The following is a 144,179-nucleotide window of genomic DNA, read 5'->3' on the forward strand; positions in this document are numbered from 1 at the left end:
TCTGAGACACACACACACACACACACACACACACACACACACACACACACACACACATTTCGTACCTAAGGCACTTTGGGATGTAGCTATTTTTTGAGCATTGTTTTTCATTCCAAAGCCCTTCTGTTCTTGACTCCTCTTGTTTCCTACTGAGGAAGATTCCCAGACATGCAGCTCTGCTACCCCACTGAGGAGTTTATTGGCAGCCTTTTTCTCCTCGATAGAAGAGGGTGAGGGCCAAGGGGGAAAGTTGTAGATAGAAGTCTTCAATGAAAGAGAGGAATGAAGAAAACTGAGCTGGAAATATTTAGGCCTTTGGAACAAATGGGAATGTCTCCCTCTCTTAGGGATGATCACAACTTACAAAATCTTTCTTACCTGACTGTTAAGACCCAGAAGTGGAATTCTGTGATCTAGCCATCAAAAACAAACTAATAAGTAATCAGATTAAAGGTGGCCTTCCAGCTGATTAGTCGTTTAGGGAGAGTTGAAGGAATTCATGGGTGTCTACTAACATGCATTAAATGAAGTTTAAGAAAGGATGTAGAAACATGTTACTAGTTTACCTGCAATAAAATAAAAATGTTTTATAAAGATATAGGTCTATTTCATTATATATAATTTTTTCCCTAGGAAAGTTGATTGTAAAGTGATTATCAGTACATTGAATATTTTTTCAGATTTATCATGATAACATTGGTGTGCATTTCTATTAAAGAAAAACAAAATGTCTTTAAAACATAGTAATTTAAAGAAACACCTATGTGAAGAATATTGCTCAACAAATATTATCTGAATGTAAAATACTTAAAGTAAGGGTTTTATATTGTAACTATAGCTAACCCTTAAAGAGAAATGACAGTTTATCTAAATAGTACATAGTGAGCCTATGTCTTCTTTTCTATTTTGCGCTGTTCCTAATCTAGAGTGGAAAAACATCCAAGTCTGGTTGTCCAGAACTTTTTCCCTCTTATGGAAATTGTTAGTTACAGAAATGAGCTAATGGATCAAAGTTTAAGAGTGAAGGATATAAAAAGAAAAACAAAGTAAGTGAAAATCAGAAAGTTCATGAGAAAATAGACTTGAACCTATGGATTAAGGAAACTAGAAAACCCAGAAAATAAACCTGCTGCTAACATTTAGCAAATCTTTTCTTAATTTTTATTTTTGGCATTTCCTTAAGGTACTGAATAGAACATTACAATTATAAAATAGGATTAAAGTATCAATTTCAGAAAAAGACATTCCTTAGAATTTCTTAGTTTTCCTAACTCAGGAACAAAAGCCTGTAACTTATTTGAGCACTTATCCACAGTCACTAATTATAGAATAGACTATAACTACTTCCTTATTTGTGAAATTTAATGAGTCAATAATTTTCTTAGTATGAATTTAATTTTAGAGTACTTAGAAACGTGGATTTTTGTTGAAAGAATCGTATACTATTTATCACTACATATCTTTGCTTTGTATTGCCTTATTTTTTGTATAACTTTACTATTTTTGTAGATGTCATTATATATATTAACATAACTTATTTTTTCTTTTATATTTTAAGTTAGAAAATTAATTTTCCTTTTATAAGTGAGAAAACTAAAAGAAAGAAGGCATGGAAAAGGAAACAGAAATGTCAGCAGAATTTAGTAATCTGGTTCTTAATATTTTTTCCTTTCTGACTACTTAAAATAATATTGTTTGTTTTTCCATTATTTATGGGTTTTCCAATTATAGTATCTGGCCTTAAAAGTTGTAATACAAAATCTTCTGTCGGAAAAGTAGTATAACTGAATGAAGTTTAAAAACCATGGAAATGTGTCACTTAGCATTCTTATAATAAAATGTCATTGTGGTGTTACAGGGTCAGTCCAGATGAAAGAAAAAACTAACATGCGTAACTTCTGAGAACTGTATCCTGGGAAATCAGAAACAAGAGACTATGATTCTTATTTCAAATCTATATTTCATAAAAGCCTTTTTGAGATGGTGTTGCTCATCTTAGGTCTTGCGTATTTTGATAAAACATTTCAAGTTCACCCTTTTAAATATCCTAAGGCATATTAACTGACTAGGATCAACGGGAGAGAAAGAGGTGATCCCACAACAAATATATTATCTTGGTGTGTTTCTGAAAGTGGATGACTTGGAAAAAGGCTTGAGAAGCACTGCGTAGTTAGTGATTAGGAACATGGATTCTGTCGCCAAAGATCATGGATTCTAATTCTGACTCTACTACTTCCAGCTGTGAACGTATGCTTATTGTAAATCATTTAACTTTTTGGTGCCTCCGTTCCCTCATGTTTCAAATGGAGATGATTATAGTATCTAGTTCATCAAGTTGTTAAAATAAATCATTTTATAGTTCTTAAAATAGTGCCAGAGAAAAAAGTTAGCACTATGTGTTATTATTATGGTTAATCTCCTCTCCAAAAATATGTCTGCAAAATCACTATAAATTTTGAACTCCTTAATTTATTTTTTGAAATAGAATATCTTGTATAAGTTAGCTTATTGTTGAGCATGTCTGAAAAGAGACACCAGAATATTCACATATTTATTTGATAAATGAAGCTAATGCTTACCATAGAGATTTGGGAAATATTTGATTACACTAAGACAGCTTTCTTTGGAGAAGGAATCTTCTAAATATCTTACCACATCAGGCCTGGCCAGTGTGGCTCATTTGGTTGAGTGCTGTCCCATGCACAGGGGGCTGATAGTTTGATTCCCAGTTAGAGTACATGCCTGGGTTTCAGGCTTGATTCCCCATAGGGGGCATGCGGGAAGAAGCTGATCAACGTCTCTCTCTTATGGATGTTTCTATCTCTCTTTCCCTCTCCCTTCCTCCTGCTGAAATAAATAAAAATATTTAAAATTTTTTAAAATAACTTGCCTGGTGTCTAAGTCCTAAACATGGAATATTAATGAAAATAGTGGAACTAGGAAAAAAGTATATACAGAATACATAGAGAGAAATTTGTTCCTTATTGTAGTAAGATGCTGCAGCAGCTCCAGCCTCCCAACTTCCCAGACCTAAATCCAAGAGGAACAAAGACCCAGAAAAACTCATGTTGTATCCCACTGACTCCAGCTGGGTCACATGCCCACCCCTGCAGTCACCGTGCTGTCCAGGGCAAAGCCATGCTTTGTGCTTTGGTGGCTTCCCCTAAGCCAAATGCCCGCCCTTGGAAACAGGAGGAAACCTCACCTGAATATATACGTACACATACTGATGTCATAATGTTACTCTCTAAGAATTGGAGCACTGGAAATACGACAGATATGTGACTGGAGTTCACTTATTTGTTTTTGTTAATCAGCATCAGTGCCCCCTGATTCTAGTAATAGTACCCCAACTCTGCTTTTGACAAATGTTTCTATACCATCATCACCTGGCTATTCATAGGTTTCAGGTGAGGTTTCCTCCTGTTTCCAAGGCCGGGCATTTGGCTTAGGGAAAGCCACCAAAGCACAAAGCATGGCTTTGCCCCGGACAGCATGGTGACTGCAGGGATGGGCATGTGACCCAACTGGAGTCAGTGGGATACAACATGAGTTTTTCTGGGTCTTTGTTCCTCTTGGAGTTAAGTCTGGGAAGTTGGGAGGCTGGAGCTGCTACAGCATCTTATTACAATAAGGAACAAATCTCTAGAAAAGCTATCACAATAGAAGCCAGAGCCAAAGGATACAACATGACTAGGTACAGGTAACATTAGTTGCGCTCCCAAATCATGCCAAGCCTAAAGCTAGTTGTAGACAGTAAACCTTGAACCAATGAACTCCCTTCTCTCCTTCCTTCCTTCCTTCCTTCCTTCCTTCCTTCCTTCCTTCCTTCCTTCCTTCCTTCCTTCCTTCCTTCCTCCTTCCCTCCTTGCTCCCTTTTTCTTAAGCTAATTTGAGTCATTCTTTGTCTCTTATAACCAAAACAGACTAGTATAGTGACTAAAAAATTCTTTGGTGCTATATCTTCTCTGCTTGTTTCCAATAAGTATATTTTTTAAATGAAAATAGTTAAGCTAGAAAATAGGCAAAATATACCAATTTAATAATCATAACCTTTTCTGATTATAATAGGTGTTACTGTTTTATTTTATTTTAGGCTTTGTTTGCATGTGTGTTTGTTTTTAAGACTGAATCAAGTTCACCGATTTTTGGTGTCAGATTTTGAGTTTGAATTCTGCCTGTGTGATCTTAGGTGACTTTTTCCTAACCTCAGCGTGCTTGTTTTCTTCAGTTTTCAAATAAAGGCCATGAAAGTGTTTATCTGGCAGGGTTGTGGAGAGGATGAAATGAAATAGCACATGCAGATGTCTTATCCCAGTCAGTGACTGGCACATAGTAAGCCCTCAAATCTTAGCTCTGTTATTAGTTGAAAGACTGGCATTTAGGATCCCACTGGCTGTTCAGTTTTCTTCTGGTTGCATTTCAGTCATTTAAATCAGAGATAAAATAAAATTGGTATCTGATCAGGTTGATTTTTATTTCTAGAGAAAGCTAACTAGTATAACACAAAGGCAATCTTTTTGTTGAATTAGCAAAGCATTTTATTGGATTTCAGATACTCTGGGGCTGAGCCTAATGTTAAATTGCACTGTATATCAGGCTTCCATTAATATAATTGCTGTTTTATGAGTTTTTATTTTTATCCCTAAGTTATTTACTTTCATTTTACTTTTAATTTGAATTATTTGTATTGATTAAATGATTTCTGGCTTGGCAAGTAAAAGCACAAACAGAAGCATTATTAGTTAACAAAATTAATAATTGAAGATCAGACTTCCATTACTGAAAGCTTTGGGCTGCTTCAAACACATGTCTATGTGTACACCCTGAGGAGTTTCTCTCCACAGTTGCCCCGCCCTCTAGTGGTAGTTACAAGAATGCCGTTTTGTAGTCCCCTGCACAGGAAATGCCTGTTCTTACTTCAGTTACCACAATCCTTTTACAGGAAGTTAGGTGTGGTCTTTGAAGGAGAATTAAAAAAAAAAAAAAAAGAAAAAATGAAAAAAAGCATGATGGAATTTTATCTGCAGTCTTCTTGATGCCAGTTTATCAATCCCAAAATCTGAGTATAAAAGATTCTGCAGGGGTAATGTTTTAATATTCTTATTATGCTTGTTCTCTGTGATGCTTCTGTACCTTTACAGTAGAATCCTTGGGGGAATCAGCAGAGGACCACTTTCATTCTGAACCTGCTGACTGCATGTGTTAGCATGTCTCTTTTATTAGAACATCCAGGCATGGCAGTTCTCTCCTTGCACACTCCGGGGAGGGACTGCCATGCCTGTCTCCAGGCAAAAGGGTCTCTGGGGCTGGGTGAGGAAAATGAGGGATGTTTGGAGGCACTGTGATACTGAAGGCAGTCTGCTAGCTGGTGGCTGAAAGGTCCTGCCTAGTCTACTTCAAAAACAAATGTGGAGACGGTACTGTAGCTTATGTTATTTTTAATGTCCCTGTTTTATCTGGCATATGATATAGAAATTACCCAGATGTTAATGAATTTTACTCTTAGAAAATGCACTTCATAATTAAGTGGCAATTCTCATTCCTGTAGAGTGGGGTTAAAATGGATTGACATTTTTTAAAAGAAGGGAGAATAGATAAATGATTGAAGACAGCTGACAGTCCGGTGTCAAGATATTGGTTGTATTATTTTAAAAAGCATAGACACTCCTGCCACTGATTGAGAGATCACATTCGGCGTGATTGGTGTGCTCTGTTGGGTTATATATATGTTAATCCAGTAAAATGTGATTAGAATACAGTAAAACTTCATTTATGGTATTGCAAAGACCAGCCGAATAGGAGTTTGCTTAAAGGATAAACTATCTTCAACTTATGTGTTGTTTTTTTTCAAGTCCAAAGCTGCTATGTACATTTTATGAAATGGGCACTATTTGAGAAAATAGGCTTTCTCCACAGTATTTTCTAAGGCACTGCAAATTGGTTCACTTAAGAAGCAATTACACCAGCTAACAGCAGGTTGCTAAGCCGGGGGTCTTAGCTCCAGACCTCTGACGCGGGTGACTTCCTGCCCAGTTTGGCAGGAGCTGGATCCCTTCCTGTGCAGCTTCCGAGCAGTTCCAAACGCAACCGGGCATCCCCTGCTCCTTCCTGCTCCCTTGCTTTCAAGCAGCATCCACCTCTGTTCCCACAGCCTGGCATTTCGGGATTCCCAGAGCTTTTTACCAGGTGCGTGGATTTTGAATAAGCTCTTAGGGGTGGAAAAGTAGGCCAAAGGGAGCATAGAAAAAAAAAAATGGAGAGAATCGTGCAAGATCCCTGGAACAGCCCAGGTTTGACAGTTTTAGGTGATGATTCATCTCTTGTTTTGGATCTCTGATATTTTTTCAGAAAGGATTTTTTTTTTAAAAAAAGATGGCTGCCAAATTATTCACACAAGTGAAACAGCAAGCACAAACCAGTATCCTCCATTTCTGAATTCTGAATTGGATATTTCCACTTAAAACATTTTGGAAGAGGGAGATAAGATTACCTCATAGACATCTACTGAATATGTAAGATAGATCTCCATGCAAGCAAGTTAATACATGCAGAGATTTCCCTGGGTGCCAAATACAGCTGCCTTAGTAAAATATTGTTACATCTAGCTTGATTTATATATTTCGTGTCAATATCATGTAATTGCCAGTCACCTTTTTCCCTAATGGCCATTGCTTTCTCTCTGTGTGTGTGTCTGTCTCTTGTTTCCATAGCACTTTCTTATGCAAGGAGCTAAACAGTGACTAAAGCAGGATGAAAAGATGGCACAGTCAGTGCTGGTACCGCCAGGACCTGACAGCTTCCGCTTCTTTACCAGGGAATCCCTTGCTGCTATTGAACAACGCATTGCAGAAGAGAAAGCTAAGAGACCCAAGCAGGAGCGCAAGGATGAGGATGATGAAAATGGCCCAAGGCCAAATAGTGACTTGGAAGCAGGAAAATCCCTTCCATTTATTTATGGAGACATTCCTCCAGGGATGGTGTCAGAGCCCCTGGAGGACCTGGACCCGTACTACATCAATAAGAAAGTGAGTTCTTGATCAAGTTCCCTTGACTTCCCCTCCTTCCTAATTGGTTCTGGGCTCTCCCCAGGGGTGTCTGGTAAAGAGCACTGGGCCTCTTCCTCTCTGGGTCAGGTAGCCGGAGGATGCTGGGTGGGCCTGAGCATGGAATGACCTCATTATCCTAGAAGTTTTGGAAGCACTCATTTGAACCTACATTCTCAGAGCAGGCAGAAAACTAAAGAGGCATTCTGCAGAGTGGGAACTGAGGAAGGGCAAAGTGTGGTGAAGCAAAAAGTGAAAAGGAGCCATTATTTCATGTGGTTGTTTTATACAGGTGTGGCAAAAGTAGGTTCACGGTTGCTTGTACAGGAAAAAAATACAATAATTAATAAATGATAATACAAGAATAAACTTGGTGTTTGGTGTACTCACAGCTGTAAACCTACTTTTGCCCCACCCTGCATTTCCAGGAGTAGTGCCTGAATGCCTCTTTATGATATTAAGCTCTATATAAGGTACTTGGCTTATCAGCAGTTTTACACCTTCATACCACAGACTTTGCCTTTTTCAAGTGCCCAAAAAAGAATTTTATCCAAAAATACACTTGGAAAACCCTGATGTTCTTGTGAATTTTTTTTTTAATGAAGAAGTAATCACAGCTTCCTTTCATGTTTTTCATGAATTATAATTACAGTTTAAAAATACTGGTATCAAAACTTGATAAAGATGCTAAGACTTCCTATGGCATTGACTACAATTTTTTTGTTTGTTTTCTTTAAATCCTCATGTCACGTACTGATTTATGAGAATTTACAGTGCTCAGGGAGAAAAAAGCATCTATTGTGATGTCATATGTTGGTAATTAGCATGTTACTACATTATTTTATAAGGCTATGTTTCTAGAGAATGGTCTCACCTTTCTCTTCAAATGTCCTGGATGTATATTCTAAATCCTGTTTTGTGTGCTGTGTTTTTTCTTTTTCAGACGTTTATAGTATTGAATAAAGGGAAAGCAATCTCTCGGTTCAGTGCCACCTCTGCCCTGTACATTTTAACGCCCTTCAATCCTATTAGAAAATTAGCTATTAAGATTTTGGTACATTCATATCCTTTTTTTCAAATAGTCTCTTGATGTGACTTTGCTTGTTGACTGAATTATTGAGCTAGGATGTTATTTTTTTAAAAAATATATGTGGTTGATTGGCAATGTTATATGCTTTTTCTTTCCTCTTACTTAACAGTTAGCACATGCAAAATAGGATCATAGGTAAGTGAAACAGTTTTTCTTATCTTCTAAGTGTCTCTCCTCTTCCTGACTCATTACTTCCTTCTTTCCTCCTCTGCTCCCTCCTGAATTGCTTGCTGCATTAAACAATTCTTTATTAATTTTGACCATATTGCCAGGTTCTCCTATTATACGTCCTCCTCTTCAAATTTTACAATGTTATGTAATGGGTAAACTTTATGAGCTAATTTTGTTACTGCTTCTACTTTTGGAATATATAGACCTAATTGTAATTACACAATTTTATTTCTTTTTTTGATCTAAATTTTACTATTTTCTGTTTTTCATTTTAGCATTTGAAAGCTTTGGGTTGGTAAGTGTTTAAAATTGTGACTGTGTACATACTAGCCTTTAAATATTTCTTCAAAGTCAATTCCCAACAGTATTCCCAGTGATTTTCTATTTTCCTTTCCTTTTGTCCTTCCTTCCTTTGTTTCTTTCCTTTTCTCGGTCACTTGTTCTTATGTTCTATTCAAGTCACAGGTCCTGCGACACTATCTCTCTCCAAAGGATTAATGCCTGTCTACCCATTTATATTCTCATTTTATTCTCCATTCTCCTTATTGAAGCAGCTACTACTTCCTAGAAATGGGATGATGACACTTTGGTGAGAAATGGTCATTTGATTTACTCCTGGAAGTCACATAGAGCAGCTGTGAATGATAGGTTTATTCCAGGGAGGGGGAGGGGTCTGCCTGACAGCTAGCCTTGGAAAAACCAAGGAAGCAAAGGTTTAGAAGACTGGGCAATGCCAGGCACGGGCAGTTAGAGGAAGAACATGGAAGCATTGGGATGAGGACTGACATGAGTCAGGAGACAGAGGTAAGGTTCTTGAAGGGGAAACTGAAATTTAAGCAAAGCCTCAGATAGGACAGCGTTTCATGTTGCATCTTCTTTAGCAGAGTCTTGCCTGGGATTCCATGGCATGGCCAGCCCAGGACCTGGCTTTAAGGCTTGCAGTAGAAAAGCTCACTGCCTCTAGCAGGCCCAGATAATATTTGAAGTAAATCAAGTGCGGAATTCAGGAGATGGGATAAGCTTAGTACTAGGGAATTTGTTTCAGTGCTTGGTGGAGAGGCTGTCAATCATGTCCCCAGACTTGCTCAGCTTTGGGGTAAATGATTTCTTCAGAAGCATGGCCTTTTGGAAGTCAGTCTCCTTCTAATCTCTAGTTCATTCCCCACTCTCTCCCTCAAGGTTTTGTATAGGCATCAGCATATTTTAATTTGATTTTTTTGTATTTTAAGATTTAATCATTTCTTCTGAATTATGTAAAGCAGTGTGTTTCCTTATTGTTTTTCAAGTAAGATAACCCAGGTGTACAAGAAGCAAAAAAAGGTCTTTGACTTAGCATTAGGAATGAATAATAAAGTTTAGATTTAGATTTGGGTCTCCTGAATTATAAATTATGCTCTATTATTATGTTTCAAGTTTTTATAATCTGTGCACTGAATAAAACTTTTTATAAATTATTTATTATATCCTATATAATAAAAGGATAATATGCAAATTGACCAAAATGGTGGAATGACGTCCACTGATGACCAAGGGGCAGACGCTCAATGCAGGAGCTGCCCCCCTGGTGGTCAGTGCACCAGAAGCCAGGCTCACAGCTGGCGAGCATAGCAGCAGTGGCAGGAGCCTCTCCCACCTCCGTGGTAGCACTAAGGATCCCCCAAGGGCTCCTGGACTGCGAGAGGGTGCAGGCCAGGCTGAGGGACACTGCCCCCCAGTGCACAAATTTTGTGCACCGGGCCTCTAGTTTTACAAATAATTGTATACCCTTGATATCAATATTATCTCTACATGTAATTATGTGAAAATGCATAATTTTCTAGAAACTATAGAGTATGTGTTGAATTAATAAGTAACCAATGAATTACAGGTTAGAGAATCAGATGTAAAACAAGTGACAAAATGGAAGGTTTAAATAGGTCAGGAAAATCTATTTTGTTCTGAATCTGAATGATGAGATGGAATTAAGAAAACCCAATATGAAAGAAAAAGGCAGCTTTTTGTTTTAAAAAAAGTTGCATGGAGATTTTTGAGAATGTCATGAAAGCAATAATTTTCACTTGAAAAAATCCTAGAAGGCTAGGGAACCCATGAATTTTAATTTCTGACCCTCCAGAAAGAGAAATTCCAAGTGGTAGAGGAGGAGGGCAGTTTCAGAACTTCTGACCAGAGAATCAGGGCATTGAGGACATAGTTTATGGCAGTTGCTCTCTAGGAATCAAGGTACAACTTGAATTTGAGGGTTTTCACTTGCTTCCAAAGAAAACCCCTAAGGGGCAAAGTTGTTAGATGGCCTGCAGTCATGCAAGTTGAAATGTGAAAGCAACCAGGTAGATCTTATTAAGATTTGCCAAAAGGCTGATTTTCCTAGAAACTTAAAAATTGGCTGATAGCCACAGTTTTCTTCCCATATAGAAAATGTAGATTTTTTTAAAATCTCTAATTGCCTGAATTAAAATATTATATTTCAGATTACCTCATGTTGGAATAGAGATATAATAAAAGAAAAAGCAGTTGGATAATAGTCTAAGATAAACAAATTCTTTAGTCTTCTGTTGATAATGGTGCACTTGATAAAAGAGCCTGGTAAACTTTAGTATATACAATTCTGTACAGTTTTCAAGAGTGTTTCCAATTAGTTTGTCTTCTATGTTTCACAATGCAAACCTTAGGCTCCAATCTTGGTTTTCTGACTTCAGGCTCAGTGCCCTTTGCTGTAAGTTAAAAATGCTTAAGGATAGTCACAATGGGTTAAGAGATTATTGTGTATTCATTATCATTAGTTTATAAACCAGAAAATGACCATTCAAAATAAAGAAATTTGTATTTTAAACCTAGACTGATACTTATACTTACAATAAAAATTCCAGCTTGCTTCATAAAGAACTCTTATCTTCATTAGAAGCTGATGAATATCAAATTAGCTCTGTTTCTTGATTTTGGCAGAATAAGTTATGCTTACTGTATTTTTGGCAGGGTATATTTTGAAAACTGAAAATGCTTTTGATGTGCCTGGTATCTTGTTTTAGTAGTTAAATAAAATATGGTTACATTATTTTAGATAGTAAACAAAATAATCCATATTCCTTAATTTGCCAAAGTTTTAAATGTGTTGCATGTCAGTTTTTATGATTTTTAACTTAATATGCACTTTTTATTTTATATTTATTACTCATTTAAATGTTGATTTGCAAATAGTTATTGAGTATCTACTATGTGGCAGATGTTCTTCTAGGCATTGGGATGCAACATTGAACAAAACAAAGTCCAGCTCTCATGTAGTTACATTGATGTTTATGTGTGTATTTGAGAGGAGAAAGATAATAAAAATAAATCATATCATCTAGTGATAAGTGCTATTAAGAAAAATAAATTAGTATAAAAAGAAGAGTGGCAAGGTATTGTTTTAGATCATATGGTCAGAGAAGTACTTATTTCAAATATTTTTCAACAAAGATTCAAAGGAAGTGAGGGAGTGAGACATGGGGATTTAGGAGAAATGTGAATGTAAGGGGAATAGCAAATACAAGGACAAATTATGAGGTGAAAGTGAAACTGGGGTGTTCAAGAATCAGCAAGGAGCCCAGTGTGACTGCAGACGAGTCAGAAAGGCAGGGAGTAGGAGATAGGTCAGTGAGAGTGGAGATCAGGGGCTGAAGCTATAGTTCATGGTGAGGACACCAAGTTTACTTCTAAGATATGGGAAGAGATGACTGAAGGGTTTTCAACAGAAGAATGTCATGATCTGACTCTAATTTACAAAGATCACCCAGTCTGCTTCATGGAGTATATGATGCATGGGGGAAAGTGTAGAAGCAAAAAGATAGATTGGGGACATACTGCCATAATGAAGTAAAGGATGATCATGGCTTGGACTATGGTAGAAACAATGAGGATGGCAAAATGTCATCAGATTTAGATGTATTTTGCAGAAGAGCTGACAGGTTTTGCTGAGCAATTGGATGTAGGATATGAGGAAATGAGTAGAGCTAAGGATGAGTCCAATTGCTTAGTCTGGTCAAGAAATAAAAATGTAGTTTCTCTTGACTGAGCTTGGGATAACTTCCAGTGAATCAATAATGGTGAGTAAAATCCAGAGCTCTGATTTGAACATGGTGTATTTTTTTTTTTTGAGGTGCCTATTAGATGTTCAGTGGAGGAGTGTAGAGTTCCAGAAAGGATTGGGCTGGAGATAGAACTTTGAGAGATATCCGTATATGGATGGTATTTAAAGTCATGACAAAGATAACAGATTTTGAAGCTCTCTATTTAGAGATATGTATTAAATCAAAAGCATAAAAACCTGACTCTAGTTATTGCTTAATTTGTTTTAAAAGCAAATTAGTTTTATTTGCTTTCCTTGTTAAATGTCTGTCAGGATCTTTAACTTAGGTGTCTTTTTTATTATTCAAATGATAGTCATGCAATGTGAAAAAAAGTATTTGAGCATAATGCTTTCTTAATTGTGACTTACTGGACAATAACAATTTTTCTATTGTTTATTAATAGTGAAATCTATGTATTACTTCATTATATACTAGAGGTCCAGTGCACAAATTTGTGCACGGGTGGGGTCCCTCTGCCTGGCCGGCAATCGGCCTGATCGGGGCCAGCTGGCGGGGGGGAGGGACCGTGGGAGGTTGGCTGTGGGAGCACACTGACCACCCAGCTGGCCAGCGAGAGGGACCGTGGGAGGTTGGCTGGCTGCGGGAGCGCTCTGACCACCAGGGGGCAGCTTCTGCTTTGAGTGTCTGCCCCTTGATGGTCAGTGCATGTCATAGCTACAGGCCGGTCATCTGGTCATCAGTCATAATGGTGGCTTAGGCTTTTATATATATAGATAATTCTACCATTATAATGAGTAAATATTTTTAAGGGTCATAACCATTATGACATAAATTTCATGAGGCTATTAATATCCACCTTATGTTTTTATGTCCTCCCTTTCCAAAAAAGTATAGAAATGTGTGTACTGAATATATGTGGAGACAAATTTCATATGTGCCTTTGACCCATATCAATAACTAAATCATTAAAAAGGAAAAAATATTTATTTAGTCATAAATGAGTTATAAAATTGATTTTATTTAATAGTCAACTGATACTGTATGAAATGGCAATGATATAATGGTCCCTGCCCTCATTAATTATGCATTGTAGTAGAAATCAACCTTAAAATTAGCCATTGGAGGAATGCTATAAGATGCTACTGGAATAGATTACTGGTATATCTAAACAGGTCAGATGCTATTGTGAATAACTTTATACTAGAAATAACTTTTAATCTGAGTACTAAAGAAGAAGTATGAGTTAGCTAGGGTGAAGTAGAAAGCATTTGCAAGTACTGAAGAAGGGGGGAAGGGATGGCATTTGCAAAGACTCTTATTTGAGAAAGAGCCTATTTCATTAGATGATCTGAAACAATTATAATAAAAGGGACAAAGGAAAGTGCAATGAGGAGTAAATAATACAAAACTAGAGAAATAGACAGGGGTTAGACCTTCTAAAATCTAGATGATATTAAGACATTTGATCATGATCCTAAAAATAGTGGACAGCTCTTGAAATTATTTTGAATTACATTTACAAAGGTCATTTTGGCAAAGTATGCAGAATAGATTTCTTTTATATATGAAAGTATTGTATATGTCTCCTTCTTCCCCCATTGACCCTTCCCAGCCTGCTCCTACCTCCCCGCACAGGGTCTCACCCCCTATTGTTTTTATCCATCTATTACGCTTTTATACATGCATACAAGTCTTTTGGTTGATCTCTTATGTCTCCTCCCACCCTCCCCTGCATTCCCTCTGAGGTTTGGTGGTCTCTTTGATGCTTTTATGTCTCTGTATCTATTTTTATTCATCAGTTTATGTTGTTCATTATATTTCACAAATGAGTGAGATCATGTGATACTTATCTTTTTCTGACTGGCTTATTTCACTTGGCTTATTGGCATAATGCTCTCCAGGTCCATCCATGCTGTTGCAAATGGTAAGAGTTCTTTCTTTTTGACAGCAGTGTAGTATTCCATTGTGTAGATGTACCACATTTTTTTAATCCACTCATCTGCTGATGGGCACTTAAGCTGTTTCCAAATCTTAGCTATTGTAAATTGTGCTGCGATGAACATAGGAGTGCATATATTCTTTCTGATTAGTGTTTCTGAATTCTTGGGATATATTCCTAGAAGTGGGATTACTGGGTTAATTTTTGAGGAAACTCCATACTGTTCTCCACAGTGGCTGCACCAGTCTGCATTCCCACCAGCAGTGCACGAGGGTTCCTTTTTCTCCATGTCCTTGCCAGCACTTGTCGTTTGTTGATTTGTTGATGATAGCCATTCCAACAGGTGTGAGATGGTATCTCATTGTCGTTTTGATTTACATCTCTCAGATGATTAGTAACTTTGAGCATTTTTTCATATGTCTCTTGGCCATCTTTTAAATGTTTTTGAAGTATCAATGAGATACATAAGTACAGATATCGTATGGACAATCGGGTGTGTGTAGTTCAGAAGAGAGCTCTAACCTAGAGAGAAATATTTAAGATCAGTGGGTACATAAATGGTTCTTGAAGCTATGTTTGTTGGTGAGCTCTACTCTATTAGGATGAATATAGCAGGAGAGGAGGAAATGGCTGAGAGATCCTATGTCCTTCTTTTCTTTTTTAAAACTATTTTTATTGATTTCACAGAGGAAGGGAGAGGGAGAGAGAGAGATAGAAACAGCCTCCTGTGTGTCCCCTACTGAGGACTAAGCCTGCAATCTGGGCATGTGCCCTGACCGGGAATTGAATCGTGACCTCCTGGTTCATAATTTGATGCTCAACCACTGAGCCACAATGCTGGGCCTTATAGGTGCCCTTCTTTTCAAAAAGGAATTACAACATTTAAAAATATATAAAGAAATTGTTGCTTATGAGGCATGAAGAAACAAGGGGATTGGGACCTCATGAAGCAAAGGGAAAAGAGCATAATGAAAGGGGAAAGAATCATCCTTATCAAATACTGCTGAGCGAGCAAGTCAAATAACTCAAAATTATCCTTTTATTTTTAGTGACAAAACATGAAGAGTTTGTTGTCTTCAGAAAGAAAAGCTAGTAGACTGAGGAAAAGATAAACAGCTCTTTTAAGAAGTTTGGCTATGAATGGAGAAAAGAGTTAGGGCTAAAAGTAGTCAAAGAGAATTGTGGGTTATATCAAAGGATTCTCACTTCTTTCTCCCCAAGACAGGAAAGTCATAAGCAAGTTTATGTTGACAGAAAGTGTCCAATATGTAGAGTGGAAGATAGTAAGATAAGAGAAGAAAGAGATTTATGAAGTATTCTGGAAAAAGTAGAAGGTGTCCAGAGTATGGAAGGAGGAATTTAAAACTTCCCCCCATTGAAACAGGAAGGAGAAATGATAGGTCCCAATACAGCAGGTTTGTCAATTTGGGGGTGAGGAGTAGAGATTTGGCAGACTGATATTATCTCTTCTCTCAATGAAGTAGGAAATAAGGTTATCAGCTTCAGGTGGGAGGGGAAAAAGTAGAAGGTTGGAAATCAGAGTAGAGCAGAGAATATTTGAAATTGTCTTTGCAGAGAGTAAGAAATGGAGCTAAGTGGAGAAATACAGGACTGTATTGAGGACCCTTGAGGTTGGGAACCAAGCATTCAGAATGGTGCTAATCTGCCAAGGGGACTTTTATACACTAACAGCAAATCATCTGTAATTTTACCTTATTTTTTGTTAGTTTTCAGCAATAAAGAAAAACTATGTTTCTTCTTTGAAATTATGTTTTTGTGTGTTCCCTGGTTTGCAGTGCCCTCACATGGCTGATCCACATCATTTATGATTGTTTCCATGTGGGTGCCTTTGGACAAGCTGAGAATTCAACATGTGCAATAATATATTGCTACTAGTGAAAACAAGAAATCAATCATTGCTTTGACTAAAGCCAGTTGTAGATGCAAAGAAACTTCCTTTATAGTTTAGTGAAACATTGGCTACTCACTGTTCTATTTTACCACACTTAAAATCATGTTGATATTTTGTTCAAGTACATAATGTGAAAATTTATAATTAAATTAAAGAGTGAGAAGGGTTATGAATAGCATCGATGTATTCTCTGGCATATTTATAATTGTGTCTAAGTTTACATTGGTAAAGGTTGTTGTTTTCATAATTACAACTGAATCGTCATGCTTTTTATTAAGTATAAAAGCAAGTAATTTCATTATCTGGCTACCAAATATTTTCTTAAAGAGTGTTGTTATTTTTCAGAAAACTTAAGGGCAATGGCTCTGTCTGCAAAAGCAAAGTAGAATAGAGTGAAGCAAACTAGACATTTTTTATGAGTAATGTTCTTTACAATTCAGGAAGTTAAAAAATCAATTCATTGAGCATTTACTATATATCAAACACATTAAGTATAGTAGCTTTAACATATTTTAAATAATTAAATCCTCACAGAAATCCTGTAAAATAGTTATTTTTTCTTACTTTTATGGTGAAGTGAACAAAGGCTCAGAAAAATTAACAAGTAATTTGGCCACAAAGCTAAGAAATGCTAAATAATATCATCTATTTTCTCTTACTGTTCAGAATATTATAATCAATTACAGTATATTATATACTCCACTTAGAAATTATCTTATTAAAGACATTCAACTAGATTGACCCTTAGAATGGAGATACAATGCATTTAATTAATCACTTGGATTCTGAATTTTTGTCATGATTTACATACATGCTGATCATGCAGCTTTGGTTGAGTGAGTCAAGTCTGTCATTGAAAAAAAGTTAAATTGTTAAATTATTTGCTAATTAACCCATTGCTTTGCATTTAATCTTTTTAATTACTAAAAAGCACCAAAGTAGCCTCAAAATAGTTAATGACTTGGATTTGCATGGCCTAGCTATGGGGTTGTTGAAAGACAGAAATAGAAAGAACAAACTCAATAATAAAAGTATAAGGTCTTAAAGGTTCTAAACTTCATGATAGTGAAAGACGTGGTAATGCATGAAAGTGAGATTTTCCATTGAACTTTGTCTTCCTTGACGATATTCTACTTTATTCAATGTGCTCATTATGTGCACCATTCTTACCAACTGTGTATTTATGACAATGAGTAATCCTCCAGACTGGACAAAGAATGTGGAGTAAGTAGAAAATTAAATATTTCTCTCAATATTCTCATCCCTGTGTGTTTCATACTATGCATTGAAGAGCTTGAGACTTCAGCTTCCTTAACAAATCATACTAGCTCCTCCAATCATGTTAGCGACAATGATACAAGTTCATTTCAAGCAATAACTTCCTCTACAGTGGTCGGCAAACTCATTAGTCAACAGAGCCAAAGATCAACAGTACAACGATTGAAATTTCTTTTGAGAGCCAAATTTTTTAAACTTAAACTTCTTCTAACGCCACTTCTTCAAAATAGACTCGCCCAGGCCATGGTATTTTGTGGAAGAGCCACACTCAAGGGGCCAAAGAGCCGCATGTGGCTTGCGAGCTGCAGTTTGCCGACCACAGCTCTAGGACCAAGTTTGCAGTGGTGGTTCACTCAGTAGCTCAAATTATGAACTGGTCTGACAGCTAATATTTGTAGCCCATTATCTTCCTTGTGAGTCTCACACTTTTGAAGATAAGTGATTACTAATATCCAATAATAAATATTATACCTAGTTTGTATATTCATTTTCTCATAGCTATTACCTTTCTATGTTTTATTAGCATATATTTCATGTATGTTAATAATGCATATTTTACTGAACATCAATGCTTCATTCATTTCTTGGATTATTACATAATTGCTTCAATCAGACCAAATGTCAGTGTATTAGATAATATCTTCATATAGAATCTTATTATTTGGCCTTCAAATTGATATAGCAAGTACAGTGTTCATTTAGTTACAATCAAAGAGAATGTCTTTCAAAATGTAATATTTCTTCCTGCCTTAAATCTTACCTACACTCTACATTTTAGGGAGACAGACATAGACTCATATAGAAGTCTCTAATTTGTGTTGTATAAGTCCCTTTTGAGATATGTACATGTAAATCACCTACTATATCTTTAATGTGGGCTTGGCTATTTTTTCTCAGGTACACCTTTACAGGAATTTATACTTTTGAATCACTTATAAAAATACTTGCAAGGGGCTTTTGTTTAGAAGATTTCACATTTCTACGGGACCCATGGAATTGGTTGGATTTCACGGTCATTACTTTTGCGTAAGTATTTTAATACATTTTCCATGCTGGAAGAATAAATCATTGGTGGGAGCCTACACTGTATTTTTCCTTGGTGGCTTCCCTTGTCAGATCAAACATTTTTCATAGTTATCATGCAAATTCAGAATATTTTTCTTCCAATTAAATTATGTACTTTGGAGAAATTAGGGACTATCATATTCAATTATATGGTTTTGGTTTCAATTAACACTGTAAAACAGTAGTTTCCCAAGTAACAAGATGATTGATGACAATGCCATTTTTCTCTTAATTGGGAAATCTAATGGCAACACTCATTGAAGTTGAAAAGGTCTTGATGTAAGACCAACATAGACTTAGATTTCCCTAAATTCTGAATAACTCTGATTTAATTCTACAGGTATATAACAGAATTTGTAAACCTAGGCAATGTTTCAGCTCTTCGAACTTTCAGAGTCTTGAGAGCTTTGAAAACTATTTCTGTAATCCCAGGTAAGAAGAAACTGGTATAAGGTGGTAGGCCCCTTATATCTCCAACTGTTTCTTGTGTTTTGTCATTGTGTTTGTGTGTGAACTCCCTACTGCAGATATGTGACAGAGTTTGTGGACCTGGGCAATGTCTCAGCGTTGAGAACATTCAGAGTTCTCCGAGCATTGAAAACAATTTCAGTCATTCCAGGTGAGAGCTAGGTTAAACACCGAGGCTGAGTTTAGCTGCATTTGTGCATTGGCTGAGTTTAGCTGCATTTGTGCATAAGCCTTATTGCTTGTCACCTATTGCAAATACTGGTAAATCTGTAAAAAAGCAAGAATCGCACATCATATTTTGGATGGACTTGATTCTTTGCTTTTACTAGTTGCTTTCTTTGAAACTGTTCTAAATCAGCCTTTGAGTTTAACAAGTTTTTGCATGAGGCATTTGCAGTAACAGGCTACATGGTCTGCATCCTATAACATCAAGCTTTCCGCATAGAAGCTAAACTATGAGATATTCGAACTGATGCAAATTGAACCACTTAGGTCAAAAACTGGTAATTTTCTTACCTGCAGACAAATGAAAGAGCAAGGGATAGCATGAGTGTTGCATGAGGCTCAGTTTTCAGATGTCTTCCTTTTTTAACCCATACTCAAGCTTATAGAATTTGCAAAAATATAACCTCATAATTCAGTTTCTTAAAGGTTTATTACTACTCTATTCATATAGATTTTTTTCAAAAATCACTAAGAGGTAAGGGAGTAAGACATCTGCAAATAAAAGCAAACTATTTACACAAGGTTAATGTTTAAGCATGAATAGCAAAGTCATTTTTATGTTCTAAGGAGTGTTTGGAAATACACTGGTTCATTTCCATTCACAGTTTTCTAATGAACATACAAGTTCTGCTTTCATTCATTTTCACCAGCTAGCAGGCTTTTCATGAAAATGTTATTCAATCACAAACATTAAAGTAATATTCTTGGCATTCTGCATGACATCTTTATTTTCCAGGACAAGCTCATGATGTTTTTGTCAGTAAAGTAGCTGTTAAATAGTACATTTAAATTCCCCCCGCTGATTTTATTTGTAGGCCTGAAGACCATCGTGGGGGCCCTGATCCAGTCGGTGAAGAAGCTCTCTGACGTCATGATCCTGACTGTGTTCTGTCTGAGCGTGTTTGCATTAATAGGGCTACAGCTGTTTATGGGCAACCTGCGGAATAAATGTTTGCAATGGCCCCCAGATAATTCTTCCTTTGAAATAAACATCACTTCCTTCTTTAATTACTCATTGGATGGGAACAGTACCGCTTTCAATAGGACAGTGAGCACCTTTAACTGGGATGAATATATTGAGGATGAAAGTAAGATATACTCTTTTATCCATTAAGTTGTTCAGTCATTTAATTATTAAAAAATACACTTAGTGGAAATTGACTCAATTTTTATGTGAACCAAATGACCAGACCAATTTAAGATAAATTAGTGCATGTGATGCAGAAATTAAATATCTTTTTTCTTATCTGTCAATCAACATGGTAAAGTTATCATTTGAATGTGTGTTATCTTTTCCTAAATCAGTGTTGAAAGCAATACCACATTAAGCTGTATTTATTTGGTAGGCAGGGATCAGAAGTTTTTAAGCATCTTAAATAATCAGTAGTTTGAATTAATGCTGAAATATAATTTCTTACCATTGAAACCATCCCCTCCATCATTTGGTTTTCAAGTCTCATCCTCTCCATGTACAATTAGCTAACCAACTTCCATTGATCCCTTGATTATCAAAACTCCATTGGCACACTAATTCTAAAACCTTTATGGCTTTGAGAATCATATTAAATCTTATTCCTTCTCACACTATATTAATATTTTAACATTAATACTACATTAATATTTTAATTTTCTTATGAAGATTATAATGGGAAGATTAAAATTCATTGGATAAATGAATAAATAAAACAAATTATTTTATTTATGAGGTTTTCCATTTATCGATATAATAATAGCACAATGATAATCTTTGCACATAAATATTTCCTCTATCTCTAATTGTTTCCTTCAGGTGGATTTTCATTAATAGAATATTTTTGGTTCAAGAATATGACCAGATTAAGGTTATGGAGACATTGTCAAATTGCTCTTCAGAGAGATCAGACCCCTCACTAATATTGTTATTACCATATTTAAAATCTTTTGATAGAAGGAAAAGTGTATCCTCTTGTTCCTAACTATTTATGCAGTAGAATTTAAAAGATACATTTATTAGTATCATTAGTAAGTTACACATATTTTATATAATGTGAATTATCTTTTGATATTTTTACCCATTATTCCATCAGGTGATAGTATATTTACAAAATTCATATGAACTCTTATTTTATCAAGAATATTAACATTTTTGGCAAATATATTATCCAGCTTGTTTTTCATCCTATTACTTGTTTTTGATGCCGAAGTGATTATGATTTTTTTTGGCAATGATGCCATTAAATTTTTAAATCCTTTTCTATATTTTAGTTTAGAAAAAAATTTTGATTTAGAGATAATAAAAATTCACTTAGGTAGACTGCATGTAAAGCAGCCACCTCCATATTCTACATTAAAAATCCCTATATGTCCTTTATATCAGATTAATAGACTTGCTTATAAATCTTTAATCTTTAAAAATCCAGAATTAGTTTTTAATATATGTTGTGGGGTAAAGATTAAGACTTTTTTTTTTTTTTTTTGCAAAACAGTGACCCATATTTCCCTGCATAACATATTAGGATATTTCTTGAATACAGACTAAGTATTCCTAAAAACAATCATAAGTTTTTGTTCAGTATTTGTGTAAATGTGTGTTTTAATGTGTGCATGTGTATGTTTATATGTAAATATATACATATTTCTGTTTATGTATGTATGTTTTTTGAGATCATCTTTGCAACTTATTAAAGTTATATGTAAGGTATTCCATAAGAATAAGAACTAGATATATTTAAAAAATATATATCTCCAGAGAAAGAAGTTTATTTTGCTCATTTGAAAGATAAAATACAAAGTAAAACACTTATTTACAGTATCATAGAAAGAGCAAATTCCTAAGCCCACTTTTCAAAGGAAATTAACTTAAAATGGGTAGGAGAAGAATGTCTGTATCTATTTGGAGTCCAGGCAAAATGTATTTGTAAAGTAAATTTTTATTTGCATGAAAACATTTAGAAGCAACAAGGCTTACCTCTCTCTCTCTCTCCCCCTCCCCCTTTTTTTTTTTTGCCAAGAACACAGCCTTAATTTGGCAGCTCTTTTTGAAGTACCTCAAACAATTTTGATTTATATTTAGAGTAAATTCTGATATGAGAATGTTAACATAATTATTCCCTCCAAATTTTTTAAAACAGATTTTTTAAACATTTGTTTAATTTACAGTGTTATATTTTGAGATATTTTAATATTCAATTATTATTAAACTATTTTCATTGTCATATACATATTTATTATTTTATCCATTTTGTTATAGTTGAAACATTGTATGCTTTATTATCTAGGCAGAATCGCAGAAATGCTTTGAGGGCTTTTTAATGATTATTTCTATTCCTCACTCTTTCAATAGGTCACTTTTATTTCTTGGAAGGGCAAAATGATGCTCTGCTTTGTGGCAACAGCTCAGATGCAGGGTAAGTGATGTTTCATATTGAGTTTCAGTCCACCTGCTCTATCCACCTCAATAACCTGCCATCTCCCACCCAACTTGCCCCTGCTCGCTCCTCATTCAAAACTCTCCATAAATTCAACTTCACGCTGACTCTCAAAATAGCTGGGGTAAGTGTAGATTCTCACTTCTTTCAGACACTCATATGCAGCAATTATTTTTCCATACTAGCTCGCAGGTGATCTTCCAAATTAGTTCGATGAAAAATAGAAAAGCAGTTAATAGAAGCTTAAGTTAATAGAATTTAAAAGTATGTACTTTTATAAGTGTGATATTTTATCTACTATGCTAATATGGTCTCCATGATTTAAAGTGTATAATATCTGAAGATAAAGTCATTTCCTGAGGCATGATGAGTGTATGTCCCAGAATATTTTAGCAAAGTGGTTAAGAGCATAGACTGGAGAGTTTGCATGGATTCAAACCCTGACTCTACCATATAAAGGCACTTCTTGCTTTACAGTTTTCTTAGGTAATAAAGGGGTATAATAGGAGGGTGACTGTAAAGAATTAAATGGGTTAGTGAATACAGCTACTATAGCACTCAATAAGAACTTTTCATTGTTTTTAATATGGAACATGATATTGTGGACATTAGTAACTGATACCGGTTACCTAGCAAAATTCTCAATGGTTGCAGGCTTTGCGTTTAATTCATATGATAAAGATTGCACTGCCTTTATTTTCAGATGCCAGGGATCAGTAAAACAGACTGCCTTTAATTCCTTGTCTGTACTGTACTGAATGCTATACAAACAATATCTAATTCAATGCTTGTCCATTTGTAAGACAGGTTCTGTCATTAGGCCCTGCTTACAGATGAATTGCCCAAAGCTGAGCCAGGTTAGGAAACATGCCCCAGATGATGCAGCCCAGAAACCTCAGGCACAATGAAGAGCCCAGATCAGCTTGATTATCAAGGTCATATGAGTCATATGACATCTTCACTATGCAGAGCCATTTCCTCCTTTCAACCTCTCCCCACCAACCTTTTCTTCACCCCTTTTCTCACACACACATTTCTGCCTCTAGATATCTTCAGTGAGTGTTTATTTTTTCTCTGTAGACTTATTTTTCTCCTCATGTCCACAAGTCCCTAAAGATAGTAATCATAACATGACTGCTTTTATATATGGGCATGTGATAAATATAATGACAATGGTGAATCACATAGGAATTCATAAATAAACTCAGTTATTATGTAAATCAGTCCAAGGGTGCTGAATTAAGTGCTGAGTAAAGTGAGAGAAAGCTGCTTTCCTTACTGTTGTATAAAATAGGCAATGGCATCTGTCAAAACTAGAAAGACAGCCAGCAGACTGGCAGTTACTGACTTCCTCTCTTCGCTTTGACCTAATTTCAGCCAGTGTCCGGAAGGATACATCTGTGTGAAGGCTGGTCGCAACCCCAACTATGGCTACACGAGCTTTGACACCTTTAGTTGGGCCTTCCTGTCCCTGTTTCGTCTTATGACACAAGACTTCTGGGAAAACCTTTATCAACTGGTGAGAACAGAAAAAATGACTCTTCTGAGAAGCATGAAATACTGAGATCAGAACCGCTGTAGAATACCTTATTATGTAGAGTGTGAGCTCGTAACATCCCATATAATTTTTAATAAAATATCTCTTCCATTTTGTAGACACTGCGTGCTGCTGGGAAAACATACATGATCTTTTTTGTGCTGGTCATTTTCTTGGGCTCATTCTATCTGATAAATTTGATCTTGGCTGTGGTGGCCATGGCCTATGAGGAACAGAATCAGGCCACCATGGAAGAGGCAGAGCAGAAAGAGGCTGAATTTCAGCAGATGCTTGAACAGCTAAGAAAACAACAAGAAGAAGCTCAGGTATAGTTAGCAAACATTGAGCTCTTTTGTGTTTGTTAATCTCAATTCTCTTTCTGAACTGGTGAAGTCCAGTGGCATAAATCGAAGAGAAACAAGATCAGCAGTGGTTACATTGATATTTGAAACGTCATGTGTGTTTGGTAAGCGCTATAAGCCTATTTGGTTATTAGGAGATTATTATTTTATTTTGAAAATTACTGTCAATACTAATGGCATCAAAACGTGGAGACTTATAATTGCTTTATTGACATTTTTCTCTCCTTTGTGACCCACCATTTGTTCAAACTCACTAAGTAATTAGACTAACATGCCTTCAATCAAAGCCTTTTCTTAAGCTTCTGAAGAGGAATTCAGTTATAGCTGCTTCTTCATTAGTGTCACTAGACGTGGGAAAGGTCAGGAAACCGGAATCAAACTGGGAAGATTATTTTCTAGAGTCTGGAAAGACAAATACCTATTTAATATTTATTTTCCATTTAAATGCAAGTTTGTGGACTGAATAAGGGAAACACTGCTGTGTGGACATGGTAAATCGCTACATTCTCTGCCTTCTCCCGCTACGTCCTTTAATTTGTACTTGGTAAACCTTCCAAACAAGGCAAGAATTTCTCTAATTATATTTGCTTGACTTAATGACATTAACTAATTTAATTGCCTATTTTTGCTTTTCTTGGATCTCGAGTATAGTTCTCTTTTAACTGAATACAGAATAAAGGTCAGATAAATAAAAACATACTGGGGTAGCAGCAACAACATTGAACACTGTATCTTTCTAGAAACTGTGCTAGTGTAATTTATAAATTCATTCAGATGACATGATCTGGGATTTCCTTATATAAAAAAATAAAACAACACAGTACTTGACTGAATTAAATTCAGTGATTTAGACTGGCATTAAAAGTCATTGTCAAATGAAAGTGTGATAGATCAGATTAAAATAGGCAACTTTAATTCTTAAAATCTTTGCTTAAGATACTGTTTAAATCAGAGAAAAAAATTGTTATGACATTCAAGTATCTTGTTCATATTATGAGAGAATCAGAAAGTATAGTAGGAGGCCAGAGCTTGGAGGTTTTCCTCAGTCACATGTTTTATCTTCCATGGGTCTGTTCATTTTAATTCTTTAATTGGTTGAATGGCAATATATTATTTTCCAAAATATGTACCAGCATGATACTAAAGGTAAGTTAAACAGTAGCATGGAGAGATTTCCCCAAAGTTTGTATGCAACTAACATGTACTCTGTGCCCTTCTAGGCAGCAGCTGCAGCGACATCTGCTGAATCAAGAGACTTCAGTGGTGCAGGCGGGTTAGGAGTTTTCTCAGAGAGTTCTTCAGTAGCATCCAAGTTGAGCTCCAAGAGTGAAAAAGAGCTGAAAAACAGAAGGAAGAAAAAGAAACAGAAAGAACAATCTGGAGAAGAAGAGAAGGAAGACAGAGTCTGCAAATCTGAATCTGAAGACAGCATTAGAAGAAAAGGTTTCCGTTTTTCCTTAGAAGGAAGCAGGTTGACATATGAAAAGAGGTTTTCTTCTCCACACCAGGTAAAAATATTAGATGACATAAAGTGCATTTTCATTACAAGCAATTTTTTAAAGACATGCCAGGGTTTGACAGAGATAAAACTGCCTCCGCCTTGGATGGCACAATGCTTTCAAAATGGTCATGATCCTCAAGTGTTGTGATTATGACCTCAGAGAATTTGTGAGTTTTATAATCGTTGATGTAAGAAATGTCCAAACCAGCAGAGAATTTTTAAAAAATATATTTTATTGATTTTTTTACAGAGAGGGATAGAGAGTTAGAAACATCAATGAGAGAGAAACTTCGATCAGCTGCCTCCTGCACACCTCCTACTGGGGATGTGCCCACAACCAAGGTACATGCCCTTCACCGGAATCAAACCTGGGACCTTTCAGTCCGAAGGCTGACACTATCCACTGAACCAAACAAGTCAGGGCTAGCAGAGAAATTTTTTATAAGGGTTATTTGAGCCAAACTGAGGACACCTGTGGGAACGCAAGATCTCACATGCTCCCAAGAATAACAGTTTTGCAATTTCTCTTATGCATTTGAATGAAGGAGGGAAGGGAAGGAAGATCACATAAAAGTGGGAGAAAGCAAGGTGGGGATCAGATTATAAACTAATTAAGCTTATGCTGTGTGCTCTCACGATTTAGAAGGAGGGATCTGAAAGGATGATCAGGTATTGGGAGGAGGGGTCCGAAGGGAGCCATTTCAAAAGTGTGTTAACCTAAATGCACAGAAACAATGCCCAGGGCTTGCTTAAGGCAAAGACACACCTTTTATCAAAGCAGTTATATGCACGGGGCGTGACTACGCACCATGACCTGCCCTGTTAGGAATTTATGACCAGTTCATCCTCTGAGGTTCCTTTCCATAGAGTCCCTTTTTCTTCCACACAAATTTTGGATCATTTTTAGAGCATAGATTTCACTGGGCATGAGAAGGTTTGTAGTTTTAAGGCTTCATTAAAGACTCAAGCATCTTGTGGCAACTTTCCACATGAGGAAGTATCAGCAGGTGTTTCCCATCTCTTCTTAGCTACTGGGCCTGAACTCAGTGAAACGTGGGTTTTCTGAGTGAAAGGTTCCCAGTGCTGAATTGTGGACTCTTTCAGACCAACTGTATAGTTATTTCCATCCATGTGCAAATTTCATTTGAAGAGTGCATTTTTTTTCAATTACAGTTCACGTACAATATTATATTAATTTCAGCTGTACAATTCTGTGATTAGATATTTATATAACTTAGAAAGCAATCACCTGATAAAAAATCTAGTTTCCCCTCTGACACCATATATAGTTATTGTAAAGTTATTAACTATATTCTTTATGCTGAACTTTACATCTCCATAACTATTCAGTAATTACCAATATGTACCTCTTAATCCCTTGCCCTTTTCCACCCATCCTCTCAATCCCCATCCTTTCTGGCAACTGTCAAAATGTTCTCTGTACCTATGAGTCTATTTTTGTTCTGCTTTTTTATGTATTTTGTTTTTTAGATTCCACATGTAAGTGATATAACCTAGCATTTGTCTTCCTCCTTTCTGCAAATTTTGCTCACAGATGTAACATTTTTCAGTACTGTCTTCTCCGTATCTCAGTCCAGGTTCTTCCAATATGGTGGCAAGATACCTCCTGCAGCTCTACACTTATAATCAACTGGAGGCCCAGTGCATGAAAATTCATGCACTGGAGGGGGGTCCCTCAACCCAGCCTGCCCCCTCTCACAGTCTGGGAGCCCTCAGGGGTGGGAGGTGACCTGGCGATCAGGGGAAGGCAATGCCCCTTCACACCTCTGCTGCTGCCACTGCTGGCAGCTCAATCCTCGGGCGGCCCTGTGTGGTTGGGCAGCTGCCATCTGAGGCTTGCCTGTGCCTCAGGCTGGCCTTGGGTGGCTGGGGGGCTGAGAGGACTGGGGGACTCCAGAGGCAGGGGCACGGAGCGGCCGGGCCCTGTGCCTTGCTGCATGCCTGCCGCCCTGGCGGGGCTGAAGGGATTGGGCACCGCCATCTTGTAGCTGTAGGCACCGCCATATTTGAGGGTGTGGCAGTCAATTAGCATATTCCCTCCTTATTGGCTGTGGGCACTGCCATATTTGAGGGTGTGGCAGTCAATTAGCATATTCCCTCCTTATTGGCTGTGGGTGTCGTCATCTTTGTGACAGCGTGAGGGTCAATTAGCATATTCCCTCTTTATTAGATAGGATACTAGAGACCTGATGCACGAAATTCATGCAAGGGGCTCGGCCCTTGCAGCCCCAGCTTTGTTCAGAAGGACATCTGGAATGTCGTTTGGCTGTTTGGTCTAATTAGCATATTATGCCTTTATTATTATAGATTTTTACCAACCCTAATTTAAAATGCACCTCTTGATCAACAATTATAACAAAAAGAGGTGGCTGTCAATGGACCATCTTTAATCCATTCTCTACGTCCAGGGGTACAGAATATACCCATTGGCTATGCCTGGGTTACGGTCTTTCCTGAGGCTCATTTCTCAAGGATAATCAGGATACTGATAACAGAAGAAGGAGAAATAGATATTGGACAAGCAAAAATAAATGTTCACTACAAGAAAATTATAAAAGTACACTAGAAATAAACAGGAAGTGATTCATTGCACTCAATGCTGCTGAGCTAAAGAATCAAGGTAAACTGCACAATGGCAGAGACAATATAGGCATTTAGAAAATTGTTAAATGATTGTGTCCAGATACCTATTGAAAACCAAGTTTTTGTAAATATGGTGTTCTTCAGATTTCTTAAGAAGAGTAAAAATCAGGAAATGAGTCATACAGTTCTTTCAGCTTGATTTGTTTAATTTTATTCATGAAGACATTATAAAATGTGCAAAGAGCAGGGAAGAAGCATCTCCTTGTGCTATAATTAAACAGACCTACTAGCATGAATTTTATTTTCCTCTGTGGTAAGAACTGCATCAGGGTGTGGTCACTAGTGAGCCCTTATTTTTGGCTTGAGAGGATCTAAAAGTAGGTGTATATTTAGTTGCTTTCCATTGTATTATTAAGTCAGATGAGCTTCTAGAGAGAAATCTAGCAAAAAAATTCACCTTTGGGTGCCAATTTTGGGACTAAACAATGTTGAGGGGTACTTGGGACTATCTTAAGGCATGGATAAAGTAAAAAAAAAAAAATGGCGGAAAATTAAAAAGGAAGGAAGGGAGAAAAGGGAAAGCAAGAGGTGAACCTAATAGAGAGTTCCAGACCTCCAGCAATTACTGCAGGAGGGAGCCCTTGGTTCCCCCTGTCTAATGACTTATCTGTAGGTAGGTCAACAATTCTGAAACAAGGAACCCAGTCTCATATTTTTCAGGATGCCAGCTCTTAATTCTGTTCATCTGTTTTCTGTTTCCCCTCTTGTTGTCCATAGTCTTTACTGAGCATCCGTGGCTCCCTTTTCTCTCCAAGACGCAGCAGTAGAGCAAGCCTTTTCAGCTTCAGAGGTCGAGCAAAGGACATTGGCTCCGAGAATGACTTTGCTGATGACGAGCACAGCACATTTGAAGACAACGACAGCAGAAGAGACTCTCTGTTTGTACCACACAGACATGGAGAGCGGCGCCATAGCAACGTCAGCCAGGCCAGCCGTGCCTCCAGGGTGATCCCCATTCTGCCCATGAATGGGAAAATGCACAGTGCAGTTGATTGCAATGGAGTGGTCTCCCTAGTGGGGGGCCCTTCAGCTCTCACATCTCCAGCTGGACAACTCCTGCCAGAGGTGAGGCCCATGAAAACAGCAGCTGTTGGGAAGGGAGCAGGCTAGAGTATTTATATATATATATATATATATATATATATATATATAGTATATATATATATATATATATATATATATATATGCACACACACACACACACACACACACACACACACACACACACACTAGAGGCACTGGAGGGGGGGCGGGTCCCTCAGCCCGGCCTGCCCCCTCTCACAGCCCAGGAACCCTCAGGGGCAGGAGGCAACCCAGCAATCAGGGGAAGGCGACGCCCCCATCACACCTCTGCTGCTGCCACTGCCAGCAGCGCAAGCCTCAGCTGGCCCTGGTTCCTGAGCCTTGGTTGGCCCTGGGCGGCTGGGCAGCCAATATCTGAGTCTTACATGTACCTCAGGCTGGCCCTGGGAGGCTGGACATCCAACATCTGTGGCTTGCCTGCACCTTGGTCCGGCCTTGGGTGACTGGGGGGCTGAGGGGACTGGGGGATTCCAGAGGCAGGCTCGTGGCTATATGCACTGCCATCTTTGACCAGGCAAAATATTTTAAATTTTGAGCAGCAACATTTTGATTTAAGAGTTTTAGTTTCAGAGAGGGGCTATTTCTTTTCTCATTCATTTTACTGCCCTTTGGCTGTAAAATTAATTGCATGGTGACTTGTATGAATATTTATCACCATCATGTCAATCATATCAATTGAATGGAAACTTTGTTTTTGAATATATATGTATTAGAGGTGTGTATGTTGATAAAAATAATGTTACTCATATTCCAATAAGGTCAAAGTAGATGAACATGACTCATATTGTTATTTTAGAAACTAGAGGCCTGGTGCACAAAATTCATGCACGAGGGTGTGTGTCCCTCAGCCCAGCCTGCACCCTCTCCAATCTGGGACCCCTCAAGGAATGTCCAATTGCCCATTTAGGCCCGATCCTACCAGGCAGTCAGACATCCCCTCACAATCCAGGACTGCTGGCTCCCAACTGCTCACCTGCCTGCCTTCCTGATTGCCCTAACTGCTTCTGCCTGCCAGCCTGATCACCCCTAAACACTCCCCTGCCAGCCTGATTGATGCTAACTCCACCCCTGCAGGCCTGGTCACCCCTAACTGCTCTCCCATGCAGGCCTGGGTCCCCCTCAACTGCCCTTACCTGCAGGCCTGGTTGCCCCCAACTTCCCTCCTCTGCTGACCTGGTCACCCCTAACTGCCCTCCCCTGCAGGCTTGATCACCCCCAACTGCCCTCCCTTGCAGGCCTGGTTCCTCCCAACTGCCCTCCCATGCTGGTCATCTTGTGTCCACATGGGGGCAGCCATCTTTGACCACATGGGGGCAGCCATCTTGTGTGTTGGAGTGATGGTCAATTTGCATATTACTCTTTTATTAGATAGGCTAGAGGCCTGGTGCAGGGGTGGGGGCCAGCTGGTTTGCCCTGAAGGGTGTCCCAGATCAGGGTAGGGGTTCCCTTGGGGCGTGGGGCGGCCTGGGCAAGGGGCCTATGATGGTTTGCAGGCTGGCCACACCCACCAGCGACCCAAGCAGAGGCCCTGGTATCTGGGATTTATTTCTATAATTGAAACTTTGTAGTCTTGAGCAGAGCCAAGACTCCTGCTTGCTCCATGGCCACAGCTATTTTTGTTGGGGTTTATTTATCTTCTATAATTGAAACTTTGTAGCCTTGAGTGGAGGCCTAGGCTGGCCAGGGTGTGTGGAAAGCTTGGCTTTCTCCATCACCAGTTTCAGTGCCAAGGATGTGTTGTTTTGTGGATGGAGTCTTTTTTGTTAATGTAAAAATGTTATTGGTTAGTTCTAATATTTAGCTTTATTATTAAGGATGTTGGGAAATGTTATCTTTAATAATAAAAGCATAATATGCTAATTAGACCAGACATCCTCTGGACTACCTTCTGGACGAAGCCAGGGCTGCAAGGGAAGCCTGGGTCCTGAGTGCCAGAGGGAAGCCGGTGCCGGCAAACGGGGTAAGGAAGGCCTACTCTTGCACAAATTTAGTGCATTGGGCCTCTAGTCTGTTTATAATTAACACTAGAGGCCCAGTGCACAAAATTCGTGCACTCAGGGGGGTTGCTCAGCCTGCCCTGCACCCTCTCGCAGTCTGGGAGCCCTTGAGGGATGTCCGACTGACAGCTCAGGCCCACTGCTGGACATCCTTAACGCTGCCATGAAGGCAGAAGAGGCTCCCACCACCACTGCTGCACTCGCCAGCCATGAGCCCAGCTTGTGGCTGAGCAGCACTCTCCCTGTGGGACCGCACTGACCACCAGGGGGCAGCTCTTGCGTTGAGCGTCTGCCCCCTGGTGGTCAATGCACATCATAGTGACCGGTTGTTCTGCCATTCAGTCAATTTGCATATTATCCTTTCATTATATAGGATAAGGATTTTACAGTGGAATTCACATTTTAAGGAAACTACTATTGATGCATATTAGGGAAACTTAAAAATTCTTCTTTTACACTAAATCACATGAATATATGTCTATAAAGATCTAATAACTCAATCTGAGAGTAATTCAAGGAACCATGTGTGTCAGTCTGAAGTTCTAGGTGGATTAAATACTAAAAAGGTATCTATCCAATAGTATGCATGGTCCTTCCAGCCCAAAGCTCCAAAATGGGGGAATTAGAAAAATCCATTTTGATAACAAACCCAGGCATTCCTTAAAACTGAGACTCTGATGGGCTTTCAAACACTTCCCAAGAATGGTGATTCAGCAATGTCTTAATGAGCTGTTCACATCTGAGAAAGCATGGTGAATAGTTAGTTAGGTAGCAAAAGTGATGGGAATGCTTTTAGTTTTGCTGCCCTTAAGAATAATAATTTCATCTAAAATTTTATTTTTAGGGGACGACTACCGAAACAGAAATAAGGAAGAGACGGTCCAGTTCTTATCACGTTTCCATGGATTTTTTGGAAGATCCTACAGCAAGGCAAAGAGCAATGAGTTTAGCAAGTATTTTGACCAACACCATGGAAGGTATGTCAAAAGCCTTACAGCATAGCTACTTGGTGGTACTTTGGTAACGATGAAAAAAATAAGTCTATAAATTCCAAGAAAATTCTTTCTGACTTAATACCACATCATCAGTATGTCTTTTACTACACATATATTCCGCCATCTATTATAGATTTTTATATTTAGTCTACAGGAAGCTACTGCAAACTCAAGATATACTTGGAATACTACTTTCATAGAATAAATACTGAATCGTTGAAATTTGTTGTGCGCATGACACTGAAAGGAGTGTAATGATAAATGCTTATTTTTAGAATGATGCTAACCCATTTGAAATGCATTAACAGCTTGAGAAACAGGTTATAAAATCCTCTGATTTAACCAGAAATGTAAATGAAAACTGTAAATCAGGGTTTGATATAAATCCTTTTGAAGCAAAGTTTTCAAATTTTTGTAAATCTACTTTTGCCTCTCTCTGACCAGAGTACTATATTAGCCTTCTCTGCAGATTATGTCTGAGTAGTTAACATATTGTTTAGAAATCTGGTTCTGATGAATAAAGATTTGGGGGACAACTTGACCTGTGACCAGTTCTTAGTTCTGCCATGGATTAAATGTGTTAGCTTATGACTCTAAACTTCAGTCTCTTCATCAATAAAATGTGGATAATGATGTTTAGGTATAAGGTTGTTGTAAGAATTAAATGGGGCATCATATATGAAGCACCTATGTACCTGGCATGTAGAAGGCAGTCAATAAATATTATTATTATTCATTGTTTTATTTTTGTTGTTTTTGTTCATTTACAAGTTTGTGCCTATCTATACTGTAAGTGAACTGGAATATCTACTTCAAGTATTTGAAAAATACTTCATATAAAATATATTCTATCCTCCTCCCTTATTCTCCTTTCCCCTTTTCTCCTTTCCTCTTGTATAATCCAGCCCTTTCCACCCTCCCCAGATATGTGTGCGTGTGTGTGTGTGTGTGTGTGTGTGTGTAGATGTGTCAAAGGAAAAAACAGATGGAGTATGAGAGATGAGTAAGAGAGAGAGAGAGAGAGCACACATTGTGCACATGATTTTATCTTTAGTTATAGTTTCACTTATTATTGGATAGGCTCTAGGGATAATTACTTTTCAGTCTGAATGGAAAAACCCCATGATACTAACAGCAGTACCGAAAACCTAAACGTCACAGCCAGAAGAAGCTCCCAGTGCAGATGGCAATATATATCACAGACATGTCAGCATTACAACACCCACTTTTCGTAATGTCCTAATGCAGTATCAGAAACCTCTTCACTGATTTCCATGGAATATTAAACTCAGTCCATTCTTCCCCAACCTCGCCTGCGTTAGCTTGCACTCCCTCTTCCCCCCCAGCTGCCAGTAGCTTGCTCCTCCCTGTCCCTCCAGGTAAATCTTTTGAAGATTCTCTGGTCTTCTGCTCCTTGCCATAGCAAAACCACTGAGAGGAAGCTGCCAGTGGTTCTGCTACCGATGTCAGCAGCATGTCTGCTCCCTAAAGCAAGAAGTAGAGAAGGAGACAGGGTAAGTCTAAACCAACAGTCCTACTTTGCACTTCTGATAGCATTAAGTTTGAGCTAACGTACGAAATTACTTAGAAAACATCAACCCACCACAAGATCGAACTAGTCCACTAACTAAGATACGGACTTCAACATTAGGGCACCCAGATCACCCTCCATGGGAATGTGGCTCATGGGGTCTCTTAGGGGGGAAAGATGTCCTGGAAATAAGTGTAACAGAGGAAGCAGGACACTGAGTGTTTGGTTTTAATACCTGCAAAGCTTTTGACCTTATGTTTTGTTTTTGTTTTTTCGAAAGACAATGGCTACGTTTTATTTGTTTTTCATTGGCTGTATAGAATAAAAAGCTTACATTTTACTCAATTATTTTTAAAAACCTTGAATGTGGCATTGATCCAAGCTTGTTGTTAGCAATACTTAGCATGCATATGCATACCAGAGCTGTCTTTTATATATAGCCTTTGTTGTTGTTGTTCTTAATAATGGAGGAAAGGTTTCTTAGGTGGACGTAATCTGTTTATTTCGGGTTCTTTTCTTCTAAGTCTAATTATGATTTAGTTTACTTTCCCTTTTTATGAAGCAGCTTGTTGATTGGGCTGGCAACTTTTGTTTTCCTTCCTTTGAATTACAGCCAAGCCTCCATTGTCCAGGGTAATGAATAGCCTGTTAATGAAACTATAGGAGATGAGCAAAAATGAACTGCCTTTCAACTTTTTCAAAATCCCAAGCCATACAGAAATGTTTCCTGGTCACAGCCTTGGGAAGGATAGTGGGAGGGTGAGTTAGGAGCACCTGAGGAATTGAGCTGGGAAGTCTCAACTGGGCTGTCGATGATTCTCAGTGTGGATAACCCACACAGGAATAATGGAGAGCTGGCTGTAGTTCTTTCCTGAGTGCTTTGTTGTTTCAAAATAGAAAATTCTCCCTCATTTGGCATGAATAATTGAATAATTTTACTTTAGAATTTAACAGCTTTGCTACACTTTTTCCTGGAGTCGAGATGAATAATACCGGCTGAATTTCCACTTTTGAACTTTTCTCTGATGTATTTATTTTTTTCTGCACGATTACTGTTTGCTTCTGTTTATCTAATAAATGACAAGTAGCATTTAAAATAAATTTGCTCTGACTTGCTCTGACTGTACACAAAGAGATTTCTTTGTTTCTCTTTTGTGATTTACTGTAAATGATAATATATATTTAATCTCCAGCATAACCATAAGGTTACTTGGGAATGTTAAAAATAACTACAAAATAACTAGTGCATAGTAATTATATTAATATTTTTCCTCTGATTTACAACTCAACTATTCTTTATTGTTTACAAAATTGCATGTTAAAAGAAATACAAATAAACTGTGCACTGGAAGAATTTCAATACCTAAAATGACAGTTGAAGAATCCACTGAGTATGGAATTCTGTTAAAAAATAATCAGAAAATTAATTTATTTTAAGGAAGTAGTAAACTTTATATCATTTGTTAGTAGTGAATGTTTATCAGCAGGACAAAAACTCATTACCTATGATCGTGTTTGTTTATTTTATATGCTGTTTCTTCCCTTGCAAAGTTTAGCTCTTAATGAACTATACCAAGTTTAGAGATATATTCCAGTTGCCACAGTAGTAATACCAAAGTGTCTTACCAGAGTCAATTATGCATAAATGAAAAAAGAATATTTCTCTCTACTAAGAAGTGATGGTCTCATTCAATAGAGCAGGCAGTAGAATACAACAATGATTTTGTCAGAAAACAAGTTCTGCATGCTGTTTCCACTCAAGAGTTGATTAAGAGATCATCTTACCAAAGAAAGAGTAGATAATTTCCCACTTCTAATTTTCTAAAATTCTTTTCCAGTATTTACCAAGTTTCAGTATTTTTAGTATCCTCTTAAAGATCTGTGCATTTCTGAACTCTTTCATCTATTATTTAGTTAAAGTCCTTTTTGAAAAGAATGTACTTAAAAATAAATAAATTTTAACATGAAATTTTATATCATAAGTTTGGTATAATAGTTATACATTTTAACATAAAAACTATTCCATAAAATTTATAAATTCTACATATTTCCCACTTAAAATCCTCTTGCATTTTAGCAGTAGTACATAAATCCCACTTTGTGAAACATGGATTTATTATATAGTGAAGATCCACAAATCTAGTATAGTTTAATATACAGCCTATCTCTAATAAGTTTAATTAGAAACTTTTTTACTAAGACTGGTGACACTAACAAAACTATTTTAATGAAAGACCCACAAAACATATGTAATCCAAGAAACTGAGATTCAGCATTTCTGATAAAGGTTTGAGGGACATCTCTTAAGAGTAATTCTTTGATAATATATGTGTATCTCGCTCTATCTGGAACGTGGAGGAGTTTTCAGCATCCTTAATGAAAGTTCTACCTATTAATTTCTTATACCTTTGAAGATAATTATCAGACAGTTTAACACTACAGATAGAATCTTGGAAACTATGCTTAGCCAAGAATTTGAACAGTTTACTAGTTTTTCTGTGCCCATGCCTTCCATGACACCTAATCCATTATAAGTGTTTTCCTGCTCCATCATCAAATTAACCCATTTAATAACTTTAGGGTGTTTTTTTTTTTCAATATCACTTTCAATTTAAGCCAAAGACTGCTTAATAGAAAGTAAACAGTTTTCATGAGTAGTCTAACTTTTTTCTTCCAGAACTTGAAGAATCCAGGCAGAAATGCCCACCCTGCTGGTATAAATTTGCTAACCTGTGTTTGATTTGGGACTGCTGTAAACCCTGGTTAAAAGTGAAACATCTCGTCAACCTGGTCGTGATGGACCCATTTGTGGACCTGGCCATCACCATCTGCATTGTCTTAAATACACTCTTCATGGCCATGGAGCACTACCCCATGACGGAGCAGTTCAGCAATGTGCTGTCAGTCGGCAACCTGGTAAGGCTCACTGAGTTCTTCTTTCAATGGACTTAATGATTGTTATAATGAATTTTATTCTCACACTCAATGAATATCAACTCTCAAATTAAACATGAATTTATTGGTTGTGTATACCTGGACAGAGAAAGTTTAGCTTCCCTTTTTAAATAACAAAAATATATCACCAAATGAAGGAGTGCCAAAAAAATTCAAAGATTTTATATACAATTTGATTTAAAATTAAATTTAAATTGCCCATTTGTTAGAAAGATGATTATGAATTATGGAGGATGTTGATCTATGATTTTTTAAAATCCTGATGTATTTTTCAAGTATTTAGAATAGATTTTTAGGACATATATACTTTTGCCAAACAAATTATAAAATATGCCAAGTTAGATAATTTTATCACTTATAAATACGTTAAGGTGGATTCTTTGTGGTAGGAAATATGATATAGTGGTTATTCTGTTTAAATTTCTTCTGTAAAATTAGGAATTTATAAATGATGATTTTTGCATATATTTTTACTCTGGCTACATGATAGAGTGATAGAAATGAAAGTAAAGTGGTCTTTACAGACAAACAAAAGGAATACACTTAAACGAAAATATATAAGAGGCTTATAAGCTCTCGTGCATTTTCCAACTTGATATATGAACATAAAAACAGGTTGTATATAGATATTAAATAATAGATTCTAAAGTACAGTTTACAATGTTTTTAGGATCTGAAGTAACCACTGTGTTTTTTATTATAGTAAGACTGGTCGAGCCAATGATAAAGTTAATATATGCTGACCATTTGTATTATTAGGCACTATGCTATGTGGTTTATATGAAATCCCTCTCTTTAGGTTCCCACAAATTTACTCTTAAGGTAGATACTGTGATTGTCTGCATTTTACCATTTGGGAAACTGTACCCATGAGAAATTGATATAGTGGTGGAAGGTGTGAGCACTGTATCATAGACTGTGAAAGCTATTTCAGAGACTACTGTAAGTTATCGTCAATAATCACAGATCTTTAGAGGAGGGAAGAACAATAACATTACCTCGTTCAAATTGTCATCTACATAGGAATCCCTTGAACATTATCTCTAAAATATGAGCAAGAGATTAAAGAAAGCTTTGTGGAGGTGGATATTCAGAAACAACCCAAGTAGGCTTAAGCAAAAATAAAGAGAATCCATTAACTCAAGTAAGTAAAGTCCATTTGGGCATAGCTCCATATTTTAACCTGGCTAGATTCAAGTTCTCAGTCAATGTCATTGGGAGTCAACTTCCTGCCCTAATTTTTCCCAGTATGTTTTGTACATCTATGACTGGGTATTTCTATTGATGGCATTCTACACAACCTTTATCCTACCAACATAGGTCCTATTAGTACTTCCTAACTAACAGTTTTAACAGGAGCCTAAGAGTTGGTTATCATTGGCTGGATTGGAGTTACGGCACTATTTCTAAGCCAGTCGTGACTCTGATTCTAGGGTTAGCATGCCTATTTGGTAAAATAAGAACCCTGTCTTATCACTGAAGACAGAGTAAATAAAAAGAATTATGAAGAAAAAAAGTAGGTCTGTTATTACCAGAAGAAGAGAAAGTAGTTGCTAGAAAGACATAGTAACAAATGGACAATTCATAGGTGGGACTAGTTTTATGTATTAAAGAAGGTAAATTTGTATTTGAGGTGAATTATGGAGTAGTAAAATAGAGAGAGACAAGATACACATTCGCCTCAAGTTCATGTGGAATATTACCCAGGGTAAGCTATATTTTAAGTCATAAGACAAGCCTCTTTGAACTTAAAAAAGATAGAAATCATATAAAGTACATTTACTGACAAAAACAGAATGAAATCAGAAATCAGTAACAGAAATATATTTGGAGAATTTACAAATATGTGGTAATTAAAAAACATATTCCTAAGTAACCAGTGGTTTAAAGAAGAAAAAAGGGGTGGGTGGGTGGTAAGAATAGATTATGGATTGTAGTTTCTGAATACCCACCACCACAATCCATAATCTATCCTTACCCCTTAAGAAACTAAAAAAAGAAGCAGAAACTAAACCCTAAGCTAACAGAAGAAACAAAATAATAAAGAGTGAAAATGAATGAAATAGAGAATAGGAAAACTAGAGAAAATCGAGAAACTAAAAAGTTGATTCTTTGAAAAGATCAACAGAAATGACAAGTCTTTAACTAGACATACAAAAATAAAAGACTTACTAGGTGTACCGGTTAATAATGTGGATTTTTTTCAATGGATGGAGTTACATATATGTTGATATATATGTGACTTGATATGTATGCTATTTTCTTGTATTGACAACAAGCTTCAAAACTTCATATGTCAAATTTGCTGAAGGTCTTAACATCATGATATTTTTACACTTAAAAATGTCAAATTTCATGCCAAAAAGAGAGCATTTGTGGGAAGTTATAATTCATTACTTTATTTTAAAGAAAAGTGCTGCTGAATACTTTGGAAAGCTTATGGTGAACATGCTCCATCTCAAGATATTTGTGAATGCTGGTTTAAACACTTTAAAAGTGATGATTTCTATGTGAAAGACAAAGAACATCCAGGTCAACCAAAAAATTTTGAAGACCAACAATTATAAGAATTATTGGATGAAGATGCTTGTCAAACTCAAAACAACTTGCAGAAAGATTAAACATTGCTCAACAAACAATTTCCGATCATTTACAAGCAATGGAAAAGGTTTTAAAGGAAGGAAAATGGGTGCCACACCAACTGAATGAAAGACAAATGGAAAACCGAAAAGTCATCAGTAAAATGTTGCTTCAACAGCACGAAAGAAAGCCTTTTTTGCATCGAATTGTGACTGGCGATGAAAGTGGTTTTATTTTGAGAATACCAAATGCACAAAATCATGGGTTGATCCAGGTCAACCATCAACATCGACTGCAAGGCCAATTGAGAATACCAAATGCACAAAATCATGGGTTGATCCAGGTCAACCATCAACATCGACTGCAAGGCCAAATCACTTCAGAAAGAAGACAATGCTCTGCGTTTGGTGGGATCAGGAAGGTGTGATGTATTATGAGCTTCTAAAACCAGGTGAAACCATTAATACTGATCACTACCGACAACAAATAATCAATTTGAACCACGCTTTGATAATGAAACTACCAGAATGTTCCAGAAGACACGGCAAAGTAATTTTGCTTCATGATGACGCACCATCACACACTTCAAAACCAGTTAAAGACATGTTAAAAGATGTTGCCTGGGAATTATTAACCCACCTGCCGTATTCACCAGACCTTGCTCCTTCAGATTACCACTTGTTCTGATTGATGGCACACGCACTTTCTGAGCAGCACTTCAAAACATACGAAGAAGTGGAAAATTTGGTCTCTGAATGGTTTGCCTCAAAACAAGCCAAGTTCTATTGGGACAGTATCCACAAATTACCTGAAAGATGGGGAAATGTGTAGCTAGCGATGGACATTACTTTGAATAAAGCACTTTTAATGTTTCTCTTGAAATTATCATGTTTTCTTTGATTACAAAATCCACATTATTAACTGGTACACCTGGTAAATCAATAACATCGAGAATGAAGAAGGAAGAGGGAATTTCACTATAAACCTTATAGAAATAAAAAGGAGTATAAAGGCAAGTCTAGGCCAAAAGAGTTTTACTGGTTAATTCCACCGAATGTTTTAAGAATTAGCACCAAGCCCTGGCTAGTGTGGCTCAGTTGGTTGGAGTGTTGTCTTATACACTGATGGGTCTTGGGTTTGATTCCCATTCAGGGCACATACCCAGGTTGTGGGTTCCATCTCCATCAGGTTGTGTACAGAAGGCAGCCAATCAATATTTCTCTTTCTCTAAAATTTAAATTAAAAAAAAAAAAGAATTAATACCAGTTCTTCACAAACTGTCTCCCCCCCCCAAAAAAAAAGGAAATTAGAAGGGAATACTTGCCAACTGAGTTTGGGATTTGAAGCCAGCCAAGAAAAGAAATTGGACAAATACTTTGGGCTTCCCTTTGAAACCCAAGATGGCTACACTTTAGGAGTAAAAATTATGTCAGAGAACCAGAAGTTTGAATTAGAACAAAGAGTAAACCAAAGCAACCCTACCCTAATTAAATATAAAACCAAGGTACTGTAAGTTCCAGGTGGCCAACCTATAATTTAACTGCCTGCTAGAAAAATACCAATACTCTCCAATGGAAAATAATTGAATCAAACATCGCTACAACACATCATTCACAGCACATACAAGATTATGTATTATGTGAAGAAATAGGTAAATGTGACTCACAGTTGTGAGGAAAAAAACACTCAATAGAAATAGAACCAGAAATGACAGAATTGATAGAATTAACAAAAAAGAATTTTAGTGGAACTATTATTAAAAAGGGGTTTTAAAGGAGCTATATATGTTTAACAATTTGAAGGGGGAAAAGGATCAGAAAGAATAAACAGATGGAGAATATAAACATATAAAAATGAAAACTATAAAAAGCAATCATCTAGACATTTTAGAGCTGAAAGGTACAAATTCTAAAATGAAAAACTCACTGGATGTTTTACCGGTGCCCTGGGTTCCTGGGAACTCCCATGATAGAAATCAAGAGTGTAACCACAGAATCAGGACTCAGGCAAAGGTTTATTAAATATATGGTGCTTGCAAGGGAAACAGTGTCCAAGGGGGAAAGAAGTGGCTGCTGCTTCCAGAACAAAAGCCGGGAACAGTTTTAAAAGGGTTGAGGCAGGAGCCTGAAGTCTAATATTTAGAGGCAGGGACTCTTTGGCACCTCTGCAGTGGAACTACATACTTCTTCCTGCCTGGACTGTCTCATTAGCATATTAAGTCTCCACCCAGGTGTGTGTTTTACTGTTGTAAAGAGGGTAAGGTCACCAGGCAGTCATTCTGGGGCTTACCTGTGTATGCATTAAGGTTTAAAAATTCCCTTTGCCTGATAAAGTGGTATCTGGTATAGCTGCAGGGTTTGAGGGGCAACTGAGAGAAATTATAACTTTTCTAGCAGAGGCTCAGCTTGTCAGAAGAAAGGGTTGTTAAACTTAAAGCAAATCAATAGAAATGATCTCATTTGAACAGCAGAAAATAATGAAAGAAAAAATGAATTTGAGTCTCACTAATCTGAGAATACCATTGAGTGGCCTATTCTATATATACTAGAAGCCCAATGCACAAAGATTCATGCTAGAATGGGCTTTCCTTTTCCTGGCTGCTGGCACCGCCTTTCCACTCTGGCCCAGCCCCTTTCCCCTCATGCCCCAGAGCCACCTCTTTCTGCTCTGCCCTGCCTTCCCACGCTGCCCAGAGGCCCTGAGAAACGGGGCTGGGGCAGAACGCAAGCATCCTGCCCCCATCACTCGGCACCTGTGTATGCAAGTTAACCGCCATCTTTGTTGGGTTAATTTGCATATCACTCCTGATTGGCTGGTGGCATAGGGGAGGTATGGTCAATTTACATGTTTGTCTATTATTAGGTAAGATAAAAGGCTAATATGCTAAGTGTCCAACTGTCTGAGTAGTTGCTATGATGTGCACTGACCACTAGGTGGCAGACGCTCAACACAGGAGCTGCCATGATGCGCACTGGCCATTTACAGAGTAATGGCACTGCAGACCTGGCACCCACAAACACTTGGCTTCCCACAAGTGGGACACAGGCCTCACCATTACCCTGAAGCAACAACACACCAAATCACAGCTGATGCTGTTGAGCTGAGACTTCATGGTGCTAAATGTGGCCCACAGCCTAGCCCCACCCAGAAATCATGGCTGTGGGCACCGGTAACGACGTCATACAGCAACGCCTGGCTTCCTCTCCCTAGGGACTAGCCTCCTTGCAGTTTCTTCAGCCCAGGAACACAACTTGCTTTATAGCCAGGTGGAAACATTTACTGTTTAATCAAATAGCTGTGAAGCATTTTCCCATGCCTCATCTCATTTGATCCTCACAGAAGTCCTGGAGTAGGTAGATAGGAGACTTGGTAGAATACTATCTTTTTTTTTTTTCATTAGCTGGAAAATGGAGATTTAAAAAGCTTAGAAACTTGACCCGGCTGAAAAGAAGTAAGAAATGGTGGACCTTGAAAATGACTTCAGGTTTCTCACTGTGCAGAATATAGTCAAACACTGTTGCAGTTAAATATTTTACCCTTTGTTTTCCCTGCATGATCTACAATAATAATCTGCTTGGTGTTTATATTTACTGGTGTTTGTGTTGCTGACAATTACCTAAAAGAGAAGTTGGGGTGCTTCAACTGGGCTGGAAAATTTTTAGCTAAATCAGAAAGCAGGTCTAATTAAGCAAGTTTATCCTATCAAATAAAAGAGTAATATGCAAATTGACCATACCTCCGCTACACCAACAAGCCATGCCCACAAGCCACGCCCACCAGACAATCAGGAGCGAGTATGCAAATAAACCCAAAAAAGATGGCTGCAGCCATGGAGAGCAGGAGGGAGGCTTGGGTTTCTCCAGCAATGGAGGAAGCCAAGCTTTCCGCCTGCCCTTGCCGGCCCAGGCCTCCACTCAATGCTACAAAGTTTCAGTGATAGAAGATAAATAAATCCCAACAAAATGATGGCAGCCACAGAGCTGGAGAGAGCAGGAGGCTTGAGTTGCCCCCAGAGATGCAGGAAGCCAAGTTTCTACAGCCCTGGCCTGCCTTGGCCTCTTCCACTCAAGGCTACAAAGTTTCAATTATAGAAGATAAATAAATCCCAACAAAAATGACAGCAGCCACAGAGTTGGAGAGAGCAGGAGGCTAGGGTTGCCCCAGGCGATGGAGGAAGCCAAGCTTTCCGCCTTCCATGGCCTGACTTGGCCTCCACTCCAGGCTATAAAGTTTCAATTATAGAAGATAAATAAATCCCAGATACCAGGGCCTCTGCTTGGGTTGCCGGAGGGGCCGTGGCTGGCCTGCAAACCACCACAGGCTCCTCACCCAGGCCACCCCAAGCCCAAAGGGAACCCCCACCCTGATCCAGGACACCCTTCAGGACAAACCAGCTGGCCCCCACCCATGCACCAGGCCTCTAGCCTATCTAATCCTATCTAATAAAAGAATAATATGCAAATTGACCATCACTCCAACAAAAAGATAGCTGCTCCCATGTTGTCAAAGATGGCTGCCCCCCTGTGGACACAAGATGGCCACCACGAGATGGCCAGCAGGGGAGGGAAGTTGGGGGCAATAAAGCCTGCAGGGGAGGGCAGTTAGGGGTGACCAGCCCAGCAGAAGGAGGGAAGTTGGGGTTGACCAGGCCTGCAGGGAAAGGTAGTTGCGGGGGACCCAGGCCTGCAGGGGAGAGCAGTTAGGGTCAAACGGCTGGCAGGGGAGCAGTTAGGCATCAATCAAGCTGGCAGGGGAGTGGTTAGGGGATGATCAGGCTGGCAGGCAGAAGCAGTTTGGGGCAATCAGGAAGACAGTTAGGCGAGCATTTGGGAGCCAGCAGTCCTGGATTGTGAGAGGGATGTCCGACTGCCCATTTAGGCCCGATCCTACTGGGATCGGGCCTAAATGGGCAGTTGGACTTCCCTTGAGGGGTCCCAGATTGGAGAGGGTGCAGGCTGGGCTGAGGGACAACCCCTGCCCCCTGTGCACAAATTTCGTGCACCGGGCCTCTAGTAAGATTATAATGGAGCTGAAAAATTCACATCACCTGATGATGTCATAGTTATATTATTGTGATAGCACATTGCATTACATTACACAAATACCATTCTGTTGCAATTGCCAACAGTTTTCAATATAATGATATGCTGAACAGGTTTGTAGCCTAAGAGCTGTAGGGAAACTGAATTTGTTACACAGAAATATGTCTCTCTTGCATAAGGATTATTTTATTTTAAACTAGTTAATTTTAAGAAACAGTAGACAAAGGGATGAAATAGAACCCTTTGCAAAAGACAATTACATTTGTAGAAGAATTTTCCATTTGTAAGGGTGCCTCCCTGCTATACCACAATGAGAGGGAGACGTTAGCTCTAGAAATTCTTATCGATGCAGATGCAGAACACAAGGACTTAAACTTGCATAACAACCTTACCCCTGTTTACTGTGCTTTTCCTGTTAACCCTTCAAAACTGACTCCCCTAATCTCCAACATCTTCTTTTGTCTCTAGCTGCAGATGGTATTTAAGGTGGTGGCTTCAGCCATTTTGGTTTCCCTGGGTGTCCTATGTATACATGCTATTAAATGTTTGTTTGTTTTCTGTTAATTTGTTTTATTACAGAAATGTCTCAGCCAAGAACCTAAAGGGTAGAGGAAAAATTTTTTTCTCCCCTACAGAGCAATAGGCTATAATATACAGCGTGGGTGTGTCGTAGCCTGTATCACTAGGTTTGTGCAAGTGCACTCTTTGAGGTTCACACAACAACAAAATTGCCTTAGGACACATTTCTCAGAATGCATGCTTGTCCTTAAGCAGCACATGACTATAATACACAGGGACTAACATCTCACTGGAGACAATTAAGGCTCTAAAAAAGAAAGAAAAAAAATTAAAAGTTAATTTTAAAGGAAGGGCCTTTCATTTGATCTTTATATTTTATACATATAAGGATCTTTTAAAGCTAAAAAACAAAATATCATTTGATAAAGTTGTGCACAAAGAAAATAGAGAATGGAAAATGCTGCTTCTAGTGGCTGGACATTATTATTTTTTTTAATTTAATAAATCTTTATTGTTCAGATTATTACAATAGTTTTTCCTTTTTCCCCATAGCTCTCCTCCACCTGGTTCCCACCCCACCCTCTGCCCTTACCTCCCCTTCACTGTCCTCACCCATAGATGTACAATTTTTGTCCAGTCTCTTCCTGCACCCCCCATACCCGTTTGCCCCTGAGAATTATCAGTCCACTCCCTTTCTATGCCCCTGATTCTATTATATTCACCAGTTTATTCTGTTCCTTAGATTTTTAATTCACTTGATTTTTAGATTCACTTGTTGATAGATATGCATTTGTTGTTCATAATTTTTATCTTTACTTTTTTCTTCTTCCTCTTCTTAAAGAATACCCTTCAGCATTTCATATAATACTGGTTTGGTGGTGGTGAACTCCTTTAGCTTTTTCTTATCTGTGAAGCTCTTTATCTGACCTTCCATTCTGAATGATAACTTTGCTGGGTAGAGTAATCTTGGATGTAGGTTCTTGCTATTCATCACTTTGAATATATCTTGCCACTCCCGTCTGGCCTGCATAGTTTCTGTTGAGAAATCTACTGACAGTTGTATGGGTGCACCCTTGTAGGTAACTAACTGTTTTTCTCTTGCTGCTTTTAATATTCTCTCTTTGTCTTTTGCTCTTGGCATTTTAATTATGATGTGTCTTGGTGTGGTCCTCTTTGGATTCCTTTTGTTTGGGGTTCTGTGCGCTTCCTGGACTTATAAGTCTATTTCTTTCACCAGGTGGGGGAAATTTTCTGTCAGTATTTCTTCAAATAGGTTTTCAGTATCTTGCTCTCTCTCTTCTTCTGACACCCCCATAATTCTGATGTTGGTATGCTTGAAGTTGTCTCAGAGGCTTCTTACACTATCTTCAACTTTTTGGATTCTTTTTTCTTTTTGCTTTTCTGGTTGAGTGTTTTTTGCTTCTTTGTATTTCAAATCTTGGACTTGATTCTTGTGATCCTCTAGCCTGCTGTTGGGTCTCTGTATAATATTTTTTATTTCAGTCAGTGTATGTTTAATTTCTAGTTGGTCCTTTTTCATATCTTCGTGGGTCTGGTTAAATTTATCGGCCTTTTCTAGGAAATTCTTGAAAAACCTTATAACTGTGGTTTTGAATTCTATATCTAGTCATTTATTTTCCTCCATTTCTTTTGTTTGTGATCTGTTACTTTGTCTCTGCATTTTCGCTGCTTCCCTGAGTTGGTAGGGTAGCTTTGTGTGCTAGGTGTCCTATATGGCCCAGTGGGTCAGCCTCCCCAGTCACCTGAGGTGGACACTCTTGATGTACCCCTTTGTTGTCTGTGTGTACAGCCTTGTTGTAGTTCAGTCTTGATTGTTGTTGGTATCACTGGGAGGAATTGACCTCCAGGCCAATTGGCTGTGAGTATCAGCTGTGTCTATGCCAGGAGACCTGTGCTGGAGAGAGTCTTATAGGACCAGACTTGCAAAATTGGATGGGGTGGAGTCTCAGGGCTGAGCAGACAGTCTTGGCTTCCCGTCAGCCCTGCCCTTGCACGTGCGCCTCCAGTCCTCTTCCTTCTGGGTCTCCCCTGAGTTTCCGCCTGACAGTCCAGATTCCCCCAGGCTTGCCCGGAGCTGGGGTTCAGTGCAGTTGGAACTGGGGTTCAGGGCAGTCAGGAGCTTCCGACTCCCTTCCACTAGGGAGAGCTAGCGGCAACCTCAGCAGTCAGTCTTCTCTGAGCATACTCACGTGCGCACGTCTCCAGACCCCTGCCCGCCGTGGCTTCCCCGAGTCTCCTAGTCTCTGTTTGCCTTTCTCTCTACCTGACAGTCCAGACTCCCCCCTATGAGCCTGGGTCCACAGGGTTTCGCCCAGAACTGGGGTTCAGTTCAGTCGGGGGCTTCCTTTCTTCTCCTGCCAGAGAAAACCAGCCAGGCACTCAGCCGCCTTCCTCTCTGTGCGTGTGTCTCTGTACCTCAGTCCTTTGTAGCTCCTCTGATTCCCCGTGTGCTTTCCTCTTTCCTTCTAGTTGTAGAATTTCCACTCAGCCAGCTTTCCTATGGTTCTGGATGATGTCTGTTCTGTCTTTTAGTTGTAGTTTTGAAATTGTTGTGTGAGGCAGCAATTTATGTGTTTATCTATGCTGCCATCTTGGTTTCTCTCCCTGCATTATTAATTTTTATTAAAAAAAATTTTTAGCATTCTTACCATCTGAAAGGCGAGTGATGACCATGTTTATTACATAGGGTTGTTAAGTGCATTCTTAGCATCAGCCTTGCCTGTGGGGCCATGGGAGAAAACTAACTATTAGGTAAGCATTTGGTGAGTTTTTGGAAGGCTAGAGAGATCAAAGGCAGAGTCAGGCAGTTAGCCACAATGAGTTAGCCAAGCCTTTCATATAAGAATGTAAAAATAAGAATATTAATTTTATTATCTTAACTCATGTGCTCTTCATCACTTGATAAACCTTAAACATAAATAAACAATTAAATATTGATTTGAATACAAACCATTTGAGGGAATAGTTTGCTGGACTTAAACTGATTTTTAAAACACAGAATTATGATTTGTTGGCAGTAAATTACTCAATAATTTTTTTTTATGTTGTTAAGATTATTCACTCATGTAATGAATATTTCTCACTTAGGTTTTCACTGGGATCTTCACCGCAGAAATGTTTCTCAAGATCATTGCCATGGATCCCTATTATTACTTTCAGGAAGGCTGGAATATTTTTGATGGTTTCATCGTGAGCCTTAGTTTAATGGAACTTGGTTTGGCAAATGTGGAAGGATTGTCAGTTCTTCGATCATTTCGGCTGGTAAATTAATTGGAAGTATCCATAATATTTTTATAATTCATTTAATTTGTTTTCACTCTTTCTAATAACCATTATGGTATTTTATATGGTCACAATATTATTTGAATACATTTTAATAACAAACCAGATTGCTCCAACCAACTGAGCCACGGTTAGTCTCAAGAACGTGTTCTGAAGTCTGTTTAGAATTTCCCTTACCACTTTCAAATTTCACATTTGAGTAGAGATCTTTAGCGCTGTGTTCTTTTCCCCCCATCTTCACAGAGAGCTGTGGATATAATTTGAAGTCAGAAGAATGCAAAGAAATAGAATAAATGTTAGAAATTATTCCATAAAAGTAAATATGGGCAACTATTTTTTAAAAATGTTTAGCAAATCGTTGTGATAATGTGATGCAGTTTAAGAAAATAGGAAGCATAATATCATTAGCATCTTGCTTAGAATGTCAGGTATTTTTGCATTAATTATCCTCTGAGAATAAATTAAACATTATGGTACTTACATTTGATTCTTTGAGTCACTTAGATGCCATTAAATAATGTACTACCATTGGCCTGACATTTGTTGAAGCATCAGAAATAAAATGTTGCTGCTGTTTAACCATAAACGGTATTTTAGAGGCCTCTATGAGCTAAAACAAAAATGAGTCAGGCACAGTGGTGGAGAGCCATTTACACATTCTAATGAGTTGTTGATTAATTAAATCACTGAAGACATAAAGGTTGACAAAATGCAGCTTTTACTTAAGTCCAAGTATTTCTTCTTTGAATATAATAAATCTTTAATATATAGCTTAATATTACAGTAAGCTAAAGATACAGTAAGATTAAAGCAATCTAAATTTTTAAAAATTAGTTGTTTTTCTCTTGTACATTATGTAATTTGCTTTAATTTTATCTGCATCTTTGCATTTTAGCATGATATTTTAAATACACTGAAAAAATATATCCACTTTGAGTTTTTAAATATTGAGAGCCTCTACTTCTCTGAAACAGTCTTAGTTAATTAATTACCATTAAATCTTAAATACCTCAGTTCCTTACAGAAAAACAAAAGGAGTATTATATGTGCTTATGTAAGATTCCGGGGAACTTGGTGTATCTATTTCCAAATGAATAGTGCCCCATGATAGAAAAATAAGCTGATAACATATGCTAGATAATAGTTTGACACACAAATAATTCATCACCCTACAATTGAGACATTGGAGATTTTCCACATAAACAGATTTATAGATTCTTTAGAAGACAGGACAGTAACAGCTTTCTTGATTTTGTTCCCAGCTCCGAGTTTTCAAGTTGGCAAAATCCTGGCCTACCCTGAACATGCTAATTAAGATCATTGGCAATTCAGTGGGGGCTCTGGGTAACCTCACCTTGGTGTTGGCCATCATCGTCTTCATTTTTGCTGTAGTCGGCATGCAGCTTTTTGGTAAGAGCTACAAAGAATGTGTCTGCAAGATTTCCAGCGACTGTGAACTTCCACGCTGGCACATGCATGACTTCTTCCACTCCTTCCTGATTGTGTTCCGCGTGCTGTGTGGAGAGTGGATAGAGACCATGTGGGACTGCATGGAGGTCGCTGGCCAAACCATGTGCCTTACTGTCTTCATGATGGTCATGGTCATTGGAAACCTAGTGGTATGTAAAAACGTTTTTCTCATTTTCAGTAAAATCTAATGTAACCATATATAAAACTATGTTTAACTGTTGAATGTTTTATATGTTATTTTTTGTATCAAGGCCAGTTCCAATTCTCAATTATTCATTATTTCAGGAACTAGGTATAGTTTATACTACTGAAATCCACATAAGCATTTTTATTTATTTATTTTTGATTGATTGATTGATTAAGTTATTACATATTTGTCCTTATCTCCCCATTGCCCCCCCCCCCCACTCATGCCCTTACGTCTCTGGTGCCTATGTCCATTGGTTAGGCTTATATGCATACATAGAAGTCCTTTGGTTGATCTCTCCCCCTTACCCCTGCCCTTCCCTCTGAGGTTTGACAGTCTGATCAATGCTTCTCTGTCTCTGGATCTGTTTTTATTCATCAGTTTATGTTGTTCATTATATTCCACAAATGAGTTAGATCATGTGATATTTATCTTTCTCGGACTGGCTTATTTCACTTAGCATAATGCTCTCCAGTTCCATCCATGCTGTTGCAAATGGTAAGAATTCCTTCTTTTTTACCGCAGTGTAGTATTCCATTGTGTAGATCTACCACAGTTTTCTAATCCACTCATCTGCTGATGGGCACTTAGGCTGTTTCCAAATCTTAGCTATGGTGAATTGTGCTGCTATGAACATAGGGGTGCATATATCCTTTCTGAATGGTGTTTCTAGTTTCTTGGAATATATTCTTAGGAGTGGGATCACACATAAGTATTTTTAGAAGTGTTTTAATTATTATTTTTTTTCTTATTGAGATACAATTGACACATATAACATTTTTTTTCACATCATATGGGTATGTGCCAATATAACAAGGTTTCAGGGAGGCATATCTCACACAAGAGCATGAACACCCAATCATCATGCTTATGAACTACAAAAGGATCTATAACGAACTCATATGTTTTGAGCCAAAGTTGTTCTTCATCACTAAAACCTCCTATTAGTCATGGAGAAGGCCATTTCTGGCTTTTATCTTTCAGTTCTTATGCTAAAGCATGGAAGAATTACTAAGAACAACCACTCATTTCATTTATAAGTACTTGGAGTGTTTCAAATTTGAGTTTTCCACAAATTGAAGTTTAAAAAAAAAATAGTGATCCTCTCAGTCCATTAAGAGTACATGAAGTCTTAGTGCCTAAAACTAGAGTATGAGCAAATAACATTGACTCAAGAATCACTTATTATCATGTCTCTGTAAAATGAACCATGCCCAGCACTTCTGTACTGAGTCCTGGAGGCCTGGGAAAGATGATAGGAAAATAAATGTAGCACAGTGATAATACATTTGCTCGAACAGAAGTAAAAATAGAAAGTATCTAATACATGTGAAAGATATAAAAACAAAGTGCCATATGTCAAGTTCCCAAAATGGAAAAATTGCTTTAGAAAGACAAGGAAAGGTTTTGTTAAGAATTTGGACTTGAAATATCTTTAATTGAGTTGTAAGTTTTGACTTGGTAGGAAGAAAGGTTGACATATCTATTTTGAGTTTTCCAGACATAATAGCTCCCCAAAATTTTACATGAATCAAAATATGTTAGTATTCTTTTCACACACTCATACCAATGAGGCCTATTTTTGGAGATGAGATTTATAGACTAATTACTGGTCTTATTAATGGAAATACCTTTATTCCACAATCTTAAACTCAATGTTAGCATCATCATTATTTTATAATAAACATTTATTTGTAATATTTTCAACCATTGTATAAATATAGTGGCCTTGATTTTCTGAGCCAACAAATAAATAATCTGGTTTTTGATCTAGTAAGTGGTATATATTTTTCCTAATTTGGCAAGTTATCTAGGCAGAAAAATTGGTATAAATACATAAAAACCAAAGCATATTTAAATATATTAGAATCATCTTTGGTTTTAAAAATAAAATGATAATAAATTATTATTGTCCTAGAAAATCCAGGTTACACGAGCAAAATAGTTTGCATCCCAATTAAAACTTCTTTTTTTTCTTTTTCACTGTACTATTATCTATATAACTAAGATTTATCTTTTTGAATGAAACTTAATATAGCTACATTATGCAACAATGGCTTCAGTAATTTTGCAATGACTAAAAAGGAAATTATGTTAATAGCATCATTTTATATTAGCCAGTTATTTATTTCATTCACTTTTTTTTTCAGGATAGTTGATGATGAGCTAGAAAAAAGAAATTAAGTTTATGAAAAAATTAAGTTTAAGAATAATTTTAGAAAACTTAAAGTCAAGAACCATGAAGTAACAGAATGTTTTGATCACCTAATTTCCTATTGTGTTTTAGGTTCTGAACCTCTTCCTGGCCTTGCTTTTGAGTTCATTCAGTTCTGACAACCTTGCTGCCACTGATGATGATAATGAAATGAACAATCTCCAGATTGCTGTGGGAAGGATGCAGAGAGGAATTGATTATGTTAAAAGAAAAGCACATGAATTTATTCAGAAAGCCATTGTTAGAAAGCAGAAAGCTTTAGATGAGATTAAACCTCTTGAAGATCTGAATAACAAAAAAGACAGCTGTATTTCCAATCATACCACCATAGAAATAGGCAAAGATCTCAATTATCTCAAAGATGGGAATGGAACTACCAGTGGCATAGGCAGCAGTGTAGAAAAATATGTCGTGGATGAAAGTGATTACATGTCATTTATAAACAACCCCAGCCTTACTGTGACTGTACCAATTGCTGTTGGAGAATCTGACTTTGAAAATTTAAATACTGAAGAATTCAGCAGCGAGTCAGATATGGAGGAAAGCAAAGAGGTAGGAGTTTTTAAATAAGAAGATATTTTGGTATTAAGCTTTAAAATATCAAACTATTTAAAAATTATGTTTTCTTTCAATAAGAAAATAGGAAATATCAATTGATACATTTTATATGGCAAATTGGTGATAAATCAATGATATATTAAAATATAGCTAGACAAGTAATCTTCTGACTAATTTTTCAAGTATTTACTATTTTGAATTATTGATAATATTAATATGAATTTTTCTAAGTATTTAAATATAAATTTAGATTTGTAAAAATGCTTCAGATTATCCACTTTCTTCCTTATAATTATCCCAAAATGATGTGTTTTTTTATATGTATCAAAAATACTTGGTGAGAAGGTAAGTTCCAATTCTGATTTTGCTATATTCTTGGCTCTTAGGAAATACTTCATAAAATGTGATTTTATTTAGTTTGCATAAGCATATTTATTCATGGAAAATCTGATTGTAATCTTGGCTTGATATTAATATATACTTTCATATTTTGTGAAGTAAATAATTTTTTAAGGACGTGAAGATATTGATGAGGAATCACACTGAAAAATATTTGTAACTCTGAGCCCAGTGCCTGCATAATATTTTATAGAATGTAAAATTGTGCATTTAACAACTACAGTAAGAGTCTGGGTAGTTTAAAGTATTCTTTGATTTACCACAAGTATGAGTATCAGAGTATGTTTTTGTTTGTTTATAGGTTAATATGTGCAGAGTTGGGGTAAAGAGAAGAAGGAATTGAAATCCTCAGTATTTAACTGTTTACATATACAAAAATATGGATGGCTTTCCCAGTAACAAACGCTTGCATAAATAAATAAAAATACCAACCAAAACCAAAGTTTTATCTTTGTCATTTGAATTGATTGGCAGGGAAAATAAAGACCTCTTTTACTGTTCTCATTCTAAAAAAGAAAAATGACTTGGGGGAATTTGAAGCATTAAAGTATAAAATTTAAGTAGTGGAACAAGGTATAATTAGGAATCAGTTAACAAAAATTATTAGCAAAAATATATTTATAAGAAGGGAACTTTAGATATTTCAGTCAGTATTTCTATATGTATTCCATAAAGAATATGCCATTTTCTATTCTTTCTTGTTTATAAGATAAATAGTATTGCTAATTCAGGAATTAGGTAGAAGTAGATGTTAGCATAAATTCAGGAGAATTTTAAATATAGGTACTAAAATTAACATATATAAGTAACAAAGTTATAGCTACTAGTTTCACAAAATAACTGATGAAATTCAAGGGAAATATTTTAAAACCTTATAGCCCAAGGCAAAGAATCGCTGTAGTTAGTTAGTTGAAGTGAAATATTTACTAATAAGACCATTATTTTAAGATTGAATATCTTAAGATATGGTTAATAAAATTTTGGATAAGCATAGTTGATTGGTCTATGCTGAAAGGGTAGGGCCTAATTTTTGGTATTTATATCACTAGAAGCTGAAGTCAGTGGTTAGAAAATAAAATTGGGTCATTACATTTTAATATCTATTCCCCTTTTGTTGTTTTGACATTATTCCTAACAATTAATATTTCCCTTATTGAAAGGGAAATAAATTTTTATTTTTATGTATGCTTAGAGTCTTATATAAACTAAGAATGAATTATAAATAATCAAATGTTGCAGCCCTCAGTCAGTTTAAGCTTTTGGCTAAGTTTGAGTATTTTTTGGGGGGTAGGTAATTTGACATCCAGTCTTCTTTATTCAGAAATTTTAAAGCCTCAAGCTTCTCCAAAAGAACATGTATTGTGCCTCCCCTCAAAGCATTAGGTTTGACATTAAAGGAGCTGGGCTTATAGCAGGAAAATCCAAACTGTCTTCCCAATTTTTCCTGTTATCATTAAATTTGTCATTTGTTCTCTGTATGAGTTAAGTACTCCAAAATAATATATGTGAACTCAGTACTTTGGAATTGGAGGCAGACAACTGATCTTCCCATTGTAAATAAAATTATTTTATTGCTTCAGCTAATGGAGTCTTCTCAATAACTTCCCACCGTAGAGATTGTTACCTGGGTGTTAAAATGTATTATTTGGAGAATTTTTCAATTATGGCTTCATTTCAAACTTCATAAATATAAACTCATAAAAGATTAGGCAATAGTTTAGGAAGGGAATATGTGCAGGCTTTAATCTTTTGGTATTTAATGTGATAGGTCTATCACTAGGAAACAAAAGAGAATTGAAAAAACCCCAATATTCCCACCTGAAATATCTGTTTTAGTCTTCAAGTTATTTTTATCTTGTCCTTTTCTTAGCTGGTGGGATGGGATTATGCTGTTCAATATTGCATGTAGAGTTGTAAGAAATGGTTTGAGGCTTATTGATATTCTTTTCTAAGTGGTTAAAAATATTAAAGGGAAAAAATGAAGCACTTTTTAATTTTTGGAATGCCTACGTGATTTCCTTTTTATAGGGCAGATTAACCAAGTGGGCCAGAGGTTGTTTAGGTGCTTGAACTAAATACTCTTCTATTTTGTCTTTGCCAAATTTGCGTGATTCTCTGATAGTTCTGTCAATTCTCTAGAGCATATTATTTTAAATTCATCATGATCATGCATGCTTTAACTCCTATGTTATTTTTACTATATTTAACGTGATTCCTTTTACACATTGTGATTTTGAATGATTGATTTTTGTTGAGAGTTTTAATAATGTTGAAAGCATGCTTGATTTTTCAAAGTGAAATTGACTAGTGCAACCTGGTGACCTTCACTGCTTACCATTCTTACTTCTCACAGGAGTAAAAAATCAAGCTGGAGCCATCAAGAATGCAGCGCTGGTGTTTTTTAACCAGCCAGAGGCTCGTGCCACCACTTTTACCCAGGTTACCCAAGCAAGTTGTACATATATAAATAGAATCAGTTTCTAAATGAATTTTGACTGGCCTGCATGTTACTCAGCTACATTCCTTGCCCATCCATTGGCAGTAAAATAAAAACATGCACAGCTTGCTCTTACGCTGGTCAGGCAAGTCTGGCAACCCAACTTTTAAAAAAATGATTTAGCTGCTAGTTTCCTTACATAGATTTTTAATGGAAATTATGCTCAGTGTAAAGTAAAAGTGCATGCCTTTATGGATTATTTAATTTCCATTTAACATTACAGAGTTTTTAACATGCTGAGGGCCTAAAGGAGAAATGTAGGTGCTCTTTGAAAGACTCTGGCAGAAAAGCTTTCTCTTGCCATCCCCCCCTCTGTTAAATTTATTTTTCAATTATCCTTTTTTTAATATAGCCTCAATGAGTGTGCTTTGTTGGTAATTATTTTTGTTCAGTATCATATTAAGTTTTTCTGAAGGATAATCTGCAAATTAAAGCAATCCTTTATACATGTTCAAACTTCCTGAAGGATGCCTTTATGTTATAATAATGTAAATGAATTGGAATGTTTATGTTTTGGCTGCTATCAGCATGGGTATAATTTTTATCTGCTTAATTTTAGAGAAAATAGCATTGCTTTATTTAGCAATTGACCAAAAGTATTTTGCATTTAGAATATGACCCCCTTGGAGATTCTGTTGTTTACCCCTAAAAACTCTTAAGACTGAAAAAAAAAGAAATATGTTTTTTTATACAAAAAAAAAAATAAGAAGAAGAAGAAAGTCTTATAGTTGGTATTTTCAGAAAGAAAATAGATCTGGAATCCATTTTCTTTATCCTATTGTTCCTCAGTCCTTTGTGTTTTGTCTCTCCTGTATTTTTCTCCTGAAAAATATTATTTAAATATGTCATGCAGACTCCTATACAGAAAAAAAAAAAACATTGTGAGCTCTTGTTTCTTTGGTGTTTTTGAAAAGGAGGGACCTCCCTTGTCATATGACTACAGAAATGAAGGTTATCCCGTTCCATGAGATCCATTTGGTGGATCTTTCATTTCCTGGTGTTGAAGTCACATTTATGTGCTAAAATATGCTAACCAAATTACAGGATCTAATGATTTTTTTAAGATTATTAGTTTGTCACTGAGATGCAGTTTCCTCTCCTTCTGTCATCAAAACTATGAAACAACCCTACCTTACTCATATTTGCTTATTTGGAAGGAGAAATGATTGTGCCATTCTTGTAGCATTCTCTTATCCTTTAGAGCAAAATATTCAGTCACTGGCACCCTAGATTCCATAAAAGGTAATGCCTCAGATATTGGAGGAATGATATGTAAAATGAGACCTTAGAAGTATCATTGCTCATGGTTTAACACATATACACAGGGACTAGAAATATTTTTTCCCTATTATATAATAATTCTTCAGAAAAAGCACGGTATATGACTCCTTAGGATAATGGCTTGTTTTTCTCAGTTTCTTGAAAAGAGTCAAGGTTAGTTTCCTTATTCTCTGAGTATCCCATTTGCCGTGTGCCTTTGTTGAGAGGTAAATGAGGAAAAGCAGATTTGGCTGCAGTAAATACAGAAGAACACAAACCAAATTGACTTCATTTATTCTCAACTCTCACATTACAGTTTCCAATTTTTTAACAGGTCTCCGGTCCTCCCTTAGGAAACATTGTCAGTTTTCTACAAGAGTATATCTACATACTTGTTACCCATTGGGGCTACCGGCTGGGACCTGGGTTCTTTTCGTCGACACAGAAAAGATTTTAAGGTCAATGAAAATGAAAGTAAAGCAAAATGGGGTTTATTAAAGATACATTACAAAGGAGGCACATGCCAGAAGAGAGAGAGAGACAGAGAGACAGAGAGATTGGCCCCGAATTTCTGGGTTTAAAATGGAGGTTTTCTGGATGGAGCCTTCGTTTGTATTCAGGGATGATAGACAGAAACTATCTTTCTTCTGGGCATGCCCTTACCCATAATGCATACAGAAAAACCCATAGGGGTGCGGGGTGAAAACCGAAATGCAAGTTTTTATTATAATTAGTCCAGGGCCTTAGTAAGGTCACATTGACATTGAGGTCATGTCGTTTTCCTCTGAGCTTGCGCCAAGAGGCAGCTGGCTCCCAACTGCCAGTGGCAGTCTGAAGGCAATGTTGGTCCGAGCCCAGTTCAGGACCCCAGGGCAGGCCTCACCCCAGCTGCTCATGTCTAACTTCCTACCTAACATACTGAATTCTAATACTTAAGAGGTGGTGGTGGCGGGGGGAGGGTATGTATATAGAAGGTTTGGGTAACCAATAGTGGGATGAGTTCAATACAGCTATGATTTTATCCTGGAGAATGTGTAGTTCTCAAAGGCAAGTTTTCCAGTGGGATAGTGAGGAAGGGGGAAAGAAAGCACTAAACAACCTGTAAGAACAAAATGAGTAAATATGTGTGTGTTTGGGTCACTGGTAATCTGCTGAAGGGTAGGCCACAAAGGTTCCTTTTGCCATCCCAAGAAAGAGATTTAAGATCCTGAGATTCATAGATCAGAAAATTTGGTAATGTTTTCATTATAAAGAATAAAGTATTTTCTGGATAATATAGTACGTTAATAATGATACTTTTGATTTTTTCCATCTTCCTTATTTAAGAAGGTAACAAGGACTAAAGTGTAGTACTAAAGTGTAACTTTGGCCTTAAGCCTATCCCAAAGCAAGCAAGACCATCACCTTCATTGTTCCAGTGTTAAGATTTCTCATGTAAAATGACCCGGAGTTGTCTTTAAGTACAGATTGGTACTAGGATCCCAGTGGGACAAAGGATTGCCATTCTTAAAGACCAAAATATTAGTTAGATATGAATACTTGATTTAATCTATACTTGAATGATCTTTTTATTTTTAAAAATATTATTTTATTGACTCAGATTAGAATATACTAGTCTTTTTCCAAATTATATACAATGTTTACTAATTGAATTTTTAAAAAATAACTTCATAATGAGAAACAAGTGTGCTTATGATAATCTTAATAGGAAGTAAAGTTTTCTCTCCCTTTTTCTATTTGATTAATTGTTTTTATAAATACTTATACTTTCTGAAAGAAGGATAATTATTTTGGCACATTGATGTTTAATAATAATTTATCAATGATGTAGAAAGTAAAGGAAGTATATGTTTAAAAATACAAACTGATATTTGTGTCTTGACATTTATTTATTAGATCACTAAGCAAAATATGGTTTTTCTCTGCTTAACTCCTAAAACTAGAATTACCCAACTCTTAGAAGAAACCAGGTTTTAAGTAATATGAGCCCTATAATGAAGTTTGCACTTTAAAAATGTTTAATATTTACATTTAAAAGTAAATGATTGCCAATGCTATTCATATCAAATAAAAATTTGCTATTCCTGTTTGATATCTTAACTATCCTGACATTGGATTCACATTTTGTTAAAGTTTAATCAGATAAGGGCTATGCTAACAATATCATTCAGTCTACTTGTCTCCCAAGAAATAAGCTCAGACAATAAAAAGATAAACTACCCATCTAAATTTAGCTAGGAGAAATAAAGAACATGTCAAGTACAGAACTTGAAACTATAGAACTGGTTTTATTTCTAGACAGTTAACATTTTGGTCTCTTACTCATGTAGCATTTTGTAGTGAACTATGCCTAGACTGAAGTATGACAAGCAACCTTTTTTGAAAATTCTTTTTTAAGTGTATGAGGACTAATAGTTCCTTATAATGATGTGTGTTTGACAGTTCTAATTGGTGAATTTGCACTGTAGTTAGGATTGATTGTAATTATGACCTTATCTAGAGCTGAAGATTTTTATAGTCTTAGATTCATTTGGTTTTCATAGTCACCTTACAGATTTTAACTTTTAGTCAACATATTTTGTATGATTATGATATTTATCTCATGTGATTTAATAAAGTCATCGAATTGAGGTTATCTAGAAAGATTTTATAAGTCAGAATTTCAAAATATGAATATAACCTGAACTAATACTAAGTTCATGATCATGAGATATGGTAATTGACAATATCATGAGAACTATTTTAAACCTACAATGTTTAGTTACATGTTAAGTCTACTAAATGTTTTAAATTGGTAAACACTGGGTTTACCTCTGAACCTTCAAAGAAATTCTCTAAGGAAAAATGGGGTACAGAAGATCTAGAGTCCAACTACTGACTCATTATGACTTTTGACAAGGTGATTTAAAGCCCCATTTCCTTCTCTAAATAGACACTGGAATGGTTGATGTTGAGGATGAATGTTCAGCCCAGATTCTTCATTTGTAAACCAAGTAAAGCTATTCAAGTAATTCATGAGAGAGTTAGGTCCCGTATTGTTTCACATCAGAGAGAAGATGGAGAAGGATGAGATTTCCTCTCCTTAAAGAGGCTCCATTCACTTGCTGGGACTGTAGATCCTTGTACATAGAGTGAAAAGAGAGAAAATATTGTCAGTGTTAGTTTTCCCGACTCCAGAGTTAAACTACAGTTTACTTTGAGATTCATTTCAGGAATGAATAATTGGGAACCTGGTGTTGAGACAGCACTCTTAATTCTAAGAGTTGTTGGTCATTACTTACACAATTTAGAATCTTGCAGGATTTGTGTTACTCTGCATCTTAAGTCAGAATATTATTTGTATGCACTTGAATGTGAAAGTATTAGATAGAAGGTGTTAGAAATAGTGGTGGAATAAGATTCCATGTAATAATCATTCATTTACTCAACAAACATTTATTAAACACAAACATTGATGATAAGTACTAGAGATACAGAAATGGTAAAAGCATGATATTTGTTTCTAAAAATTAAGTCTAGTGAGATATGTCTTCTAGAAATGCAAAATATTTTATGTGCACTTTTGAAAAAGTAATAACATGACCTTTAAGTACATACATATTTGGCTTCAATAAAAAAGCATCTAGCCCTGCAGGCATGGCTCAGTTGTTGAGCATTGACCTATGAACCAGGAGGTCCCAGTTTGATTCCCTGTCAGGACACATGTCTGGGTTGTGGGCTTGATCCCCAGTGGGGGGAATGGAGAAGGCAGCCAATCAATGATTCTCTCTTATCATTGATATTTCTCTCTCTCTCTCCTTCTCCCTTCCTCTCCGAAATCAATAAAAATATATTATTTTTTAAAAAAGCATCTACCCCTGGCCTATGTGGCTTAGTTGGTTGAGAATTGTCCCATGCACCTGAAGGTTGCCTGGTTTGATTCCCAGTTGGGGCACATGCCTGGGTCGTGGGCTCAATCTCCAGTAGAGAGCATGCAGGAGGCAGCTGATCAGCTGATCGATGTTTCTCTCTCACATAGATCTTTCTCTCTCTCCCTCTCCCTTCCTCTCTATCTGAAATCAATATTTTAGAAGCATTTATTAATTTCATGTCAAAACTAAGTCACTGTGCTAAATGAAAGGATTGATAAATTGATACTGCAGGATCCTCTGGAAACTTTTGAACATTTTGAACGAAGATTTCCTGGAATATCTTGTCTGGTGACTTTTTCCAATCATTGTCAAGGGCTAAACTATCCATTATGTTATGAATTCCACTCATTCATTCATTTTTAAACAATATTTATTGAGTACCTTCAACATACTCAGCCCTGATGTAGGCTCTGATGCAGTAATTGACCAATGCCAGCTTGAGAGTGTAGCACCCTGAATATGGATCCTCATTTTTTACTTGGGCCCCACTCCCAGGTCTTCCCCTAATCTGTATTTGCAGTGTGATGCTTGTTCCTAAGAGGAATGTTATCCAATTCTAATTGTGGGCTGTCTGTAGTTAGATCAGATATGATTGTGCTTCAATTTTTCTGATTACTTATATCATATTTCAACATCCTGCAAATGATAAGATCAGTATTTTCAGATCCCTAATAGGTAACTACTTCCTGTGAATCGGATGGGTTGGAAAGAGAGGGTAATTAAATCATTTCTTAGTCAATTATGTATGTAAAAAAGGCTACACATATCTAAGACAAGGTCAGGAAATTGAAATAGTCCAAAAACTTAGCATATTTGTAATAAATTTCACTTCACCATTTCATCTTAAAACAAAATATATTTAAATGTTGTTGACAAAAATATTATAATTGATTGTCTATCTAGTATTGTGATATAATTGATAAGTAGAAAAATGAATCAGCAACTTATAAACACCTTACAATATATAATACTTGATTTCATTAATTTGGTCAAATTAAAAAGCAATGCCCAAACTATTTCCAAGGCAGACATATATGATATTTACATTTCTCATAACTGGTATTGTTAAATTACATAAGATACAATATTTTCTGTTTGTAAAAATATTGATTGATTGATTTTGAGAAAAAGAGAGAGCAACGTTGATTTGTTGTTCCACTTATTTATACATTCATTGGTGGTTTCTCGTATGTAACCTTGGCATATCTGGCTGATACTCTAACCAACTGAGATCCCTGGTCAGGACCAGACAAAGCATTCAATCTCATATATTATCTATAAATATTTTACTTCATGAGCACCACTTGTCAAGTAAATATTTTATATAAAGAAAATTATTTTCATACAATAAATTAACCATTTTCCCAGGGTAATTCATAGAATCCTTAGGCCAAATGTGCATAGAATATTTCTAGTTCTGACTACATCTATTTTATAATAGTTCAACATATTTTAACCTGCATTTTATCATGTGCTTACCTCATCCCCTTTATAATGTAGCTCTTATCAGCTCAGCCGTTTCCTAATGTTATGCATTAATGGTAATAACATTGTAACAGGTTGGAGAATGCCCTGGCCCAAACTACTCTGATTCCATGTGGCACTCATACCTGGCCCTGTGTCATGACTGCAGCATCTTAAGATCAGGCTCAAGGCTGGGGTCTCTTCATCTATGCTGATCCACTAAGGACCTGACCTGGCTAAAGTTTATTGCATTTCAAGGTTTAAAACAATTTCTTTCTAGTACATATATATATATATACTTTGGTGGTATTTGATTTAACCTAAAGGAAAACAAAACAACAACCAAAGATTTATTTTTGCTTGTATTAACAAAACAGGTAAGAGTGCCAGAGTAACAAGTAGTTTCCAAATGCACAATGAAACACGGGAGTGCATTGGCCAAAGAGAATGCAAAATATCAGCTCTTGCTATAAAGCTAACAATGTGCTGCTCTTTTGGGAATTAGAAAACTATAGAATATATTTAATAACAACTGATGGTATATGTTTTCATGTCAATGAAAAGTGGATAAATTTAGATTGTTGCTGTTTATGTGCATTGGATCAAATCTTTTCTGCATTTGACATGAAAATACACTTATACAGCTTTCGTTGGTTGGGTCACAATTTTAGAATAAAACACACTATACTATTTGCAAACTAATTTACCGAAGCAAGATCACGGACAACCATACAACTCTGGCAGCTTCCATGAGCTCTCTGCAGGATTTTATTTCAGAATCTTTATGATATGCTTCATTAAAAATTATATAAGTTGTCAGTAGCATATTTTTAAAGAAAAAAAAATCCTTTATTGCTGTATCTAATCTTGTGACCCCCCCACCTCTACTAAAGCAGATTGGCATTATGTTTAAGATATTCTTAAATTACAGATCAAGGGAATGCGTCCCGAAGACTTGAGGGCACACCTTTTGAATTTTTATATTATAGAGTAAAGAAAACATTTTAAAAGCTTTTCTGTGGAATTGATTTTCAGAAGTTAAATGCAACTAGTTCATCAGAAGGCAGCACAGTTGATATAGGAGCTCCCGCTGAGGGAGAACAACCTGAAGTGGAACCTGAAGAATCTCTGGAACCTGAAGCCTGTTTCACAGAAGGTAAGGGAAACAATGCATGTAAGCTCAGTAGACTCCTCTTAGCCATCCATCCATTCCCCTCCTCCTTTTAAAATCATCTACATCTATCTAACAACCATTATTTGTTTGCTTTACTTTTTCTATATTAAAAAAAAAGATGATTTTTTAAAGAGGTAAGATTTAATTTATGTGATCAGATATTCTTATTTTTGTGGATCCTATTCAACTCTTGGAAATGCTGCTAACTATCTGGGTTTTTTTGGTGATCTTCTAGCCCAGTGGTCGGCAAACTCATTAGTCAACAGAGCCAAATATCAACAGTACAACGATTGAAATTTCTTTTGAGAGCCAAATTTTTTAAACTTAAACTTCTTCTAATGCCACTTCTTCAAAATAGACTTGCCCAGGCCGTGATATTTTGTGGAAGAGCCACCCTCAAGAGGCCAAAGAGCCGCATGTGGCTCGCGAGCCGCAGTTTGCCGACCACGGCGCTAGACTATTGAATAGAAGAGAAAGCCAAATCATACCTATCTCTCTTTAGCTTTAGAAAATAAAAGAAAAAAAATTGAAACTCAAAGAACTAGTTTATGGTTTACTGTTTTATCTGATCATAATGGGTACTAACTGAGTACATTTAAAACTGTTCCTAAAGGGTTACCTGTGTCTGCTAAGGTTAAACATTTTATGAGCTCTGGATTATAAAAGATAATTAAATGCCAAAATATACTATGAGAAGACTGTCAAACCTCAGAGGGAAGGTAGGGGAGGGTGGGGGAAAGGGGGAGAGATCAACTAAAGGACTTGTATGCATGCATATAAGCCTAAACAGTGGTCATGGACAACAGGGGGGTAGGGGAATATGTAGGGAGGGGTTTGGAATGGGAATGGGGGGATGAGGACAATTATGGGATACCTTCCTACCTAATAAAACAGTAATATGCAAATTGACCGTACCTTTGCTACACCCATAAGCCACGCCCACCAGCGACGCCCACCAGCCAATCAGGAGCAAATATACACATTAAACCAGCAAAAATGGCGGGGGTTGGGATCCAAGCAATGATGGTGGACTGGGGCAGGCGGTTAGTGCCAGCAGCTGGCTGACCAGGTACCGGATAGGGGCTTCGAATCTAGGGATGACGGTCCAAACCCCTATCAGGGATGACGGACCAGGGAAGGTGGCGTGGGTTAGCGCCACCAGCCGCCTGACCAGGTCCCGGATAGGGGCTTGGAATCTAGCATAACAAAAAGAATATTCAGCAAAAGCAGGAGACAAGGTTTCATAAGTTCTCCCCCAGGTCACCACTGTTCTCTTATACATTTTAATTATCCCAGACTTTGCCTGATGGGATTTGATTTGAATTATGCCTGATAGAGATTACGTGGCATGAATTGTAGGCTCATTCTTTTTGTGGTTGCCTGACTGAGAAATGCCTTGGAATGAGAGAAGGCACTTTTATTTTCCTTTTTCATTCTATAGAGACTGAGGAATTACAGTTATATGAAGAAGTTAGTGAGAGAATGAAAGTCTCATGCTGTATTTTTCTGTAAGTTTTATTATGTGGACTATCAAAAACTTGGTGGGATCCTTTTCAAGAGGTGTTACAAAAATTATGTTGGAATTAACATTCAAGAGTAAAAGGAGAGAAGTGAGTGATGGGTAAAGGAAAGAACTTTGTCCTAGAAACCAAATAGAAGCCACATAAACCTTCAGATTCTTACTCATTGTGCTTTGGAGGTATTAAAGGATAATTTTTTAAAAAGGTAAAATCATGACTCATAATCTGTATAGATAAAAGGCTAAGTGACCGACTTTTGTCCATCCGTCCAACCAACCGGTACATATGACGCACACTGGAAATTTAAAAATAAACTTTGACTCGCACATGTGCCATGCATATAAAGCTCTCGCTGGCGCTAATTTGAATGTTGCATTTGGTGGGAAAGTTCTTTTCAGAGGGGATATTTGTGTCACCATGCTATACGATTGGCCATAGTACAAACGAGTTTAAAGTACTGTAGTGTTTGGGGATGTTTCAGACAGTTGTCTCTTAAAACAAATATGAGATCAGAGGATTCTGCTTATAGTGAATGGTTAGTAAAACTTGGAGATGGCAAACTTGATAGCAGTTTTCATTTAGGAATGGATATTATTGAAATTCCCCATGAAATGATTTTTAATGGATCTATTATTAAAGCCACCTTTGGAAATAGTATATCTATAGATAATATTAAAAATATATCTAAACGTGCAATTCTTTGTCCAAAAAATGAACATGTTCAAAAATTAAATGAAGAAATTTTGGATATACTTAATGGAGATTTTCACACCTATTTGAGTGATGATTCCATTGACTCAACAGATGATGCTGAAAAGGAAAATTTTCCTATTGAATTTCTTAATAGTATTACTCCTTCTGGATTGCCATGTCATAAATTAAAATTGAAAGTGGGTGCAATCATCATGCTATTGAGAAATCTTAATAGTAAATGGGGTTTTCTAATGGTACCAGATTTATTATCAAAAGATTGCGACCTTACATTATCAAAGCTGAAATGTTAACAGGATCTGCAGAGGGAGAGATTGTTCTGATTCCAAGAATTGATTTGTCCCCATCTGACACTGGCCACCCATTTAAATTAATTCAAAGATAGTTTCCCGTTATGCCAACATTTGTGATGACTATTAATAAATCACAAGGACAAACTCTAGACAGAGTAGGAATATTCCTACCTGAACCCGTTTTTGGACATGGTCAGTTATATGTTGCTTTCTCTCTCTCTTTTTTTTTTTTTTAAGTATTTTTTTTAAATATTTTATTAATTTTTTTACAGAGAAGAAGGGAGAGGGATAGAGAGTTAGAAACATCGATGAGAGAGAAACATCAATCAGCTGCCTCCTGCACACCTCCTATGGGTGATGTGCCCGCAACCAAGGTACATGCCCTTGACCGGAATCGAACCTGGGACCTTTCAGTCCACAGGGCGACACTCTACCCACTGAGCCAAACCAGTTACCGCTGTTGCTTTCTCTTGAGTTCAAAGAGCATATTACGTTAAAGTTAAAGTTATAAATATTTTATCACAAGGGAAATTAGTCAAGCACTCTGAAAGTGTTTTTACTCTTAATGTGGTATACAGGGAGATATTAGAATAAGTTTAATCACTTTATCAATCATTTGCATCAATGTTGTTTTTATATTATGAGTTTGTTATTGTTGTTATATCATTTTGTTATTGTTTAGTTATTAATAAAATTATGTATTATTTTCATATACATTGTACTCATTTCCTTTTATCTCTCACACTTTCATTATAGAGAAAGGGCAAATAGCAATATTAAAATATTTCATCTAATTAATTCCCTTTCAATGTGCATGAATTTTGTGCACCGGGCTAGTAATCAATAAAGAAATTAAAATATATATATTATATTATATTATATTATATTATATTATATTATATTATATGGCACACCATGCCATTGGAGTAATCTGAAGAGGATTTTCTACAGAAAGCTAAAAGTATGTTATTTGAGGTATGGATCAATTATCTCTTGAACAATAATACTGTGTATCAAACCACCCAAAATTTCTTAGCATTTGAAAACCAAAACCAAAACCCTGGGACTCACTTCATTTTTACAAACATATTTTTGCCCACAATCCCATTGCTGGCTAGCTAGTTTTGTTGATCTTGCTTGGGCTTTCTCACAAGTCTGAGGTCTTGGATGAGACAATTGAAGTGACTCAGCTCCACTTGGCTATCTCATCCTCCACACCCTGGCCTGAGGTTGTTCTAATCCTGAAGGCAAAGGGGCAAGAGAGGAAGCCCAAACATAAGGTCAAGCTTCCACTTGTGTCAGGTGTGCTTCTGTCCTTCAGCCTGGCCAATCTAGATTCAATGTGAGAATGTACTACTAATGATACCAAAAGTTATTAAAGTTTAGGGCAATACCACAGGACACAAAATTCTTTACATTTCTTATGTAAGCCACTATTATAGACAGAGAAACACTTCTCCAAAACCCTGGGACTCACTTCATTTTTACTCATTTTTTAATTAACAGCTATTTAATAATTCATACTATGCCTTAATCTCAGATTCAATACCATACAGTAATTACTGAAATAAAAGTTTTTTTTTAATAATAATGACTGCCTCAAATTATTGCTAGTTTATTGCAACTAAGTCTAAAAAAGTTTCATTTGGGTAATATATGTTTATATTAAGGACATTAAAACTGTTTTAATTTAAATTTTAAGGTAAGGTTTTAAAAATGCAAATGTACAGATGTTAGAAATCACAATTGATGTCAATAGATTCTTTCCAGGTTTTTACAGAAGATTATGTTGCATACACTTATTTATTTTGGACTTAAATGCATTGGTGAAAATAAATATTTAAATATTCATTATCAAGTTTTAAACAATTTTAGAGCAAAAGCTATTTGTTCAGCATAAGTTATGATGGAAGCTATTTTTTTCTTATTTTCTTCAAAAAATCTGCATACATTTCAGTATAATTACTTGATTATAAAAAAAAATTATAAGCCTTGACCAGTGTTCTCAGTGGTTAGAGCATCAACCCATGCACCAAAGGGTTTCAAGTTTGATTCCCAGTCCAGGGCATGTACCTGGGTTGCAGGTTTGATCCTGGCCTGGTCAGGACACATGCGGGAAAGCAACCATCAATGTGTCTCTCTCACATCCATGTTTCTCTCTCTGTCTCTCTCTCTTCCTCCTCCCCTCCTTTCCACTCTCTCTAAAAATCAATGGAAAAAAAATATTCTCAGATGAAGATTAACAACAACAACAACAAAGAATTATGACTTCGCAAAACATTCAAGTGGTATCTCACAAAAATTATTTTTGTGGCATCAGTTATTACTCTTTTCCCAGACAACTAGCTTACTTTAGGATATCTATATATATAAAAGCCCAGTGACCAGAATGGTGGAATGACCAGAATGACTGGAACAACCAGTGGCTATGATGTGCATTGTGGCACCCAGCCAGCCTGATCCGGGCCCTGATCAGGACCACACCCCCGCCCAGCTGACCCAGCCCCTGACCGGCCCCCAACACCTCAATCAGGGACAGGGCCAGCTGGCCAACTGCCTGCAGCCCCTCCCCTCTACCGACCCTCATCGGGCTGAGCCTGCCGGACCCCACCCATGCACGAATTCATGCAATGGGCCTCTAGTATGCATAATAACAAATATGATGCTATCAACATTGGCTTTTACAAAGGTAAAAAAAATTAAGAATGAAATATTACCACCATAGCATTATAGATAATAATAATGAATAATTCATAGATGCTGACCAACTTTGACAATTTGAATATTTTTGTTATATTTGCTTCAGTTTTTATTTAAGAATAAATCAGATACAGAGTAGGCCCCTTTTGTATCCCTTCCTTTCTTCTATCTTAGAGGTAAACCAGTGTCTCAATATTTTGTCATTTATTATTCCTACTAACCTGGTCTTTCTTTTTGGTTAAACAGTGTCTTTTCATCTCATATCCTCGTTAGGGGGGAAATTACAGTTTCATTTAATTAATTGCAATGAATATATTTAGGGCATGTAATTCTCCTCAGTCCTTTGGGAAACAGAAATATCAAAAGGATTTTGCCCTCAAAAAACAACAAATATGCCCTGTATTTCTTAATGAGAAACTAATAACATTTAATAGCACTTCATTAAATTTTCATGAAACAAAAGATATGATCTGGCTGCTTACATTATAAAATAGCATCTGATAAATATCTATCCAGTAAAATACTATGCTTCTTGCAGATGAGGTAACCATTCTTCTATTCATTGGATAAGAGTCCTTTATCGTGGTGAACACCCTGTCTCCTGGCTCCTCTGGCTCCCACACACCAGTGCCTCCGTACTCTGTGTGCTGCCAGGTCCTGTCAACTTAGCAGTATCTTTTGTTTCCTGACCACTGTCACCACCATTACCTTTGCTTTCACTTTCCTTAACATTCAGTTGATTGTGTCTCAGACTCTGAGCTCCTTTCCCATCTTCTTTCTTCTATCCAATTTTCAAAACAGGTATACATAATTCTAAAATCAGTGTTCTTATCAGGTAAAGCTTCATAACTTACAAAAAACAAACAAACCCTTCAATGTGCCCCCCATTAGACAGCAGATAAAATTTAAATTTTCTCATTCAGGTCCTCCTTTCAGATTAGCTCTCAATGTCTTTTCTAGTCTTGATTCCTAATCCTCTCTGTCATGTAACTTCCAGGCATTCATCTCACCAAGTTCTACTTATATCATTGTTTCTGCATTCCTTATAGCTCCAGGTACTAACTGGTTCTTACACATCTTTTAAAATCTCATCTCAAATCCATTACCTCCATAAAGCTCAATATCAGAAATTAATCTCTGCCCACAAACTCTCACAATACCTTATTTATTTGTGATAATTGTTGCTTTTTGTAATTATTGAAACTCTCCTGCTTAAAATGCAAATTGTTTTTAGAGCAAGGCTATATCTTAAACATTCTAGTATTATAATTTGTTCAATACAAGTCCTTGAATACAACAGATATTCAATAAATATTTGTTTACAAGCCTTTGATCTAGTAGTCCACAAATTACACAAAGATATTTATTACATTATTGTTAATAATAGCCAGAATTAAAGCTACATAAATATTCAATAATAGTGGAATAATTATATAAATTCTTGTTAAGTCTGGTAATCTTATTTAGAGATATTGTGAAACATTTCATATTCTATTTACTTATAATTAAAAAGGAAATATTGGCCCTGTCCGGTGTGGCTTGGTTGGTTGGGCATGGTCCCATGCACCTGAGGGTTGCTGGTTTGATTCCCCATCAGGGCACATGCCCAGATTGCAGGTTCGATCTCCAGTTGGGATATGTGCAAGAGGCAACTGATCAATGTTTCTCTCTCATTCAATGTTTATCTCCTCTCTCTCTCTCTCTCCCTCTCTTTCCTTCTTCCTCTCTCTCTCTAAAAGCAATAAAAACATTTATTTTTCAAAAGGAAATGTTTATATTATACTATTAAGTGAAATAATTAGAATTCAAATATACAAATATCCACATATGAATGAAATTATCAACTTCTGGTGATTTCAATTTTCTGTCTGTTTTTCTATGTCTTTATAATGCAATATAATCCAATGTAATAGTTCCATAAACAAAAAAAAATGTGTGGAATGAGTAATTGAAAACATTATAGATGATTTCTATTTCTATAAGTGGAAGCCATCTTAAAAAATGGAAGTAATTTACCAGTTGTCAGATAATAATATAGGAGAATCTCCCACCAACACAAATGTGCATAATCAAAGAGTATTTTCTTTTTCTTCCTTTACTTTGACATATTTAAGACTGTGTACGGAAGTTTAAGTGTTGCCAGATAAGCATAGAAGAAGGCAAAGGAAAACTCTGGTGGAACTTGAGAAAAACTTGCTATAAAATAGTGGAGCATAACTGGTTTGAAACCTTCATTGTCTTCATGATTCTGCTCAGCAGTGGGGCACTGGTAAGTGACATATGATCTGCTCCTTTACCTTTCCTCTTGATGAACCTCCTATTTCATGTTTTTACAGTAAGTTGTTGGTGAGGATGAGAGACATTGTGTGATATTTTTAGCATAGTTGTGAGAGGCTCAATAAATAGGCTCAATAAATTTATTGTTTTGCACTAGGCCTCCAAATGAATCAAACTCAGAACACTCTGGTTTTTGTAATATCTAAAAAAGGATCTTTTTTACTTTCACTCAACAAAGACAGTTCTTACTAAGAATGAATATGCAGTTATGATGTGGGATTATCTGCTGAATATCAAACTACGTAACGTAACTCCATTGCCGCAGGGAACTCACCGGTCTTGTTCGTGCTGATTCACTAGTGCCAACCATAGTGAATGGTAAATAGTACACTGACATGATTCTGACTAGTAGCAAAGTGAAAGCATTATGAACTTATTTTATGTCTGATTTCATCCAACGGAATGATCAATTTGGTCAGAATATTGATTAACGTAATAAAAAGTGTGACCAGTTTTCCTATTTGGTGATACAAACATGGTTGCATTTGTACTATATTTTCAGTTAGTCAGTAGTGTTTGTTGAATTGATTTCAATGTAAGGATATGGCATTGTATCTGGAGGCCTCTAAGCCCACCTCTGATTTAATTGACAATCCTGCATCCTGCCATGTACTCAGAACAAAGAGGGTCAGCCCTGTGTTTTAATGCCAAGTGGGAAGACAACCCTGAATCTCATCAGTGACTAGTGTCCTTGTTGTAGTAGCTCTTGGTTCTCAAGTACATCCAGTCAAAGCTCAAGGACACACATCAACAGGCTGGCTTCTGAGCAGCTTCCACCTTCAGCTATAAATTGAGCTGAAAGTTTTTAGGCCCTGGTGCTAAGCCGTGGTCACAAGCTCAGATTCCCTTTTTCTTCAAAAAAGATATTTTTTTCTTTGTCATTCTTCCAGACCACCAGGTTACCCTCGTAGTTTTTCCTGTAAGGGGATTGAGTTAGACAATTGCTCTTTTCATTCCAGATGTCCCAGAGACTCCTGTAAATGAGTCCCCAACCCTTTCTGAAGAACTCTGCAAAATGATGGCATAAGGAGCATCTAGACACTGTGTGTGTGTGTGTGTGTGTGTGTGTGTGTGTGTGTGTGTGAGAGAGAGAGAGAGAGAGAGAGAGAGAGAGAGAGAGAGGGAGAGAGAGAGGAGAAAGTGAGGAGGTTATAGTCCAGTGTCCTTCCCCAGGCTAATGGAGCTCATTGCTTTACATTTGAGTTAGTGTGAGGGTACATCCCAGTGACTGCACTAAATGAAGTGAGTCTACTTGCCGTGACTTTCTGCTGTGGAGAGAAGCATCTGGCAGTAAAAAATTTTAAGTTTTTTTTAGGTACTGATACTAAAATTTTAAAATTATTTGAATTTATTGATTGACTGAAATGCCCAGGCAGCAGTCATTTGCATATAGATAGCTGTAACACAAAATGCAGCTATGGAAAACACGAAGGCTTCCAGCACGGGCACCTGAGAAGAGGTTTGCAGCATGTATTTTTTAATAAGCTATCAATTAGCGACAGTTAATATAATGAAATTTAATTGGACTTTTTTCCTTACAGGCCTTTGAAGATATATATATTGAGCAGCGAAAAACAATTAAGACCATATTAGAATATGCTGACAAAGTTTTCACTTACATATTCATCCTGGAAATGCTTCTCAAGTGGGTTGCATATGGTTTTCAAATGTATTTTACCAATGCCTGGTGCTGGCTAGATTTTTTGATTGTGGATGTGAGTATTCTTCACTGTTTCATTCCTTTGGCATGTGATGATACATCAAGCATGTCAAACTCAAAGTCTAACACAGGCCAAATAAACAAGGTTTAAGTTTATATGGGTTGCAAAAAAAAAAGAGGTTCAATTTTCATAGAAATGTAGGTTTATTTCAATAGCAATGTGCTGAATACAAAGGACTGAAATAAATGAGTAATCGTTAACATAAAATAATAAAACATTTTAATAAAAATTAATATTTTTTCTTGAACATTAACTTACCAGACACTGAATAACTGCACAAATTAATAAGTGTAATGCAAATAAACCTATTTTTCTTGTTCTCTGAAAGTGAAATATTTCCTGTTGCACACACCAAACAAGTCAGTCCAAGAGTAATGACTTGGCCATCTGCTGCTAAAATATTCGCTGCTAGTATTAGTGGAGAGAAATGGTGCACCTGCATGCAAGACACGTAAGGAAAATGAATGCAACACGATTATAGTGGTCAGTCATTAGCGAGCATTGTAGTTTGTTATTAATAATTATGTATAACAGGATATTGTAAAAATTAAGTTACAAAATGTTTATTAAAATATTTCTTATATACTGTTATGTTGGCTGTGTTGCAAAAATATTCATTGTGGGCCACATGCGTCCCATGGGCCACAAGTTTGACATGCTTGTGCTACATGTTAGTCCTTGCAATGATGCTTAGCATATATATAGTGAACACTCCGTCAATATTGTCTGCATGGGCCCAAATATAAATGGTGATTTCTATTTTCCCAATGATACAAAGTCCCAAAACCTTTTTTTTTTTTTTTTGGCCAACTTAAATACAGTCAAATGCTATGTTATTATCATTAAAAGGTGAAATAGCAGTCAAATGCTATGTTATTATCATTATTAATTTAGTTTCAAATTAATATTTAACATTCCAAGCTATACAAATAATTTGTTAATATCGTTTGCTTTTTTCACTATCACATTTAATACAATAAGTGTATTTAAATTATTTACATCTTTGACATTAACATCTTTGCTATCACCAGAGACTGTTGAGAAGTGCTTGTCCCAAAGACGGTTTACTAATTACAAAGAAATGTGAAAGTCCAAATAGCAAGAGACACTTCTTGATTTGTATGATGGTTGAAAGAGATTGGCTATAAACTAATTATTTAAAGGTTTATTAAACTGCATTGGTGTTGAAAATAAAGTAAGATGGAGAACCAGAGTATAAGAGGCTTTAAAACATTGAACATGAGGTTACTCATGGTTTCTGAGTGAGAAGTTTGAGAAAGAACTCATCTTTTATTCACAAATGTGAGATCGTACTGAACAAAAAAGTTTTAAATCGTGTTTATTTCATTTTGGAGATTTACTTCTTAAATGCCTTTCAAATTATTAATTCATTCAGAATGGAGAGAAAGGAATTTAAAAGCTTTTTGTCTAAGCAAGTCTAGGGGATATGTTCATAGCAGCACAATTTACAATTGCTAAGATCTGGCAATAGCCCAAGTGCCCATCAGTAGATGAGTGGATAAAAAAACTGTGATAAATTTGTACCATGGAATACTATGCAGCAGTGAAAAAGAAGGTTCTCTTACCTTTTGAGACCTCATAGAGGGACCTGGAGAGTATCATGCTAAGTGAAATAAGTCAGTCAGAAAAAGACAAGTATCACATGATGGTACTCACATGTGGAATCTAAGTAACAAAATAAGCTGATGTGGATCCAGAGACATAGAAGCATGGAACAGAGTGTGGAATCTCAGAGGGAAGGCAGGGGAGGGTGGATGGGTAGGGGATAATCAACCAAAGACCTTGTATGCATATATGCATGGCCCATGCACTCAGGCAATAGGGTTCTAAAGGCCTGGGCTAGAGGGCGGGGGGCTGGAGGGCGTCAATGGGGAGGAAAGGGGACATATGTAATACTTTCAACAATAAAGGATTATAATAAAAATAAAGTCTAGGGGAGCTGGTGAGCACAAGGAATGAGGATGTGGGGAAGGGAACAGATTGATGATCACCATCAACATAGAGGAAGAAAACAGAATTTTCAGGAAAGCACAATGCGTTTAATAGTGCATTGTAAAGATAATATTCTATTAATCTTAATAATTTCTTGGCAATTAAGGATATATCTTGATATGTAAAATTTAAATATCATGTTAACAAAAGAGAAAAATAGACACTTTCTTGAAGAAAATTATTTTTTACAGTTTCAGGTAAAAAAAAATAATTTTTAATCCACTATGACCTTTCTAAACACTGAACACAAGAAAAAATTATGTAAGAGACAAAGAGAGTTCTTTGCATTTAGCAGAGAAAAATATATTTGTTTTATTTTTTTCCTAATCTGCCTGAAGCAAATCTACTATTAAATATACCATAAAAAATTACATACAAAATCACATCAAAAATTTTCTGGCAAAAAATTACAATAAATAATATTTAAAATCCATATGTTTAGACATTACAAAAAATGAAAAAATATACCAAAACTATACCATTCTTTTATTTGTATAATGAGTTTATAGATGACACTTTTTCTTTTCCTTATTATCTTTATATGGTTAAGATACTTGATAAATGTATAATAAAACATCTTATATTTAACATACTATCCTATATAATAAAAGCCCAAAGACTGAAATAGCGAAACAACCAGAACGACCAGACACCAGAACAACCACAGCCCCTTGCCCTGGCTGGCCTCACCCCCCAGAGAGCAGTTAGGGGCAATTAGGCAGGCAAGCAAGTGGTTAAGGGTGATCAGACAGAGGCGGTTAGGGGCGATCTGACAGACAGGTGAGTGGTTAGGAGAGATCAGGTAGGCTAGTGAAAAGTTAGGGGTGATCAAGCAGGCAGGGAGAGTGGTTAGGGGCAATCAGACAGGCAGGTTAGCAGTTAGGAGCCAGCAGTCCCAGATTGAGAGAAGGATGTCTGACTGTCAATTTAGGCCTGATCCTCAGGTATCCCTGTGAGATCGGGCCTAAACCGGCAGTTTGACATCCCCTGAAAGGTCCTGGATTGTGAGAGGGTGCAGGCCAGGCTGAGGGATCCCCATCCCCCTCCCCGTGCACAAACCACGGCTCGTGAGCCGCATGTGGCTCGAAAGCCGCAGTTTGCCGACCACTGAACTAGAAGATGACATGTTTATTGTCCATTCACTTCACTGAGGGAGAAGGAAAGTCTTGAGGGCAGTGCAGTGTGAGCTAGAGTTTAAGTGAGGAGGATGTCAGCAGGTACAGATGAGGGGAGGGGCAACAAGATGCTCAGACACTGATGCCTGCCCACAGGGCCTGTTCAAGAAACAAGCAGTCCTGGAGGGTAAGCACAGTGCTGCAGAGTGAGGGAAAACGTTCTGCAAATGGATGATAAAATAGGAAAGGTAAGTTGGAGAAGAGTTTGGAGAACCTGAGATGCCATCCAAGGAGATTTAGACCTATCTATAGTAATAAAAGGGTAATATGCTAATTAGACTGGGAGTCCTTCTGGACAAAGCCATGATGGTGGGGCTGACACAGAGGTGGTTAGGGGCAATCAGTCCAGGAGGGGAGGGCAGTTGGGAGTGAGCAGGCTGGCAGGCAGAGTGGTTAGGGGCAATCAGGCAAGCAGGCAGGTGAGCGGTTAGGAGCCAGCAGTCCTGATTGCGAGGGATATCCCAGATTGGAGAGGGTGCAGGCTGGACTGAGGGAGACCTTCCCCCATGCACGAATTTCATGCACCAGGCCACTAGTGATTTAATAAAGTAGAAGGCATTGAAGATTGTCTATGGAAAGTAACAAGGAAAGCTCACTCTTTAAGAGGTATAATTGATGGATGGAATAAAATGGGGATTATTTAGAGGCCAAAGACAATTTGGAACATAATGTTTAAATTATCTGTGAGGAGGAGACTAACAAAGCCTAGAAGTTTAGATTTTAGGAAAAATATATAGCACACTATAATAATATTTTATAGCTCAATTTTATTCCAAATTTAGAAGTTTTGCTATTTTAGATTACATGTGCAAAATAAGTTTGAATGTCATTTTATTGTAAAAATGTTTTTTTCACTTACTAGTATTTTTCTTAAAAAATATATTTTTCAAATATCTATTAATGCCATAGTCTTAAAACTCTATTATACATCTATTTTTATTTATCTGCTTTTGAAATTCAGGTGCACTTTAGGAGAATATATATATTAGCTTACATAATTTTAATGAGTTTCCTGTGTATTTTCAATGGAAGTCAGATATTTCTGTGTCACCTGTGACAGCCCTTACCTTTTTTGTCAGCTGAGACTTTAAAACTATACCAACTACATTAGTCATTTGTACACATGATTAAAGAAAACATTGTTTTGGCAATTTCTAATTACTTATACTAAAATGTAAGCTTTTATAAATTAACTAGAAGCCCGATGCACAAAATTCATGCAACGGGCTCGGCCCTCGCAGACTTGGGGGCTTGCCTCGGCCTTCGCAGCTCTGGCTTCATCCAGAAGGTTTTCCGGAAGGATGTCTGGAAGGTCTTTCAGCTGTCTGGTCTAATTAGCATATTACGGTTTTATTATTATAAAAAATTAGATTTGAGCTAATTAATGCCTTTACACCCTCACACTAAAATTTACATAAAGACAAAGCCACTGTGTAGAGGCCAAGATCATTCTGAATGAGTTTATGTTCCGATTCACCAGTGTTTTGCAGTTACTTGTGTACTTGTACCAAGTTTTAATTTTCCTTTCAGGTCTGCTAAATAGCATGAGAAATGATAAAGTTTTACAGCTACATAGATGGAGATTGCATATCTGTGCCATTATTTTTCTTGCTTTACACTTAATTTACAAAAATGTTCGTGTCAAGATTCTTGGAAAGAGAACCTGCATAGTTTTTTCTTTTTCGTAAGCTTATGATAGTGGTTCTAAAAGTGTGGCTCAGCGATCCCTATCATTAGATTCACCTGGAAATGTTAGGAAACGCAGATTATCAGGCCCCACCCCAAACCTATTGAATCAGACTCTGCCAGGACCTTTCTGTTTCAACAAGCCCTCCAGGTGATTTTGATACTCGGTGACGTTTCAGAACTACTTGTTTATTGCATAGAGCAAGGTTGAACTGTTGAACTGTGTAAGCATTTTTGTCTGTAAATAAGAAGATTATGTTGCTTTTTCTGTATAGGTCTCCTTGGTTAGCTTGACTGCAAATGCCTTGGGTTACTCAGAGCTTGGTGCCATCAAATCCCTCAGGACACTAAGAGCTCTGAGGCCATTGAGAGCCTTATCCCGCTTTGAAGGAATGAGGGTAAGACCAAATGCTTTAGAATTTTTTGAAATTATAAGCAAGAACAGACAGACATTTTGTACCTTAGAGATGACACATCTATGGAAAGTTTGTGTCTTCTACATTCATACTGACATAACCAGTCAATCAATAGTATTTGTCATTGCTGGGGACACTCACAGACTATAATGCCTAAGTGCTTGTTCCTTACTAGATTTTTTCACTCTGTGGGAAATCTCTATTTTTGTTGTGGAGGCTTCTGATGTGAGTCAAGATAAATGATGTTTATTCCATTTATAAATGTGCAGGAAATCCCACTCACTGTAATTTAAACAAATCATTTCCCATCATTTCTTCATTGCTCCCTGTGACTGATGTGTTTTGAGCCATTCAAAGTCCAGATCTGGCCTCTTAGATTTGAAACACAGGCTGAGATGGCTGAAAAGTAGGTCAACTGTGGAAATCTAGCACTCATTTAGAAAGGTGGCACAAAGAACAGGAAGGAATTTGTGCTTATCATTTGTCATCCTGGGGCACAAAACCTGAGACCACATGCCCTCAGCACCGAGGAAATGATGCTGTGTCATAGTGGATTTCGTTATTTAAAAAGGAACTTTTAAAAATGATTTTTTTGTGATATTTGAAAATACTTGGGACTTTCTATGAATATTTCAAACACAACATTGTTTGGATGATAAGGGTAGATATGTGTGTCTGTGTGTTTGTGCACATACAGTTGCATGGAAACTAATTACTAGCCTCTAAATTCTTTTCACTTTAACAATTTAAATTGCTGTGTGTTTTTTAAAATATATTTTTTATTGATTTCAGAGAGGAAAGGAGAGGGAGAGAGAGATAGAAACATCAATGATGAGAGCAAATCATTGATCAGCTGCCTCCTGCATGTCCCCTACTGGGAATTTAGCCCACAATCCGAGCATGTGCCCTGACCAGGAATCAAACCATGACCTCCTGGTTCATAGGTCAGTGCTCAACCACTGAGCCACGCTGACCAGGCAGAATTGCTGTTTTTACAGTAGTAGTTTTCCTTCTAAACAAACAATCAAACTTTCAGTACTAGAATAATTTTCCTATTTTTTAATCAAATTTGCATATGTATGCACCTAAATCCTTAATATTTCCATAGATTTAACTGTATTGGAAAACACATGTGTTGTTTTTTGCTACCCAGCTTTTTAAAAAATATATAATTGTATTAACCAATATCTTCTCACATTTGTATAGTAGAGCATTTCCTATGGTGAACTTAAAAATTAAGTGTCGCCCGGCCGGCGTGGTTCAGTGGTTGAGCGTCCACCTATGAACCAGGAGGTCACGCTTCAATTCCTGGTCAGGTCACATGCCCAGGTTGCAGGCTCCATCCCCAGTCAGGGGCTTGCAGGAGGCAGTTGATCAATGATTCTCTATCATTGATGTTTCTATCTCTCCCTCTCCTTTCCTCTCTGAAATCAATAAAAAAAATAAAAAAATAAAAATTAAGTGTCAAGACAAGGTACCTCTGAATCATGAGAGTTGAAATTCTCGTAGTAACTTAACACTGTAATAGGTTCTTTAAAACTTACTTTCATTTATTTTTTAAAGGAATTCCGCAAAGGAGGATCCCTAGGGCCAGAAAAATTACATAACTTGTTCAAAGGTGCATAGCTAATTTGTGATACAAACTAGAATACAGATCTCCTAACTTCCAAACTCTTTCTCCTCCTCACTTGTTCAATCTCCGTGCTTCGCTCTCTTTGCTCCAGTTTTTCTATGTAGGGTGACCCTGTACTACATTGTTTGGGACAGTCCCGCCTTATACTTGCTTTCTCAGAATAGTTATCATTAGTATTCCCTTTCACCCTGGAAACTGACCCTCAAGTGTTCTCTTTTACTCTCAGATTTTGTATATTACATGTTATGGTTGGCATGATTTTTAAAAATTGTGACATTCACATGATTACATTGCTTCTGTAGGCATGTCATTATTTGTACTCGTAATTGTTTTTTGCATTTATGATTAGTCCCATCCTTTGGTGACAGTTTGATATGCATATCGCCTTACCACTTGGCAAAACATTCTACAACATAAAATATATTTTATACTATTCTGAAGTATAATTAAACATTTTAGTTGGAGCTACTAGAGACTAGTTTCTGCCTAGTATGTAACTTTAAGAACATATATATTTTCTCTCATTTGACTGTTGTTCTTTTTATAGTGTTTAAAAATAGGTAACCATAAGTAAATATTTGTTGTTGACTTTTCACCTATTTTTCCTTCTCATGTCAGGTTGTTGTCAATGCTCTTTTAGGAGCCATTCCATCCATAATGAATGTGCTTCTGGTTTGTCTGATCTTTTGGCTAATATTCAGTATCATGGGAGTGAATCTCTTTGCTGGCAAGTTTTATCATTGTATTAACTACACCACTGGAGAAATCTTTGATGTAAGTGTGGTCAACAACTACAGCGAATGTAAAGCCCTCATAGAGAACAATCAAACTGCTCGGTGGAAAAATGTGAAAGTAAACTTTGATAATGTAGGACTTGGATATCTTTCTCTGCTTCAAGTAGTAAGTAACCACTTTATTACTCTCTGCGATGTATTATTAAAGTGAATGTAAATTTTTTTTCCTGTATTCATCAATACATACTCTTCAGGTCCATCTGTATAGATTCTTCCTCAAAAATTACTGAACTCTCTATCTTCACTATGTTGAAAGTGGGCTGCTCTGCAAAGTTTATCTACTCCCAGGCTATGCATTAGACCCCAGTAACAGTTCTTTGTTATTGAGATTTCTTTGTGGGTTCCCATTGTTTTCCCCATCCCAACTCTACGAAAGTAGAGGCACAGGCCCTAGGGTGGGGTTGGGGTGGTAGATTTCCGTACTCTTTCTCAGGTACCTGAGAAGATAGATACAAGTCCCCATCCACCCACGCTTCACCACCACCCTAGCCAAAACTCCCCACCTTTACATCCTTCATACAGACTGCTACCTCATTCCCATGTTCCTGCCTGCTGCTTGAACACTTTCAGAGAGGAGAATTACTCTCTTGCAAATGAAAACCTTCCTATCAAGTCTATTATGTCACTATCAACTCATAGCAATTAGTGCAACTTTTCAAACGACCACCCTAAATTATGTCCACATGCTCCATGAGGTGACCTGCCCATACAATTCCCAACACTGTATGAATATTAGAGGGAAGACCCTGTGGCACTAAAGAACTGAAAAAAAAAGTACAAGACTTGTTTTTATGATTACCGTGTCCACACAAAAAAGCAAATATTTGAAAGAGTAAATTGCAATTGAATATAAAGTTTGTTTAAGATTAAGAAACTCCTTCTTACAGAATAGTGCCTCAAAATAGTATATTCAACAATATGGAGGAGATTTTCAGGAACAAACCATCATGATTCATATTAGTGATAATACCTGTTAGAATAGAAAACATAGGAAAAAAAGCATTAAGATCAAACAATTCACCATACTTTTCAACTTGTTTGATGCTAATACTACATACATAAAATTATCTCATCAAATTTCATGTTAGGAACATCAGATACAAAGGTTGTTAATAATTGCTTTTATAATAGCATGTTGTTATAATCTATCAGTGTTTAATTAAAGATATCAAAGATATATATATATATATATTATGGAAGAATATAAAGTGGAAGTATTTCCAAAGCATATATTATAAAACTTTGCCCAAAGAGTTTATATATTAAGTCCAAATCATTATATATACCTGGTTTACATTAATCTTGGTCAATCAATCTAATATTTAATTTCTTTTATAAAATTATAATTTGGGGGGAAGAAATTAAATGATGTGATTTTTTTACAGGCCACATTTAAGGGATGGATGGATATCATGTATGCAGCTGTTGATTCACGAAATGTAAGTCTACTTAGAGGGAAAATTGCTTAATTTGATCCAGTGAGTAATTTCACAGTGTTGTATTTTAGTGATACTGTCAATAAAATAAAACTGTGGTCAATTTATAGAACACATCTATATTACAAAGATAGACTATTCACTTTATTTTTTTTCTCACTGTGAATCTTTTAACATATTTTCTAGTGTCTAGCATGACACCTGGCACTTAAAAATTTGTTGACTGAATTTGAGATGAAACATTTTATTTTTGGCTCTGATAGTTATGGTCATTTGTGCATTAGGAGCCCTCATGGGCACTTTCTTCATCTATCTAGGTTTCCTTCAACTTTTATCTTTCTTGTAATGTAAGGGATCTGGTTAATGGTGGGAAAAAACAAACAAAAAACTTAATAGCACTCCTCCCTGAAAAGTAAGATATTTGTGGTAGAAGAATAGAGCTTTCATAGGTCACCTTATACACTTCAACACATTTGAAATTTTTTGTACAATTTCCATTAATTTCATTAATTTGCTGATTTCATTAACATTGAGGGAAGAAATCACATTAAAATAAAAAAAGATTGGTCTCTGGTATATCACCAGAACATGATAATTAAACTTTAAAATGTTATTTACCTAACACCAGCAACCAGACTTAACTCAAAAGAATTCCTGAGGGGTTTTTTGTTTGTTTGTTTGTTTGTTTGTTTTGTGTGTGTGTGTGTGTGTGTGTTTGTTTGTTTTATTCCACCTTACTAATAAAGAGAGCACAAGAGCTAAAATCCCTGCATTGTATCTCTGTAAGTGCTATGCCAAGGACTTTCTGACATTTTATCATTTAATCCTAAATAATAACCTGATCATGTAGTTTGACATTCAACTCTATTTTATCGTGGAAGCAAAGAGGATTAATGCACTAAGTGGTAGAATATGTTTTTGAACTTTTGACCACAATGGGCTTATAACTGCATTCTACAGTAGTTTTCTACTTATTTGATTACTTCATTTAAAGTTCTATCTTTTTTATCAATAACCTACATGACATGCAACTTACTTTCAGTTTCTATTTTAATCATTTAGCATACATTGTCTGCTACATAACTCTTTGACATTTAAACACTTTACAAAAGATGGAATCTAATTGCCCCTTAAAAATATGAAAAGTTGCTCACTCTTACTCTCATTAATCCACAAAGAAATGTAAATTTAAACCAAAATGAGATATCACCTGCACACCTACCTGATTGGCATATTAAAAAGTTTGATAATATTAAGTGTTGCCAAGGTTAAACAGCAATAATAACTCTTGCACTTTGCTAACGGGGGGAAAGAGGATAAATATTCCTTTAAAACCTTAGGAAGCATCACATCTACACTAATAAAAGGGAAACATGCAAATTGACCATACCTCTACTATGCCCACAAGCCATGCCCACCAGCCAATCGGGAGCGAATATGCAAACTAACCCAACCAAGATGGCTGCAGCCATGGAGCGAGCAGGAGGCTTGGCTTTCCCCGGCAATGGAGGAAGCCAAGCTTCCTGCCAGCTCTGGCCGGCCCTGGCCTCCGCTCAAGGCTACAAAGTTTCAATTATAGAAGATAAGTAAATGCCAGATACGAGGGACTCCGCTTGGGTCGCCAGGGAGTGTGGCCGGCCTGCAAACCACCACAGGCTCCTCGCCCAGGCTGCCCCACGCCCCAAGGGAACCCCCACCCTGATCCGAGACACCCTTCAGGGCAAACCAGCCGGCCCCCACCCATGCACCAGGCCTCTATCCTATCTAATAAAAGAGTAATATGCAAGTTGACTGTCACTCCAACACACAAGATGGCTGCCCCCATGTGGTCAAAGATGGCTGCCCCCTATGTGGACACAAGATGGCCACCACAGATGGCTAGCAGGGGAAGGCAGTTGGGAGGGACCAGGCCTGCAAGGGAGGGCAGTTGGGGGCGATCAAGTCTGCAGGGGAGGGCAGTTAGGGGTGACCAGGCTGGCAGAGGAGGGAAGTTGGGAGCGACTGGGCCTGCAGGGAAGGGCATTTGAGGGGGACCCAGGACTGCAGGGGAGGGCAGTTAGGGGTTACCAGGCCTGCAGGGGAGGGCAGTTAGGGGCAATCAGGCTTGCAGGGGAGCAGTTAAGCATCAATCCAGCTGGCAGGCAAGTGGTTAGGGAGTGATCAGGTTGGCAGGAAGAAGCAGTTAGGGGCAATCAGGAAGGCAGGCAGGCGAGCATTTGGGAGCCAGCAGTCCTGGATTGTGAGAGGGATGTCCCAGATTGGAGAGGGTGCAGACTGGGCTGAGGGACACACACCCCCGTGCACAAATTTCATGCACCGGGCCTCTAGTTATTCAATAAAGTTAAGATATTCTTTAATCCTGCAATTCCATTTTTAGCTATATCCTACAGAAACTATTGTACATACATAGGAGATCTGTGTACAAAAATAAACATAACTTTTTTTGCATTACCAAAAACTGTAAACAACTCAAAAGTAGTAGAAATGGACAAATAATTGAATATTATTTGTTGATAAAAATCATATATGAATATAATATGCACAACAATGTGGATGAATCTTCAAAATATAGCAGAGCTATAACAAATGTGTCTGCCATGCAAAATGTAGACACAATTAATCTTATTGTTCAAGAATAGGTTCCTAGGTATTAACTCTAAAGAAAAAGCAAGAAAAAAATTACCATAGAGGTCAAGATAATGATTACCTCTAGCAGAGATGGTCAAATTTATGTTTGGGAAGGATACGCCAAGGGTTTCTGAGGTCCTGACAATGTCCTGAGTTGTGAAATTCGCTTTATAACCATTTATTACATCTTACACTTATATGCTATGCATGCTTGTGTATTTATTGTACTTAATGAAAAAAACATTTAAAAATGACATTTTATATTACTTTCTACTACACACACACACAAATGAAATAAAAGTATTATCAAAATATGTATTTTTATAATATTTATGATATTTCCTATTTTATTCTATTTCATTAGGGGGAAAAAATAATGTTGGCCATTACCCTCTAAAGTGATTTCATGACATGTTAGGCCATTACCTGCATCCATTATCTCCTGTGACTGGTTAACTTAGTTGGTTAGAACAATATTCTGTGAGACCTAAACTATAGATTACAGTCAAGGCACAAACCAACTATCACACCTTTTATTGATTGAAAGTGTGCTGGACAAGAGAATTCATCATGCAGAATCTGTGCCTAAGGCCTACTTAATAAGATGAATCAATAGACTCATATTTAGAATGAGATCCTTCTGATATACTTATAACCATACATACCTATCATAAGAAATGTGTAAGAGAAATCATACCTTTATTTTTAGCTACTATATTACTACTAGAGGCCCGATGCACGAAAATTCATGCAAGAGTAGGCCTTCCTTCCCCTGACTGCTGGCACCGGCTTCCCTCTGGCACCTGGGACCCGGGCTGGCTTTCCTCCAGCCCTGGCTTCATCATGAAGAACGTCTGGAATGACATCAGGAAGACATCTGGTCTAATTAGCACATTACCCTTTTATTATTATAGATTCACCAAGCACTGTTTTAAGTACTCTTCATATATTACTACTATATTTAACCTTCCAACTACCATATGAGGTTTAGGCTTTATTATTTCCATTTTTCAGATGAGGAAACTGAGTCAGAGTAAATTTTAAAGGTTTTAACATAACATCTATTCTTTTGGAGGAGGAAATCCTCACTTTGCATGCCCTATTGGGGTATTTGCTTATAAAATACATTCATAATCTAAGTAGTTATTGGGTGAAATTAATTTTATTCCCAGTTATTGAGACATGCTTTGAGAATTGAAAACTGACATGATGTCCTTTTTATGAAATAAATATTAGGTCTAACAGCTGTCATTCTTTATATTTTGTAGGTAGAATTACAACCCAAGTATGAAGACAACCTGTACATGTACCTTTATTTTGTCATCTTTATTATTTTTGGTTCATTCTTTACTCTGAATCTTTTTATTGGTGTCATCATAGATAATTTCAACCAACAGAAAAAGAAGATAAGTATACTAAAACTTTATCTTTGCTCTAATATGTGAAATTAACATGTCATATTGTTTCCTTTTGGCTCCAAAATGCAGCCACCAAAAAGAAAAAAATGTAAAATCCATAAACTATTTTGAGAGACTTATTTAGCTATAAGATGGCTTACAAAACATGTATTTTATTTCCAGTATAGAAATCTGACTGACCAATATGGCATAACTTATATATTGACTATATGCATCTTTATAAATATAGATATTAATAAGCAACATTAGAATAGAATGTAGAGCCAATTTTCACACAGCTACTAAGGTAGATTATATAGCTAGCAAAGAACATATTTTAAACAAGTTTTGCTGTCATTTCTTTACTTTGGAGGTCAAGACATTTTTATGACAGAAGAACAGAAGAAATACTATAATGCAATGAAAAAACTGGGTTCAAAGAAGCCACAAAAACCCATACCACGACCTGCTGTAAGAATAACACTTTCATCATCAGTAAAAGCTATGTTATGTCTCACTTTCACAGCTCAAATTGTTAGATACTAGTATTTTTTTTAATTTTCAAAAAAAAGTTTTACCTTAGCAATGTAACTAGCTAGACCAAATAGCCTAAGTGCATGTATTTTATATATGCAATATGTATAAATATATTTTATATATAGACATGTAAAATATATATAAATAAAATGTCAGTTATATCATTGAGGAGCTTCTAATAATGTAGAGAGGAAAATATATCCATATATATATATATATATATATATATATATGTAGTGTTGAAATATTGTATATGCTCAGTGTATAGTGGAAGCAGATTGGGATAATTGGTGCATCTCAGATATGCCCCATTTTCTATCCAACTCTGTAGACTGGATGAAATCATTAATGAAACAAGTAACAGTGTGGTTGTTTTTTAATTTTATATTATCTCCTAGCATCTTGCCCCTCAATCAGATAACATAATTCTTTTTATGACCAGTTGTGGCTATTCCAATTATATATTTGCCATTTGTTGCTGGTTCTGTTTGATTGTTGTTGGAAATTGTTGTCAGGAAAATTCCGGAATTTTTTCAGAACTCCTCCCCCAAGGTATACATAGTATAAGGCAATCCAGTGTTCTCCAGAAATCCATATTCTATGAATCAATTAATGACAATATAAAACTAGCTATGCCCATGTTCAGTTTGTAAGTTGGCCAAAATATTAGAAAAAATAGATAGTGTTATTGAATAAAACATAAGGAATGTACAGTTTGAGCCTAGTTTTTGAGAAATAATACAGTTTGAATGGATGAGAAGAAAAGCAGAGTACATTCACTGTATGAGAAAATGTGTAGTCCAAGCCATGAAAATAAATATTTCCGTTGATAATAGTGACATTTTATTTAGTGGGTAGTAAATACAGTGTTTTTCTGGGTTAAATGAATGAAGATAACCACTATGAGTCTGAAGAAATTGATCTTAATTAAGCAATACAAATGCAATATAGTTAAAAGAACAGCATGCTAATGTGGGGAAAAAAAGATTTTAGAGACTGATTTAAGAAGATGTTAGAGACAAAATAACATATGAGTCCATAATATGGGGTCATGCCAAATAGGACTGAAACATGAGAGATATAGTATGAGCTAATAAGGAAACTCAATGGGATGAGGCAGCTATAAAGTCTAGGAAAAGAAGGAAGATATGTAGATAATGAAAAACTTAAAACAGTTGATTTTTGTGAAATAATTGGTTCCAATAACCAATGAAAGGAAATGTATTATAAATGCATTTGGAAATTCAGATGTAGTTCCTATGGGACGTCAGACTGAGGTAAGGATTTTAGACTTGTCAGACAGAATTCAATTAAGCTCTGAAGCATAGATTCATTTTTGAAAGATAATTAGAATAGAAAAAAAAAGTGCTGAGCAGGAAGCCTTGGGCACTTCCCTATTAGAGGAAGAAGTAAATCAAAGAAGGAAGAGATTGATTAGTAAGGCAGTATATAGAGAAAGGGATGATTGAGAAAAAAAAATTTTTAAAAAGACAGGCTGTTTAATTACATCAAATGACCTAGATTTACATGGATAGGTGTAGGGATACATGGGAAAAGATCAGGGCATTTAGCTATAATATTATTGGTGACAATTTGGCAAATTAGGAAATGATGTAGTATAATCCATCTTATTCAGTCATTCATTAAGAACGTACTGTGTGCCCTGGCCGGTGTGGCTCAGTTAGTTGAGCACTGTCCTGTGCACTGAATGGATGACAGCTCAATTTCCAGTCAGAACACATGCCCAGGTTGTGGCTCAATCCCTGGTAAGGGGCGCTTGGCTCTCACATCAATGTTTATCTCTCTTTCCCTCTTCCTTACTCTCTCTCTCAAAATCAATTTAAAATATTTTATAAAAAAAAGAATATGCTATGTCAAGCATTTGAAATTTAGTGTTGAACAACACAGAGTCTATTTAGTGAAGCAAATTGTAATAAAAAAGTCACACTAATAGAAATATCCAAGAAAGAATACATACACCACTTGGCTGTGAAAACTGATAAGGGGGAGGGAGCTCATTAATGGGAAAGTTAGGGAAAGCTTTGCTGAAGTGATGCATGAGTTGAGGATTGAAGAAAAATGAGAAGGTATCAATAGGCAGAGTGGAAAGAGAAAATTCCTCCAGGAAAAGGAGAATGCATATGTGAAGGCCCTGAGGTAGGAAGGCCAGTGGGGCTGGAGTGCAGAGAGCGGGGAAATTTCTGAGAAAGGGAGAACTATCCTGGGAGCAACGGAGGAACAAAGGATTTTTTTAATCGTTATCAAGGGCTAAGATGAAGTGATAGAACATAAATCTCTGGTGAACAAGGCCCCTAGGGTTATACCCCTTCCTCCAGCATATTCTACACCCTGGAATTTAAATTGGAAACATCAATCAGTGACTGAGGATTGAAGTTTTACATAGAGGTGACCCATTAGGAAACTATATGGGCAGGGACTCTAAGATGCTTTTTATTGATCATGATAACATGAAAATAAAGACTAAGTTTCTGCTTTTAAGCACATCTGAGACCACTACACTCCAGGTGCTGTATCTGAGAGAAAAATGACTGTGTTCTGTCCTGACAGAGGCTCCAAACAAGTGGAAGAGAAACTTTAAGTTAACTAAGAGCAAATCATTGACAATATAATGTCATCCACATTATGACAAACGTGAGCACAAAGTTTTCTCAGAGCAGAGTGCTTAAAACTTAAAACTGAGTTAGAATTCACCAGAGAAGTCCGTTTTAGATAGAGGAGACAGATAAACAAGATAAAATGATATGATGGAACAGTGATAGGAAATATCAGAAAGGCAGAAATAAAGGCAACATAACCAGACCTGGGAAAGGAAACTGCAGCAACCAAGAAGAAGGAAGACCTTGGAATGGGAATTCGATGCATTTATTAAGTCCAATCCAGCAGGCCAGATATGTATTCAGAGAAAAGCATAAAATGTAACAACCAGGTGGTGAGGTCAGAACACCAGTAGAGAGAATCCAGACCTGTGAATGTATGGAACCGGGAAACTATGAAGTGTACTAGTATAGGTAGCAGAACACCAGTCATTGAGAAGGTAGAGGACAGCTTAGCAGAATTATGTCATGGCCAATGCCTTAGAGTGCTTGATTCAGACAAAAAGCAGATACAGGCAAAAAAGAACAAAACATGGTCCAGTTAGCAGAATTGGTTTACAGGATGAGGACCTAATTTCATAAACAAGACATAAGGCCCGTTAGTGCTTGGAAATAGGTCCAAAATAAATTGGGCAAAGGTGGAATATCTGAATTGTGAACTATAATTTTTAAAGATAATTTTATTACAGAAGAGTTACCTCATAAAATCTTCACCCAGTTTTTCTTATTTTAACATCTTACATATCAAATTCTTCCTAATATAAAACAAACATGGCGTGTTTTTATAAAAAAGCTGCATTTTCATATTGCTGTGTTAAAATCAGATAAGTTGAACTTGATTTTCCCCCCAGTTCCTAAGTGAACTTTTACATATTCTTTGTTCCAGAATAAATTCCAAGGAATGGTCTTTGATTTTGTCACCAAACAAGTCTTTGATATCAGCATCATGATCCTCATCTGCCTGAACATGGTCACCATGATGGTGGAAACTGATGACCAGAGTCAAGAAATGACAAACATTCTATACTGGATTAATCTGGTGTTTATCGTCCTGTTCACTGGAGAATGTGTGCTGAAACTAATCTCTCTTCGTTACTACTATTTCACCATTGGATGGAATATTTTTGATTTTGTGGTGGTCATTCTATCCATTGTAGGTAAGAAGAGGTACTTTTATTCAATTAAGAAAGTTATCAGTGAAAAGTTGTGTTCTAAAACTTTGATATTAGCTGAAGGATTATCACATATGGCCTTTATTATGTTCGGATACTTTCCGTCTACTCCTATTTTATTGAGTGTTTTGATCATAAATGGATGTTATGTCTTACCAAATGCTTTTTCTGTGTCTATTGATAAGATCATATGACTTCTATCCTTTGTTGTTGTTGTTGTTAATGTGGTGTATTACATTGATTGATTTGCATCTGTTGAACCATTCTTGTGCCCCTGGAATGAACCCTACTTGATTGTGATGTATTATTTTTTGATGTATTGTTGTATTTGATTTGATAATATTTTAAAGGATTTTTGCATCTGTATTCATCAGAGATTTTGGTCTATATTTTTTTCTTTTTTTGTGTGTTATCTTTACCAGATTTTGGTATCAAGGTTTATTGGCCTTCTAAAAATATGTTAGGAAGTATTGCCTCTTCAATTTTTTGGAAGAGTTTGAGACAGATAGGTTTTAAATCTTCTTTGAACCTTTGGTAGAATTCACTGGTGAAGCAATCTCATCCTGGACTTTTATTTTTTGGGAGTTTTTTTTTTTAATATATTTTATTGATTTTTTACAGAGAGGAAGGGAGAGGGATAGAGAGTTAGAAACATCAATGAGAGAGAAACATCAATCAGCTGCCTCCTGCATACAGCTACCTCCTCCTACTGGGGATGTGCCTGCAACCAAGGTACATGCCCTTGACCGGAATAGAACCTAGGACCCTTCAGTCCACAGGCCGACACTCTATCCACTGAGCCAAACCCGTTAGGGCTTTGGGAGGTTTTTGATAGTTGTTTCAATTTCCTCACTGCTGATTAGTCTATTTAGATTTTCCAAGTCCTAATGATTTAGTCTGGGAAAGTTACATATTTCTAGGAACTTATCCATTTCTTCTAGATTATTGATTTTGGTGGCATGTAGTCTTTCATAATATTCTAGTATGGTTCTTTGTATATCTGTGATATCTGTGATGACTTCTCTCATTTCTGATTTTGTTTATATGGGTCTTTTCCCTTTTTTCCTTAGTGAGTCTAGCCAGGGGTTTGTCAATTTTCTTAATCTTTTTAAAGAACTAACTCTGTTTTATTAATTGTTTTAAATCCTCACCCATGTATATTTTTCCCATTGATTTTTAGAGAGAGTGGAAGAGACAGAGAGAAACACCGATGTGAGAGAGACACATTGATTGGTTGTCTCCCACATGCCACCAAAGTACATGCCCTTGACCAGAATTGAACCCAGGACCCTTCAGTCCACAGGCTGACGCACTATTCACTGAGCCAAACCAGATAGGGCTATTAATTTTTTATGTAGTCTTTTTGTTCTCTATTTCATTCAATTCTGCTCTAATTTTTATTATTTCCTTTCTTCTGATTTGGGGGTGTTTTTGTTCTTTTTCTAATTCTTTAAGATATAATGTTAGTTGTTTACTTGGGATTTCTCTTGTTTCTTGAGGTAGGCCTGTAATGATATCAACTTCCCTCTTATTAGTGCTTTCCCTGCATCTCAGACATTTTGATATGTTGTATTGTCATTTTCATTTATCTCTATATATCTTTTCATCTCATCTTTTATTTCCTCTTTGACCCAGTCATTTTTTTAGTAGTATGTTCTTTAATCTCCACATATTTGTGGACTTCTTTACTTCCTTTTTTGCAGTTGATTTCTAATTTCAACGCATTGCGGTCCGAGAATATGCTTGGTATAATTTCAATATTCTTGAATTTGTTGATGCTAGTTTTGTGACTCAACATATGGTCTATCCTTGAGAATGTTCCATGTGCACTGAAGAATGTATAATTTGATGTCCTGATATTTATTGATTTTCTGTTTGGTTGATCTGTCTAGAGCTGTCAATGGAGTAGTAAGGTCCCCAACTCTGATTGTGTTTTGATCTGTTTCTCCCTTTAGTTCTGTGAGTAGTTTCATTATATATTTCGGTACTCCCTGGTTGGGTGCATATATATTAAGAAGTGTTATGTTTTCTTGATGTAGTGTCCCCTTTATCATTATAAATTGTACATCTTTGTCTCTTGTTATCTTTGTTACCTTTAAATCTATTTTGTCAGATATAAGTATGGTTATACCTGCTTTTCTGTGGATACTGTTTGCTTGGAGAATCATTTTCGACCCTTTTACTTTGAATCTACCTTTGTCTTTGCAGCTTAGATGTGTCCCTTGTAGACAGCATATGGTTGGTTGTTTTTTTGTTGTTGTTGTTGTTGTTGTTTTGATCCACTCTACTACTCTGTGCCTCTTTACTAGTGAATTCAGACCATTTACATTAAGGGTAATTATTTATGTATGAGGATTTCCTATAGCCATTTTATCTTTTGTTTTCTGGTAGCTCTGTGTCTCCATTGGTCCTTTTCCCTTATGTTTCTTTCTGTTGTTTTTGTTTGGTGGTATTTCATACTTTTTTTCCTCTGTTTCCTCTTTATTTAAGCTATGTGTCCTGGTTTAGGGATTTTTGTGTATGGTTTCAATTAAATTTATAAAAATAAACTATTAGAAACAATGAACAAATATAGTCAAGTTACAGGATACAAAATCAATGTGCAAAAATCCATCGCCTTCCTGTGTACTAACAAAACTTCAGAAAAATAAATGAGAAAAAAAAAACAATTCATTTTGCAATTGCAACCAAAAGAATAAAATACCTAGGAATAAACTTAAAAAGAATCTGAAAGACCTATATATTGAAAATTACAAAGCATTATTAAAATAGATTGAAAAAGACACAAGAAAATGGAAAATATCCCTTGTTCATGGATTGGAAGACTCAACATAGTTAAAATTGCCATATTATCCAAAGCAATATACATATTTAATGCAATCCTCATCAAAATCCCAATGTCATTTTTTAAAGAAATAGAAGGAGAAATCATCAAATTTTTATGGAACCACAAAAGAACCTCAATAGCCAAAGCAATCCAGAGAAAAAAGAACAAAGCTGGAAGTATCATGTACTTTAAATTATACTACGGAGCTACGATAATCAAAACAGCATGGTATTGGCAGAAAAACAGACACACATATCAATGGAACATAATAGAGAGCCAAGCTATAAAGCCATGCATATGGACAGATAATTTTCAACTAAGGAGCCAGAAACACACACTGGAGTAAAGATAGTCTCTTCAACAAATGGTGGTGGGAAAGCCACATACAAATGAATAAAACTGGGTTACAGTTTGTCCCCATGTACAAAAATTAATTCAAAATGGATCAAAGACCTAAAAGTAAGACCCAAAAGAATAAGTTACATACAATAAGAGGAAAATATAGGTACCAAACTTATAGACATTGGTCGTAAAGAACATTTTATGAACTTGACCCCAAAGGTAAGGGAAGTAAAGGCAAAAATAAGTGAATGGGACTATATCAAACTAAAAAGCTTCTTCATAGCAAAAGAAACTGACAACAAAACAAAGAGGCAGCCAACTAGATGGGAGATGATATTTGCAAACAGTAGCTCCAACAAAGGTTTAATTTCCAAGATATATAAAGAACTCATAAAACTCAACACCAAACAAACAAACACTCCAATAAAAAAAATGGTCAGAGGACCTGAAAATATACTGCATGGCAAATAGGTATATGAAAAGATGTTCAACCTCACTAGCAATTAGGAAGTTGCAAATCAAAACTACAGTGAGATACGACCTCACACCTGTTAGAGTGGCTAGTCTCAATAAGACAAGCAATAACAAGTGTTGGAGAGGTTGTGGAAAAAAGGGAACCCTCATTCATTGCTGGTAGGAATGTAGATTGGTACAACCACTATGGAAAGCAGTCTGGCTATTCCTCAAAAAATTAAGAATATCATAGCAGCACAATTTACAATAGTTAAGATTTGGAAACAGCCTAAGTGCCCATCAGCAGATGAGTGGATTAAAAAACTGTGGTAGAGCTACACAATGGAATACTACGCTGCCACTGCGGTAAAAAAGGAGTTCTTACCATTTGCAACAACATGGATGGAGCTGGAGAGCATTATGCTAAGTGAAATAAGCCAGTCAGAGAAAGATAAATATCACATGATCTCACTCATTTATGGAAAATAATGAACAACATAAACTGATGAACAAAAACAGATCCAGAGACAGAGAAACATTGATCAGAACGTCAAACCTAAGGGAAGGTAGGGGAGGGTGGGTAAAGGGGGAATAAGGGCACATGTAATACCTTAATTAATAATTTAAAAAAAAAGTACAGTCCTTTGGTTGATCTCTCCCCCATTCATGCCTTTACCCCCCTGTTGTCTGTGTCCATTGGTTAGGCTTATATGCATGCATACAAGTCCTTTGGTTGATCTCTCCCCCTTTCAGAAGTAGACATTGGTTCAAAAATTCAAAACAGATTCATTATCTTTAATACATATTAATTATTTATGTATGTGACATTAAATGAGATGCTAGAAGCAAAAACAAAAGATTTAAGACAAGATTCTGCCTATTTGAGGAATAAGAACATACACATACAGAGAAAAATAGCATTGCACTATTTACACTATTTATACACTTTCTCTGATAAAACAGAATTTAGAAAAAATGTCCTGTTTCATTTATTCCTCACAAAAGAGCTATGTGGTAGAAATATAATGATTAAAGGATAAGACTCAGGGGTCATTCAGGCCTGGCCTGGGGCCACCCTGTTTCTACTACTTACCAGCTCTGTGACCAGTGGCAGGTTACTTCACCTCCCAAATACCTCGTTTTCTAAAAAACATTTCTGTGAAGTGTTGTGAGGATTAAATGAGAGTGTGTAAGTACATACACTTAGCACTGAGCCTAGCACAAAAAAAAGATACAGTAAATTTTAAGTTTAACAATAACAACAAAACAATAACATGAGGGATTATAACCATTTAGTAATACATAAAATTGAGGGCCAGGATTCAGTCCCAAGCATGTCTGTCTCCAAAGCTGGGATTCTCCCCTGTACACCATTTTACACCTCCCAAATAAAACGAGTCACAGCCATCTCAAAAGACTAAAGACTCTCACATTCCTGATCCAAAATCACATGCCTTGTCCATTATTTCTTATGCAAATACCAGAACTAGTATTTTAGAAATATAAATCCATTTCTATGCTTGGCTGCCCTATACTTTGTGGCATATTTAGACCTTCAGTGGTTGGGTATTTCTTTTGATAGATGGTTTTCTTAAACTAGGAAAAATGGCTATTAATACCTTCAGTTAGTAGAAAGGTGTTCATGTTGTATATATATTCATATGCATATAAGCTTATATGCATATGAATATATATACATACACCAAATATGCCAGTTTTATTTTGCTGAACAAAATTGCAGATGGTTTGTGTGTGTTAATGTATGTACTAGTATATACCTAATTCTCACGTTCACATTTTATAAAACTAGTTAACGTTTATCTTAGCAATGTAAATTTTTATTTGCTGCTGTTAAATATAACCCTATATTTGTTGTTGTCTCCTGGTTTTCCACAGGTATGTTTCTGGCTGAGCTGATAGAAAAATATTTTGTGTCCCCTACCCTGTTCCGAGTGATCCGTCTTGCCAGGATTGGCCGGATCCTACGTCTGATCAAAGGGGCCAAGGGGATCCGCACGCTGCTCTTTGCTCTGATGATGTCCCTCCCTGCGTTGTTTAACATTGGCCTCCTGCTCTTCCTGGTCATGTTCATCTACGCCATCTTTGGAATGTCCAACTTTGCCTATGTCAAGAGGGAAGTTGGAATTGATGACATGTTCAACTTTGAAACCTTTGGCAACAGCATGATCTGCCTGTTCCAGATCACCACCTCTGCTGGCTGGGACGGGTTGCTAGCACCTATTCTTAATAGTGGGCCTCCAGACTGTGACCCTGAAAAAGATCACCCTGGAAGCTCAGTTAAGGGAGACTGTGGGAACCCATCTGTTGGGATTTTCTTTTTCGTCAGTTACATCATCATATCATTTCTGGTTGTGGTGAACATGTACATCGCTGTCATCCTGGAGAACTTCAGTGTCGCTACTGAAGAAAGTGCAGAGCCCCTGAGTGAGGATGACTTTGAGATGTTCTACGAGGTCTGGGAGAAGTTTGATCCCGATGCCACCCAGTTTATAGAGTTCTCCAAGCTCTCTGATTTTGCAGCTGCCCTGGATCCTCCTCTTCTGGTAGCAAAACCAAACAAAGTCCAGCTCATTGCCATGGACCTGCCCATGGTCAGTGGGGACCGGATCCACTGCCTCGACATTTTATTTGCCTTTACAAAGCGTGTTTTGGGTGAGAGTGGAGAGATGGATGCCCTTCGGGTACAGATGGAAGAGCGGTTCATGGCATCGAACCCATCCAAAGTCTCCTATGAACCCATCACCACCACTTTGAAACGCAAACAAGAGGAGGTGTCTGCTACCATTATCCAGAGGGCTTATCGATGCTACCTCTTGAAGCAAAAAGTTAAAAAGGTCTCAGCTATATATAAGAAAGACAAAGAAGGTCACGGAACACCTATCAAAGAAGATATCAAAGAAGATATCCTTATCGATAAACTAAATGAGAATTCAACTCCAGAGAAAACCGATGTGACACCTTCTACCACATCTCCACCTTCCTATGATAGTGTGACCAAACCGGAAAAAGAAAAATTTGAAAAAGACAAATCAGAAAAGGAAGACAAAGGGAAAGATATCAGGGAAAGTAAAAAGTAAAAAAGAAACAATACTTCTTTTGTGATCAATTGTTTACAGCCTGTGATGGTGATGTATTAGTGTCAACAAGACTCCCACAGGAGGTCTATGCCAAACTGACTGTTTTTACAAATGTATACTTAAGGTCAGTGCCTCTAACAAGACAGGGACCTCTGGTCAGCCAACTGGGACTCAACAAACCAGAAAATCAGCATTGACAGGAGGTTTCTGTTTTCACAACCAGCTGACACTGCTGAAGAGCAGAGATGTAATGGCTACTCAGACTATAGGAACCAATTTAAAGGGGGGAGGGAGGTTAAATTTTTATGTAAATTCAACACGCGACACTTGATAACAGTAATGGTCACCACTGTTTATGTTTAACTGCCGCACCTGCCATATTTCTACAAAATGTACGCTGTGAATTTATTGCTTTTTTTTTTCTTTTGGTTTTAATTCACAGGTTGTTTACTATTATATGTGACTATTTTTGTAAATGGGTTTATGTTTGGGGAGAGGGATTAGAGGTAGGAAATCTTTACATTTCTCTACCGTATAATGATATATTTTAAATGAAGGCATGCTGCACTTCTCATTCACACATGAAAAAAAATCATATCACAAAAGGAAAGAGTTTACTTCTTGTTTCAGGATGTTTTTAGATTTTTGAGGTGCTTAAATAGCTATTCATGTTTTTAAGGTGTCTCATCCAGAAAAATTTTAATGTGCCTGTAAATGTTCCATAGAATTCACAAGCATTAAAGAACTGTTTTATTTTTACATAATTCATTATATGTACATGTATATATGTATATATGTATATGTGCGTGTATATACATATAGGTGTATATACACACACCATTACATAGTCATTCAGAATCCCGGCAGCATGACTATAACATTTTTGATAAGTGCCCTTTGGCATAAAATAAAACTATTCTATCAGTCCTTTCTAAGAACCTGAATTGACCAAAAAGCATCCCCCACCACCACTTTATAAAGTTGATTCTGCTTTTTCCTGCAGTATTGTTTAGCCATTTTCTGCTCTTGGTGAGGTTGACAGTGTATATGTCAATTTAAAAAAATAAAATTCTGCTTTGTAAATAGTAATTTTACCCAGTGGTGCATGTTTGAGCAAACAAAAATGATGACTTAAGCACAGTAACTATTGCATCAAATATGTACCACAGTAAGTATAGTTTGCCAGCTTTCAACAGGTAATATGATGTCATTGGTTCCATTATAGTTTGAAGCTGTCACTGCTGCATGTTTATCTCGCCTAAGCTGCTGTATCTTACTCCTTCCACTGTTCAGAAGTCTAATATGGGAAGCCATACGCCAGTGGTAAAGTGAAACCAGTTGTTCTACCAAGACCTCATTCTTCATGTCATGAAGCAATAGGCAGCAGCAAAGAAGAGCTTCTTGCTTTTTCTTCTTCCAATCTCCATTGAACACACTATGGTTAAAAAGCCCAACTGAGCAAACATGTTGCAAGCCGCTTAAATCTGTTGAAAATATATGGTTAGAGTTTTCTAAGAAAATATAAATACTGTAAAAAGTTCATTTGATTTTATTTTCAGCTTTTTGTACATAAAATGAGAAATTAAGAGTATCTTCAGGTTGATGTCACAGTCACTATTGTTAGTTTCTGTTCCTAGCACTTTTAAATTAAGGCACTTCACAAAATAAAAAACAAAGACTAAGATGCAGTGTAGATTTCTGCTTTTTTATTAGTACTGTAAACTTTGTACACAATTCAATGTGAGACAAATATCAGACTAAGTCCAACATTTATTTGCTTTCCAAGTAATGCCTTATCATCGAAAGGCTTAAGGAAAGATCAGCTGATATGCGTGGCATTGCTTGATCAGATGTTTCCACCTAGTCTTTATATTGAGTAAATCATCAGTCTTTTCTAGTGTTTGTTTATACAGATAGATCTTATTCTCATTGGCCCAAATGGCGTTATAACTGTATCAGGTATGATATGAGATCCAAGCTTTCCCCCCCACCCCCACAGAATCAGATAGTGAAATTATATTACCAGTTCTAGCAAAACATTTTGTGTTTCTTTCACAAACAACATTAAATGTAGATTCTTTATACTAAAGCTATTGACTTGTAGTGTGTTGGTGAAATGCATGCAGGAAAATGCTATTACCATAAAGAACGGTAAACCACATTACAATCAAGCCAAAAGAATAAAGGTTTTGCTTTTGTTTTTGTATTTAATTGTTCTGTCTTTGTTTCTATCTTTGAAATGACATTAAAAGGTAAATTTCTATCATGTAAAAATGATCAATCATAAAAAATTAATGTAAAGAATACACATGAAATATAATAATTCATCTTTAAATTTTTTTCATGGAATGGAAATTAATTAAGAAGAGTGTACTGGATATCTAGTTTTAATATAGGCCAAAAGCCTAGATATGGTATTGGTTAGTGGAAAGTTATAAAAATTAATAAAAATTGACTAACATTTTAAGTGGTGCATCCTTTCTCCTTCCCTCCACATACTATTTTGTTTTGTTTTCCTCTTTTTCATTTTAGTTTCTTCCCTATGTATTCTTGATCTACTTTTCCACCTCTTCCTTGGACTCTCAGTATTTTTCATTCAGGATATCTTCTTTCTTTTCTGTTTACCAAATTTCTTATTTGTCACAATCTGGACTTGTGCACTTAACCCCTAATAATCTATTGCCACTATAAAAAGTCCATATAGTAGCTATTTACTTCTACAATTAACTTGCCAAAAATTCAAAGTGAGCTTAGATCTGTAGTCTTCATAAAACACAAACAAAATGACACAGCTTTGGTTTTTGCATTTAATTACAAGCAGTTTATGAAATGTTTCTCAAGACAGATTGTATATTATAATTACCCAAGACACTTTTTAAAAATGCCAATGCATGAACCAAGACCAGACCACCTGAACTCGTATTTCTGGAGATCAGACTTAAGCATCTAATTGTTTAAAGGTTCCTATTGGTGCTGATTCAGATGAAGGAATGAGAGTCAATGATTTATGGTATCCTTGCCCAATAGGAAAATATATTCTACAGAAAATGCACCTGTTCCCTTTAGAAATTATAACTCATCATGTACAAATGAGGTTACCAATATTAATGGCTTTGGGGGTGTTTGTCTTGTAGTATGACAATGATACATTTATATCAGGGGTTCTCTTCGAGGACAGGAGGAGGTGGAAAAGGGATTCCATAAGAATAGTGTACAGAGCTTTTCAAATTACACATATATACTCACACACATAATATGGCACTGTAACCACCCCTTGTATACTGTATACTGCATGAGGTGAATATGGAGCTGGTTTTGGAAATAGTATGGATTCATAAAATATCCCTCCCCTACCCAGGTGAATCCTATGTGCCTTGTTGTGTAAGAACCATTAATCTGGGCCAATGGGAGGCAGCTTACACTCACCACCATAAAATAAACATTCAATTTGTCATTATCAAGTCATGAATTTAAACAGGAAAGATTCCCATTCTCAAACTCCCCATTCTTGAATACCTCTCATCTCACTTGTTTTCTAGATCTTTGTATAATACAGAATAATTTGCAAAGAAAAGAAAGGAGCAAAAAAAAAAATAGAGAGGGGATGAAATGGAGAGAAGAGGGAAGAAAACTAGGGAAAAGGAGAGAAAGGTAGGATAGTATAATAAATTGGAGGAAATGGTTTATAAATGATCCTCTGGGGGAAAATATCTTTTGCTGTTAATATCTACAGAAACTATAGGGAAAGGGATAGAAAGAGGTAAGAGGGAAAGAAATTTTGTGCAGTTGTCAATATATTAAATAGACAATAAAACATGTTTCTCCTCCCATCCTTTTTAAAGAAAAAAATACCTATGAAAAAGGTAAGAGAACGTTATTAAAGTAAATGTTACAATGATTGCATGGGTAGTGTTTTTTTTTCTTTCTTTAATCTGAACTAAATATTTAAGTGTCTACTACATAATCAGATTTGTGATAACAGCTGACAGATCAAAGTTGGACTTAACTGTCCAAAGGAAGGTTGTATAGCCAGAGGTGAAGAACCTTGAAAGTTATGCTGAAGAGTCTGGAATTTATTCTGTTGGCAATGAGCAGCCATTAATTGTTCTTGAGCAATAGAATAAGCAGTAAAATCAATACATCTGTGCCTATTAAATCTGAAAGTAATAGGCTGTATTGCCCTGTTTTTGGCTAATAGTTTACAGAGATCTCATTTCCCATCTATTTTTAAAGATGTCTGTGCTCTTACCTTTTGGTATATGTTTTTAAAAAGATATACCGCAATTTAAAAAATTCAATCTGACATTTTCTGTTAATAGCCTATCTTAATCTACTCACATTTGTTTTAGAGTATATAGATATATTTTATCTTATTTTCATCACGTTATTTCATGCTTCCCCCCGCCACAAGGTTTTTTTTTTCTTTGTTCCTTCCTTCTTGTCCTCTTTTGCATTAATTTTATCTTTATTTTCTTTACCCGATCTCTACTGGTTGGAAAGATACCCACTGTCTTCTCTTTTTCCTTCTTTCCTTCCTTTTGTCTTACTTCTCTCTGTAAGTGATTCCCCTTAAATTTTAACATGCATACTTAATTAGTGAAATATAATCAATAACTTTACCTGCAACAGTGACATTTCTAAAACACCTCTTATTTTATTTTTGTTCCACTATTTTAATTCTACCTTATCGACAGTCAACAAATTAAACAGTATTATGATTGTGAATTTGTATAGCAGTACTTATTTAGACTTCCTCACATATTAATGAATTTGTTTCCACAAATTTGCTTCTTCTGCCTACTTCATTATTTTGTGTTCTATTTCCTTAAAATATATGAGGAATTCTATTAGTAAGGTCTGTGAGTAGCAACGCCTTCATTTCAGCCACATTTTTAATAGATTACCTTAGATTATTTTGGCATTTTTCAATTTTTTAGTCTAGCCATGAAATTGCTTTTATTAATCAAAATTCATGCCAATGTAATTTGAAGATTCATATATTTATTAATATCTTTAATCGATAAAATTTGAGGGAAATTTTCAGCTTTTAGCATTATAATATTTTCTCCTCCTATATTTTATTCTATCTTGAATTCCTGAGGATTACATATTGAAATTTCTAAATTTTCTTTCTTGTTATCTTAATGTCACTCCCTTATTTTTTATCTTTCAATTTTATTTTGTATTGGTTTCAGGTGTACAGCTTAGTGGTTAGACAATCATATACGTTAACATAGTGTTCCCTCAATATTTCTTCTTTTACTTTTGGTGCTCTTTCTGGGTAATTCATCAGGCTTTGTTATCAGGATAGTTCTGTCCTTATAAAACAAGTTAGGAAATATTCATTCTGAAAAGAATTTTTGTGAGAGTGGATTTATTTAACCCATAAATATTGATAGACTTCACTAGTAAATCTATCTGGAATTCGAGTCTTCCTAGGTCAAAAGTTTTTAATTAAAGATATTAATTTGTTTAACAGATACAGGCTTATTAAGAGCTTTTTTCTTTTTATAGTATTTTGTTTTTTAATATTTTGTTTTCTATTTTTACATATATGTTCATGAAAGAATTTGGCTAGTAATTTTTCTTTATTTTAATGTGCTTGTTAGGTTTTGATCATAAGATTATGCTAATCTCTTAAAACAAGTTAGTAATGGTTTTCTCTTTTATTTTTATTTTTTTTGCTCTCGGGTGGAGATTAAGGTTATTGTTAACTTTCCTTAATTATTTGGGTAATTAATTAATGAAGACTTCTGGAGCTGAGTTGCTTTTGGGTACAAGTTTTTAATTATGTTTTAAATTTTTTTAATAAATAAAGGACAGTTCTTTTAAAACTCTATAGGATCTGTAGTAATGGCTTCTTTTTTATTAATATTCATATTTTTTTACTTATTTTTTTACTTATTCAATCTTTCAAAGAACCAACTTTTGGCTTTTTAAAAAACCTTCTCTTCATATGTCCTTTAATATTTCTTTCTTTCCTTTATAATTATCATGTTCTTCTTCCTATTTCTTTGGTTTTAATTTACCATTATTTTCTAAATTATTAAAATTGATATTTAGCTTTTATTCTTTTTTAAAGTAAATGTACTCAGGCTATAAATTCCTCTCTAAAAGATATCATCCAGAATTTTTTTAAAATTTTGTTACCATTCAATTAAAATATTTTCTAATTTCTATTCTGACTTCTTTTTATCTTATTAGAAATTATTAAGACTATGCTAAATTTCCAAATACTAGTACTGAAGGATTAAAAATATATTTGTTTTTATTTCCAATTGGATTTCCTTTCATTAAGATAACATACTCTGCATGCTTTTCATTCTTGAACGTTTTGGGTGAACTTCTTAGCTCAGCATTTGTTGAATATAATATAATTGTTATGTGTAGTTGAAAATAAAGTGCATTATTCAGTGGTTAGATGCAAGGTGTTATTTAATAGGTCAAGTTTATTAATTATGTCATTCAAAATACACCTCTACTGAATTATTTTGTCTGCTTTTTTTCTATCATTTACCTGGAAAGGTGTAAAAATCACTCAGTATGATTATGAATTTGTTTATTTCTACTTTATTCCTATTAACCTTTGTTATATATGTTTTTATTTTATTTGGTTATTTGATGGATATTAGCTGCCTAAAATTTAAAATTGCTACATTTGCATAGATTATCCCTTTTATCATTATGAAATCGGCTCCTTAATTTCTAGCAATTGCTTTAGGTTCACTTTGTCTGATATTATGCCTACAATGGCTTTTGCTTGGATAGTGGTTATATGGTATATCTTTTTTTATTGTTTTACTTTTAATGTTTATGTAACATCATATTCAATAATGAAGATAAATGAGTTTTGTTTTGTTTTTAGTCTGACCATCTCTGTCTGACAATCACATATATACAACATATGGATTTAAATGTATAACTTCTTTGGATTCATTATTTGTAGTGTCCCATTTTGTACATTTTGTTACTATACAGTTTGTAGTTGCCCCAGCAATTGCCACATGCTTCTGTGATTTATTAACTTCTGAAATAAATTAGTACTTTTACCAGTTGCTATAGATTGCTAGGACACGAGAATACTTTTATTTCTCTCCTCTAACCCTTTGTGCTATTATTGTCATATATTTTCATGTTATAAATATTTTAAACTCTGGAAGATATAATTATAGTCAACACTCACACTTGCCAAAATATTTATGCTTTTGATTTCTTCCTAATTTTTTACCTGTTTATAAATCTACCGACCTACTTTCCTTCTGCTAGGAAACAAAAAACAAAAAACAAAAAACGACAACTCTCTTTAGTATTTTCTTTAGTGTATCTGCTCTTACTGAGTCTCTCAAGTTTAATTTTTTTCAAAAGTGTCTCTCTTTTACTTTGTTTTAAAGAATATTTTCACTAGATAAAGAATTCTAAAGTAATATTTTTCTATTTTAGAATTTTGGGGATGACATCATTGTCTTCCATAAAATGACAATTTCCCAAAAACCACCTAAAACCATGACTCTCATATGAAAAAAAAATATATACATGTCAAAGATTTCATATAACTCATTAATTAATGAGAAAAGCTATAAGAACCCAAACAGCAGGATCAAATGAGAATTTGGCTTAGAGAGATCCATGATCTCTACCTGGAAACATTTACTTGCTGGTCAAAGGTGAATTTCCATGAACAGGGACTCTGCATTCTCTCCATTCAAATTTCTACTTCTCTCTATTCCAATTACCTTCAGAAGTCTCTGATCCACTGTGTTTTGGGGACTTTCATACTCTGCTTTCTATCCCTCCCATGCTAGAAGTCCAAAGAAATTCTGGATTCTCTTACATGTGAGAAGCAGACTTTATGACATTGTAGCCACTCTTTCACATTCTTCCCATACCTATATGACAGCACTACATTGCTGCAGGGTTTTTCCAAGTGTGGTGGGCATTTCTAAACATGTTGAAACTTTCTTGGACTATGTCTCAAAAAACGCAGAATGTGCCTTCTCTTAGGAGTTGCTTAAATCTATATTTGAATGGGTGTGGTCTACCAAGACCAGTCGCAATATTAGTTTCCACTATGATGTGGAAGGAAGAATCATACTACCCATATCTAACCTTTTTTCTCTTAATTTTTTCCTTCCTTCATTCCACTGGCCAGCAACAGAAAATGTTTTCCCTTTCCTGTGAGCAAGAATGTCCCTTACATAATACTCTTGGTTCAATTCTTTGAACTGTGAGTCTCACGATGCAAAAGCTCAACATTACTATAGACTTATAAATATCAAATTTTAATGTGAGCAATGTTTTTTTTCATTATTTATGTGACTGATATCTAAATTTTTGTTTTTTTCAAACAAAAGCCTCATGTTCTTCATGATAAGATTCAAGAAAAGGAGAGAAATTTCCTTAGAAGTTAAAATGCAATATGGGACAACTTGAACATCTTGATATACATAAATGCATCATACATATCTTTAATTGATAAATCTTATGTATATTATTAAAGATACTCTTTATGGGATAAGAGGGAGCATCACCCAATGCGTAGTATAGAAAGACTTCCTATGGTGAATTGGCATTATTCAAAGGAAATATGAATAAGTATATAACCAATGCCCTTTTTTCCCACATTAACAAGCATTCTCTTGCAAAACATGCCAATATCTTTGAAAACCATATTCTGATGTGTGCTAGTTGGTTGTGTTTTTTTTTTTGGTGGTTCCTCAAAAAGTTAAATACAGAATTACCATATAACCCAGCAATTTCACTGCTAGTTATTTACCCATGAGAAAGGGAAACATACATTACACAGAAGTTTGTACACAAATGTTTACAACAGGATTACTCATGAGAGCAAAAGTGTGGCAACAACCCAAATGTCTAACATTGGATGAATAAACAAATTGTGATGTATACAGGGGTTGGGAAAAGTAGGTTCACAGTTGCATTGTGACATTCTGTTGAGTTAATAAAGCAATTGTAATTATCATAACCTATATGTATTTTCCCATAGTAACAACTGTAAGCTACTTTTGCCCAACCCTGTACATATAATGAAATATTATTCAAAAATAAAATGAAGAAGTACTGATACATATTATTATTTAAATTGTCATCAAAAGTATTTTGCTAAATGAAAGAAGCCAGATACAAAGTTCACATATTTTTGTGATTCCTTGTATGTAATATATCTAGAATAAGTAAATTCATAGGGACAGAAAGCAAATTAGAGATTACCAGGGAACAGGGTAGGCAGAATAGGGAGTGATTACTCTCTGGTTATAGGTGTTTTTATAGAGTGATTAAAAAATTTTGAAACTAGGGCAAGAGCTTGTGGTTGTGCAATATTGCAATATTTAGCAGTATTCAGCTAAATACCACTGAATTGTACACTTTAAAATTGTTATATTATGTGAATTTCACTTTAATAAAAATTTACATGAAAAAATGTTAACATTATTACAAATCAACCCACTAGGGGACGCTGCTTCCATTAAGAAACATGACTAGTATTTATGCATTTATTTTTTTGACAGAATAAGGAGGAGAGTTAGTCTTGCAAATACATTTTTTGCTTATTTTGCATCTACTTTAAAATTTTTAAAAAGAAGCAAATGTACATTTGGAAACATTCCTGGAAAAGCAATGTTTTACATGTGACAGTGCTCTTCAAGAAAAAAATTTGTGTTGAAGCATCCATATTAAGAAAAGATTTCTTTGCATGAGCAAAGACTTCACAGTTTAAAAATTAAACCAATATGAATAAATTATGAAACTAAAGAAAAGGTTCATGGAAAACATTTCAAAGACTCACATAAACCTGAATCAGCAAAGTATCCAAGTATTTATATTAATATAATATTTCAAATAATTTTGTTATTATTACTGTGAATAATTGTGTCTTAAAAGTATATAGTCATATTTTTGTGAGGACAGCAAAATTGGTTGTCTAACTCAGCTCATGTCTTACATTCTTTTTCTGATTCGGGAAATAAATTGTCATTTATTAATTGATAAAGCAACATTTGTTGAAGATGTATTAGGAATAAAATAACTAGACCATAATCTCCCTGAGTTTCTGTGGCCAGGGGTTTTAACAAAATAACACAGGAAGTATCATGATTCCATATATGTGCAATATTCCTTTTCAGCTCCAAAACCATTCAATGAATTACTCTTCCTACAAAGAGAATGTCCACCTTGTATTGTATATAACAAAATCCATTATAACAGAGAAAAATTAGCCCAGGAAAACATAGTCCCCAAAGTAAATCTGATCCAAAGCATTGTGATTAGTACCAGATCCTATATAATAAAAGCATAATATGCAAATCGACCAAGCGGCCAAACAGTGGAACGACCATCCGACCATCCAGGACCATGCTATGATACCAACTGGGGCCAGGCCAGCCAAGGCAGGTGCGATGCAGTTGGTCGGGGGCCTGGCCATTGCCCCATGATTACCCCACAGAGGAAGGCCCAGGCCACCGGAAACTTTGTAGCTTAAACAGAGGCCTAGGCTGGCCAGGGCAGGCAGAAAGCTTGGCTTCCTCCATCTCCGGGGGGCAACTCCAGCCTCCTGCTCTCTTCAGCTCCGTAGCTGCCACCATTTTTGTTGGGATTTATTTATCTTCTATAATTGAAACTTTGTAGCCTGGAGTGGAGGCCTAGGCCAGCCAGGGCTGCAGAAGCTTGGCTTCTTCCATCGCCAGAGGCAACCCTAGCCTCCTGCTCTCTCCAGCTCTGTGGCTGCTGTCATTTTTGTTGGGATTTATTTATCTTCTATCATTGAAACTATTAAGTGGAGGCCTGGGCAGGCAAGGGCAGGTGGAAAGCTTTATTTCCTTCATTGCCGGGGAAACCCAAGCCTTCCTCCTGCTCTCTGTGGCTGCAGCCATCTTGGTTGGGTTTATTTACATATTCAATCCTGATTGGCTGGTGGGCATGGCTTGTGGGTGTGGTGGAGGTACAGTCAATTTGCATATTACTCTTTTATTAGATAGGATTTTCATTAAAGCCTCTCTGCCAAAAAGAATCAAGATTTGTTTTTTTATTGAAAAACTAATTGAAATTTTAATAGAGCAAAGTTATTTTGAACTGGATTGATAATTATAAACAAGAAACAATGACTTGAATTAAATGCATAGATGAAAGAATAATAATGAATGTAAGCCCACAGAATGCATGCCTGCTGTGAAAAGCAGAATTCTAAGATGCTCTCTAATACTGCACCTCCTGGTGTACATGTGTTATTTAATCCCCTCCTCTTGAGTGTGGACAGGATTAGTGAATATGATGAGATAGCATTCCAGTGATTAGGTTCCCAATCAACTGATTCTGAATTAATAAAAATGGAGATTAATTTTCCTGGATATGATCTAATCAAGGTGGGCCCTTTAAAAACAGGTGAAGATATAAGAGAGCCCTTCTTCTGATGGATGACCTTGAAGAACAAGCCACCATGAAGTCTATATGTGCAAGGAATAAATTCTACCAACAACCACATCAGCTTGAGAAAGGAGATTCCTGAGACTCCATTGCTCCTTCTGGATTGCTCCTTCTCTGGCCCCGGGCAGAGAATATCGGAATGTGGTGCCTGGACTTTGACCCTATAGAAACTGAGATAATAAATGGATGTTGTTCAAAGCTGCTAAATCTGTGATAATTCATTACACAGGAATAGAAAACTAGTTAAGCTGTCTAGAGGAGGTGCTGAAGTTCCATGCTGCTAACTACGACATAAACTTTCAACAAAGCATTTCTTTGCTGCCAGTGCTATTTATATCTTTGCAGTGGTGAGAACTTCGCTCACTACCCACAGTGTGTGATATTCTTTTCATTCAAGTAAAACAATATGTAGGGTACAGTTTTATATCTTACCTTTCCAACTAGATTGTTCATTCCATTTGAGGAAAGCATGCATGGTATATAATTTGTAACCATTTAAAAAGTAATTATACTGTATATTGCTCAAAGTCTATTCAATGTAAAATAAAAAATCAAACGACATATTTTTTACTGGTGAATCTTTCACCCATTCCCCAAAGATGGTTAATATAATTTAGTTAAAACATTTCTATAATTTTTATGACTTTCAGTTTTATGATCTTGATAAATATCTGCTTAACTATAATAACCTTTTCTGAGCCTAAACACCATTTACTCAAAAAAGGAATAATAAATCTTAGTTACTTTTAGCCCAATAATTATTGAATAATTACAATGGTCTTTAACATCTATTATAGGTAGCATTAATACAATGCTTACTGGTATACTGGTAATACCCAGATAATGAATATTCTCATTATTATCATCAAAATAGTACATATGCCTAATTCAATGAGAAAAGAAAGGATTTCCAACTTATTGACTAGATCTCTAAGGAAAAGTATTTTTTCCAAAGCCTGATCTGCAAATCAGTAAGATATTTCCAACACCTATCTCCAGTACATGTATATTTACTTACTTATGTTATAAAGAAATATATTCCTATATTTCTTACATTACAAAGAATGCAATACAATTTTTTAGAATAATATAGACATTATTTTAATGACTATTTTAATTTATAAGGTAACAAAATGCCTTTCCTTTTAAAATAAATAATATATATTATGTCATAAGAGATTGAATTAATATTGAATATACCTCATTATTTATAAAAACATTTTGGCCTAACACTTTATGTTACAGAAATTTGTAGGTCTGAGTTTAAGCTCAATTTAGAGATACTTGGATTTAGTAGCCTATCTTAGCTGACAAAATAAATGCAGACCCAAATGGGGAAAAAATGCTTACCAAGTCATTCTACTCATTTCTCTATGTTGTTCACTAAAGATTTTTGTTGAAATTCAAGCAAGTTTTAAACTTTCCTCAAATTAAACCTAATCAAGCATTAATTATATCTTTAAACAATGGTTCAAAACCCACTGAGATCCTGTGAAGATTTTTAATCAAGGCAGAAAATTTGGTTTTCATGTTTTTAAGTGAGCAGATTTTTAGCAACAAAATTATATGAGAATGGAAATATCTATTTTCAAATTGCTCTTTTCATAGCCTGTATTTCTTTCAGAAAATGGTTATTTTCTTTTTATTGATCAACTTCTTGCATCTTAGATGACTCTCCTAATTAGGTTGGGAAGCAGTTTGCACTGAGAGTAGGAAATGTGTCAGCTGTGCCATTTTCAGGTGGCTCACTTGTGGCTTCATTATTTGTAATGTCGTCAATCAATCACAATTCTTTTAAGCCACTACTCCATTATCCAAAGGCTTAGGTCAGTGAAAAGTAAGAGAAAAAATATCCATGAGTCCCCCGAAGTGATTCCCAATGAACTGCATTATAATATTACTTGAATGAGAATGTTGCTGTCAGCCCCTCCTCCATGATAAAGGCTCACCTTCCCTCCCATAGTAGGTGACCCACAACTGCCCCTGACCATGGACTCATTGTGAGGTCCAGAGTAAGAGTAAAGCTTACTGTCTTTCTTGGTTTTCAGATAAAAACTAAAAGAGAGAGAGAGAGATCTAATATTTTCTTCCCCCATCTTCTATAGATGTCTTGAACAATTCACTTTTTAAAGACTAATGTTTGTTGTCTCCTTCACCAAATCCTGGTAGTGCTTGATAAAATTTAAATTTCTGTGTCCCATCAAGACCCACTGAATCTAAGTAACTGGAGCAATGAGCAGAGTTTTAAAACAAGCTTTAGAGGTTATTATTATACACTAAAAATTGTCAACTTATCTTAAATCAGTGATTCCCAAGCAAAGTAAAACAGGCTTACATGAGAATTAATTTCGGATGCTTGTTAAAAATATCCAGACACTGGATTCCATCCAAGACCAACTAAAACCAAATCTCTAAGGGTAGGACCTGGAATTTTGTATTTTTAAAGTGATTTCTCATGTGGGACCAAGTACAGAAACCTCTGCAGTTTATATCATTGAAGTGAGCTTTGTAGTAAAAACTGACATTTTTCTTACTCCTCTCAACATTCTATTGCTGGCAAGCTTTTAGAGCCCTTTGAGGCTTTTGGTTTAGATCTGTGGTTCTCAAATTGTGGGTCCCAGGCCAGCAGCAACAGCATCACCTGGGAACCAGACATACCAGTTCTCAGACCCCACCCTTAACTAGGAATCAGACATGTGGGGGTGGGAGGGAACTTTATAATAAACAATTTTGTAATAAAAAACTTGATCCTTGAAAGTTGTATTATTGACAATGAATAAAATCTCACATTTTCTCTCTGTCTTTCCCTTTATGCTCTGTGCTGCGGATGTTGACAATAATAAAGCACCATTTAAAATATTTGCATTGGGGGAGTCTGAGATTAGAATTGAGGAAATCTTTTAAGGTGAAATTCTCTCAAGTACTTCCTCCCAAAGACCTTGTGCCAGTCCGTGATTGTGATTTCCTGGCAGATGTTTTCTATTATACTGTTACTGGGTCATGACAGACTCCCCACGGTTTGCAGTTGCCATGACAACCATGTCTTTTGGTCTGCAGAGCTCAGAGGTGTACGTTTTCTCTTAGTAATGGAAATGTTGATCCATCAAATGAATTGATTAGGTTGACAACCATACACTTGATAAATAAGCAGTACATTTGAAGGATTATATTTATTACACATGCTCTACCCAGTGGACTGTATGCTGTTTCCACTAAATTTTCTAGATAAATAAAGATTCTGTGGTGAGCACACCAGCCTTTAAAACTATAAAAAGCTGGGAGGAAATATTTTATTATTGTTGTAAGCCATATTTTTTATGAGGGAGGAAATGATTCTAGGGAAAAATAGACACAAATTTTAGTGACTCATATTTACTGTTTTGCATTCACGTTGAGCTATTTTCCTCCTTGGTCACTTACCACAAAAATGAAAACAGCCAGTGTTGCTCAGTGGGTTGAGTACCAGCCTACCCACCAGAGTGTCGCGGGTTCAATTCCTGGTCAAGGTCATGTACTTGGTCAGGGTACTCGTGGGAGGCAATCAATTGATGTGTCTCTCTCACATTGATGTTTCTCTCTTTCTCCCCTCCATCCCTCCCTCCTTTCCACACTCTCTAAAAATCAATGGAAAAAATTTACTCACCCCTCAGGTGAAAATTAAAAAAATAAAAAATAAAGCAAATACTAATTTGCAAAGCAATGATAATGTAATAACATTGTAGACTTGTAAACAATGTATGTAGCATCACATTGTTTATAATTTCATTTGGAAACTTATTATCTAGGGTATCATTAGGTTTTACATACATGAAAATGCTATGGCACATTTTTTTCTGAATTAAAGTCCTTTGAGAAATGAACCAATTATCATTTTTAAATTAAATCAGAAGAAATGGTTTTCTCTCTCTCTCTCTTTGTCTACCAGTATATGTATGAACATAATCATTTTTCTCTTAAGTATTATTCATAACATACTGAAATAATGTTCTGGTTGGTTTATGGCCTATATGAGAATGGAAATCTTTCAAACATAGGTATTTTAAATTACGGTAATTATTTTCAGTCCTAGATCCCATGAAGTCTTGGTCAAAGCATAATATTCATCTAGAAAGCTATGAAATCTAATTCCATTTCTTTTACTACAACAGTGATTAGGTATGGGCTCCCTTTCTACTTTTTTTTTTTTACCATATTGTATTATTTTTTTGTCTTGGATAACTTTTGATGAAATATAATTATGTGTATGTATCACTGATAGGTGATTTTTCCATTTTAATCACGCCTTTATTTTTTGAATTACGTTATTTGTTATAACTGAAATATTGAAAATGTGGGTGTGTCTTTTTCTTGGAAAATATGAAATTCTTTATATTCTTTCACTGGCAAGCTTCTGTGAAATATAGACCTTGAAATTATTATATTTAGTATTTTTCTTTTACCAGTATAATTTTGCTTTGTATCAGTTGTGTATATACTTCTAGTATTTCCTCCTTGTAGATTATGTGCTTCCAGAAGTTCAACATTATTTCTTCAGTTAATCTTGGTATCCCTTGTATTACCTAACATACACATAGGTGCACAATAATTCTTATTATAATTAATTGAAATAAAATATTTTATCTCCCTATAGATTAAAACTAAGTGGATGTTAATCTGGTACTGTCTTATACATAACTGAATATTCCAAACAGGCTAAAATTAACATAGGTGATTTTTATAATCTGAAAGGAAACTAATCTAACCTTTAAAATAACAATGGTCCGGGCCCAGGTGAGGCCGTGCACCCCTGGATCCGGGTGAGGCCACGCGCCCCTGGGTCTGGGAGAGGTCACACACCCCTGGGTCCGGGTGAGGTCACGCGCCCCTGGATCCGGGTGAGACTGGGTCCCGGGTCCGGGTGAGGCCGTGTGCCCCTGGATCCAGGTGAGGCTGTGTCCCAGGCCCGGGTGAGGCCATGCACCCCTGGGTCTGGGTGAGGCCATGTGCCCCTGGATCCGGGTGAGGCTGGGTCCCGGGTCCGGGTGAGGCCGCGCGCACCTGGGTCCAGGTGAGGCCATGCGCCCCCTGGGTCCGGGTGAGGCCACGTGCCCCTGAGTCCGGGTGAAGCCATGCCCCTGGGTCTGGCCGAGACCAAACCAGAGGGAGTCGGACCTGCATTACCACCATTTGTCCACCATCCAGAGCTGAGGGGTCAGTGCCGACATGTACACATAAGGAACTGGTGGACATTGATATAGGGTCTCAAAAGAACTGTTGGTCCAGAAAGAAACTCACTACAGACTGATTCATTTGCCTGTCAGCATAACTATTATTGCTCGTCTCACATTCAGTTCTTATAAGTATATCTCTAGTGACACATGATCTCGCTCATCTAGGGGAAATGATGAACAACATAGACTGATGAACAAGAACAGACCCAGAAACAAGGAGGCATCGATCGGACTAGCGGGCCTCAGAGGGAGGGTAGGGGAGGGTGGGGGGGCGGGGGGAGAGATCAACCAAAGGACTTGTGTGCATGCATATGAGCCTAACCAATGGTTAAGTTCAACAGGGGGTTGGGGCATCCGTGGGGAGGGGTGTGGGATGGGAATGGGGGGATGAGGACAAATACGTGACACCTTAATCAATAAAGAAATTTAAAAAAAATAATAACAATGGTATTTGGCAGCTACTTTTCTTTCTTGGTGTTCCTCTAAGCACCACATCAGATGGTAAATACGACTATGGTGTTTGTATGTCTTTCTCACCCACCACTCCTTCTGAAATTATGGATCACATTTTTTAAGGGAATAAGTCTTTTTTTTTTTTTTTTATCCAAGAGAAGTTATGAATTCACACTCAGAGGGGAAGCCGAGAGCCCCACTTCTTCCTCATTCTGTTCTGTCTCTTTCCATCCATCTTCTATCCTCTTCTGCTCCATGTGTTGGCCTTTTGGGGAAAGGAGGAACATAGACTTTCAGAGCTGGAAGGGACCTAAGAGACTATTAGACCACAGATTACAATTGCTAAAACTCCTGGAGCCAGGCAGGGCAGCAGTAAGTAAAAAGTAGGCTTGCTGGGGACTGTGTTGCCTTAGGCTTAGGGAACACAGATCCACCTATAGGGGGCAGTGTAGCAGACTCAGATCCAGTGAATTACTGCCAAGCAAGAATGTAGGCCAAATATGGCAAGAAAAATTTAAAATATGGACCTTTATGTAAACATCCCAAATGTTGGCAACTGATGCACACACATGCACACAAAATGCACTGCCTGTCAAATAGAAGACATCTTCAGGCCAAAATTAGGGCATTGGCTGCCAGTCTTGAAAATGTGGTCTCCAAACTCTCATTTCACAGATGAGGAAACTACTAGTAAAGTGCAGACTGATATGAAAACTTGCCTAAAACCATTCTGAATCTCAGATGATAACTCCAGTGCCCTTTAACCATACATATTGGTGACTTGATATAAATATTTCTTTAATAAGCCAGAAAGGACATTTGCAAGCATGTCCTCCATGGGGATGAAGTATCTCAGAACTGCCTTATATCTTTGTTCATGGGGCAAAGAGCATTTGTGTTTGTAGATTAGGAAGCAGCAAGAAGACTTCATTTGAGTAAATAGTGTGGTCCAACATTTTAGAGGCAGGTAGGGTAATCCTATCTAATAAAAGAGTAACATGCAAATCGACCGTACCTCCGCTACACCCACAAGCCACACCCATGAGCCAATCAGGAGCGAGTATGCAAATTAACCCAACCAAGATGGCTGCGGCCATGGAGAGAGCAGGAGGCTTGGGTTTCCCTGGCAATGGAGGAAGCCAAGCTTTCCACACACCCTGGCCTGCCTTGGCCTCCGCTTAAGGCTATAAAGTTTCAATTATTGAAGATAAATAAATCCCAACAAAAATGGTGGCCACAGAGCTAGAGAGAGCAGGAGGCTTGAGTTGCCCCAGGTGATGGAGGAAGCCAAGTTTCCACAGCCCTGGCCTGCCTTGGCCTCTTCCACTCAAGGCTACAAAGTTTCAATTATAGAATATAAATAAATCCCAACAAAAATGTCTGTGGCCACGGAGCGAGCAGGAGGCTTGGTTCTGCTCAAGGCTACAAAGTTTCAGTTATAGAAGATAAATAAACCCCAGATACCAGGGCCTCCGCTTGGGTCGTCAGGGGGCATGGCTGGTCTGCAAACCACCACAGGCCCCTCACCCAGGCCGCCCCATGCTCCAAGGGAACCCCCACCCTGAACCAGGACACCCTTCAGGGCAAAACAGCCAGCCCCCACCCATGCACCAGGCCTCTATCCTATCTAATCCTATCTAATAAAAGGATAATATGCAAATTGACCGTCACTCCAACACACAAGATGGCTGTCCCCATGTGGTCAAAGATGACTGCCCCAATGTGGACACAATATGGCCACCACAAGATGGCCAGCAGGGGAGGGCAGTAGGGAGGGACCAGGTCTTCAAGGGAGGACAGTTGTGGGCGGTCAGGCCAGCAGGGGAGGGCAGTTGGGAGGGACCAGGCCTGCAAGGGAGGGCAGTTGGGGGTGATCAAGCCTGCAGGGGAGGGCAGTTAGGGGTGACCAGGCCAGCTGAGGAGGGAAGTTGGGGGTGACCAGGCCTGCAGGGGAGAGCAGTTAGGGGCAAAAAGGCTGGCAAGGGAGCAGTTAGGCATCAATCAGGCTGGCAGGGGAGTGGTTAGGGGGTGATCAGGCTGGCAGGCAGAAGCGATTAGGGGCAATCAGGAAGGCAGACAGGCAAGCAGTTGGGAGCCAGCAGTCCTGGATTGTAAGAGGGGTCCCAGATTGGAGAGTGTGCAGGCTGGGCTGAGGGACACAACCCCCCCTCCCTGTGCACGAATTTCATGCATCGGGCCTCTAGTAATATATAATTTGTATTCATTGCAATTTGTTTTTTACAACTCTAAGCTCTTTTGTGCAGAAAAACATAACAATCTCTGAGTTTCAGCTAGGGTTTTGTTAATTTAAGGAAACTGGTACATTAAATATTACTTCCACTAGCCCTAACCAGTTTGGCTCAGTGGATAGAGCGTTGGCCTGCGGACTCAAGGGTCTCAGGTTCGATTCTGGTCAAGGGCATGTACCTTGGTTGTGGGCACATTCCCAATGGGAGGTGTGCAGGAGGCAGCTGGTCGATGTTTCCAACTCTCTATCCCTCTCCCTTCCTCTCTGTAAAAAATCAATAAAATATATTTAAAAAAATATTACTTCCACTAGATTATTATTTTGATGGATGTCTTAAGGATTACTTGTAATTACTTGAACAAGGAGGAAATTATCTATGAAAATTGCAAAAATACTATTTCCCCCAAAATTTATATTATTACATTGCATTTTATTTTCTACATTTAAAGTGCCCTTTCTATAAAGCTCAAGAAACTTCCAATAGATCTTTGGGATGTATCAACTAGACCATTCTTATAAAAAGTAAGTTTTCTATGTTCTTATATAAAATGTTGGCCATTTATGAGATTTTATATTCAGACTAGAGGCCCGGTGCATGAAATTCGTGCACGGGGGTCCCTCAGCCCAACCTGCACCCTCTACAATCCAGGAGCTCTCAGAGGATATCCTACTGATGGCTTAGGCCCACTCCCCATGGTTCTCTGCTCTCTGCGGGGCCTGGAGGTTTCCCTGCAGCCATGGAGATGAAGCCCCCATGCCCTGCTGTGGCTCTCTGCCTGCTGCTGCCATGTGCCATGTGAAGGAAGCATCAATGCCCTACAGTGCACTCTGTCTGCCAGGCCTGGGGGCTTCCCAGACATGGATACACTAAGGAAGCCCCCATGCCCTGTTGTCCAGGCTCTGTCTGCAGGGCCTGGGGGTGTTCCCACCATCACTGCCCACTAAGGAAGCCCCCAAGCCCTGCTGTCTGGGCTCTGTCTGCCATGTCTGGGGACTTCCCTGCCTCTGCCCCACTAAGGAAGCCGCCATGCCCGGCTTTGCAGGGCCTGGCAGCTTCCCAGCTGCCGAGATCAGGAAGCCGTCATGCCCTGCTCTGCTGGCACTGGAGTCTTCCCGATAGCCACAGCGACCATCGGGAAGACTCCATGCCCTGCTCCTCCACCGGCTCCGTGTGCGCAGGGCCTGGTGTCTTCCCAATCGCGACGGTGACAGGCCCTGCTCCTCCGCCGGCTCCATGTGTGCAGGGCCTGGAGGCTTCCCACTGCTGCAGCACTAAGGAAGCAACCGTGCCCTGCTCTCAGTGCTCTGTTTGCTGGTGGGACAGGCCAGACACTCCAGCAGCGGGGCTGAGAGGACTGGGCGCTGCCATCTTGTGGGTATGGGGGCTGCCATTTTGTCGTGGAGTGACACCTAATTTGCATATTACTCTATTATTAGATAGGATGGCCACCTTGCATTGCTCCTTGTTTCATAAACTACACAGGATTGGAAATAAAATCAACCAGATCAGAAGTGGCTGAAATTTAAAGTAGAGAATATGGCTCCAAAGATTAAGAAAGGCCTGCATTACAAAATATATCATAAGACACACTTTGAATGTTTAGTAAAGATGATTCTCAGCCCACATCATCTGGGCAAATTAAAAAAAAAATACCAGTGCCCAACCAGGGGCTCTGATTTTATGGATCTGGGCGGTGGGCACACTGATATTTCTTCCCAGTCAGTCTCCATGTAGTGAATAGTAGTAGCACATGGTTGAAGTAGCAATGGATCCAGAAGTAGGGTAAACTCTCATCTGAATCTTCACACCAATTCCTTACTGAATCACAGGATATCCAGAAACAGTACCTAAAAAGGAGTGACAAATCCATCTCAGCTCTGTATTGCTGTGCTGACTACTGAAGAGGCAACCTAGAGCCCTGGTGAGTTGCATCCTAAGTGCCAAAGCTGATTAAGTTCATGATTGCCATCCAGGTTTCAATTTCTCTGTCTAGTGGAGGGATTCCCAGATAAAGTAACCTGTCTGTAAAACTACAGATGCTTAATTCTCTGAAGGCTCAGAAGGAAGCAATAGAGGAGATTAGGATGGTGGGGGAACTAAGCATCACTTGCTGGACATACTCAGGCACATGGTCACAGTAGAGTCCACTTAACAAAGGAAGATGTCAGAGCATTCCAGAGGTAGCGCCAGAATTTCTGCATGGGAGATAGAACTTTGGCTGAAAGGAATTGGAATAGCCCTTGGAACCTGCCTTAAAGTGACATTTGCCTAACAGAAACATTGGTTTTGCCTAGCAGTATGTTTATTTGCAATACAAGAAGTTATAAAGCTATAGGAGGCTGATGGAGATTATAGAGTTAACCACATATCCATGTCATCTATTTGTGATGCCTGTGATACCATTGTAAATAGTTATTAATAATAGGAAAGGAGCAACAGGGAGGCCAGACATTATAAGCATGACCATTGGGGCAGTTTCACTAGGATGCTGCAACTTTACACTCAACAGGGAACCATTGATCCATTCCATGCAGATTACTGGAAGAAGGGACAGGGCAAAGGGGAGATGGGCACATGTCCAATGAAGTTGAGGTGACATAGGGAAGGTACCTGTCAAGCAAACCTGGGAACCAAGATAATTGACTAGAAGTGGTGGAGCCAATGCAAGCCCTCAAAAATTTGGAAATATGTAAGCCCCCAGGCAGAGGAGCTCTCTCTCTTGGCTCTTGACACTCTTGGCTCTCTAGTTTCTGGCTTTGCTCCTACCCATGTTCCCTCCATAACCGGGTGGCCCTCCACATGCAATGGACAGATGGACTGTAGCTGGGAACTCAAACCAAGCTAGCCTGATGCTGGACTGTTGGGTGCAAATATGAAGCAGAAACTCTGGACACTGGCTTTGATCTTAGCCCTGCTCAAAACAAAATAGGACTTTTTCCTTGGTGGGATGAAGGGAAATGGAACCTTGGAAGCTCAGGGATTTAATTCCACAAAAATAAAGCTTTCTACAATATCTCATTCTCCCATTGAGTCTCAGAAAATTATTTATCTCATGACATCACAAGAAGCCTACTTCCCCCAGCAACAGGTGGGGACTAGGAGAGCTCCCCACCAATAACAAAAGCAATTGTCAAACATAAAGAAAGGAAGGCTTAATCCTCTAGTATGGCCAATGCCACTGGTCTTCTGAATCACACTCAGAGGTGAGTCTACATTGCTGACTAAATTTAATCACAGAGGATACAATTCTTAGTGTTAATTATCTTTAAACTTAATACAGTAATCTCCCAGCGTGCTGAGTCAGTCTTATTCCCAGTGTGTGCCACATCATGGACTCATAAACTTCATCTTCTACTTCCTCCTCAGTGTTCACTCTAATAGCTATTTTTCTGACCTTCAAAACATCAAAATTTTAATTATCCTTACCTACAATATAGCTGGAACAAATTGCTGTCAACTTGCTCCTACAAGTGAGACTAACCTCAGATTCCATGTTATTTTTCTATGCCAATATTTAAAGAGCTGCCACTTATTGCTTTAAGGAAGACTGAAAACATGGATTTATACATTTATTTACATTTAAGCTTTGAATTCTCTAATTTACACTTAATCCCTTGAGTGCCTTCAGATTGACATTTATACAGTAGATAATCAAGTTTCATAAAGTTTAATACTTTAAATTTTGAAAATTTAAGTTTTAATACTTAACCTCAAAAAAAGGTCTAGTAGCACAAAACTTTACATCAGTATTTACCAAACTGTGTTCTGCAGATCTTGAATTTTATGTTTTATCAAGAGTTGCCACAAATGCTCATGTGTGCTTGTAAACACAGACACATAAATAAAAATACACACATAGGATTTGCTAGATTGGGAAATGCTATCTTAAACAATTCTAAGCTGGCTTATTCACTCTAAAACCTAAAAATGTATGCCAATTAACATTAGGAGAATATATTTTAACATATTTTCAAGATCATTCAACCACCCTAGCTGGTATGGCTCAGTGAATAGCATGTCCGTCTGTGGATTGAAAGGTCCCAAGTTCGATTCCGGTCAAGGGTACATGCCTGGGTTGCAGGCTCGATCCCCAGTAAGAGGATCCCTGCAGGCCTCTAGTATATCAACAAATATGAATTTACTCCTTCCCTTGACTGTAGAGCTCTTCTGATGGCCCTTCAACACAGGCATATGTAGTTATAGGACTCTAACCAGGTATCACATATGGATCTTTTTCTTACTCACTAAATTATTTATTATAAATATGGGCCTGTATTAACATAGTTCATATAACTTAACAGGCCAGCTATTATTTCATGGTATTAAACACTAGTTTCTTTGGACAATTGCTTATTGTTGGACATTCGAGTTATTTTCAAATTTTCCCTTTCATAAACAGTTTTGTGTGAACAGCTTGGAACAAATTACTTATTTGCTTTTGGATTATTTTCTAGGAGTATATTCCCCAAAGTGAAATTACTAGGTCAAAGGAAAGAAGCTGTTATGTAGCTTTAGTCACAAATAGCTCTGCAGAAAATTTGAACCAATTTATTATACCACTTAAAATATATAAGCATACCTTTTTACCTTAACCTGTCACTAATGGATATGTATTGCTTTTGCTAGTTTAATGGGCACATATTGGTGCCTTAAATTTGCTTTAAGGTTATTTTATTTAATCTCCAGAATGCTGTGGATTTTTTAGTATGCTGGTTTACTGCCTTTCTTTTTATGCAAATGCCTAAGCTGTTTATTCTACTTCTTTGATATTTATTGACTAGAATCTGAATAGCCAGGTTATAGGATTGCTTGCCAACTTCATGTTTTAGGCTGACTAGAAAACTTTGTCATGTGACTCCAAGCTTTTGCTCCCCCACAACTTCTCTTTCCCCATCCTACCCTCTGAACTTGATAGAGCATAGTGAGTCTGAAATAGCTTTAGTACAAGAATAATATCACAAAATATTCAGTGTTTAAATCTCTGCTTATGGTTGGCCAAGAGTGTTTGTGATGTCAACGATTCTCTTAAGCCCTAGCCTGTGTGGCTCAGTTGCTTGGAGCACTGGCCTGTGCATAAGGGTCACAGGCACATACCCAGGTTGCAGGCTTGATCCCTAGTTAATTCCCAGTAGGGGTTTGTGCAGGAGGCAACCAATTGATGTTTCTCTCACATCAATGTTTCTGTCTCTCTCTCTCTCCCTGTCCCTTACTCTATCTCTAAAATCAATAAAAAACATATCTTCGGGTGAGGATGAGAAAAACTCCTCTCTGAAGAACCATGATCTCAAACTTCTAGCATTAATTTTTCTGGGCAAGCCTTTAATTGAGATCTTGATAATTTTATATTAATATGGAGGACTAGCTAAATTATGTAAGATAATTAGAGGACTACTTCACATAATATCAAGCTCTGCCTGCAGTATTTTTCTCCATTGCCAAGGTCACTTGGTGATTTTCTTCCCTGTTCTTTTGGACCAATCCTGACTTTAAACTACAGGTTCCATCTCCATAACTATAGTCAAACCTTGGTTCTCCAACATCTCCCATCTGGCACAATTGGGGTTTTGGAGTGTGTGTGTGTGTGTGTGTGTGTGTGTGTGTGTGTGTGTGTTTTAATATTTTTTTTTATAGATTTCAGAGAGGAAAGGAGAGGGAGAGAGATTGAAGCATCCATGATGAGAGAGAATCATTGATGGGCTGCCTTCTGCACGCCCCCTCCTGGGGATTGAGCCCACTACCCAGGCATGTGCCCTGACCAAGAATCAAATCCTGGACCCTTCAGTCCTCAGGCCAATGCTCTATCCACTGAGCCAAACCAGCTAGGGCTGGAACAATTGGTTTTTTGACTAAGTTGTTCACACACAAAATGTCAGTTGTCCAACAAAAATTTAGTTCTCGACCTCAGGGGGTCTGAAACAGATTAATTCAATTTATATTATTTCTAGTGGGGAAAAATAATTCGGTTTTCAAACAAATAGCGTCTCTAACAACCTGGAATGAATTAATCTCTGGTAGGGGGTATGCAGGGGGAACCAATGTTTCTCTCTCTCCTTCTCCCTCTACCTTCCTCTCTCTCTCTCTAAAAACCAATAAAAATATCTATTTTTTAAAAGCTACAGGTCCTGCTAGTTCAGTCTTGGTCTTACACATCAGTATTACTAACTAGTTTATCTGTCTTGAACTGCCTGATTTTGCCTCTATTGGCAAGCTACAGGGATAGTTGTCTTTTCCCCAAAATTCAAGCTTATTAGTGAGGGGAGAGTGGTCTGTGACCTGTAGCCTAACTGTAGACACTCAGTCCCTGCCTGTCCTAAGCAAATATGGAACCAATTTTTAACTGCGAACAGATGTAAAGCTAGGTGAAACATAACCCAAAATCTGAAATCTGCTATTGTTTTTCAGAGGAAAGAGTGTGTGTTACTCACATGACAAACTGAACAGGCTCTCTTGCCAAGGTGAACACAATGAGGAGTCACTTATAGGTGTTCGCATGACTCAAAATTTGCCTTCTCTGTATTCAGGAAACATGTATGCTTTACGAAAGAGCAGATGTCAAAGACTGTGCACTGGAAGAAAAGAGGCAGGAGAGGGAGCCATAGAGGAGAGAACCAGCAACTGTGTGCAGGAACAGTTCACTAGATATCCCCACACTTGAGTCAGGATTAATGGTTTTCTTACAGAACACACTAGCTGGAAAGGTAGGTGCCTTCTGTTTCCTGGCAAAAAACAAACAAACAAACAAAACCCTCTTATTTCTCCCCAACCTAAATTGGTGAAATATCTGTGTGTTGAGAATGATTTCAAGTCATAAAGGTAATTTTTGGCTTTAACCACAGAGTTTTTAATGTCCATGAAGTTTTGCCATTTGAGCAATGATGTAGTATGCTAACTTATTATGTAACTTTATATAGTACATATTTATTATATAGAAATTTGAAATGCAAACAAAAGAAAATGAAAAGAAAAAGCCTGTATGATATGACTTTACCTCCAGAAAGAAAATTATAAACATTTTGATATATTCTTCTAAAATTCTTCCTATTTATTCTTCTAAAATTCTTCCTACACAAAATAAAATGTTTGATCATAAACTACATGTTATGAATTATTTACATGTCAATATATACATTTCTACTGTGAATATACAATGTATCTTAAATGGAATATTAGTATTCTATTACTTATTAATCAGTTCCATATCCTCAAACATTGAAACTATATCCTTGAGATCCTAATATGTTGAAAAAAGGCCTTAATGTATTTTTCTCATGTTTTATTTCAATGTGTATGACATCATCAAATCTTAAACCATTTTAATATTTCTCTTTAAAGTAATTGTTTAGACTTTTTAAAAATTTTGATAGTAAGCCAACTTATATCCAAGTATTCAATATAGCAATGTGTTTACCAGTAAGTTTTCAATTCTGAGGAGGAAGAATGATGACTTGCTTGATGTGAGTGTTCACTCTGAGGAAGCCTGATATGGCACAGATTTCTTATCTGTTTGAGTGGGGCTGGGAAAGATCCGTGGACAACACTTTGTATGTGTGTATGTCTTTTACTGGCAAGAGACTCCATAGATTTCAAGGTTTTTCCAAGATGTTAGTGATATATTTCTGAGAGCCAGATGTTTCTGTGTTTAAATTCCTTACTGAGTTAGTTCAGGCAATTTATTTAGTTTTTCTGATCTCATTTTCTAACCTGTAAATTAGAGGTCATGATACCTTCCTTGAGGTCTCATTGGAATTAAATGAGATCATGCTTTTAAAGCTCTTAGGTTCATAAAAGGCCTAGGAGTTTATTTCCTATTTATTTATTCCTTTTCAGAAGCAGAATCCATGATTCCTCACATCAGTTGAGTGTATGAGTAAATAATACATGTTTGACTTGGTAAAATATTTAAACACACTTTTTGAACTGCACAATTACAAGTAAACCATCTTTGTTGCTGTTATTTTCATGTGGCTTTTATCAATATGCTTTGGATCTGTTAACTTTAAGCACTGTACATCCTTATAATTTTTGTCTTTCTCTAATTTTTTTTCCCTCTTCACTTTTAATCTTTCCCTACCTGGCAGACTAATGAAGTCATTAAGGTCATCCTGAAATAAGCCCTGTCGGGTTACGAATGGCCTATTTCAGTTTTGTCGATATTTGGCATGTGCTTATGGGGTACATGGGGTTTTGAAAGGAAATAATCTGTTACTCTGGCAACGCATCCTCCACACCCTTTCCATAAATAATGGGAAAGAAGTTGTTCTTTGACAAAGCTTTTTGTTATCTAACCTGGTCAAGCATCACAGCTATGTTAGCACCCACCCAGAAAGTGAAGGAATAAAGCAGGAAAACTCCTTTCTATAACTCCTCTGTGACCCACGTGTGTGCGCCACACACACACACACACACACACACACACACACACACACCTCGTTAACAGTTTCCCCAAGAGAATATTGTGTCCAAGGAATGCTATATTGATCCCTTATATTACTTTTACCAGAAGAGTTTTTTCCCCCCCAGTCATATCACCAAATAAAAAGCACCACTGTTCTAGACTTAGCATAGGAGCAAACGTGTGTGCCTCGTGTATGGGTGTACATGTACATACTTTTACATACATACAATTTAGTTCTCTGTTTCTCAAAATTTCTCCAACTTATAAAATAATAGGAAAAGAAGCCCCAGCTAGATGAGAATAAGTTAGAATCGATTTGCAAGCACTGCTCTTCTACTACCAGGCATTTTCTTTCTTTCTTCTTTTTCCTTAGGTTGGCTTGTCTGAATGTTTCCAGAAGTTAGTAGGTGGCGACTTTTATCTATGCTTTCTGTGCTAAACATGTCTGCTTTCACCTTGGGCACTGCACAAATGGTGGTGCTCACGCTGTTTTACTATTTCGGGCTGCACTTGCTCAAGCTGTTTTACTGTTCACTGCGGCTGCAACATCAAGACCTAAACATTTAAAAGAGAGGTCAGAACAAACACGGTGAGCTCCTTTACTCACTGGGCATTTATGGAGTGCTTAATATGCACCGGGCACTGCTTGTGCTATTAAGCACTTATTTCTGTTTTTAAGTTATTTCTAGTAGATGTGTTTATTCTCACTTTTGGAAAAATAAAAGCTTTATTTAGACTGTAGTATTATATTCAATGCATACTTGAATTCAATTGCTGCTCATCGTATCTGTTTCATGAGGTTTCTGGCCCATCGGGTCTACTGGTTCCTGCCTTTCTGTGGACTTTGACAGAAAAGATGTGAGCATTTGGACTGTTTTTCATTTTAAAGCTTAGGAAGGATTTATTTTAAGTTTACTAAAGTAGTCAACACAATTACCCCTTTCACCTCCCTACTCTCATTGAACAAATTCCGTTTCCTAGAAATTGAGATAAACTGATGGGAATAAAAGTATATATTTGGTCTTGGACTCGAGTGTAAATTGACATGTTATTTACTTACTTATATTTTGGAACATCTTTTTACACATCTGGCATAGTGATGAGCCATGGAGGCAGGAAGATAAATAAAAGTTCCTGTCCTCGGGGAGCTTCCAAGGCTGAGCAACACACTTTCTTCCATCTGGTGAAAGAATGATAGAAAGGTCTATGGACTTTCCTTTTTATATATGCCCATGGGTTAGGTTACATACTCAAAACAGGGTTACTAGGGGTTCCTAAACTAAGTATTCCTGAACTAAAATCAGCCCAGTACTATGATGTACTGAAGAATCAATATCAATATTTTATTATTTATTCTTTCAGCAAAATTTATTTTTAAAATACCTACCATTGTGATATGCATTGTACTGGATATACATAGGTGTACATGTATTTTAAATGTAAATATTATCTCTTCAAACACAAAAACAACTCTACAAAGAAGAGTAATTAATGTTACTATTAATCCCACTATTCAAAGAAAGAAACAAAGCTTAGAGAGGTTTACCTAATACAGGCAGGACTGGAATCAAGGCTCTGCATCTGAAACCATGCTCCAAAAAAAACCTTTATTGTTGAAATATTACATATGTCCCCCTTTTTTCTCCCATTGACCTCTTCTATCCCACCCCCACCCTCCACCCCAGGCCCTCATCACCCTATTGTTTGTGTCCATGGGTTATGCATATATGCGTACAAGGTCTTTGGTTGATCTCTTCCCACCCACCCACTCTCCCATGCTTGAATTCAATTGCTTCTTTCTTTCTTTCTTTCTTTCTTTCTTCTTTCTTTCTTTCTTTCTTCTTCCTTTCTTTCTTTCAATCCTCACCCGAGGATATTTTCCTCCACTGATTTTTTTAGAGAGGAAGAGAGAGAAAGAGAAAGAGAAAAATCCACAGGTTGCCTCTTGGATGTGCCCCAACAAGAGCCAGGGATAGCCAGGATCGAGCCAGAATCTAGCCTGCAACTGAGATACTTGCCCTTTACCAGAATTGAGCCAGTGACCCTTCCGTTCACAGGGCTGTGCTTTAACCACTGAGCCAAACCGGCTTGGGGCTGGAACCCATGTGTTTTGTTGTTGTTTTTTATTGTTTAAAATATTACATATATCTTCTTTTTCCCCTGATTGACTCCCCCGCCCCCGTCACTCCCACCCCTCCCCGCAGTGTCCATGTCCATTGGTTATGCTAATATGCATGCATACAAGTCCTTTGGTTGATCTCTTATCCACCCCCCTTCTCTCTGAGGTTGGATGGTCTGTTCAGTGTTTCTTTGTCTCTGGGTCTATTTTTGTTCATCAGTCTATGTTGTTCATTATATCCCACATATGAATGAGATCATGTGATATTTATCTTTTTCTGACTGACTTATTTCACTTAGCATAATGCTCTCCAGGTCCATCCATGCTGTTCAAATAATAAAAGTTCCTTCTTTTTTATAGTAGCATAGTATTCCATTTGCAGGAAAATCCTGCAAGCGGCTGTTGTGGCTGCGTGCGCTGCTGCTGCCGCCGCCTTTGCGACCACCAAGCCTGCACCGGCTCGCCGCTGCCGCCCGCCCGCCCCACTCCACCCCGCTCCGCCCCGTTCCACCCTGCTCGGCCCCCGCCCGGGCTTTCCCTCTGGCAGCCACCTTGCTTTCCTCTTTTCCTCCCTCTTCCTTCTAAGTTGTCTTTAGTCTTCACTCCTCCCTCTCTCAGTGTATGCAAATTAACCGCCATCTTTGTTGGGTAATTTGCATACTTTCCCTGATTGGCTGGTGGGCGTGGCTTTGGCTGGTGGGCGTGGCTTGGCTGGTGGGTGTAGCGAAGGTGCGGTCAATTTGCATATTACTATTTTATTAGGTAGCATAGTATTCCATTGTGTAGATGTACCACTGGAACCCATGTTTTAATTGACAAATTGTACTACATGATGGGTATTGAATGGTGAGCACATCAAACACCTACCCTGACCTCAGAAACCCTTCAGTATAGTTACTGAGACAGATATTAATTAAATCACACAAATGTATAAACACGAATAGTAATATGTACTCGGAAGTGCAAATACAAGCTATTAGAACAAAACTGTAATGAAGAACCTGATACAATCTGACAGAGCAAGAGAAAAGAGTCCTGAAAGTGAGATTTCAGCTACTTTCTGAAGTATAAGCAAGCGTTACATTGATGGCTGTAATGAAAAAGCAGTCGGAGAGCAAATAAAGTATTCATAGACAGAAGGAAAAGCCATGAGGCAGAGTATGATGGCATGAGAGGAAATCCAAAGTGGCTGTGATACCTCCAGCAAGGAGACTGGCATGGAAACGATGAAGTATTAGAGGCCCAGTTGTCCTGGACCATGTAGGCGATGTTAGGAATGTATGTCTTTTTCCTAAGAACTTTGAAAATCCACTCGGTGATTTTTTAAGATATGTTTTATTGATTTTTTTTTTTTTATTTTTTTTAGAGACGGGAAAATGAATAGGGAGAGAGAGAAACATCGACATGAGAAACATCGATTGGTTGCTTCCCGCAAGAACCCCCAACTGGGGATTGAACCCGAGACCTTTTGGGTATGTGCCCTGACCGGGAATTGAACCAGAGACCTTATGCTGCGTGGGAGGACGCTCCACCAACTGAGCCACACCTGCTGCTCCACTCAGTGGCTTTTAAGCTTTTAAAACTTCTATCTACTTCAAAACTCTTGGCAGTTTTGCAGACCTACTGCACATAAACACGAACATATTTGAAATTTCTTTAACTTTTGTGAAGAGCGTTTTGTTGTGTGTCTTGAGTTGTCTAAGGTTTTTATTTTAAGTTATTTATTACTTTCACTTTCTCTTCATTGCTTATTAGTTGGTTGTAGAATATTTAGCTAACTTCATCCATCTGGAATGTCCAGTGTTTGTCTTAGTCTGTTTGGGATACTATAACAGGATACTATAGACTGAGTGGCTTATACAAAAAAAGAAATGTATTACTCACTGTCCTGGAGGCTGGGAAGTCCAAGATTAAGGCACAAGCCAATTCAGTGTCTGGTGAGAGCTTGTTTCCTGGCTCAGAGAAGGCTGTCTCTTGCTGTGTCCTCTGACCAGGTCTCCACACTTCTGACATCATTACCTCCCAAGGGCTGCACCTCCCAATACCATCGCAATGGGAAGTAGGATTTCAATCTCTAAAGTGGTGGGGGGAGGCACAAACCTTTAGTCTATAACAAATATGTATAATGATGCTTATCCATATTTCTATAGAAAATGTGTATGTAATTTCACCCTCAAAATTTTCTTAAAAGGAGTCACTTTATTGTTATAATCAGGTACTTTTCTTTCTGCATTGAAATGTGGGCAAAAGTAAAAGATATTTTTCTTTCAGTGAGCCAAGTTCAAACAATATTTGAAAGCCATATATGTCCTTACTACCTGGGTCATTACTACATAATAACACCATTTTTTTTTAATGAAGAGTGGTACAAAAGGGTGCAGGCAGACGGAAAAGAGACACCCCTACACCCCCACCAAGTCTATGGCCCCTTGAGAGAAATAGGAAAGGCTTCAGACCAGGCAGGGCCTGTCTGGTCTGTGGCTCTATGGAGAACTGGAATTTTGCCAGATTTTTTCATGGAAAAGGGGAAAGGAAATAAAATGTAGAAAAGCATGGAAACGAGACAGTATCACATAATTACAGTTACGATGAACTTAGAATTTCAGAAAATAAAGCCCGGACAAATGATAAGACAGGATCGATATGCAGCTTGTGAGACATGGAGATGGAAGTGTGGCATTTGCTGATTTTTGAAATAGACTTTTCCCAGAGGCAGATTTTATGACCTCTAACAACAGGGGACCTACAACCAACAGAGGAACCAAGGTCTGCATTCAATCATGAGACTATTTCTTGAGAATGGTAAGTTATTGAACTCTCATGTAAGAAATTACATAAAAATATTGTTATTAATATTGTTACAAGGGAATACATATTGTTGAGACTCATAAAACTTTCTGTTTTTATGGAAATTAGTAGTCAGGAAAAACACACAAAAAGGAGATGATCAATATGTATGTAAAGAGATTTGGCTCCTGATAAACACCCATATGATAACATCAGGTCTACTCAGCACATTAGTAAAATTTGGCAGGATTTATGAATTGTCTTAGCAACCTCTCCTGGAAATGAAGTTTGGCTGATGCAATGCCATCTTAGGAAAGGCCAGATCTACATATCATTAACATTTGTGTTGGTGGGTTCCCAAAAATGGGGTAGTCTGACCCAAAATGAGTGTTACAATAAAAACCCCTGCTTGCTATACAGGAGTGTGAAACCATCTGAGGGAAGCAAAAAATTAGACATTTCTTCAAGCACAAATGTCTGGTGTCAAAACTAACTGCAACAGTGCTATGTTCAGCAGCTGCACCTGCATGGTAACTAGGGAGCTATCTGGCGATGCGTGTTTGTTTCACACATCAGAATTTAAAGTAGAGGGTGGAACTCGCTGGGCAACATCTCATGAAAATGGAGTGGGGTTTTCTTCCTCCCTCTGTAATTTGAGCCTGAAGCCTTAAAATAAGCATAAACCATGACATAACAGTGTTTTATCTGTGGAAAAATGCAGCTAATGGCATTTAAAAAGGAAACATGCCTATTTGGCCACTGACCACTCCCCCATTATAACTATCTTGGAATTTCCTTTTTAAGCAATCTTTCCTAGAGACCCAGTGTTGGCCAAAGACCAATTTACTTGATGCCAAAAGTTGTTTCTCAGGCTCAATTATCTAAAAGCTCATGAAATGTGTGCCTTGGCAGGCTAAGGGAAAAAAATTAATCAGGTTTTCCAGAGGAACTCTCAGAATTTCCAATCCAAGATCCCATTTTGGTTGAAAGAGGGTACAAAGATAGAAACATTAATAAAGAAAAAATGAGGACGTTTATCTGTTGTTCAACTTTGGCAGATTTGTTCTGTCAGGTCCCTCCTAGTAGTCATGAAGGAAATGGTTAAAGTGAAGGGCATGATTAAAGGATCTAGAACTAAGGATCTCCAAAATGCCCATTCTCAGCATGACAACATAGGTAACCTTAAGGAAAGACCTAGAAGTTGCAGGCAGGATAAAAGTCTCTTTTTGAAGGCATTTGGGCCAGATGAGTATGTCAAAATCAAAGAGGACCATGAAGTTAGTCTTGGGTCCATATCAGGTGGAGCTCCAGGAGATGAATGGTGACCTAGGACTTAGCTTATTTACACCTGGTTATCCAGTCATGACACCAGTCATGAGCTATTTAAAGAGGCTCCAAACATACCTTCAGCTGTTCAGAAACCCTGCTGGCTCCCTTCACCTCTGCTCCCTTATTGCTATAGCCTCAGAGAAATTCCCTTTTACCCCCAAACCCAAGATCCACGCTCCTCCATTTTTCTTCCTAAGGAAATTGGTACTCCTTTAATGAGGAAAAAAATCCAATTTACTTAAAAAGAAATGGGGTTTGATCTTTAGATTTTGCTAAGCTTAGTTCTTGTCATTTATTTTAATTAGCTTCTTTCAATGTCTGCCTTTGTACAAATCTCCCAAACTCCATCACAGAAACCAAAGGCATCCTCTATCCAACTCTACTTAAAGTCCCAGCACATATCTCACCTCTTTCAGGAAAATAATCACAACATACTAGATCTAATCAGGTATTGTAAATTCTATATTTAAATATTTAACATTTTATTGATCATCTATCTAATTGACAAAAATTCAAAAGTTTGGCAGACTACTGTTGGCAAAGCTGTGGCAAAACACTCTAATTATGGCTACTGGTAATCATACAAAGTATGAAGTTTCTAAGTAAAGATATTGGTTAAACTTTGGAAAAAGTGCATATTCATATAATCTTTAACCTATTAGATCACTATTTTGAAAAATGGTAAATAAATGATAAAATAAGATTTATCCTGTCTTTCCTATCTGAACTGTTAATCTTCAGTAAATATTGAAGAAAGTGAGTTTCTTAATTCTAGTCATTAAATTTATAAGGAATGATAAGATTAGATTATCACTAATCTATATATATAAAAGGCTAAGTGTCAGTCCATCTGACCGGTCGCTATAATGCTCACTGACCACTGAGGGCCAGATGCTCAATGCAAGAGCCGCCATGACGTGCACTGGCCATTTAAAAATAAATGGCACCACAGACCTGGTGCCAACAAACCAACACTTGGCTTCCCCCAAGTGGGACACAGGCCTTGCCACCACCCTGGAGCAACACCCCACCAAATCGCAGCCAACACTGCCAAGACCCCATGGTGCAAAATGCGGCCTACAGCCCAGCCCAGTCCAGAAACAGTCGCTGTGGGCACTGTGTAATGATATCACATAGCAATGCCCAGCTTCTTCTCCCTAGCGACTAGCCTCCTTATAGTTTCTTCAGCCCAGGAACCCGACTTGCTTTATAGCCAGGTGCAAACATTTTACAGTTTAACCAAATGTTTGTGAAGTGTTTTCCTGTGCCTCATCTCATTTGATCCTCACAGAAGTCCTGGAGTAGGTAGACAGGAGACTCAGTAGAATCCTATTTTCTTTTCATTAGCAAGACACGAATAGCAATATTAAAATATTTCTTCTAATTAACTTCCTTTCAATGTGCATGAATCCATGCATCAGAACACTAGTAAAACAATAAATGTAAGTTAAAAAACAAAATTCAAGTGAGTACATTTTAAAGATTTTGTTGGCTTTCTTTAATGATTCATGAATCAAGCAGCATCCAATGTAGCAGATGGAAAGAAGCTCCAAGGAACTGTAAAAAATGGAAGGCTTTTATAGGCAGAAGAGAGCATATACAAGGAAGTTGTGCTAGACAAAAAAAAAAAAAAATGGATTAAGGGGAAAGCTCACCTTCCTTAGGGGATGGCAAGGGTTTATCAGGCAGATTACCTAACTAGTGCTGATGAAGCGATTTCTTACAGACTGGTTTAAGATTCTGTTTCTGGTAGCGCTGAAACAGTAATTATGTTTGTCTTGTTTGGGTGATGTGGCAGTTAGCATAAGTGTCTCCATTTTGGTCCTGTTGTATTGTTTTTAACAGTTATGAATGCAAAGTATCACACACAAAAAGTCACCCTAAACTTATACTGGTAGAAGTACACACACAACCAAGGAAGTAAAAGCCTAAAGGTGATCAAACTTCTAGATCTAAGTACAAAAGGAACATGTTAAATAACTCCACGGGGATGCAATCTTCCAAATTGGAAACTCTTACTATTCTCATTTTCATGGCAATATAGTTATTTGCATAAATTCAATGAGAATCTCTTCTCCTTATAAGGGCACAATTAGAAATGTTGGTTATGTTACCAAGTTTTTGAGTGCAATACCATATTTGGGAATGATGTTCATAAATTCAGATGTGATCAGACAATTTTAAAGAATAAAGTACCTTGCCAGGCTGGTGTGGTTCAGTGGTTGAGCATTGACCTATGAACCAGGATGTCATGGTTCGATTCCTGGTCAAGGCACATGCCCGGGTTTCAAGCTAAATCCCCAGTGTGGGGCGTGTAGAGGGAGCCTATCAGTGATTCTCTCTCATCGTTGATGTTTCTATCTCTCTCTCTCTCCCCCTCCCTTCCTCTCTGAAATCTCTCTCTCTCTCTCTCTCTCTCTCTCTCTCTATCAGAACACTAGTAAAACAATAAATGTAAGTTAAAAAACAAAATTATACACATAACCCTTCAAAGAGAGATAGAAACATACACATATGTATATACTAGTAGCCCATTTGCAGGAAGAATCCTGAAAGTGGCCACTGCAGCCACATGTGCTGCCGCTGCCACAGCTGTTGTGGCCCCCGCGCCTGCACCCACTCCGCCCCGCTCCGCCCCGCCCCGCCCGGGCTTTCCCTCTGGCAGCCACCTTGCTTTCCACTTTTCCTCCCTCTTCCTTCTAAGTTGTCTTCAGTCTTCACTCCTCCCTCCCTCAGAGTATGCAAATTAACCGCCATCTTTGTTGGGTAATTTGCATACTTGCCCTGATTGGCTGGTGGGGTGTGGCTTTGGCTGGTGGGCGTGGCTTGGGCGTAGCGAAGATGCGGTCAATTTGCATATTACTATTTTATTAGGTAGGATACACACACACACACACACACAACACACACACACACACACACACACATGATCCTTCAAAAAACTGCCTGGTCTTTCGCTATCAGGGTTTGTAGAGCCCTTGGAGGTGAGTAAGGAAGGTCACTTCCTGGTAGGCCCAAGAACCTCAGGGTTTTGGGGACCTTGAGAAGAGAGGAATTCACTCAAATCTGTTTGTATTATAGGTGACATCTGATGGCAAGTCCTTGGCTTGGCTTCCTAGCCTCAAGAGGCTTTTAAAAGTCCAAATTCCAGCAAAGGAGACTTAAAAAGAGCATATATGGTCATCACTATCCTTGCTGTACTTGTGTAAATAATCAGACCAAATTTAATGAGACTAAATTTATTTTGCAAACAAATTAGTGTTACCGTGATTATCTTTGACAGAAATGGGGGTGACTATAGATAGAAAAATATGTTTTCATGGAAAATTATTGCATACCCCTGTGGATATCAGTGTCTACTCCTGTGCATTGCATTTGAGGTTTTGTTATCTACCTGTATGTTGTACCAGATCCTGAATTCATTTAGTTTTCTCAAATATCTGGCTATCACTATCCAAACTAAAGTTTCAAATTTTGTCCCACCTTTCTGAAATGAAATAACTAAGTTTATTCTCAATTCTTTGCATCAAATAAGTTCACACTACAAATGATCTTTATCAATAATAATAATTTTTAAAAGAGGAATAATAATAATTTTTAAAAAGAGGAAGAAGAACCTCACAGCATCTACTTTGGCAGGATCAAAGCTTAAAATCTTAATGTCATTTTGTTCCCTCAAATGGAGATTGAGGAAAAAATTGGGAGAATGAAATAAAACTTCAGAATTATGTGTATGGAAATATAAGGAAATGCAGTGATTTCAACTGGACTGGTTTAAACTGGATGAAAAATTAAACTACATTGAAAAATTGACCCAGGCATTCCATTACCCCCTATGGATTGCTTAAGAAGTATCCGAGCTGCAATGGGAACCAGCTGAGACTTTCTTATACTTCAGGACAAAAGAAAACCAAAAGTTAGTCTTTGCAATTTAACAAAACACAGAACTAGCTTTGAACTAATTAAGAACACTTCTAAAAATTGTATTAGGATTTTTAGTTTTTAAGGTTATTTTGAGAAAGAGAAAACTCACCTAAAAACATTTTATGCCCAAGTCTGTCAGGATGCCTGCTGCCATTTCAAATATTTTAATTCAATAGGAAACATTGGCCAAAACTCATATTATTGTCTAACCATGGCAAGATTTTCCTTGTTCTTTTTATTGTTTTGCAAATAAATCGCTTATGTTTACAATGTACAACTGTAGATACCATTTAATTTATTTCTATATGAGGACAAAGCAAAATAATTTCAAGTTTATTTGTAAAACATTATTATTTCAATACTTGCTTTCTTTTACTTTCTGAAAATTCCTATTTAAATATTTTTAGAAATTTTTAGAAGTGATCTATTGTCCTCATTTTTATATTTAACACAAATAATCTTGGCTTGCTATGATTTCTTGATATGATCATTCCAGATTTGTAATAAATATCTATTTACTGATAAGAATGAGTGCCTACCTACAGTAATATCTGGAAAAAATGCCTCCCTGTGGGTTATGGCTGAGATCAACCTGGAGGTAATAAAATGAGAAAGCATCTTTCATTTCTATCATTCCCTCTGAGATGACGACAGAAGAACAGGATGGATAGTCCTGTAGTGCCCATTGTAAAGATTTACACAAATTGTTCCTTTCTTTCAGATTGCTGCTACTTTCCTCGGTGTTGCATACTGTCATTAAATTCTCCACCCTCACTATTACAGCTTCCATTACCACCCACATGGCACTCCGGCTTTATCCATGGGTGGCAGATGTTATCACCATATGTCATCCGATCAATTTTCCATTCAAGGGTAATGTAATGTTTGGGGGAAAGCCAGCTCACACTTTAGTAAAGGCTCTCTCTGTAGTCTTCACGAGCAGTAAATGCAAGCATCCTTTCAACTTCTTGGCTCTGATAGCGAACCAAAAAATCAGCAGGGATCTTAGAGATGCTTTGCATGTTTCTGTGTTAGCCGGGCTCTCTCTCACTGTCACCTGCCAAATTGTTTCCTATTAAGGAGCTTGGCACTATTTTGCTTTTGTCTACTTTCATCTCAGAATATTCCGGACAGAGAGTCATTAGATAGATGAATACCCGAGGAGTGTAGCAGTTTCGGGTTCTGGTTCACGAGGCTGTTACTTCTTTTTTATTTCTAGTATCTCTGTCTCACCTCCTTATTCCAGAAGTTGGCACTGCTCATAGTTTCAAATTCTTATTCCATATAATTATGAAGGGTAGTTGAATTGAAGACATGATCAATTTATTTGTGCAGTTTTGATTTGTGCATGCTCACTTGCTTTCTTCTTCTTTCTCCCAACTCTACTCCTACTCTTATTTTGATTTATATCTTTCCATATTTATTGAACTTATTATTTGCCAGCCACTGTGTATGCTCTGCATACCTAAGTGTTAAATACAATGTCATTCTTCTGAATTTTTCACATCACAAAGAAAAATCTTAGATTATTTTGAAACCAGTCTAATCTAAGTCATTGAATTTCCCATCCATGTTGGGTAATTAAGATGTGGAATGTTTGGGGGAAGAGGAAGTGGAAACAATTACTTGTGGGTTTTTTTTGTTTTGTTTGTTTGTTTTTAAATATATTTTTATTGATTTCAGAGAGGAAGGGAGAGGGAAGAGAGAGAAACATCAATGATGAGAGCGGATCATTGACTGGCTGCCTCCTGCACACCCCCTACTGGGGATCGAGCCTGCAACCCGGGCACGTGCCCTTGACCCGAATCGAACGTGGGACTCTTCAGTCCTCAGGATGGCGCTCTATCTACTGAGCCAAACCAGCTAGCACGGCAATTACTTGTTTTTATTGATCATAAAATGATCTCCCTCTCAGCTGAAGCTGCCTACAATTTGGCATAGAAATTTCAGTTTACATTATCCAGAGTCACCAATGATCACTGGACTTGCCTTTCTCCAGATATTTTCTGTCTTTCTTGATCTATGATAACTGAAAGGTTAAAGTTGATGGTGCACGGGCAAGCTAAATAGCAATATCAGATTGTGAATAAAGAAAAATGGAATTTATTTAAAGAAAAGGGGACGGGGAATGGGGATAGCCAAAGGGATGGGGTACATAGCACTGAGCCAAAAGGTATTGGGTCCATGATGGCAGCAAACATATACTTAGGACAGTGAAACAAGGAAGGGCATAGAAGAAGCAATAGGAGAGCCTAGGCTGGGCTGCTTTGGCTCACAGGGAAGTCAGAGAAAAGGTGGTGTTGGAGACAGGTTCGGGGGGTTAGACCAAAACCAGCTGCCACTGCCCATTGCTCCCCTGGTTGCAAGTCTCATGGGGTCCCTTAGAGAGGAAGGGAAACGGAGCTGGAGTGCTCCTGCCGGGTCCTTTGTCCTGAGCATATTTCCCTCTCTCTTGCAGGCAGAAATCTTAGAGGAGGCCTCAGGGGATGGTCTCTATAGAATATTCATCGGCTTTCCAGGCGTGCTCTTTCAGGGCTGTGCTCTGTACTAACTGGGTGGTGCTGGGGGACATTAGTCAAATGTCTCTGCTCCTTAGGCAGCCATAGCTTCACTTGTCTGTTTCTGCCTCTTTTCTGAGCCTGGAGCTGAAATACAACTGAGGCCCAGATGTTATCTTTAGGGAGGAAAGGTCGGGGGTCCAAACCACAGGACCAGCAATATGCTAGGGGAGGAAAGGTCACCCTGGGGTCAAGGCTCTTGTTTTCCCAGTTTTGGCCCTTGCTAGGCCTCTGGGGCTTTCTGCCCTGGTGTTTCTATCCTGGGCCCATCATCCTTGCTCTGCTCCTGTCAGTCTAACAATAACCAGTCATTACGGTGGCATTTCAAGTACAGCATTCTGCACATTTTCATAAAATAAATCACACCTTTAAAAAAATTTCTTACTATGCTTCCAGAAGACTAGAAGGTTTGTGAGCATTTTGGGCAACATGAAATAATGTCTTTAGAACCAAAGTGATACCAGTCTTTTAATGAGTTACAACTGATGTTCAAACGTCATCATAGTTTAAGGTTTAAATTACTTGTTCTTAAATTAAAACTTTATATCTACCCCTAATGGAAAGCATCTATGTTGTTTATTCATGTTGACCTGTAAAGTTTTCTATAGCTTATTCTTATTTATTTTATTAGGCAGTCCCTGGGAAAGGTGAATAGAAGCAAGACACTTGGATATGTTTTATGTTTCTCAAGAATATTTTATCAATATCGCTTGATTGTTATAAAATTAACAACCCTACCTGTAGCTATTTTCAATATGAATCCCTAAGGAAACCATGTTATCAGTTTTCTTTTGATTGAGAGTATCTCCTTACTAAGAAAAAAAAAAATCTTGATACATCATTTGATCCACAATCCTCTTCTAACTTAAATGCCATATTTTGTAATAGTTTTGGTGTTGCTCACTTCCTCCATCCCAGGAAGGTCATACATATAGTGGCCAACCTTGAGCAACTGCACATGCAGAACAGCGGTTTTGGCATCACCTGGTATTTGCCTATTCCTGGGCCCACGTCCATATACTGTCTCAGTATCACTTATATGTGGAATTTTAAAAAGCCAAACTTGTAAAAACAGAGAATAAAATGGTGGTAACCAGAGGGAGGGAGTTGGAGGGGTCAGGACGGATATTGTTTAAGGCTACAAACTTACAAAGAATAGTAAATAAGCCCTGGAGACCTAATGCCCAGCACAGTGAGTATAGACAGCAATACTGTATTATAATCACCGAACTTGCTAAGAGATTAGACTTAATTATTCCAACCACTGAAAAGAAAGGACGGTTATGCTACATGATAGAGATGCTAGCTAGTACTACAATGTCTATCATATTGCAATGTATAAGTGTATTAAATTAACATGTTTTACACTTTAAATTTACACAATGCTATATGTCAAATATATTTCAGTAAAAAAAAAATAAATACAAATAAAACTTAAAGGTGCATTGAACTCACTTATGGATCTTGTTGAAATTGTGACTTAGTTTGCTGGCGTAGGGCCCGAGATTCTACATCACAACAAGCCCTAGGGGCTCTTTGACTTCAGTGAGCTGCACTTCCTTTAGCAAGGCCTTAGACCTCGCTATGGCCTTTGATGGAGCCTTTTCTCAAAATTCTTTATTCCTTTGGATTTTGCTACACCAGTTTTTTGGGGGACTCCCTCCTTGCTAACTGTTCCTCTTAGGTATCTTTTCTTCATAGGACTTCTTCTGTTTGTTCTCTATGAATGCAAATCATCCCCAAAGTTTCATCCTCAATTTACTTCTTTTACAGGAGTAATAATTCCCAAAGCTTAATAAGCAAAGAAAGTTAGCTTGGAAATTTATTGAAAATGGAGCTTCCCTGTGAGCTATTCACTGCAGAGAATCTGATTTAGTGGTGTGGGGTGGAGTTCTAGTCTGTACTTTTAATTCTTAGAAAGAAGTTTCTTAGGCCACAGTTTTGAGAAGATCAGTCCTAAGGGCACTCATTCACTTTTCATTGCATTAACCATACCATAGATAATCTCCAAATTGTACCTAGGCCCCAGACCTATCCATGATTTCAACTCAGTATATAATATTTCAATCTGGATATTCAAAAAAATTGAAATGTCCCAACTAAATTTATCTCCTGCCAACCCTACCACCTCTTCTTTTTCTTCTATCTAAGACTAGAGGCCCAGTGCTCAAAATTTGTGCATGGGGAGGGGGGGTCCCTCAGCCCGACTCGTACCCTCTCCAATCTGGGAGCCCTCGGGGGACGTCCAACTTCCTGCCCTAACCACCCTGTCTGCCTCCCTGATCCCCCTAACGGCCTTCCCCTGCTGGCCTGGTCGCCCCTATTAACTTTTTTTTTTTTTTTAATCTTATCCCCTTCACGCACAATTGTATTTGACTTCCTTATTGGCTTCTCCTTCTCACATAATTTTTCTCTCTCCTTTATGTTACACTTTTTCCTACTGACTCATCATTTATAAACTTTTCTTTTCTCCTTATTTCCTACTTCTGTTCCATCATCCTTCTTCCCATCTTTCTCCTACCCTCCCTCCCTCCCCACATTCCTTCTTTCCTTTATCTTTACCCCTGCCCTCTCTCTCCTTTTCCTTCCTTCCCACCTTAATTTTTTTCTTCACTTCCCCCCTCGGACCTGCTTTGCTCCCTCCCCCATTTCTTCCTTCTTCCCATTCTTCTTTTAAGCTCTACTGGCTCCCCTTTAAAACTTTTCTTCCCTCCCTCTTTCTCTCTCATCCTACCTTTCCCATATATTCTTCTCTACTTACTTCCACTGTTTTAATATCTATCTATCTACCTGCCTAATTATTCACTATCATTTATCTTTTTTCTTTTCTGACTACTACTTTTAAAATCTGTCCCCAATACACAACTATATTGATTTTCATTATAGCTCCTATAGTTCACTCATACATCCTCTTTCCTTCTTTAACTCTGCTCTCTACTGACTCCTTTATAAAGTTCTTCTCTCCCTCCCTCCCTTCTTAAAGCTTCCATTCAGGGGGCGGGGACATTAACCCCCAGCCCAGGGCTCAACCCAGTCCAGGTGTGTCCTGCCCCCACTTCCCCGGCCTCCTCGCCGCAGTCCTGCTCCCATTCCCTGCCTGGGATGCCCAGCCCAGCGAGGGTGGCCGAGGCCTGCGCGGCCTGGGCACTGATGCTGCCGCAAAGCAGGAGCGCCTCCACCCAGAAGGCCTCGGACCATCCACCACTCCACCCTGGACCCATGGGCGCCTCCCCACCAATGACCCACGCCGGGGGCCACCACCCTCCTCCCATGTCAGGGTGGGGCTCCCGCCCCACCCCTCGCTGGACACACTTGCTCCCCACCCCATAGTTGCCACCCACTCCTGCATGCAGCTCTGCATTTCCTTCCCTTTTCCATTCCTGGATTTTTTTCTTGTTCCCTTTCTGTATTTCTGTTTCTCCTCTCGGCCTGTCTGCATGCAGGTCTGCCTTGCTCTCCCTCTCCTTTCTTATTCCTTCCTATCGTATCCTATCCTACCCTGGGCCTTGTAGCTACCTGAGCAGAGGGCGGGGATGCAGCCTGACGATCAGGTCGTATCGTGATGCTGTAACAGATAATTTGCATATTTCTCTATTATTAGTATAGATAATGGTGCCTTAATCAAACCAGAAATAATCTGGTTAGAGTTTGTGTTCAAGGAACACTTGTCTACTGAGTCACTGACCTAGAATAGTTGGCAAAAAAATCCCCTGGGTTGATGAGTCACAAACTCCTCAAATGCTAATTCCTTAAGTAGAGGGGGTACAAATTTGCACTTTAAAATTATTTTATTTTATTTATTTTTATTGATTTCAGGGGGGAAGGGAGAGAATGAAAGACAGAAATATCAATGATGAGAGAGAATCATTAATCAGCCACCTCCTGCACACACACACCCACAATGGGGATCAAGCCCACACACTGGGCATGTGCCTGACTGGATATTGAATCCTAACCTCCTGGTTCATAGATTGATGCTTAACTACTGAGCAACACCAGCAGGGCAGATCTGCATTTTTAACTTGCTTCCCTGCAATGATTCTGATGCAGATGACCCAGGCCCCCACTTTTAGAAATGTTGCCCTCGGGATATATTTTCAGCTATTCCTAGCTGTAGGACCACAGGGCCTTTAAAAGCATTATCCAAGGCAGAGGACTTAGGATGGAAATAAGGGATGGTTTAACTTTCCCCTTATCTCAAGCAGAGCCTCCCAAAGCTACTCCAAATTACTGCAGGGTAATATCATTGCCCTTCTATCTACAGTCAGTTTCAGGTGAAGTTACCAGCCATTCCCCTCCTAACAGTATTGATACCCCTAAACCCTTTCATACAGTTATTTCTAGACTATCACTATTTACACTAATGACAGTTACTCTTAGAAATAAAGAATATTCTCTTGCCATTTATCTCTCTTTATTTCTCTCCATAGTCTTATTTCCATATTACTTATTTAAGAAATTAAGTTGCAAAGCCTATAAATATCTCAGGTAGGCAGTAGATACCTCTAAGATAGAGATAACATCCATTGTTTAAGTTACATCTCCCCCAAAAAACATTATCAGACTACCTTGAGAAGCAGAAGCTCAATTAATAGCTGCTTTTATCATAAAGAGTTATGGTTTGTATTATATTTTGAATATTAAGAATATAATGTGCAGATGTCGATAGATATATAGATATAGATATAGATGATATAGATGATATATAGATATAGATATAGATATAGATATAGATGATATAGATAGAGATAGAGATAGACATAGACATAGACATAGACATAGACATAGACATAGACATAGACATAGACATAGACATAGATAGTTTGAAATCTTTGATAGTCTCCAACTGACATCCTTTAAGCTGTGGATGAACTTGTTTTGTTGCCTTAAAGAATTCTAATGTGATGTTTTCCTCCATTGTTCTTTTATACATGTTATGCTTTTTAGTTCAGACATGAAATGACTTTGCCCAAGGTTATTAGAATAAAATTGGAGTTTAATTAGTCACTTTGAGACATGGCAACTAGGTGCTTATTCCTTTTTCATCTTTAACTAGCTCCATTATTTACATAGACAAATTGATGCCAACATTGAAGAAATGTGAAGTAATGCAAACCACACAATTTTGAAATATTTGAGTAGTCTAATATTCAGGATAACATATATTTTTCATAATGATTAGGCTCTGACACTGGTTTTAAATGGAAACAGTGCCAAACAAAGGTTGAAATGCAAATTGTATGATACATCAATGTACAGGGTCTCAAGTCAGTTTAATTTTATCTCTTTGCAGACTCTATATGCATAATATTATCTTGATGTTCAGCCCCAACCTCGTCCATCTGCATATCAAAATGTGCAATGAGGGGATAAATTTTTTGCAGTGGGAAAAACAGTGGGAGCTGAATTAATAGGCAATTTACCTAGGTTTCACTGTGTTTTGCTTTGATTTCAGTTGAGTGAGGCATTGATTGACCCTATTTTCCTAAATCCAAAGCAAGACATTTTACTTCAGCTGAGTTCACCTACAGATATTTTTCATAGGAGCTGTTCTTTGAAATATCTTTTATCTCTTTATTCCTTTCTTCTCCATATTCTTTTTCTCCACTCCCTTTCTCTCTCCCAGCTGCAAGGATTTGTCTTCCAAAAGAGTGGGGGTGGGAGGGAGTAAGGGAGGGAAACAGAGCGGGGAGCAGGAACCAGAGAATGCCAGGATCTGGCTTTTGTTATTGGTTGGCTGCTGCCTGATGGATAGAAGAGGGAGGAGTGAAGTCTTCAGTCTGATCTGACGGAGCAGAAGTACAGAAACCATATTTACAGGTAAGGACAAACAAGAAGAGAAAATGTTACTTTTATTCAAAAGAAAATGCTTCTCAATTCCCACTAAGAGAATGTTATAATATGAAAGTCATTCTGAAGACATTTCCTGAAAGTATGTTCTTTTCATTGCTTGAGGAAGCTTTGTAGCGAGTTGTTCTTTCTCCCTGAAAAACCCTTAGCGGATAGAAACCCCAGAGGCATGTCTTATCCTGGGCAACTTTCTAAGCACTCGTTATTGAAGCAAAATTAATTGATAAGATGAGTCGTCGTGTGCCTTTTTTGCTTTTACTTAAGCTTATGTTATTAGGAATCAAAGGAGAGCTCGGGAAATTCCACAGGTCCTGGGAAAATGGACCTTTCTCTAAATAAACAATGTACAATTTCATGTGGTGTCTTCTAATATTTAAATACAGCGAATGGCTTAGAAAAATAATGTTTGCTGGCTGTAGACCCTTTTAGCACTAATTTAGAATGAGTGATTTATGTGCATTTAATTCCTTTTAACTTTCTTTATTGATAAATC

The 144,179-nt window shown here is 37.2% G+C and overlaps 1 protein-coding gene and 1 non-coding gene across 8 annotated transcripts; one reads left to right on the forward strand and one right to left on the reverse strand.

Annotated features, from left to right (window-relative positions):
* The first annotated feature begins 6,761 nt into the window (after positions 1 to 6,761).
* On the forward strand, positions 6,762 to 97,373 carry SCN2A (sodium voltage-gated channel alpha subunit 2). Of its 7 annotated transcripts, none has more exons than XM_054722817.1 (26): positions 6,762 to 7,028; positions 7,990 to 8,108; positions 17,357 to 17,446; positions 18,398 to 18,526; positions 18,906 to 18,997; positions 20,074 to 20,346; positions 22,581 to 22,644; positions 24,043 to 24,184; positions 24,322 to 24,528; positions 25,785 to 26,072; positions 29,447 to 29,794; positions 32,654 to 32,786; positions 37,013 to 37,251; positions 48,540 to 48,713; positions 49,997 to 50,353; positions 52,679 to 53,158; positions 63,731 to 63,851; positions 71,208 to 71,362; positions 72,972 to 73,145; positions 78,301 to 78,423; positions 80,693 to 80,974; positions 82,254 to 82,307; positions 86,201 to 86,338; positions 86,696 to 86,800; positions 90,368 to 90,638; positions 96,172 to 97,373. In XM_054722817.1, exons 1-26 carry the CDS (start codon positions 6,762 to 6,764, stop codon positions 97,371 to 97,373), a joined length of 6,027 nt encoding a protein of 2,008 aa, XP_054578792.1. The 7 variants fall into 7 exon arrangements, with proteins under 7 accessions (XP_054578792.1, XP_054578795.1, XP_054578789.1 ...); XM_054722820.1 differs by having other exon boundaries at positions 29,447 to 29,647; positions 82,254 to 82,311; positions 86,205 to 86,338; XM_054722814.1 differs by lacking the exon at positions 18,906 to 18,997 and adding an exon at positions 19,093 to 19,184 and having other exon boundaries at positions 29,447 to 29,818.
* On the reverse strand, positions 51,179 to 51,278 carry LOC114230538 (small nucleolar RNA U13). The gene has a single exon (XR_003616451.1). It is a non-coding gene; the product is annotated as a small nucleolar RNA U13 (small nucleolar RNA).
* Positions 97,374 to 144,179: the final 46,806 nt, after the last annotated feature.

Source organism: Eptesicus fuscus, chromosome 11 (genome assembly GCF_027574615.1).
Source record: "Eptesicus fuscus isolate TK198812 chromosome 11, DD_ASM_mEF_20220401, whole genome shotgun sequence".
NCBI classification, from domain to species: domain Eukaryota; kingdom Metazoa; phylum Chordata; class Mammalia; order Chiroptera; family Vespertilionidae; genus Eptesicus; species Eptesicus fuscus.

What these genes read in the sequence shown, in the direction of transcription:
- SCN2A (XM_054722814.1), top strand. Translation starts at nt 6,762, where the DNA reads ATGGCACAGTCAGTGCTGGTACCGCCAGGACCTGACAGCTTCCGCTTC. An exon ending in TGAAGCCTGTTTCACAGAAG is followed by an intron (nt 63,852 to 71,207) that starts GTAAGGGAAACA and finishes GACATATTTAAG; the next exon opens with ACTGTGTACGGAAGTTTAAG. An exon ending in ATCTTTCTCTGCTTCAAGTA is followed by an intron (nt 80,975 to 82,253) that starts GTAAGTAACCAC and finishes ATTTTTTTACAG; the next exon opens with GCCACATTTAAGGGATGGAT.